The sequence below is a fragment of the Hyperolius riggenbachi genome, chromosome 1 (genome assembly GCF_040937935.1).
Source record: "Hyperolius riggenbachi isolate aHypRig1 chromosome 1, aHypRig1.pri, whole genome shotgun sequence".
In the NCBI taxonomy this organism is placed as follows: Eukaryota; Metazoa; Chordata; class Amphibia; order Anura; family Hyperoliidae; genus Hyperolius; species Hyperolius riggenbachi.
In genome coordinates, this window is record NC_090646.1 from 355189695 (window position 1) to 355333873 (window position 144179).

Sequence of the window (144179 nt, forward strand, 5' to 3'; positions counted from 1 at the left end):
GCGGCTGAGAGGCCAGGGGCGGCTCTGCCATGACGCATTGTCATGGCTGGGGGTGTGGCGCTGGAAGCAAAACTTCCTCCTGAGCGCACGCAGACCACCAGAGCCTCCCTCAGCCGCCGAAATGGCTTATCTTTCCTGCAGGCAGCTGCGGCTGAGGGGGTGAAGACCAGGAGGCCACCCCTGGAGCTGAAGGGAGGTAAGTTGCGTGCGGGCTCCTATACCCAGCTATGCTATACTAAGGGCACATATACCTGGCTAACCTATACAAAGGGCACATATACCTGGCTAACCTATTCCAAGGGCACATATACCTGGCTAACCTATTCCAAGGGCACATATACCTGGCTAACCTATTCCAAGGGCACATATACCTGGCTAACCTATTCTAAGGGCACATATACCTGGCTAACCTATTCTAAGGGCACATATACCTGGCTAATCTATTCTAAGGGCACATATACCTGGCTAACCTATTCTAAGGGCACATACACCTGGCTAACCTATTCTAAGGGCACATATACCTAGCTAGCTAACCTATACTGAAGGGACCTATACCTAACTACTTTTCCAGGGGGGGGGGGGGGGGGTTTGCGGATGCATTTAAAACGTCAGTAGATTTCCTGGCCTCGGCGAACTTTAAAGTAGCCGAAAAAGTGTGGGCACCCCTTCCTCAAAACTATCTCAAAATAGGTTGCTGTCATATCTCTGCCATATACTGTAAACCAGCAAAAGACTGTTTTGCTATTTGTTTACAGTACCATAGTCACAAATCTACTTGAGTCATCCTTGTAAAAAGGCTGCAGACAGGACTGTCACAGCCAGCTAAAAACATTTGCCGTTGTTAGCGCCAATGAAACCTGGATTATTTGCTTTGCTGTCTACCTGACTTTAATCTACCTTCTCTCCAATGTTGTCAGTAACTACACTAAAAATGCATCTCAGACTTGCAAATGATCTGGACAGAAATATACACAGATTAAAGGCTATATGCAATTTTTACATTGCACTACAGGGATATCTATGTGAGTGTTGAGACTTGCCATAAAATGATCATAAATTCATATATATATGTATTGCCATGCAGCACTATGTATATGTAGTAGCTAGAGGATGTAAAATATGTTAACGTCATTCATCAGCGTCTAGGGTATGTCCTCTAGTGTTACATAATGTATTGCGGTCATTTGACTCAAGCTCTAAGAACAACACAACTTCCACATCTGTAATAAGGATTGTAGAAAGTCTTAGCACACTCAGCTTTGATGCCAAGACATAGTAGCAATCTGGAATGTCTGCTTGGCTCATGTACTCCAGTGGGAGAATAGCCTTTCACAGCCCAGCCTTTAAATACATCCAAGCTGATTTCCTGATGTCTACTGGAGACAAGTGGAAGGTTGTTGTCATTTATCTGAGAGGAAGTGAGCAGCTAGTGGATATTAAACCAAGAAAATAATGTCTCACCAGAATGAAAAATAAACCATTTTGTCAGTTCATGGTCAGACCACTTACCGTACTTTAGAAATAAAAGTTAACATGGAAGCAGTAATGGTCATCATTGCGTGGACTTTCATTGTGCATTTCAAAAGTTAAGTGGATATATAAAATAACATTAGTTCAGGTGAATTAAAGGAGAGTTAATTTCAGGTTAAATTCAATTGAAATAAAGCAAACCTGAAGTGGAAAAAAACTTGTGATATAATGAATTGTATGTGTAATGAATAAAACATTAGTAGCAAAGACAAGTCTCATATTTTTATTTTCAGTTATATATCTTTTTTTTTTAGAGCATTGCATCATACTTTTAAGCTGTAAAATGAAGCAGAAATAATGACCCTTTAAACTTTCCTGCAGTAAAACCTTATCTTAAGCTGTCTCTCACTGTTTCCCATCTGTTTAAGGCCTCTTTCACACCAAGACGTTGCGTTTTAGGGGACGTTAAGGTTGCATAACGTGCCCCTAATGCAACGCATGGTGGTGTTGAAGTTGGACATCAGATTGAGCCGCGTTATGAGGCACTTGGTGCTATCCTGGGAAGTCCGGATCTTTTAAATGATTCGTATGATTCGAATCGGATCATTGAAAAGATCTGGATCTTTGAACCAAATCTTTGAATCATTTTACTAGGGAAGCAGGAAGCAGGGGTGCAGCAGAGTGAGAGGTGCAGGAGAATGAAGGCACATTGAGGGTGCTGATGGGGAAGGGAGAGATGCAGCAGGAAGATTGTGCACAGAAGCTGCAGTTCCTGTTTCTTCCAGACTGTATGCTTAAATTCTAAATTCTGCATCAATCTGCTCTTATGGTATGCAACTGATTAATTTTCCTGGCTGTATGCTTAAATTCTAAATTCTGCATCAATCTGCTATTATGGTATGCAACTGATTAATTTTCCTGGCTGTATGCTAAATTCTAAATTCTGCATCAATTTGCTCTTATGGTATGCAACTGATTAATTTTCCTGGCTGTATGCTTACATTCTAAATTCTGCATCAATCTGCTTAATAAGTGTTAATAATTGGGGCTTCTTCCTGTGTGACCATTTGCCTATTTCAATTCATTAGTCACAATTTGCATATCTTTAGACTGGCCCTGCCCCTGTGTGGCTAGAGTCTAGTGTCTAGTATATTCACAGCTGCAATCAGTCTGCTTGTTAGCATCTATCTAGTCAGGGATATATTAGCAGATCATATAGTCAGCATGACCTTGGTCAGCAGTGTATACATTTAAGGGTATTAATTTTAAGGGTACTTTTAGACAAACCGAATTATACCAGAATTGAGCCAGAAGGGAACAGAAGTGTACTAGCACAAAACTCTGGGCTGTTGTTCATCTACTGATTTTCTACACCCTGCATAGAAGTACCTTCAATACCATATTGAACATACACCAGCTAAATTTAAGCACTGCCCACCCGCTTACCCAACTACTGATGGTTTCACCATGCCTCACCAACCACACCACTGCTGATCTTCGCTGGCTGCTCCACTGCTGAACTCCCCACCAACTGATCCATCACTTACCTCCAGACAAGTTACGTCATTACCAACCAGACACCTCATCTATTAATCACACACGGCTGTTTTTTGTTTTTTTTTGCCATCATTGATGATCTGCCAACTTCACTGCTGATCTCCTGTGGACTGCTCCTTACCAGATTGATTATTGATGCAACTTTGCTGAACCCCTTCAGCCACATCATTGGTGACATTTATCTCATCTTAGTCTAACTGCTGTCCCCCTGTCTATGCTTCCACTCTCCACACCCCATCCTACCTTATCCCTTCAGTGCAAAATGTACCCCTTCCCTCCTATTAACTCCCTGACCCCTCCACCATTTCCCAGCTATCTCCCTCCCCATCTTGCTATCCCCCATTACCACATGCTCTACCTCCACCTCCTTCTACACCTTGTCCCCCTTCTGTTTCCCGGCACCCTCTCCCCTTCTGTCTTTTGACTCCCTTTTGGCCCTCAACCCCCATGCCTATACTGGGGGGCACCTACCTATCTAACCTATACTGGGGGGCAGCTACCTATCTAACCTATACCGGAGGCAACTATACTGGCTCACCTATGCCTGGCTACCTATACTGGGGGGACCTATAGCTGGCTACCTATACTGGGGTACCTATTCTGGGGGAATCTATACTGAGTGCAACTAGACCTGGCTAACCTATACTGCGAGCACCCATACCTTGCTTTTTGGGAGAGCTGCCCTCCCCGCGGCTGCGGCTCCCCCCTCCATCATGGGGGGCACCTACCTAACCTATACTGGGGCAGCTACCTATCTAACCTATCCTGGGGGGCACCTACCTATCTAACCTATCCTGGGGGGCAGCTACCTATCTAACCTATCCTGGGGGGCACCTACCTATCTAACCTATACTGGGGGGCACCTACCTATCTAACCTATCCTGGGGGGCACCTACCTATCTAACCTATCCTGGGGGGCACCTACCTATCTAACCTATACTGGGGGGCAGCTACCTATCTAACCTATACTGAGGGGCAGCTACCTATCTAACCTATCCTGGGGGGCACCTACCCAATCTAACCTATCCTGGGGGGCACCTACCTAATCTAACCTATACTGGGGGCAGCTACCTAATCTAACCTATACTGAGGGGGCAGCTACCTAATCTAACCTATACTGGGGGGCTCCTACCTATCTAACCTATACTGGGGGGTAGCAACCTATCTAACCTGGGGGGCAGCTATCTAACCTATACTGAGGGGGCAGCTACCTAATCTAACCTATACTGGGGGGCACCTACCTATCTAACCTATACTGGGGGGCACCTACCTATCTAACCTATACTGGGGGGCACCTACCTATCTAACCTATACTGGGGGGCACCTATCTATCTAACCTATACTGGGGGGCAGCTACCTATCTAACCTATACCGGAGGCAACTATACTGGCTCACCTATGCCTGGCTACCTATACTGGGGGGACCTATAGCTGGCTACCTATACTGGGGTACCTATTCTGGGGGAATCTATACTGAGTGCAACTAGACCTGGCTAACCTATACTGCGGGCACCCATACCTTGCTTCGGGGGGGGGGCGCAATTTTTACACCCTCGCCCTGGGTGCATTTTATCCTAGAAACTGCACTGGCTACCAACAGCCAGATTTGGCACTCGTGGGATGAAGGGGCAGCGCACGGGAACTTACAGTGATCTCTGAGCTTCCTGTCACTCACTGAATGTGCCGCTCCCCAAGGAGCTAGCAATCTAATCACTGCCATCATGTCCAGGGCCTGCCTTAGGTTTCACAGCGCCCTGAGTGAAACCTGATTTTTGTGCCCCCCTTCATCCTCTTCCCGCTTGCGTGCACACATGCGCTCGCCCGCACACACACGCGCCCATATGCAATTCACCTTTTCTCCTAAGATATCTCCTAGGACAGTGGTTCCCAACCTTGTTGGTGTTGTGACACATCACACCAAATGCTCAGCTCTCCATGACACGTCACATATGTATAATAGAAAAAAAAAACCACGAATGGATGAAAGAGTGCATTATTCTGAATACACTTAAAAATGAAGGCTAGTACCTTTCAGGAATATTAATAAAAACAATCAGTGGGACAGTTAGCTGCCCCCCCACCATTTAGAATAATTGCAAAGCACCGACAATTTGCACCACGCATTATAGCCGCAGTGCACCCCCCCCCCCCCCAAAAAAAAAACGCCCTCAGACTCAGTATAGGTAGGTAGCCAGGTATAGGTGCCCCAGTATAAGATCTCATGTGTAGATGCCCTCAATATAGGTTGCCAAACATAGGTGCCCCCAGTATAGGAAGTCCGTTGAAGGTCTCCATCCCCCCATAGGTAGCCAGGCGTAGATGCCTCCAGTATAGGTAGCCAGGTGTTGGTGCCCTCAGTAAAGGAAGCCAGCTATAGGTTCCCCAAGTAAAGAAAATCAGGTGTAGGTTCCCCTTAGTATAGGCAACCAGCTATAGGCACCCCCTTGGAAGCCGGTGCCCTGAGCGACCGCTCAGGTCAAAGGCCGGCTATGATCATGTCGCTAACAGTCCACAGCGGAGCCTACAATCTAATCCCTGCCATGTTGGCGGGGAAAGTTTAGGATGCTCTCGGTCAGGGGCAGCTGTTGATGGTGGGCCTTGGGTGATAAAAAGTACAAATCTTGCCCTGGACCTGATGATTGCAGACGCACCGCCGAAACATGTTGTGATGCTTGCTGGCATTTCAAAGTGAGTAGCGTCCTCTGTTGTACAGCTGCCAGCCTCGTTTTTACAACAATGTGCTGTGGCCAAGTGCAAGCTAAGTGTGCCGTTCTGCTAAGGATGCAGTATTGCTCCACCACACTGATTATGAGTTATCTGTGAATCTATGTGAATCTTGTAAGTGCAATTTTATCTTTTTGTATTAAATTATTATTATTATTAGTTATTGAATTGGTTTTACACTATTGGAGCACTCCACCTCCTTTTTCCTTTGCCTACCCATCTGCACCATAAGATCTGGACCAGCACTGTAGTGGATTAACTATTTGAGTCCCAAGCCAGGATAATGTCCCGTCAGTGTGACCTTTCTATGAATGTTTGGAGTACATAGTTCATTTTTGCATTTATATCATTGTCCAGATCTTAAGGAGATATTGGCGGGCTCCTGTACACACGAGATTCTTGGCCAAGATGGCCCTCAATGACAAGTGTATCATGTAGCATGTGTACCTAGCTTTAGTTTATTTAATAATCTGCATCATGGTTTATGCATCAAGTATGTAGTTCATATTTTAATGCTATACATGCTTGCACCCTCACAACCACACTGTAAAAAATATTAATGCAATCCAATTCTTGTTATCATCCAATGTGATCCCCGTGTAGGATGCAAACTCTCACTGCTTAAAGAGACTCTGAAGCGGAGAAAAACTGTTATTTTTACCAGGTAGTTATCTTCAGGAGTATGAGGAGAGTTAAACCGCCGCATTCCCGTGGCAAAACGAGGGCTTTATACCCCCAAATCCCGGGCAAACATCCACAACTTTCAAAGTCGTGGATATTGCTGCCCGGGGAGGCAGAGCTTAGCGCTGTAGCTCTGCCTCTAGTGAAGTAAATCTCTGTGCGGATCACTGCCTCTCCCCGTCCCTCTATGTGAAGGAAGACTGAGAGGGGCGGGGAAAGGCAGCGATCATCGGCAATTGACTTCAGTAGAGGCAGAGCTACAGCAGAAAGCCCTGCCTCTTTCAGGAAGCACTCCCCGGATTTCCCCCGGGGATTTGGGGGCTCTAAAGCCCTCGTTTTGCTGCTGGGATGCGGCGGTCTATCTCTCCTCATACTAATGAAGCTAACTACCAGGTAAAAATAACAATTTTTATTCACTTCAGCCTCTCTTTAATAGACAGTGATAAGCCAAACTTTCAATAGGAATCACAATTTGCATTGGCAGAACTGAACATTTACAAAGAGCTCAGCAGATTCAAGGGCTGCTGATCAGCCGATTAATGAACCTAACCCCCACTTAACCTCCTTAGCGGTATGCTAGACACTGTCGGGCATTCCGCTCAATGTCGTCAGGAGTCCCCCATAATTAAATAATTTGCTTACATGGCTGTAAAGCCTTTAGCTAGCTCTAGGCTAGCTAGTAAAGGTGTCCGGCACCCCCCGATCGACTGGGATCCCCCCGATCCCCCCGTCTATACATTACCCAGCCTGGATCCAGCGATCGTGCAGCCTCCTCGTACAGCTCTCTATGGGGAGGATCGGGTTTGCGCATGACGTCATGACGTCGGCGATCCTGTCCATAGTGAAGACCGGAGCTGTGCGGGGAGGCTGCTCTGATTGCTGGATCCAGGCTGGGTAATGTATAAACTTGCTGGATCGGGGGATCGGGGTGCCGGACACCTTTACTAGCTAGCCTATCGCTAGCTAAACGTTTTACAGCCATGTGAGCAAATTATTTAATGTTGGGGGCAAAAACTAACAAAACCTCCTGAGCGGCGTAGGGGTTAAGGACCCTCTGCATGGCCCTGTTCTGCAGCACTTTACAGAGTACATAGTCATGTCATTGACTGTCCTCAGATGAGTGCACAATCTAACCCTACCACAGTCATAGTCTAATGTCCTACCATAGTATTATTATGTATTTACGGTATATAGAACTGAATATTCTGCAGCAATTCACAGAGTACATAGTCATTTCACTGGCTGTCCTCAGTGGAGCTCACAATCTAATTATGTCATATGTCCATGGCAGTCTAGGGCCAATTTAGGGAAAGCCAATAAAGTTATCTGTATATTTTTGGCATGTGGGAGGAACCTGGAGTGCCTGGAGGAAACTCATGCAGACATGGGGATAACATACAAACTCCATGCAGATAGTGCCCTGGCTGGGATTTGAACCGAAGACCCAGCGCTGTAATACAAGAGTGCTATCCAGTATGGCACTGTGCTGCCCACACGTTCTAGACACATGGGGCTTGATTCACAAAGCGGTGCAAACTTTTTAGCACGGGCATGCTAAACAGTTAGCACGTGAAGTGCTTTTCGCGGACTTTTGCGCGCGCAAAGTGCCGCGATTCGTGCGATTGCGGACTTTTGCGCGCGCAATTTGGCAATTGCGCACACAAAAGTCCGCGACCGCGCGAATCGCGGCACTTTGCGCGCGCAAAAGTCCGCGAAAAGCACTTCACGTGCTAACTGTTTAGCACGCCCGTGCTAAACAGTTTGCACCGCTTTGTGAATCAAGCTCATTATGCTAGAAAAAGACTAACACATTATAGATATTATTAGTAAAAGGCTGTTAGCACCACCAAACTGGGACCAGTAGGCTGCCAGTAGCTGGGCAGGGCCAGAGAGAACACTACAGAGGCAACGGGAGACCACTGGCAAGGAGGGATTAGTTTGGCCTAAAAAAAACCTCATTGATTAATATTGCTTTTAAATTCTAATGTGTTTTGCATTGCATTATAACTGACAACAAGACCATACTGTATATAGTGTATGACTTCTGATGTCTTTTTGCATGTGCACAAATGCAAAAACAAAACACATATAGTGGAAATGAGACTGTAATTCAGGCTTCCATCGTTTGGTCACTCACTATGGAAAATAAGTGAATCGCATACAGGCTCCCTGCACACTGCAAATCCGTTTTCCGATTCCGATTCCGATTCCGTTTCCGATTCCGATTCCGATTCCGTTTCCGATTTTCCTTGAATACATTCAACAGAAAAACGGATCAAAAAACGCAGCATGCAGTTAAGATTAAAAATCTGAATCGGAATCGGATGTAAAAACAGATTAAAAATCTGAATCTGAATCTGATTTGCTTGCAGTGTGCAAGAGGCCACAGTCACAGCATGATCACTGCTTAACAAGAAGTGGGCGTCATATGATATTGTCCAAAATGTGGGAATGTAATCATTTTATATTGGTAACAGGCAAGAGGCAATGTTCTTTTCTTGAAGCAAACTGGCATATAAGTGGAAAAACAATAGTGGCTATTTATGGGGGTTTTGTTCTGTGAGAAAGAAGCAAGGACATGAAGAGTTTTTAAAGTGTAACTTTATATATTTAGGGAAAGATGCTTTAGCTTTTCCTGTATAAAACTGTAAATCATAAGTATACAGTACAACACATTAATGATGCAAGCTTTCATAGTATGACAGAGCAGAATAATAATCCCATCTGATGTTTTATATCACTTTTAAATCGTTTTTTTGGATGCCCCCAATGGTCTATTTACTTCCATTTCATAAAAATAATGTACAAGGTTTTCTTTGTATAAAAACAGTGATTTTTGCACTCAAGTTATGGCAACCATCAAATCACTCCTGTTTTGTCTATGTTATTTGGAAAAGAAAAAGTACCTGGTACATTTATAATTTAAAAATAAAGAATATAGTAACCACAAAGATTATGTTGATATGTGTAAACTGGCCAGACAGTGAAGGTAACAATGCACTGTAAAAGCATGGCATTATGGGCATTGCTGCGGCACTGACCCCCATTGGGAATTGCTGTGCCCCCTGAGTGCCACCCTGTTCAGTAACATACATTTAACTGTTTCCAGGCTCCAGCAGCATACAGTGAGCAGGAGGATATGGTCTGTTAAAAAAAACTCTCCATGTCATCCTGAGTCTATGTAGGCGTTAAATAGAACCAGAGATGAAGCACCCTCTTGTATTTTACCTTATAAATCAGTGGGAACATGACAGTAAACACCTAATCTGCTCTTTGTTTCATTGTTCTCTGTTTAATCTGACTGTTATCACCTCTGATAAGAATCCCCGACTGAACACTCAGTCTAGCTTTGCTACGGAAAGATTATAGCTGAGTCTGTCTTCTCTGGTGTCTTTTCAAGCCCAAGCCTGCCCCCTTGTGGCTCTGCTATAATTACTCAGCTATAATTATTCCCTGCAAAGCCAGACTGAATGCTCAGTCCGGGATTCTTATCACAGCTGATAACAGACACTTTTAGCAGTAAGGATGAAACAGAGAGCATGGTAAGTGTTTTCTCTGATGTTCTTACTGATATATATGGTAAAATACATAAGGGTGCTTCGTCTCTGGTTCCCTTTAAGTAAACCAAGGGTCTTATCTATTTGCCATAAATACCTTACACTAAACACTATCCTTGCAAGATCCCTTGTAATTAATGTACCTGGATGACACTTATATTTGCAAAAAAATCTCTCTACCTCCCTTCGGATTGTATGTTCTTACTGTTTTTCCTTTTAGATTAGCCAATGAACTGGGGCTTGTATTTTAGAGTCAGGAGGTTTTGAATCAGAATAATAATCCTGTTTCAAAGCTTCCTTTCTATAAAATACAAATTCTAGTCTCTGGCAATGCTTAGCTACTAAGATAAGGAGTTACACACACACACAGTGTTTCTCTCCCTCCTGCCTCTTCACCCTTCATTTACTTGTAGAGTTGTGAGACACAGGCTGGGGCCTGGAATGATTTGTCTATGATGTATCCACACAGGAGCAGCTTGCTAGCAAGTAAGGATTAAAGCATGCCAGCAAACTAGCCAAGTACATCTGTAGGTAACTTTTCTTAAATAATAGCACCATCTGGACAATCTGCTCTGCTCAAAAGCCTCTGAGTTCTGTTTGTGATGTTTACATTTGGATCCTAAAAATATCTAAAGCTCACCATACAAACATTGATTATGATCACGCAAGTGGGCCCCACCAGCCAACCTTCGTGCCCCCCACCACAAAAAAAAAAAGATTTAAACTGGAGCCACCCACTGACTATTGGCCACATTTACTAAGGCTTGAGAACAGCAAAAAGCCTTTTCCATAAAACAGGTTAGTGAAAAGAGTTCATGAGAGAGCAGTCAAATACACATACCTGTGGGGAGAATCTTTTGTATTAAAGTGGACCCAAATTAAAAATACAAGATTTCAGAAATAAAATCTAATATGTTGGCGCTTTATAAATACAATAAATAATAATAAAATAATAATAATAATAATAATAATAAATAGCAGCCTTTTTTCAGCTGCATGATGACAAATATAAAATATTTTACATTTATTGGAGAAGCCCCGCCCTTCCTTTCAAATTGCCGGGATTTTTCCGGCAAACTGGTGGAGTAGATGGTGTCCGGCAATGGAGGAATTGCTAATGGCTGCCCCCAGTATAACCCTAGTTATGAAAAGAGAAGGGTGAAAAGCATGCACTGAAATGATCATAGGTTTGAAGGAGTGTTTATTTATCTTTGTATGTGTCAGAGTGGTGCAACTAAATATTTTGAATTAAAAAAATGTTTGGTTTGGGTCCGCTTTAAATCCAGCATAACCTAAATGTAGGCTGGGAACAGACTTGTTTAGCAGCACTGCTGGGTGAGTAGCTTTGCTTCGGGGGTGCCTGGATGAGCTTCAGGGGTTTGGCCCTGCATGGATGGACTGACAGGATGCTCTGCGAGTCTCCTTATTAAAGGAGTGTTTAGACCTGCTTTTGCAGGTCTAAGCTAACACTCATGTCTGAGGTAAAGCATCGATTCCCTTCAGCAGGAAAAGTGTAATAGGATAGGGTGTAAAGCGAGTTTTTTAATACCCTGCCTAGGATTAAATGCAATTGGATCAGGCAGCGATTATTGGACTCAATAGCGTTTAATGACAATTGCATCAGGCCCATAGTGTGAATGAGCTCTTATTGCCTTGCACTACTGATGAATCATTCTGATCAGTATAAATGCTGTACCAAATTAGCTAGCCCTGACCTTCTCACCTGAAAGGCTAGCAAGACATGGTTGCATATGTTTGTACATGCAAATAAGAAAAGAGCTAAAAAATCTGAAATAATACTTGGAAAAATTCCTGAAATATATTTGCAAAATTTCCCAAACAACTTGGAAGAATTGCAATGTAAATTTAATCAAGAATGTGCAAATGTCCTTTAAATACGTAAAATCAATTCAAATGGTTAAATGGTTAGAAGAATTAATTTCATTTTCAACAGAAATTGAGCTTCATTACCACCCGGCCACTCTCTCCATTGACGTAAGTCTCTGTATGATTTTGGTGGAAAGTCTCCAGGGCTCCACAAGAGGGAATCCATCGCCTGGGGCTCTGCACTGAGAAGAGGCTGCCAAAGAACAATAGTGCAGAGACCACACACAGCTATTGCCTGATCTCGGTGTAGATGTTCCAGTACTGATAGATCTCAGCGCTGCTCTCTGTAAAGACTGCTAGCTGGAACTTCTTTGGAATTCATCTACTTAATGGTGTGTGTGGGGGGGGGGGGGGAGATGGGGGGTGTCAGTGTAAGAATTGGGTTATATGCGTAATATGCTGGCGCTATATAAATCTAATAAATAATAATAATAATAATATTTTAAGGAAATGAGGCTTGTAAATGCAACTCTTTGATTTTGGCTCGTGGGTAGTGATTAGTACCAGTGCCTGGGCTGTAATGAGAGGAGAAGACAGCGCAATTGGTGACGCTCTGCTGTGCGCTGCTCTACATGAATGAAAATGGAAGAGTGAGCCCAGGTCCAGAGCAGAGCAGTAACAGAAATAGAATGATGTATAAATCCTGCTACAGTATTCATCTCAGATACACTTTAGGTGATCCCAATTTGAACCCTGGAGATAAAATAAAATGGTTCACTATATGTTGTAACATTGACACAAGGATAAAACAGGGCTGTTTTTAGACATAGGCATGCCAGGCATGCCATTGGTCCTGGGGAGTGTGATGCTCCTGGATTAAGCCCGCCCCCAAGCTAAGCCCGTACCTCCCTCTGTCCTTCTGTGCCCCTTTGTGCCTCCTTTGATCCCCCTATGCCTCTTTTTGTTCCCTTGTTCTACCTTTCCCCCCATTCCTCCTTCAGTCCCCCTCTGTCTCCTTCTGTTCCCCTGTGCTTTCTCCTTCTGTCCCCCTTTGTGCCTCCTTCAGTCCCCCTGTGCCAACTCTGTGCCCCTTTGTGCCTCCTTCTGACTCCCTCTGCCTTTTTCTGCCTTCTTTAGTCTCCCTCCACCTCCTTCTGTCCCCCTTTGTGCCTCCTTTTGTCTCTCTGTGTGCTTCTTCAGTCCCCCGTGCCTCCTTCTGGCCCTTTGCACCTCCCTTTGTCCCCCATGCCTCCTTCTGTCCCTTTGTGCCTCCTTCTGTTTCCTTGTGCTACTCTTGCTACCCTGTGCATCTCTCTGTCCCACTGTGCTTAGGCTCCTTCTGTCCACTTTTATGTCTTGCTCTGTCCCCTTGTGCCACAATCTGTCTCCATCCTCCTCCTGCACTCCCCCAGTCTAGTGTGTAAATGCGGAGTATAGTGCAGCAGAAGCTGTGCTCTCACCTCCCTGCTGGAGTCAAGTGCTGTGCCTGTGTGAACATCCTGTCTGTTTTCTGCTCCCTCTAGGGCTGGCACTCTTGTCATGTCACGTGTAATCATGCTACATGCAGTAGGAGATGCTGGGCACTAAACCGAGCAGATAGGTGGAAGCATAGCACTGAACTCCAGCGCAGAGGTGAAAGCACAGCTTCTGCTGTGATGTACTCTGCATTTACAAACTAAGCTGGGGAGGGCAGAAAGGGGGTGTGCAATAAAATGTGACGGGATCCTTTTTGTTTGTATCTAGGGGACTCCCTATATTAAGCATCCACCTTATACGCCACATAGTTAATATTCTTTAGTGTGTGCATGTTTTTTGGGGGGCGGGGACCTCCTGCCTGGAGGCTAGAAATGAACATGTGCTAATTCAAGGCTTAAAGGCAACACAGAGGAGAAGGACACTTTGCTCAAACCTCCTTTGGTGAAGCCCAAATATAGAGCAATATCAGGAGAACTACTACAATCAATTGTCCATGCAGGTTCTTACCAAATCAAAAATATATGACCAAATTATTCAATAGATTCGGAGACAGATTTAAAAAACCCTATACCTAAATTTTTTAAACATGTATGGTTCATTCGTAACTACAACAGTTGCAACTAAAGGTGACTAATAAATGGTATATCACAATACAAAATAAACAGCCGCTCACTCCCGCTGAACACTCACAAAACACTCACCAAACTCGCATAAAAGGGTGCATGCGGGTAAGTGGAGTATTTGGGCGCCATATGTGCCATGTAACATATCTGTATTTGGAAACCGGTAAAAAGAATCACTCTCTATATATACTGATATTTTTAGGCGCCTATAGCGGTGTCCGACAATTTGCTTTTTTCTTTTCTTCAGAACTGAGTGTGGAGGGGATGGGGGGTGTTAGGTTGAAGGCCCATTTCCACTAGCCATGGATGCAATGAGATGATTGCATTGCACCAGACCGCTGCTAGTAAAAACTGACCCTTAGGTTGCTAGTATGCAGGGAGTTTAGACAGGTAGTGTGTGGGGGAAAGTTAAGGGTTGGTCGTCAGGTAGGTCGTTTGTGCGGGGGAGTTTAAGGGTTAGGCGTTAGGTATGTAGATTGTGCAAGGGGGGGGGGATTTAAGGTATAGGCTTTAAAGGTAGGTAGTTTGTGGGTGGGGGGTTAAGGGTGAGGTGTTGGGTAGCTAGTTTTTGGCGGGTGGGGGGGGGGGTAGGGTTAGGCGTTAGGTAGCTAGTTTGTGTGGGGGGGTTAAGAGTTAGGTGTTAGGTAGCTAGTTTGTGTGGTGGGGGGGGTTTAAGGGTTAGGCGTCAGAGGGGGAGGGTTCTGTGTGAGAGTAGGGTTAGGTTTGGCCATAGTAAAATATCGGTATTAAATACCGTTATTTGACACTTTTATAGTAAAATATCGGTACTTAATACCAATATTTTACTATCGGCATTACAGGGCACCCAAATTTCCAGGCACCTTTATTGGACGGACGCCTCACACTGGGCCCCCTTTATGATCAATAAAACATGACTCCAATTTACAGCCCCAAAATTTGAAGAATGGCTCTCCATTATGGAATATACAGTTGTAGCTGTAACAGAATACCATGTAACCTACATTATTCCTCAGGGCCATATGGTGGTTGGCTCTGAGAATAAGGGGGCCTAGTTCTCAGAAGGTAGAACAACCTCCTAAAAGTAAAAAATAGAGGTTGTTATATCAATTAATACCTTGTCCGACCGGTTGACCAGGTGACCAACCCTCTTGTTACTCACCCCTCTACCCCTAGGACAACTTCAAATGTGTCATGTAAAGAAAATGTTTGCGAATATAAGTCCCCCCAATTAAAGATTAGGCCCTCCTTTCGGCTACTAGTATTATTTATAAACATTTTGGTATGGGTGCTTCAGTCTATGAATTTGAGGCAAAGCTTATCTTATAACTTTTCTCTGTCTTCTTATCTTCTGACCTTCCAGTTATGTACATAATAATGACAATTTGGAGAGTAAATTTGAAGCACCAAATCAAAGATTCTGTTGCTGATCAGGAGAAAACTATCATGCAATCTCTGCTTGACACTGGGAACGAGTTGATGGGAGCCTACTCTTTTAGTTGGGCCTTTGGCACTGTGTGGCTGATGTTCGCAAAGAAAGAAAAACAAAACAGCAGGAGACAGAAAAAATGCTGTTTACTTCCCATGTCCAGTGAATCATACATAACTCAGGTGTACTTTTGAAGTCTGATTGAGCATCATCTGGTTTTCAGTTGAGAGCTGAGAGAAAAACATTATTTGTCGGCTACTGTCAGCAGTTTTCTAATGTTAAACGTCTTAGTGAGTCTTTGAAGCTGTAAGTATTCCTCAAAATGTAAAAAGGTTTAAGCTATACCATGGTATGCCCCATATATAGCATATGGGCTAGTTCACACTGGCAATCGCTAAACACAAACGCAATTGCCTATTGATTTTGTTAATTTTTTATAGTACTTTTGCAGTGATTTCTCAGTGATTTTGCAGTGATTCTGTGTTCAGTGAAAAGCGTTTTTTTTTAGTATTTTGAATCAATTGATTGAGCCAGTGATTGGTGGACAGCAATTTTTATTTGAAAATGTTGCAAGACTGTCTTTTTCTTGGTGTTTATTGGTTGTTGAAAGTAGTGAAAGCTGTGATTGGTTCTTCAGACATACAGACCAGATTTTGTTTGTAATAAAGGGACAGAGCACACTAACAGTGCTTGAGGGTTGCAGAGGAGATAGAAGCAGAAAAAAGAGAAGAAGGTGCCAGATTTGGTAGTGCTATTAATCATAGCAGTTTTGGGTCCATTTTCCTGTCCATTCTAACTATTCTTAAAATACCTTTTAGAAAGGCAGTGTGGACCTGCAAATCCAACACCTTACACACAGGATTTTGTGGCAATGGTTAAATTTCCAAGGGTAATACTAGCATGGTTGTACAGTGGACAAACACATGATAAATTTCCATGCTAGTGTCCAGTTATATCCTACAATCCATGCCTGCAATGGCTCTGCAAAACACTGTGACATGTGCAGTGAAAAGGGGAAATTTGTTATGCCAACCCTTCCAACAACAATTGTATACAGCTGTAAGGCTTGGTGGTGTATTCTCCACAGTCAGCATGCAACGCATGAGCTGACGTGAAGGAGGTACGCACACCAGCACAAGGAAACAGGCTATCCCTAGTATAGTGGAGGGGAGGACTGACTCCAATAGGAGATTGTGGCGCACAGAGCCGGTGCAGATCTGACAGCCACAAACAATACTTTCGCTATAACGTCTCAGCGCAAAGTAGCGCTGAGCGCATAAACCAGAACTGAGGAGATCAGGACAGGTAGACAGAATGAACGCTTGCTAGCCGCTACTTAGTGACAGCAAGCGTCCACAACAAGACAGACTGGAATGAGGCAGCAATGCGTAGCAGCGATGGCGTGCCTCACAAAGACAGGATAGTCAGGAAATAGCAGGATCAAGATAGATGAACGTAACACAGACAAATATACAATACGTATGTTTTCCTAGCGTATTACAATTACAGCTATCAATGAAACTATTTGTAACGTCTGACTAACATATGTATATATCGGCAATGAACCGATATATGACATAAGCAGGAACACTGACTAGGACTGGAGTAATACAGGGAACAGGACTCTATCTCTTCGCAGAGATGAACGCAATCCACAAACGGTAACAGAACAGGATTCAGAAGGATTCGTTATCTCTTTGCAGAGATGAACGCAATCCACAAACAGAACCAGGAGCGGAATAACTAACTCAGCACGGGTGATCACGATACGCGCAAACTACCAAAACGTGCTGGAAAGCTGACTAACTGAACACAGGATATAAACAGTTCGTGTACGTATACATCAGCGACACTGATGTATCAACGTAACACGAATACAAGGAAAATAATAAACGTGCTGGTATGCATATATATTGGCAATGAACCACTATATGATGCAAGACCAGCAAAGTATCTTTAGAACAAGAAACACGATCAGGGGCTGAAGCGACAGCAAGACAGGCTTAAACTGAAGCTATGAAAACCCGAGGAGTCCTGCAGGAAGCAGATCTTTATACTGAGGTCATCCAATGGGAGCAGACATGCAGATTCCCACACAGGTGAATGATAATCAGTCACAAGCTGACAGCAGGGAAAGGCAGACAAAGCTATGCAGCTTGCATGGAAAGAGATCAGAACTGCCTGAGCTGCAGCACTACTACTTCCAGCAATACCTGCTGCAGCAGCGATCATGACAGTACCCCCGCCCTTAAAGGCGGATACCAAGACAAGACAAGACAAGACAAATAACATTTATATTGCGCTTTTCTCCTTGCGGACTCAAAGCGCCAGAGCAGAGCAGCAGCCACTAGGGCGCGCTCTATTGGCAGTAGCAGTGTAAGGGAGACTTGCCAAAGGTCTCCTACTGAATTAGTGCTGGCTTACTGAACAGGCAGAGCCGAGATTCGAACCCTGGTCTCCTGTGTCAGAGGCAGAGCCCTTAACCATTACACCATCAGCCAACTGCACCAGACGCCTCTCAAAACTGACATTCCCAAGGAGACAACCTAACTGATAATTCATGATGACCGGGACAGCCCGGCAAGACCAAATTCCAGAATCAGTCATCACAAGACTGGACCCATCAGAACCAGAACCTACAGAACCATGCCCATCAGTACTACAAGACTCAGTGTGACACCCATCAGAACTATGATTTCCAGAAGAAAGCCCCCCGAAGCTCTCTGAGCGATACCCACTGCCTTCCAGGGACCGTCCAAAAATGCCAAAGCCTTTGCAATGCCCACCAGAACTGTCTTTACCAACACAAAACCCACTGTTGAACCAGTCCAAGGTACCAGGACAAGCTTCCTCAGAGATCTCCCAGAACACTTTAAAGCTCCAAAGAGATCCCAAAAGGTCAGAACGCCCTTTAGGCTCACATGGAGAACTATCAAGAACCCCCATGGCACCTATGGCAATTCCCGAGTCAGGGTTACAAGGACCAACATCAAGATCAGGGCTTTCAGGGACCAGAACCATCTCTGGGCATGCAGGCAGACCGGCAACATCAGAACATGTCTCCCCTAAGGAAGCATCCGAGTACGCTAACACCTTAGACACACCTGGGCATTCTGGCACACAAAGCACATCTGGGCACACTGGAACAAGAGAAACCTCTGGGCATGTCAAGGAACTGTGAGCCTCAGCGTCAGCCAAGATAGGACCAAAACCAGGACTGGCCAAAAAAAATCCATCATGACTAGACTTCGCAACTACTGGACTCTCACAAAAGAATGCAGCATCAGACTTAGATGTCGCTGATTCCAGCAAGGTTATTAACAATTCAGGTTCAGGGGCACTAATAAGACAGGACAACTCTTCTGATGTACGCACTGAACTAGATAGGTACTCCACAACTTCCTCTGGACTAGACAGAGACTCATCTAATACACTGGATTGGAGCTCATGAGGGGCTGCAGAACAAGTCAATATTACAGCATCCCCCACTGAACTGGGCAAATCTGAGGAATTCCCTGGACAGGAAGGGAACTGCGGAATCTCTGCCACACCGGCCAGAGAATCAGAATTTTCCAAGATACCAGGCAGGTTTTCAGGAACACTTACTAAATCAGACTGAAATTCTGAGACTTCTGTTATTTTGACCAGAGAATCAGAATTATCCATGTTACAGGGCAAGACCTCTGAAACATTCAGAGGACAGGGCTGGAGTTCCTCGGCTGTTACAACACTGGAGAGGGACTCAACAACATTGGTTAAATCAGACTGTGTACAGGGCAAGGTATCTAAGACACTTACTGACGAGGACAATATTTCAATGACTTCTGCTTCATCAGACAAAGATTCATCAAGTTTATTTAGAGTGGACTTTAATTCTAAGACAGCTGCTAAACAAGTGAATATTGCTGCAACACCCACTGAGGTAAGCAGTGCCTCAGAGTCTTCTGCTAGAGGGTTTGAAGTATCCAAAGTACTGGGTGAAGCATAGGACTCTACGACTCCAGCTTCACTGGACAGGATCACTGAACAGTCCATATTGCAGGGCAAAACCATGGAAGCACCTGCTGGACAGCATAAGGATTCTGTGACCTGAGCTTCATAGGAGAGATCTACTGCACAATTCATGGTACAGGGCAAATTTACTGGAACATTTTCTGAACAAGGTAATACTTCTGCGATTTCAGATTCACATAGCAGATGCTCTGAGCTATTCACGATACAGGGCAAATTTACTGGAACATTTTCTGAACAAGGTAATAATTCTGCGATTTCAGGTTCACATAGCAGATGCTCTGAGCTTTTCACGATACAGGGCAAATTTACTGGAACATTTTCTGAACAAGGTAATAATTCTGCGATTTCAGGTTCACATAGCAGATGCTCTGAGCTATTCACAAAACTAGAGCGAGGTGTAGAAACAGGAAGATCAAGACACAATGTTTGCGCATCTGAATCACCATTCATTTGTAAAATTGGAAAATTCAGATGCTGGGGTTCTGAGGTTTCTAGACAGGATTGCTGGGACTCGGAAACTGATGTAGTGCATCTATTGGCATCTGCTGGATCAGACAGGAGTTGAACTTTATTAACACAGGTAATTTCTGCAGAAGTGTTTGCAGAGGCAGGCAAGATTTTTCTGGTGTCTGTTTCACTGAACAAAGACTCATGAGTACTGGCTAGACTGGACTCGGAAGTCAGCAGGACCTCTGGATTCTCTGCTAAAAAATTTGTGCAGGGCAAGGTTAAGAAAGTATCAGTGGCTTCTGTTTTACTGGGAAGTAACACTGAGTTATCCACGGTACAGGGTGGAATTGCAGGAACTTCAATTTCACACAAAAAGAGCTCCGAATCACCTGCTGAATCAGCCAAAGGTGCTGAAGCAGGCGGGTCAGAACGCCAAATTTGCGAATTCGGAGTCACATAAAAATCATCCAAAATCAGTTCCCACACATCAATCAAAGGAGCCACACAGTCATACCTACACACACCAGTCTCTATTAGGTTATAGGCTGACTTAATGCATGCATTCAATACCATTTCACTTTTTGCACTGTAAAATTGACAAAATGAACTTGAATCATTCTTCCATTCACAGACCAGGGCTTCCATCTCTCCCCTCTCGAATGGAGGATCCCATGCATACTCAACAGCGAAACATTCAGGCTGATCACAGTTTGCAGATATGATTGTGGCAGAGACATGTATTGGGTTAATTAGCAGGTGATTGGCAGATTCCTTATTCTTAAGAATCTCCAATACCTGTAGCAAGTGTTGAACTGTAGTGTATGCAAACTTCCCTTGGTTCACAAATAAGTTGATTTGTTCAATACTCTGTAATATCTCCTCATAATCATACTCAGATAATTCTTTTAAACAAAAATCTTTATTTTCCCTAGCCAGGGAGGAAAGTTCATTAGTAGTTTCATAAGTCCATTTAACTCCCCTGAAAGACAATTGCATTTCATTATCTGTTAATGGCAGAATCTCATTATAGGTCTCAGTTGCTAAGGATAACGACTCTGCAGGTCGGACACGTTTCTTAGAACGTTTGCGTTTGGCCTTAGACCCTGCTGCCTTTGATGATTTATTCAAAGCTGCAGGAAAATTATCAGGAACACTCTCTGCTTGCTGATCATTTTTGCAAAAAATTGAAGGAGCAGCTGATTGGCCTGCTGCCAGGAGTTCATTTTAGAAAAGGCAATGGATCTATGCGCAACCAGTTATGGATCACAAACGCTAGAAATTCCAGCGGTCTCTCTTTCAAATCGGAATGATTGAGAACATCGTAAGCCCACTGGAACAATTCCCCTTTAAACAAAATATAAACCAGCTGGAGTGCCCAGGTTGAAACAGGAGTCGCTTGGAGATCGGGATTGGCCAGGAACCTGGCACATTCAGAGAAAAACTCATTTTCTGTTTCAGAGCTAAGTTCTTCAAATTTCTTAAAGGAACAGGAACCATAATTAACAGTGTCATACTTTCTGGGAATCCCCCCCCCCCACAATGGGGATTGGTAATGGGGTTTTCATAATGTAAGGCTTGGTGGTGTATTCTCCACAGTCAGCATGCAACGCATGAGCTGACGTGAAGGAGGTACACACACCAGCACAAGGAAACAGGCTATCCCTAGTATAGTGGAGGGGAGGACTGACTCCAATAGGAGATTGTGGCGCACAGAGCCGGTGCAGATCCGACAGCCACAAACAATACTTTCGCTATAATGTCTCAGCGCAAAGTAGCGCTGAGCGCATAAACCAGAACTGAGGAGATCAGGACAGGTAGACAGAATGAACGCTTGCTAGCCGCTACTTAGTGACAGCAAGCGTCCACAACAAGACAGACTGGAATGAGGCAGCAATGCGTAGCAGCGATGGCGTGCCTCACAAAGACAGGATAGTCAGGAAATAGCAGGATCAAGATAGATGAATGTAACACAGACAAATATACAATAAGTATGTTTTCCTAGCGTATTACAATTACAGCTATCAATGAAACTATTTGTAACGTCACAATTACAGCTATCAATGAAACTATTTGTAACGTCTGACTAACATATGTATATATCGGCAATGAACCGATATATGACATAAGCAGGAACACTGACTAGGACTGGAGTAATACAGGGAACCGGACTCAGAAGGATTCGCTATCTCTTCGCAGAGATGAACGCAATCCACAAACGGTAACAGAACAGGATTCAGAAGGATTCGTTATCTCTTCGCAGAGATGAACGCAATCCACAAACAGAACCAGGAGCGGAATAACTAACTCAGCACGGGTGATCACGATACGCGCAAACTACCAAAACGTGCTGGAAAGCTGACTAACTGAACACAGGATATAAACAGTTCGTGTACGTATACATCAGCGACACTGATGTATCAACGTAACACGAATACAAGGAAAATAATAAACGTGCTGGTATACATATATATTGGCAATGAACCACTATATGATGCAAGACCAGCAAAGTATCTTTAGAACAAGAAACACGATCAGGGGCTGAAGCGACAGCAAGACAGGCTTAAACTGAAGCTATGAAAACCCGAGGAGTCCTGCAGGAAGCAGATCTTTATACTGAGGTCATCCAATGGGAGCAGACATGCAGATTCCCACACAGGTGAATGATAATCAGTCACAAGCTGACAGCAGGGAAAGGCAGACAAAGCTATGCAGCTTGCATGGAAAGAGATCAGAACTGCCTGAGCTGCAGCACTACTACTTCCAGCAATACCTGCTGCAGCAGCGATCATGACAACAGCAAACAAAGGCGCCAAAAGAATAAAATAGGCTAAAATTGTTAAAATTGCTAAGGAGAACAGAGGCACTTGGTGCTATCTTGACATATTGCTGTTATATACTCCTCGTTTACTGCCTGATGAAGCAGGTTCATACCTGTGAAACGTGTTGCAATACTGTTTTGGAGTATGTCAATAAATGTATGTGTTTTTGAAATTGACAGTTTTGTGTCTGCTTCATGGAGGTAAGTCCACCACAGCCTCCTTAGCAATTTTAACAATTTTATCCTATTTTATTCTTTTGGCGCCTGTGTTTTATGTATTCAATACTTGTGTCCACCCCTGGTGGAGGACTGCTGTACCCCTTTCTTCTGATCTACAGAGAGCGACTTCTTAATCCTGAGTGTGAACAGGCCTAATCTCCCCACCTGCATGTAGAGTGGTTGCCTAGGAGGTAACCCTGGTTTTTGAGTATTATTCTACTTACTTTCAATCATCCATCCTACACCAGTACTTACTACAGTATATTGGGCTCTCGGTGTCCCCATTTATGTGTTTGTCCTTACAACAACAAGTGTGGCCACTAGTGTTGGGAATAAACTCGTAATTTACAACAAATTGTAATTACGAGCCGTAATTACACACCCTGACATAGTAGTCACAGTTCATAATCCCTCGTAATTACAGGAGCGAGTCGTGATTACAATTATGAGTACATTACGGAAGTGCATTTTTAAAGATGTTTTCGGACCAATCAGAATGTCCCTAGCAACCAAAAGAAATGAACTGAGCTCCGGGCCCACCTCTCTCTATATAAGGCGGACGACTTTTTGGATTAACTCCTTGCTGTTACCCATTACTATGTGGAGAGGTTGTGTTGGAGACAACAGTGCTGTGTACAGTTTGGGACTGATTTGTGCTAATTTGAAGCTAATTGTACCTGTTATTGTTAGCTTTGTGATTCAGATAGAGAGTTAGCTTACTACACTGGTGAAAAACTTGAGCACATTATTTGGGAGCCATGTAGTTCGGTGCAGGGCGAGCCAAATGACAGCTCTCCTTGCTGCCACTAAATCAGTGGTAGTTTAGAGACAGGGAAGTAGTAGTAGTAGTAGTAGCAGTAGCAGTAGTAGCGATTAAAATCCATGGACAGGAAAGGAACTTAGTTTGTGACTGAGTTAGCTTAGTTAATAGTCTATAAAGTGTGCTATTGTTTTAGACAGTTAGAACTAGCAGTAACGTAGTAGCAGTCACTACTAGTCAGTATGCGTCACTCAGTATAGTTATTTCTGAGATACTTGTTTGATTATCTAGATATATTCATTGTTTTTCTGAGTCAGAGAGTTAGCTTAGTGTACTAGCGACTAGCATAGCACTTTGTGATTGTTAGTTTACTTTACAGAGAGTTTTCCTAGGTTTAGCTGCAGTTAGGGGTCAGGACATACTCTGTTTTTGAGCTACCAGCATCAAGTTAGTTAGTACTAATGTACCTAGTGTAGTTAATATTAGTTTAGTCTAGCTAGTATAGTCAGTGTTAACTTGGTAGGCAGATTCTGTGTGCTATTTCTTGTTTGTGCTTTTTTAAAGCACTTGTCTCATCTCTCTTGGATTTTTAATTTTTATTTTTTAGCTTTCGCTAGTGTTCTTTGCAATTGTTTGGGCGCTACATCTTTTTTTTTTTAATCAATTTTGTGCTTTCCTGTGCTATGTGTGTTGGTTTAGGTAATTTAATTTTTTCTTTAAAGGGACTCCGAGCAGTGCAAAAACTATGGAAAGATGCATATCATTTTAAAGCTCTCTTTCTCCTCTTTCCAATGATATATAAACCGCCACCCTACGCCTTTGAGTTTTCGCTATTTTCGCGATTGAAATTGCCACAGCCGGGATTTCGATCGCGAAAATAGAGAAAACTAAAAGGCGTAGGGTGACAATTTAGGGGTCGTCAGAAAGAGGAGAAAGAGAACTCTAAAATGATATCCATCTTTCCATAGATACATTGTATTACACAGGGCGACTTTTTCTCAAAGTCAGCAGCTGCATTCGGCCGCGGCAATTTCAATCGCAAAAATAGCGAAAACTAAAAGGCGTAGGGCAGCGATTTATATATCATTGGAAAGAGGAGAAAGAGAGCTTTAAAATGATGTGCATCTTTCCATAGTTTCTGCACTGCTCGGAGTCCCTTTAAAGTGAATGTGAACCGCATTTTAAAAAAATGAAGTAAATACTTACCTAAGGAGAGAGAAGGCTCTGGGTTGTATAGAGCCCTCCTTCTACTCTCTCGGTGCTCTCTATCCTGTGCTGGCTGCCCCCCCCCCCCGTTTCAATCCCCCGCCGAAAGGGTATTTGGAAGTCTTCGGGAGCTGTGTCCTCCCAAAGACGTGCGGCTCCATACTGCACAGGTGTGAGCGTGCAAGCGAGCGTGCTTGCACAGGCGAAGTACAGGGCCGCCCTTCTTCAAGAGCACTCGGGCTCCATGAAGACTTCTGAAGCCCCCTTCAGCCGGGTAAAGCAGTATTTGACTAATTTAGTCAAATACTACTACCGGGCGAGCCAGCACCGGAACGACGGGACCAGGAGAGGAGCAGGAAGGCTCTATAGGACCCAGAGCATTCCCTCTCCTTGGGTAAGTATCTATTATTTTTTTCAATGTGGTTCCCATTCACTTTAAGTATTTAGACCTATTTATTTCAATCTGCACTTCCATCTCACTGCTTCTATCTGGCATCAACTCAGTTTCAACCGTTTAAATCACTTCACATTTAATTTACACACATTTACTGATGATTAAAAGTTTTTGTATAATTTACGTCTGGCAGAGGCAAAGGCAGGAGGAGTGGCCACTCAGCTACTGTGGAGGCAGCTGAGAGGAGAGGCATAAGGCATTTCGGCCTTTTTCGCTCCCAGAAAATTAGGTGTTCCTGGGTCCTGATGGGCAGGATCTTCCGGGTGTAGGTCTGCAAGAGGATGAGGTGCTCGCTGCACATTCTCCTCTGTCTAGCCTGTCACCTGTAGGAGGAGGTAGTAGTGGTGATGATGACAGCTGCAGCAGCATCCCACCTATAGCAGGTTGGTCACAAGGCCCTTGTGAGGAAGGGGAGGGGAAGGTGGCAGGGAGTTTGTCACAATCTGCAGTGGTTTGTGATGTTACAGCAGAGGTCCTGGGGTTAGAGGAGGAAGTGAGGGATGAGGGTGCTGACCCTGTTTTTGTTCAAAATGTCTCTGATGTCAGCTCAGATGAGGCAGAGCAACAAAGAAGGCAGAGGGTGGGGCAATGCATCATGGAGTTCAGGGGCAGGGCCTCCAGTGGATGTGGACATGGAAGCCAGCAGCCACAGCCTGCTGCTGAAACCACCTATTCCCAAACTACAGTGACTGCAGCACTCCCTTTAAGCCGTAAGATTTTTTTACTGCACCTATGTGGCAGTATTTTGCCCAGTCTTCCCTGTATGTTTGCATTTCCATATGCAAGCTATTAAAGTGTGGAGAGGGAAAGTGCCCTCAAAGCGAGGAATTGAAGGCCTCCATTCCCAATTGAAGAACCACCACTGGAGGGAGTTTGAGGGCTGTAAGCAGCAGCAGACCAGTCAGAGCAGCAGCACCACTGTGCTGTCTTCTGCTGAACAATCCAATCCTCATGCATATCCAGCAACAGCAGCCAGTAGCATACGCACCCGACCTTCCACAGTTCCCGCCAAAATTGAGACTTCACCACAACACAATTTGCAGCACGTGAGTAGGGATGGTAAATAAAATGAAAATTATTCTGGGTTGATGCAAATTTATGCAGCTTGTATTGGAACCTTGGTGAGATATGACTAGCCCATTTTCAAGTTACGTAAATTTGCATACAAAATGTGTATAATCCAGCATCAACTTAGAAATATTTGCATTTCCCTGACCATCCCTTTAGCAGTGAAACGCAACAGAGCAGTGTAACCTGCTTCCAGCATTGAGTAGTACTCTTTCCTCTGAAGTCCCACGGTGTGGAGCAGCCTGCCTCTGCTTCATCCAGCTACTGGTGCAAGTCATGTGACATGCCTCAGGAACTGCAGGAGAAGTTGTAGTTGTATGCTTCCACATATCTCATGACTTCCAACAGAAGAAAAGACTGCCTAGCCCTGGAAGCAAGGTAAAGCTCCGCTGTGCTACTCTCCAAAGTTGATAAATGGAAAGGAGCAATCTGATCTGTATATTCATTCTGTGTAAGTGATTCATAAAGTCCTGATTTGTAGGTGTGGTATATAGAACACTACTGTTGTCTCATATTCTTATTTCTACTTTCAGGGGTTAAAATGTACATTTGAAGTGTGCACAACACAGCAGCCATGTTAGTGTGATGTCAGATCTGGTTCAGTAAGCTCACAACAAAAAAAAGTAATTAGCCTTGACCCTTTTAAACAGTCAAGTGTTATAAGGATTGTTTGCTCATTCAGAGTGCTTTGGCTTCTGGTTGCTTTTCAGGAAAGCTATGGCTGCATTTCACTGCAGTTTGACAGTCTTGTTTGCATATATAAAACACTTGTATATTAACCTATGCAATGCAAATAAAAGTGAACCCAGGTAAGTTCTAAGTAAGCTTAGTAGCATATATAACCATGTTTATCTTATCATGGCACATATCAGTTCAGGAACGCTTTAAGACACAACAGCTAAACTGGTAGCATATTTGACACCAAATCCCTGATAAAGATATTTCCTAAAAACATAATTTATTAAAGTTATGTATTAAATAATGATTAATTGCACTTAAAGGCACCCAGTATAAATACATAATTGTGTCTCTATATCACCCTAATGTAATGCTCTTCACACTCTGTACTTAGATTAGAAAGGGAAGGGCTACATGGAGAGCCAGTCAGATTTTACTTTGTTGCAAAATGTTGCCAGTCTAAAGAAGGCCATACACCATACAGTATTGATTGTACAACCTAATATATTTAGTAAAAAGACCTACAGATTGTGAGTACTTTAAACAGATTGTTTAGGTAAACGCTTTCATATTAATTGAAAATGACACAATTGTAGAATCAAGAATGGATGGTGTATCACCAGCTAAACAGTTTAAATGGGAATACAAGTAAGAAGAGCCGAGCAATGACTCATGTTTGTGTTACTCATTTACACTATTCGGTTTGCAGACTGGGCTGGGAACTCGTCTTATATCAGAGAACACTGGGGGCTAGGAGCTAGATACTGTATGACTAGACTGTGTATATCAAACCACTGGATGGGAGAAATGTGAAATTCTTTCAGCTGAGAAGATATTCACATATACTGTGTTCCAGCTGTGTATTCTATCTGTGTGGAAATTGGGTTGATTGAAATGTAGCTACCACACAGACAAAGTGACTGCCAGTAGTTTTGGTGTTTCACACTGCAAAAAATGTTCCTATTAGTTTCCAGATTGTGGGAAGCAGTAAGACGGAGAAGTCAAATTCTATGTTCATTAGGTTCTCAACCAGGGAACTACAAATTCCTCCCCCCACCCGTATGCAGTTTAGGTCAATGCTAACTGGCAGTAACTGCATGTGATTGCCTCAATTTAAACAACGCTTGCATCAACTTAGAAAATTAGCATCTCGTTGCTCATGTTTGGTGATCCCCTCCTGCTGTAGTATATGATTTTGATCAGCAGATCAACACCTTGCGAATTTATATCCAGATCAAACTAATCACATGCTTATTCACTAGCTTTCAAACACACAAGCATCACTAGTGGTGAGCAGACAATTCTCCTAACATGCACATTTTCACTGACCTGGGAAGGCCTATCAAAACTCTACCTGCAACAAGCTGCCAGGTAACTCAATGGTAGCTGTTGTTCTTTCTCTTGTTGGGTCTGGTCAGTGGAAATTTGCATGCCAGGAGACTTTTTTGCTCATCACTGCAAATATTGACTAATATTCCATAATTTACATATGCATTGTATAAATCTTCCATTTAATTCAGATGACAGAGAAACTTGAATTCAAAGCTGCATGGACGTTTCTAGCACCTTGTAAAAAATATTTTTAGTTTGCAGCTCTTAGAATCTAGTACAGTATCAACTTTACATTTGTAAACATAAAGTACTATAATTATTATTTTTTTTATTACAGATCCCTTTCGCTGTATCTGCTAAGATAATTTAAGGTTGGAGGTAACAGCTGTCCTTAGGTCCTCCATATGTGCTTCCAAATCTAGGTCTCTTAAAATGTTCATCTTGACCGAGGTATTTGAGGTCTTCTCTGTTTGACAGTTAGTTTCTTAGTTTGTTCAGAAGACAGAGCTTGAAGAGCAGGGTAAGGTACTCTACGAGCAGGTGTACCTCTTTGTTCATTTTCTTGCATGCCCCGGCGAATCTCACGCAGAGTTTCACCAGGATTGTTTAGCAGACGCTGAAAGAAGCTTTCGTGTGTAACAGGTTTCTCCTTGCAATGAAATGTAACAGCAATACCCACTTGGGTTTTCATTTCCCTTGAGAAGCCATCAGAGGTTCCATCAAAACATCTCCCAATAGCAATTTCTTTTGCCAGCCGTGGATTTTGGTCAGTAACTGTGTAAATTCCATAGTTGTGTCCTAGAGGGTCAGCTGGAGCTAACATATTAAATGTCTCAGTATTGTTTCCTAATGCATGTGGTGGATGACGGTTGAGATATTCTTCTAGAAGTTGGTTGACTTTTGTAACATGGCAACTTCCTTGAGGAGTGACAATAACCAAGGTTCTGTCGACTAAACTTTGGTCAAACAGCATTCCACTGCACTTAAATTCTAGACAAGCCGCTGAACTGCCTTCTATTTTTACATCTGTAACACTGCGAGCATCTCTTAGTCCATATAGCTGGCCTGCTGTGTTTGGGTGAGATCCACCAATGTTTCGTGACCTAATCATATACTGCTGTGGTCCTTGTATACCAATTTTCATATAACAAGCTCGGAACTCTTGTGGATTTGGCCACCAAGAAAGGTAGCTACTAATCCATGAAGTCATGTCCGTCTCATCAAAGCGTACAACATTGTACTCATATTTATCTTCCTCTACTCTATAGAAGCGAAAGTGGTTGTCCTTGCTAGAAGCCTCCTCACAACCTCGCAAATTTCTGTAGGCATACACCGGGCCACTTGTTTCTGCAAAATTGTTTGGATTTGGCTTGGCCAAGTTAATCTTAAAAGCTGATTTCTTTCCAGTAGAATCTTCATGATCAGTTCTTTGGTAGTTTAATTTAGATAAGTAGGGCTGACTAACTCCAATGACATTGGGATTCAGTTTGGGAGAAGATGGAGCAGCTTCAAGCTCCTCGCCACTCATTGTAGCAGTGACATATGCAGAGTAAGCATCTGGCTGGTCAGCATCACAGAATGCAGGGAGGCAGGCCCCATTTTTCCCTGTTATTACACTGTCAAATCTACCCCATGCTCTAGGGTTTGTTGGGAATCCTGGCATAGGCTCTAAATTTATAAGTGTCACAACTACTCCTTCTATTTGTTCATTAGGAATAAATTTTTCATTCATGTAGGTGCGTACTTTCACAAAACATCTCCTAAACTCTGGAACATCCAAATTGAAAAGTCTTCTTTCCCGAATCTCCAATTGCCCAATTAAAAATGACCTCTCTTCCCTTCTTTTCCTCTTGTTCCCACTTGCCATTTGAAAATCACTTTCCTCTTCCCACAGACCTGTCTGTGGGTTTAATGACCACAATTTAATTTCTTTAATGTGCTGGGGCATCTTAATGTGCTCTACATCCAGTTTCACTTCCACTTTACCAGTTTGGAGCATGGCATTATTAGCTTCCTCCCTAAAGTCCAAATTAAACATTCCATAAGTTCTAAGGGGAGAGATGTTGCCATCCCTGTTAATGAAGTTGAGGTCACTTGAAGCAGCAGCAGCAGTGCTGATGTTTCTGGTGTCCAAGAAACTTAAACTGGCTTTCACGGTACCACTGTAGGTTTCTCCAGAAGTTCTTCTAAAAGAACTTGGTGGTATTACTATCTCCCCAATAGCATCCTGTCCAATTATTTCTCCAAGAGAAATGATATTTGTCACTGAAGGATTCAGAACAATCGGATCTTTCCTTCTCATTACTTTCACATCCTGGTAGACAGTATTTCCTTTAGAATCAAATGGAAAAACTTTTATGGTCTCAACAAATTTTTCCTCAGGATCCAAAAATGTAACGACTAGCCTTTTAGTTCCTTCTGGAACTTGCAAGGTGAAATCCCCCTTGTAGCCTGTAAAACCCACATTTTCACCACTCAAAAATATCTGTCCAAATCGAAGTGGCTCTCCAGTGTCGTATGCCGAGACCCTTCCACGAACTAAAACCTTATGTTGGGTGCACTCAGCACAACCACACTCTACAACAACCATAACAGGCAGAATGTATCCTGGACACTTCACCTCTTGAAGTTTCATTTGTTTCACTCCACAGCAGTAGTGTACTTTATCTCTACACTGCAGTGCTGAGCTTAGCCTGCCCACACATTGTGAGTTTGAACACTTGCCAACGTTGTAGTAAAAAGAGCCAGTTTTAGCTTGAAAACAGTCATTTGGTAGCTTGATCAGATGCTTATCTGGGAGCCTGTTACATTGCAATTCACCTTTGCCTAGAACAAAAAGAAAAGTAGTAATTCATGATATAGGAAAGGATTACAGAAATAACAACATCACCAATGTTTTCATGGTTTTCTTACTTACGTATGACCATCATGTGGGCTTCTGAAGATCTAATAACTCCAACTCCATTACTGGCTTTGCACTGATATGTTCCAGAATGTTCTGTTTGTACGTTTCGTAGCAGTAAACTTTTATCATACTTGAATGTGTGTTTGTCAAGTAATGTGCCATTGTGATACCTGTGATAAATAAGCAAAAGAAAATTTGCAATTTCCAATTATTCCACATGTATAGAAAACTTTCTTAGAAATTCTGTGGCCAATAACGTGTTACATTAATGACATCATTCAGAAACTACATACAGTTCTCTATTATAATAAACGATGAGCAGAATTGCCAGTTTCCAGCGGCGTAGCAATAGGGGGTGCAGAGGTTGCGACCGCATCGGGGCCCTTGGGCCCCGAGAGGTCCTCCCTCAACTTCAGGATTAGCTCTCTATTGGTCCTGTGCTCATAATAATCACTTCTTTTTATTTAAAGTTTTTATTAACGATTAAGAGTACATTACATAAAAAACTGGAGGAAATTGAACAACCGTACAATTCAAGTAACAGATAAAAGAAAAAAGTACAGTGCAAAATTACAGTAGCTGGTATAAAATTCTTGTGTAAATGAGCATCATACCAAACAGTAAAAAAATATATAACAGTCTGTGTTGGATGTGAGCCAGACTCACACATCTACATAACACAGTCAACTTAATTATGACGTATATAACTTATGTACGACCTCAGAATAATTTCCCACCAAAATGCTAAAACTTATTTAGAAAGAGATAGAGAGAGTGAAGAGAAAGAAAGAGACTACGAGAACTACAAAGAAAAAAGAGAAGGAAAAGAGAGAGAGAAAGAAAGAAGGAGAGAAAGAGAGAGAGAGAGAGAGTCGGGGACCTATGAGGTTAAAATATACTACTTCTGAAATTATATCCAAGATGCTTGCTGAAAAATACCTCCCAATTGTCAGATTGAAGAGTGAAAAAGTAATGGCTTCCCAAACCCTATCGAACTGGAAATATTTATCTGAAACCTTAGCTGTAAGCAGTTCCATTCTATAAATATGAGATAACTTAGTCAAAAACTCCTGTGTCGTTGGGATATTTTGATCTCTCCAGTGTTTAGAAATTAGGCATCTGGCTGCTGACAGATAATGATTTAACAGCCTCTGAGTGTGAGCTTTAATTTTGGGCATTTTGCTAATATAAATATACATGGATACTTAGGGACCGACATCCCCGTATGCTGTGAGATAAGGTGGGGGATTTCGTCCCAAAAAGTATTAATATGAGGACAGGTCCGGAAAATATGATATAAAGATCCAATCTGTCCACATGATCTCCAACATAATGGGGAAACCTCAGGAAACCTCAGGGGTCCTATACCATAACATCATAATCTTATAAATATTTTCCTTTGTTATTACGCAAATGGAAGTTTTGGCTGTGTTAACCCATATTCTAGACCATGAATCATTATGAGTCTCAGTACCACATACCTCGTCCCATAAAGCCATAAATGTGTGCCTATAACTAGAATTATAGCGAATAGGATAATTTACCCATGAATATAGTAATGAAATGAAACCCTTTTGCTGAGGGCCCAACTCCCAGATAGACTCAAATTCAGACTTCTTAGGAAAAATCAATGAAGGTGATAAAGAACACAGAAAGTTGCGGATTTGCAGGAACTGAAGAAAATGAGTATTATCAAGATTAAGTTTTTCTTTTAACCACTTGAGGACCACAGTCTTTTCACCCCTTAAGGACTTTTTCTCCATTCAGACCACTGCAGCTTTTATGGTTTATTGCTCGTCATACAACCTACTATCTAAATAAATTTTACCTCCTTTTTTGTCACTAATACAGCTTTCTTTTGGTGCTATTTGATTGCTGCTGCGAGTTTTAGTTTTTATTATATTCATCAAAAAATACATGAATTTTGACAGAAAAAAGATTTTTTTTACTTTCTGTGCAGACATTTTTCAAATAAAGTAAAATTTCTGTATACATTTTTGTCCAAATTTATTGTGCTACATGTCTTTGATAAAAAAAAAATCATTCAGTGTATATTTATTGGTTTGGGTAAAAGTTATAGCGTTTACAAACTATGGTGCCAAAAGTGAATTGTCCCATTTTGAAGCATCTCTGACTTTTCTTAGCACCTGTCATGTTTCATGAGGTGCTAAAATTCTGTTAGGAGTATGGTGAGTTCATAGAAGATTTTATTTTTTGTCACAAGTTAGCGGAAATTGATTTTTTTTTTCACAAAGTGTCATTTTCCGCTAACTTGTGACAAAAAATAAAATCTTCTACGAACTCACTATACTTCTAACGGAATACCTTTGAGTGTCTTCTTTCTAAAATGGGGTCATTTGTGGGACTCCTATACTGCTCTGGCATTTTAGGGGCCCTAAACCGTGAGGAGTAGTCTTGAAACCAAATGTCGCAAAATGACCTGTGAAATCCTAAAGGTACTCATTGGACTTTGGGCCCCTTAGCGCACTTAGGGTGCAAAAAAGTGCCACACATGTGTTACCGCTGTACTCAGGAGAAGTAGTATAATGTGTTTTGGGGTATATTTTTACATATACCCATGCTGGGTGGGAGAAATATCTCTGTAAATGACAATTTTTTTATTTTTTTTACACACAATTGTCCATTTACAGAGAGATTTCTCCCACCCAGCATGGGTATGTGTAGTAAAAATACACCCCAAAACACATTATACTACTTCTCCTGAGTACGGCGATACCACATATGACACTTTTTTTGCAGCCTAGGTGCGCTAAGGGGCCTAACGTCCTATTCACAGGTCATTTTGAGGCATTTGGTTTCTAGACTACTCTTCACGGTTTAGGGCCCCTAAAATGCCAGGGCAGTATAGGAACCCCACAAGTGACCCAATTTTAGAAAGAAGACACCCCAAGGTATTCTGTTAGGAGTATGGTGAGTTCATAGAAGATTTTTTTTGGTCACAAGTTAGTTGAAATTGACACTTTGTGAAAAAAAAACAATAAAAATCAATTTCCGCTAACTTTTGACAAAAAATAAAATCTTCTATGAACTAGTCATACACCTAACGGAATACCTTGGGGTGTCTTCTTTCTAAAATGGGGTCACTTGTGGGGTTCTTATACTGCCCTGGTATTTTAGGGGCCCTAAACCGTGAGGAGTAGTCTTGAACCCAAATGTCTCAAAATGACCTGTGAAATCCTAAAGGTACTCATTGGACTTTGGGCCCCTTAGCGCAGTTAGGCTGCAAAACAGTGCCACACATGGGGTACTGCCGTACTCAGAAGAAGTAGTATAATGTGTTTTGCGGTGTATTTTTACATATACCCATGCTGGGTGGGAGAAATATCTCTGTAAATGACAACTTTTGATTTCTTTTTTACACACAATTGTCCATTTACAGAGCAATTTCTCCCTCCCTGCATTGGTATGTGTAAAAATACACCCCAAAACACATTATACTACTTCTCCTGAGTACAGCGATACCACATGTGTGACACTTTTTTGCAGCCTAGGTGCGCTAAGGGGCCCAACGTCCTATTCACAGGTAATTTTGAGGCATTTGTTTTCTAGACTACTCCTCACAGTTTAGGGCCCCTAAAATGCCAGGGCAGTATGGGAACCCCACAAGTGACCCCATTTTAGAAAGAAGAAACCCCAAGGTATTCTGTTCGGTGTATGGTGAGTTCATAGAAGATTTTATTTTTTGTCACAAGATAGTGGAAAATGACACTTTGTGAAAAAAACAATAAAAATCAATTTCCGCTAACTTTTGACAAAAAATAAAATCTTCTATGAACTCGTCATACACCTAACAGAATACCTTGGGGTGTCTTTTTTCTAAAATGGGGTCACTTGTGGGGTTCCTATACTGCCCTGGCATTTTAGGGGCCCAAAACTGTGAGTAGTCTGGAAACCAAATGTCTCAAAATGACTGTTCAGGGGTATAAGTATCTGCAAATTTTGATGACAGGTGGTCTATGAGGGGGCGAATTATGTGGAACCGGTCATAAGCAGGGTGGCCTCTTAGATGACAGGTTGTATTGGGCCTGATCTGATGGATAGGAGTGCTAGGGGGGGTGACAGGAGGTGATTGATGGGTGTCTCAGGAGGTGGTTAGAGGGGAAAATAGATGCAATCAATGCACTGGGGAGGTGATCGGAAGGGGGTCTGAGGGAGATCTGAGGGTTTGGCCGAGTGATCAGGAGCCCACACAGGGCAAACTAGGGCCTGATCTGATGGGTAGGTGTGCTAGGGGGTGACAGGTGGTGACAGGAGGTGATTGATGGGTGTCTCAAGGTGTGATTAGAGGGGGGAATAGATGCAAGCAATGCACTGGCGAGGTAATCTGGGCTGGGGTCTGAGGGCGTTCTGAGAGTGTGAGCGGGTGATTGGGTGCCCTAGGGGCAGATAGGGGTCTAATCTGATGGGTAGCAGTGACAGGTGGTGACAGGAGGTGATTGATGGGTGATCAGTGGGTGATTAGATGGCAGAACAGATGTAAACAATGCACTTTGGAGGTGATCTAAGGGTAGGTCTGCAGGCAATCTGATGGTGTGGGAGGGTGATCAGATGCCCGTAAAAGGCAGGTTACGGTCTGATCTGTTGGGAGGCAGTGACAAGTGGTGACGGGGGATTGACTGGTGATTGACGGGTGATTGACAGGTGATTACAGGGGAGGATAGATGTATACAGTACACAGGGGGGAGGCTGGGGGGGTCTGGGGAGGATCTGAGGGTGTGGGGAGTGATCAGGAGCCCCTAGGGGGCAGTTTAGGGCCTAACTAAAAAAACAGCGCTGACAGATAGTGACAGGGAGTGATTGATGGGTGATTAGGGGGGTGATTGGGTGCAAACAGGGGTCTGTGGGGTAGGCAGGGGGGAGGTCTGGGGGGGGTCTGAGGTCATTCTGAGGGTGTGGGCAGGTAATTGGGTGCCCTAGGGGCAGATAAGGGTCTGATCTGATTGGTAGCAGTGACAGGTGGTGACAGGGGGTGATTGATGGGTGATTGATGGGTGATCGATGGGTGATTAGATGGCAGAACAGATGTAAACAATGCACTTTGGAGGTGATCTGAGGGTAGGTCTGCGGGCGATCTGATGGTGTGGGAGGGTGATCAGATGCCCGTAAGAGGCAGGTTAGCGTCTGATCTGATAGGTGGCAGTGACAGGTGGTGATTGACGGGTGATTGACGGGTGAATGACAGGTGATTGACAGGTGATTGACAGGGGAGGATAGATGTATACAGTACACAGGGGGGAGGCTGGGGGGGTGTCTGGGGAGGATCTGAGAGTGTGGGCGGTGATCAGGAGCCCCCAGGGGGCAGTTTAGGGACTAACTAAAAAAACAGCGTTGACAGATAGTGACAGGGAGTGATTGATGGGTGATTAGGGGGGTGATTGGGTGCAAACAGGGGTCTGGGGGGTGGGCAGGGGGGGGGAGTCTGAGGGGTGCTGTGGGTGATCAGAGGGAAGGGGGGGGATATCAGTGCTTGAGTGCAGACAAGGGTGACTGCAGCCTGCCCTGGTGGTTCCTCAGACACTGGGACCACCAGGGCAGGAGGCAGCCTGTATAATTCACTTTGTATACATTACAAAGCGTATTATACACTTTGTATGCGGCGATCCTATAGCTAGTAACCTGCTTCTGAACGGCCAGCGAGTTACAGCGCGAGGGGGGCGGAGCCGGTCGCCGGCACCTGATCGTCACGTGTGACGCGATCGGCGCATAACCACGCCCGCCGCCACCGATGGGCGTATTGCGGTCGTTTGGGCCCAGCCCTTGCCGCCGTCCATCGGCTGTGGGTGGTCGGCAAGTGGTTAATGAATCAAATGATAACATTCTGTTGTCAGAGGGGTCTAAAAGGTCCTCAATAAATCAGATTTGATGAAGGTGCCATCCAGAAGAATTGGAGTAACTAAGACCAGGAGTGAAATGAAGAGATCCTAGGACAGGATGGAGAACAGAGTTCTGTGGGAATAATTGCATTTTTCTTTTAAGTGAGTTCTATAAGTGTAAATTATTGACAATAGACGAAAATATTTTTGCCGATTGTGATATAATTTTGGAGCTTGTCCGAAGAGCAGAACTAGGGTGCCATGGAATGAAGTGGTGGAATTCCATCTGTGACCAGGAAGCATGTGGGAATTTGGAAGCCAAGCAAGCATTTGACGTAATTGACAAGCTATATAATAATTAAACAGATTTGGTATGGAGAGCCCCCCATGCTGATGTTGAAGCATTAAAACTGATTTTGCTATTCTGGTAGGTCTGTGGTGCCAAATAAATTGAAAAAGCTTAAGCTGTAAAGGGAGAAATGTATGTTTAGGTACGTTCAATGGCATAACAGACATCACATACAGTAATTTGGGAATGGAGTTCATTTTAAATGAAACCATACGACCAAACCATGAGATTGGAAATTTTTCCCATTTAGCCATATCGGCCATCAACTTGGAAATCATAGGAGTAATGATGTGTTGAACCACTTGGGGATTACATTTAGGGATAAATATACCTAAATATTTCAGAGTTGTATGTTGTAATCTATAGGGATAACCCGTCATAATGGAAGAAAGCTGGTGATCAGGAATATTTAGAGGAAGGACCTCCGTTTTAGAATCGTTGACTTTATAATTAGAAACAGAACCAAACAATTCTAATTCCAATTTTAGAGACGCCAAAGAGATTAACGGATTTGATATTGTCAATAATATGTCGTCGGCAAACAACAAAATTTTACATTCCTGATCATAGTAGCAAAAAAGTTTCTGTACCGTGTTAGCCAAATTATATAGGTAGAAAAAAACAACGTTTTGTAAAAAATAATTCCTTTTAATGGCTAACTAATAGAGTTAAATGATGCAAGCTTTCTGGGATCTAGTCCCCTTCGTCAGGCATATTTCCAGATGTTAGGTGAAGTAAAACACTGATGCAGATAAATGGTAAACACGAAGATGACAGTTGTGCTGGTTACTGTTTATCCGTTAGGTGTCAGGTGATCAGCAGGCTGGAGCCAGTGAGTTAGTGCAACCATGCATGAAATCCAGCAGGTTTCTGAAGATCATGAAGCCAAATCAATCATGTTACATAAGGTGTCATGAATCCTGTTCCACAATTTAAACCTTCTGTTAATGTCTTGAACATTTTCATAAATTTGTACTCAGAAACTTTTCTTGATTGATCATTTTTGAAGTTACCCTTAAGAACAAGTACTTTTAGATCTTGCATGCTTTGTCCTGGTTCACAGAAGTGTTGGCCCACTGGTGTGTCCATTTTACCTTCATTGATTTTAAAGCGGTGATGGTTCATTCTTGTGCGCAGTTTTTGTCCTGTTTCTCCTATATAGATTCCTCTTGAGGGGCATTTCATGCAGCGTATCATGTATACAACATTGGATGACTCACAGGAAAATTGATCTTGTATTTGATGATATTTCTGTGAGTTTGGTATTTGTATTTGGCTTGTGCTCAAGATATAATTTTCCTGTGAGTCATCCAGGCGCCTTAGGTGGTTTTAAAGGTTTCAGGGTATCCCGAACTTCATCCTGTGTAATCTGAGCATTTAAAGAGACTCTGTAACAAAATTTTGAGCCTTATTTCTTCTATCCTATAAGTTTCTATGCCTGTTCTAATGTGGCCTGTCTTACTGCAACCTTTTCTAGTTGCACTGTCTCTGTAATAAATCTTCTTTCCTCTGTCAACTCTGTCGGCTGAGGCTGGAATGTGTGGAATGTGCAGCACTGCTTGTCATTGGCAGAAGCTTTACACACCCTCTCCAAGCTCTGCATGAGTGTTTAGAAGCCATGTTTTTTGTTTGTAAACACTGCCTAAAATGGTTAATTACAAGCCAGGATTGCAGCAGGGAGTGGCAGAAACAGAACAGAGGGGCCCAGGAGAATATAATGAAGAGAATGGTATGCGTTTTACTGCAAGAATTTTAGAGTACAGATTCTCTTTAACCACCCTGGCGTTCTATTAAGATCGCCAGGGCGGCTGCGGGAGTTTTTTTTTTAAATAATCAGATTGAAGTCCCTGCCAATTATAGTATTAGCACAACCCAAATTTGAAATTTTAGAGAGCACTTTATCAAGAAATTGTATTTGATTTTTGTTTGGGGCATAAATTGTAGCAATAATCAATTCAACTCCATGTAGTGAACCACGTACAATCAGGTATGGACCCTGGAGATCTTTCCACACATCAGTGACTATGAAGGGGCATGAATGACGGATTAAAATGGCAACTCCCGCCTTTTTGAAATGTGAACTAGCAAGATATGTCACGGGATACGTTTTGCTCTTCAGAAAACACGGCTTTAAACTGGAAAACCGTGTCTCTTGCAAGAAAATAAAGTCTGCTTTTGACCTTTCCAGAGCTTGCAGAGCCAAATAACGTTTTCTGATCGAGTTAAGTTCCTTGACATTCAATGTTAGTAATTTAATCATGATTATCCCAAAATAAAATGCTTATCACCTTGGGTACAAAATCCCAAGGGCTACCCACCCTATTGACAGATTGAAAAATTAAAGTCCCTTACTCTAAGGAAAAGAGAATAGCAAAAAGGTATGAAAAGAAAGAGAAAGTAGAACAGAAATTAAGATGCATTCTGTTAGCTAAGAAAGTAGCTCTGCAAGTAAGCCCCACAGTATACATATTAAGCAAGCAGAGCATGACATACTGAAAGTTTTCTTCTCCTGAGTTTAACATAAACTCAGATTGGGTGCGACCCTATTCAGACCACAAAAGGGGTAACAAACACAACTCGACCAGGCACAGCCGGTCAACAAGCAAATCTCCCCCGACCCTGCATACCACAAATCATGTAAGAGTCACGGATAAGGCACCCTAGATCAAACCTTCTGCTCTTTGGTAGGTGATTGAGATTGGTGGTCCGGGGAGTGTGAGGACTCCAAATCTTTAGTAAGAGAGGTCGCAGGAGTTGTAAGGCGGAGGCCCAGACCTTTTAGTAGATCGCCGGGATCTTCTGGGTCTGAAATTGCGTGAACTACTCCCTCCTTGACAGCGATCAGTTTAAAGGGGTATGCCCACCTATAAGGGATTCCCTTTTCACGTAAAAGCAAAGTAACAGATGTGAGTTTCTTCCGTTTTGCTAAAGTGATGGGAGAGATATCATTCAGAATTTGAATATCAGTGCCTTGAAAGTTATAGGTGGTCATATTCCTAGTCGCCATTACAATAGTCTCCTTAGCCTCATAGAAGTGAAAGCAGGCAATTATAATCCGAACATTTGTACAGCGTTTTTCTCCTGTCTGACTCAAAGCACTCAAGAGCTGCAGCCACTGGGACGCGCTCAAGAGGCCACCCTGCAGTGTTAGGGAGGCTTGCCTTGAACTCCTTACTGAATAGGTACTTGACCTAGCCAGGATTTGAATCCTGGTTTCCCATGTCAAAGGCAGAGCCCTTAACCAGTACACTATCCAGCCACTCTTATCACGAAGAAGTGGAGCTCCTGTGGTTCTGGGGCCGATAGCACGATGTGCCCTGTCAAAATGCCACATTTCTTTTGGTGTTTCTGGAGAAATAGTCTCACATAGATTAGTTAAGTATTGCTTATTGTCTGCCGGGTGAACAGAATCAGGGACTCCTCTGAAGCGTAAATTCTGTCTGCGGTCCCTATTCTCACTATCTTCTTGAGATCTATGCAGACTTGCAGAGCCTTCACCGAGTCTGTTAGTTTAGCGTTTTCCTCCTCTAAATATGTACATCTGCTTTTCAGGGTATCGACCTCCTGCTCAAGAGTGGAAGTACGAGATAGCGCTATAGAAATGTCAGATCTAATGTGCAATAGTGCAGATGTAATTGTGTCCTTTATAGATTGTGACACCCGCTTGTGAAGGTCTGCCAAACACCCCTCTAGTACCTCTTTTGTGATGTATTCGGCCGCGGGGTCCGACTTGGATGTCTTAGACGCCATCTTAGAATGTCCGACTTGAGAGGGAGGATTAGGCCTCAGGAAGTAGTGATCCAGCGAACGGCTCTGATTTCGCCCGGAACGGCACTTACCACCCATAGGTCTATTCAGCACACACTCTGGAGTCTCACCGCACCGTTGCCTACAGTATAGAACTCCGCTGCTGTTTGCAATCCGTAGCAGCGCAGGGACGGGATCGGGAGCTCGGAGATCAAGCGGCGATCTTAAGTCGCGCCGCGCATGCGCCTCCCCCTAGTAATCACTTCTACAGATGCTTTGAATAGTGGTAATCATTAACAAACTGTTCCCCATCCCCTTCTTCCACCTCTGACACTGTAGTTGCCATTGGCAGGTTTTGGTGCGCTGTATCAATTGTTATGTATAGAGTGCTTGGGGGGGGGGCCCCAATGTAAAACTTGCATTGGGGCACACATCTCCTTAGTTACGCCACTGCCAGTTTCCACTTATCTTGAAACAGAAAGTGGAAAATATTGAGGTCAATCAGAAAGGTAAAATTAATGTGGTTTTAGGTATTTTTTGCATGGATGTATTGTGTGCTTGACATTGCATCAAACTGCTAGAAACTCTCTCTGCAACAATACTGGACCTATTGTGACAGAAGGAGACACCAGCGCAAAGCGAGGGTGCTATGGAGAAGTCAACATTAGGGTAGCTTGAAATGTTTTTTAAGTATCCATTTGTCTGAAAATCACTTCTTACAATTAAGGAAACTCCCAGCAACTATACTGCACTCCTTCTTTTGCCACAAGGAGCACCAATGCAAAGCAAGGATGCAATGCGGAATGGCAAAATAAAGATTATATGAAATGATTTGTAGGGATGCGGTTGGATTGAAATGACTCCTGACATGTAGGGAAGCTCCTTTCCACTATGTTGGACATACAGTGGCTTGCAAAAGTATTCGGCCCCCTTGAAGTTTTCCCCATTTTGTCACATTACTGCCACAAACATGCATCAATTTTATTGGAATTCCACGTGAAAGACCAATACAAAGTGGTGTACATGTGAGAAGTGGATCGAAAATCATACATGATTCCAAACACTTTTTACAAATAAATAACTGCAAAGTGGGGGGTGCGTAATTATTCAGCCCCCTGAGTCAATACTTTGTAGAACCACCTTTTGCTGCAATTACAGCTGCCAGTCTTTTAGGGTATGTCTCTACCAGCTTTGCACATCTAGAGACTGAAATCCTTGCCCATTCTTCTTTGCAAAACCGCTCCAGCTCAGTCAGATTAGATGGACAGCGTTTTCAGATCTTGCCACAGATTCTCGATTGGATTTAGATCTGGATGTTGACTGGGCCATTCTAACACATAGATATGTTTTGTTTTAAACGATTCCATTGTTGCCCTGGCTTTATGTTTAGGGTCATTGTCCTGCTGGAAGGTAAACCTCCGCCCCAGTCTCAAGTCTTTTGCAGTCTCCAAGAGGTTTTCTTCCAAGTTTGCCCTGTATTTGGCTCCATCCATCTTCCAATCAACTCTGACCAGCTTCCCTGTCTCTGCTGATGATGCTGCCACCACCATATTTGACAGTGGGGATGGTGTGTTCATAATGATGTGCAGTGTTAGTTTTCCGCCACACATAGCGTTTTGCATTTTGGCCAAAAAGTTCAATTTTGGTCTCATCTGACCAGAGCACCTTCTTCCACATGGTTGCTGTGTCCCCCACATGGCTTGTGGCAAACTGCAAACGGGACTTCTTATGCTTTCTGGTAACAATGCCTTTCTTCTTGCCACTCTTCCATAAAGGCCAACTTTGTACAGTGCATGACTAATAGTTGTCCTATGGACAGAGTCTCCCTCCTGAGCTGTAGATCTCTGCAGCTCGTCAAGAGTCACCATGGGCCTCTTGACTGCATTTCTGATCAGCGCTCTCCTTGTTCGGCCTGTGAGTTTAGGTGGATGGCCTTGTCTTGGTAGGTTTACAGTTGTGCCATACTCCTTCCATTTCTGAATGATCGCTTGAACAGTGCTCCGTGGGATGTTCAAGGCTTTGGAAATCTTTTTGTAGCCTAAGCCTGCTTTAAATTTTTCAATAACTTTATCCCTGACCTGTCTGGTGTGTTCTTTGGACTTCATGGTGTTGTTGCTCCCAAAATTTTCTTAGACAACCTCTGAGGCCCTCACAGAGCAGCTGTATTTGTACTGACATTAGATTTCACACAGGTGCACTCTATTTAGTCAGCACTCATCAGGCAATGTCTATGGGCATCTGAATGCACTCAGATGAAAGGGGGCCGAATAATTATGCACACACTACTTTGCAGTTATTTATTTGTAAAACATGTTTGGAATCATGTATGATTTTCGTTCCACTTCTCATGTGTACACCACTTTGTGTTGGTCTTTTTTTATGTGGAATTCCAATAAAATTGATTCATGTTTGTGGCAGTAATATGACAAAATGTGGAAAACTTTAAGGGGGCCGAATACTTTTGCAACCCACTGTATTTTTGTGCAAATAAGGGCATCAGTATGCTGCAAGAGAATGGTGGTGATAAAGAGACTGTTATAATAATTCCAGCTAATTCCACAAGCTGTGACTTCAGTGTCTAGTGTAAACTTCATTTATAAAACATATGTACTCTAAATCTACTGCTGGTCTACTGCTAAGGTTAATAAAGACTGGGAAGTGGGCTGAGTTACTAAGTCCATTACTGTCTATGTCTGCTGTTTCTGTATGGGCCTGGAAATGTGTTTCTCTGCCTGCTCCTGTGGCAACACTTTCTGCCATGATTTTAATAGGTTGTTGGCAGTGTGCAGAATGATACCCTCTTCCTGTACCAGTATTTCTTGATGGATATCTGCCTATTATGTTTTCTTAAAATTACGAAATATTATTGGAGGCAAACAGGAAAACTAAATTTAGAAACTAAGGGTAGAATGACTGGAGCAACCCATAGCTAAAAATTGTTTCAAAGTGAAGGTATGGATTTGCCTGCCTTAAAGGGCAACTGAAGAGAAAGGAATATGGAGGCTGCCATATTTATTTCCTTTTAAGCAATGCTAGTTGCCTGGCTGCCCTGCAGATCCTATTCCTCTAATACCTTTAGTAATAGACCATAAACAAGCATGTAGCAGATCAGGTGTTTCTGACATTATTGTCAGATCTGACAAGATGAGCTGCATGCTTGTTTCAGGTGTTATTCAGTCACTGCTGCAGCCAAAAAGATCAGTAGGGCTTCCAGGCAACTGGTATGGTTTAAAAGGAAATAAATATGGCAGCCTCCATATCACTCTCACTTCAGTTGCCCTTTAAGAAGTAGACCCATGTGGTCACATTTCATTTAAACAGTAGTGTTCGGCCTAGGCAGCACTTTCATAAACATACAGTACAATATATTCTGCAGAAGAGAGAGTAGAAAATATAAAATTCTTACCAGAAGTATTTTGTGGGAAGTGGATTCCCAGTTGCTTCACAACACAATGTCACCTTTTGTCCTACTCTTCTGATCTTTGAGTAGGGATGTTGAACCATGTATGGCATTTCTGGAAATAAAATAAAAGAGCACTTTCAAACATAGTTAAAAGTGTACAGTTTAAATAAAAAATATGTAAAGGTACCCATACATTACATCGATGTCCTGCCAATATACAGCAGATTGTGATCACCATGATCGAATCTGCTGTGAATTCGTTAACGCAAATGTTGACTGATCGATCAATTTCCATCCAAAATCGATCGATTCAGTCGATTTGACCAGGTGGAAAATGTTCTCGATTGCCGACGGGTCGGAAGTGTGTTGTTAACAGCGTTTGATTCGGCGACGACCGATTCAGCAATACATCACCTGTCTGCCAGCGCAAGTCCCTGGGTCCATGCTGTCCCTTGCTCCGGCTGGCCTTCTTCTCCAACTTCTTTTCACTTCCTGTCCCGTCCTGCGAGAAGGGGACGTTCAAACAGTAGAGCGCCCTCTACTGTTTGAACTTCTGCTCGGGACAGGAAGTGAAGAGAAGATAAAGAAGAAGGCCAGCACGGACCCAGGAACTCGTGCCGGCGGACAAGTAATATCATTGCTGCTGGCTGGGGGAGGCGAGGCAAGCAGAGGCAGCGGCAGCTAGTGTTGGGCGAACACCTAGATGTTCGGGTTCGGGCCGAACAGGCCGAACATGGTCGCGATGTTCGGGTGTTCGACCCGAACTCCGAACATAATGGAAGTCAATGGGGACCCGAACTTTTGTGCTTTGTAAAGCCTCCTTACATGCTACATACCCCAAATTTACAGGGTATGTGCACCTTGGGAGTGGGTACAAGAGGAAAAAAAATATTTGAAAAAGAGCTTATAGTTTTTGAGAAAATTGATTGTAAAGTTAGTTTTGGAACATTGTGTTTGTACCGTGGATCCAGAAGGGTATAAACCCAGTAATTGGTGTTGTCCAGAATGCGCACAATGCGTGGGTTGCGTTCAATGCAGTCCTAGGCCGAAGAGGTCATGGCCTAGGGTCACAAAACCTGTTTATTTGGGCAATTTCAATGGTGGCGAGTCTGACATACATAAATCGCAGCAATGGCCGTTAGCAACGTCTGAATCTCACGAAATGTCTCATGCAGGTAGAAGACATATTGTTAGACTTGGATTCCAAAGATGGGGTCCCTACATCTCTGCAAACCAGAGTTACAGGGGTCCAAAATTGGTAAAATCCCCCATAGGATTTCATTGCCTCCCTATTTCACTTTCCAAAATCTCACATCTTTTCAAAGGGCAATGGCTCAGCAGTACCACATTTTCTAGCATTGTAGGGACCCTTAGGGGGAACATGACTGGTGAGTTTAGGGCCCCTAGGCCGAAGAGGTCATAGCCTAGGGTCACAAAAACCTGTTTATTTTGGCTATTTCAATGGTAGTGATGGTGACGTACATAAATCTCAGCCATGGCCGTTAGCAACGTCTGAATTTCACGAAATGTCTCATGCAGGTAGAAGACATATTGTTAGACTTGGATTCCAAAGATGGGGTCCCTACATCTCTGCAAACCAGAGTTACAGGGCTCCAAAATTGGTAAAAATCCTTCATAGGCTTTCATTGGGCCTCCTATTTACAGTTCCAAAATCTCACATCTTTTCAAAGGGCAATTGCTCAGCAGTGGCAAATTTTCTAGCATTGTAGGGACCCTTAGGGGGAACATGACTGGTGAGTTTTGCCACTGCTGAGCCATTGCCCTTTGAAATGGTGTGAGATTTTGGAACGGTAAATAGGAGGCCCAATGAAAGCCTATGGGGGATTTTACCAATTTTGGAGCCCTGTAACTCTGGTTTGCAGAGATGTAGGGACCCCATCTTTGGAATCCAAGTCTAACAATATGTCTTCTACCTGCATGAGACATTTCGTGAAATTCAGACGTTGCTAACGGCCATGGCTGAAATTTATGTACGTCACCATCACTACCATTGAAATAGCCCAAATAAACAGGTTTTTGTGACCCTAGGCTATGACCTCTTCGGCCTAGGGGCCCGAAACTCACCAGTCATGTTCCCCCTAAGGGTCCCTACAATGCTAGAAAATTTGGTACTGCTGAGCCATTGCCCTTTGAAAAGATGTGAGATTTTGGATAGTGAAATATGGAGGCAATGAAATCCTATGGGGGATTTTACCAATTTTGGACCCCTGTAACTCTGGTTTGCAGAGATGTAGGGACCCCATCTTTGGAATCCAAGTCTAACAATATGTCTTCTACCTGCATGAGACATTTTGTGAAATTCAGACGTTGCTAACGGCCATGGCTGAGATTTATGTACGTCACCATCACTACCATTGAAATAGCCCAAATAAACAGGTTTTTGTGACCCTAGGCTATGACCTCTTCGGCCTAGGGGCCCGAAACTCACCAGTCATGTTCCCCCTAAGGGTCCCTACAATGCTAAAAAATTTGCCACTGCTGAGCAATTGCCCTTTGAAAAGATGTGAGATTTTGGAACTGTAAATAGGAGGCCCAATTAAAGCCTATGGGGGATTTTACCAAATTTGGAGCCCTGTAACTCTGGTTTGCAGAGATGTAGGGAACCCATCTTTGGAGCCCAAGTCTAACAATATTTCTTCTACCTGCATGAGACATTTCGTGAGATTCAGACGTTGCTAACGGCCATTGCTGCGATTTATGTACGTCAGACTCGCCACCATTGAAATTGCCCAAATAAACAGGTTTTTGTGACCCTAGGCTATGACCTCTTCGGCCTAGGACTGCATTGAACGCGACCCACGCATTGTGCGCATTCTGGACAACACCAATTACTGTTTATTGTTTATTGAACCTCTCATCTGTATTACATTTATGACTGCATGGCGACAAAATGCAAATTGCTATCCGCACGCTTCTTGTCCTCATGCAAGTCCTGGGTTGTTGTGTCTCAAAGCGTGGCCTTCTCCTCCTGCGCCGCCCTCCTCCTGTTCCATCACGTGTGCTGCTGCTGGGTTAGCGTTACCGGTCCCTTTTCCTGGAACCTCTTCTCTGTATTACATTTATGACTGCATGCCGACAAAAAGCATGTTACCTGTGCAAAGAAAACAGACATTTCCCGCATTTAAAAGACAGTTTTCCCTTTGAAACTTTAAAATCGATTTTCTCAAAAACTATAAGCTCTTTTTGCTACATTTTTTTTTCCTCTTGTACCCAATCCCAAGGTGCACATACCCTGTAAATTTGGGGTATGTAGCATGTAAGGAGGCTTTACAAAGCACGAAAGTTCGGGTCCCCATTGACTTCCATTATGTTCGGAGTTCGGCTCGAACACCCGAACATTGCGACCATGTTCGGCCAGAACCCGAACATCTAGATGTTCGCCCAACACTACACGTGACCCGTTCGGCCAATCAGAGCGCTAGCCGAACGTTCGGGGAACGTTCGGCCATGCTCTCTTAGTTCGGCCATATGGCCGAACAGTTTGGCCGAACACCATCAGATGTTCGGCCGAACTCGAACATCACCCGAACAGGGTGATGTTCTGCAGAACCCGAACAGTGGCTAACACTGTTCGCCCAACACTAGCGGCAGCTCCACAGGTTGTGATTCAATTTCATGCTGAAATCGATTCAAAATCTGTGTGCAGTGTATGGGCAGCCATTAGATCCCTCTCTGATGAGATTCGATCAGAGAGGGATCTATCTGTTGGTCGATCTGGTGGCAATCGACAAGTGTGCCCTAACAGTAGTTCTGTAAATGCAGCTCTCTGATTGACTGGCAAAACTGTGACGAGATGCATATAAGAAGTCTGTGTGACAGCCAATAGCACAATACATCTATTCATTCCTGCTTCATTTGTAAAGTGGTAATATTAAAATGACATTTTAATGGATTTTGACATGTGATGTGAACTGACATGTGATGTGATGAGTTTAACATATGCACTGTACATACGGTATTTCCCAAAAGTGCATACACTTCTCACATTTATGTAAGCATTTTATTATATCTTTTCTTGGGACAACACTTTGATACAATGGGCCTGATTCACAAAGCGGTGCTAACAGTTAGCACGCTGGTGAAAAGCCCTTTATCATGCCTAAACTCAGTTTAGGCATGATAAGTTTAGGTGTGATAAGTTTAGGTGTGATAAGTTTAGGCATGATAAGTTTAGGTGTCATAAGTTTAGGCATGCTAAGTTTAAGCGCCAACTGCGTTAGCACCGCAGTGCACAGCTGATCAAAAGTTTTACGCTAGCAAAGACTGGTGCACTTTGTATAAAGTTTAATGGCGCTGCTTTGCGTGCGGGACTTTGCAAGCGATCTAAACTTATCTAAACTTAGCATGCCTAAACTTATCACACCTAAACTTATCACACCTAAACTTATCACGCCTAAACTGCCTTTTCACCAGCATGGTGCAATGGTTATCATGCCTAAAGTCTTTTAGGCATGCTAACTGGGTTAGCACCGCTTTGTGAATCGAGCCCCATGTGAGGTAGTCGGTGTATAGCCTGTATAACAGTGTACATTTTCTGTCCTATCAAAATAACTCAACGCATAGTCATTAATGTCTAAACTACTGGCAAAAAAGTGAATTCATATGGTGCCATTGGAATCCTCTTCCACTCCTCCATGATGAAGCTGGTAGATGTTAGAGACCTTGTGCTCCTCCACCTTCTGTTTGAAGGAAGTAGCCCCACAGATACTGTACTCAATAGGGTTTAGGTCTTGACCAACCCTTTTACCATCAGTTACTTTAGCAAGGCAATGGTCATCTTGGAGATGTGCCTGAGGTTGTGATCATGTGAGAATCCTGTTCTGCGGCCCAGTTTCTGAAGGGGGGTTGGGGATCATGCTCAGCATCAGTATGTTACAGTACATGTTGGCATTCAAGGTTATCTCAGTGAACTGTAACTGTCCAGCGCTGACAGCGCCCATGCAGCCCCAAGCTACGACACTCTCACCACCATGCTTTACTGTAGGCAAGACACACTTGTCTTTGTACTCCTTACCTGGTTGCTGCCACACATGTTTAACAACATCTAAACCTTATAAGTTTATCTTGGGCTCAGCAGACCACAGGACACGGTTCCAGTAATTCATGTCCTTCGTCTGCTTGTCTTCAGCAAACTGTTTGCAGGATTTCTTGTGCATCATCCTTTAGAAGAGGCTCCCTTCTGGGATGACAACCATGCAGACCAATTTTATACAGTGAAGGGCATATCGTCTGAGTGCTGACAGACTGACCCCTCCCCCACACTTCTTCAACCTTTGCAGCCATACTACCAGCACTCATATATCTATGTGCTGTTCTGCAATAAATTATTGCAGAGCAATGTATCTCCTTTTTAATGTCCAGTGTATATAAGTTGTATTCTAAAGGTGGCCACTAACGATCCAATTTCTAGCGAAAAATCGTTTGAGCGATCAGAAATTCTGATTGGATTGGTTGTAAATAATCTCTGTTGGTGGACACAATCGATTATGAATGAGTGAAAAAAATTTTGTCTGAATGAGTTTTCGTTGAACCAAAATTTGGATTTTCCGAAGCAACGATTGGTTCATTGATGGTGTGGTGAACGATGTATTACAATATTTCACTTCCAAACAGAATTTCTGATCGCTCGAATGATTTTTCGCTAGAAATTAGATCATTAGTGGCCACCTTAAGTTTTGTCAGTATACAGGAATCACTCTGATGAAGGCTTCATACCTGAAAGATTACTGCTTTTCTTCTAAGTTATCCAGTAAATGGTATCATCTTGGTTCAAAACTTCTTGCTTTTACTGATGGCTAACACGGTACAAGACTCTACTGCTTTTTTTATCTAGAAATTGATTGCATAGTAAAAAGCTGGTCTGCAATTGTAGGAAGAGTTTCATTGTTGTAATAGGCTTTTCTATTGGTTAATGAGAAGGGTATGAATAATTTTAGACCAGACACTTTTTGCTCAAATGCAAATAAAAGATGAGAATAATTGTTTTCCATAATAATGCCTCTTGTACATCGTCTTATTATCTTTTGGGAGACACCTTTGTCATTTCCCGTCAAAAAATAACTTGCTGGTTGAATAAAAGTAACTAAGTCAAAATTTGGCAGGGGTATGAATAATTATAGGCAGCACTGTATCATCCATACTTGAATACAGACAAGCTAACTTGGCTGGAGTCCTATACCATCTAGATAATAATTTAAAATGTACCTCTTTTATTTTGGAACTTATAGATGATGCATGCACGAATAAACACATTTTTCTATTGCTAAATGCAAAGGGAAACCCCCAGAATTATTTCTCAACAAAATTCTGTACAGCAATTAAATCATATCTGTTGGGGGAAATTCTAAGGTAAAACGTTTTTAACACCAAATGTAACACCTGGCACTAATGAGTAACATGACAGCGTGGAGGGAAAATGTCTAATTGGGAATTTTGGCATTCTTCACTTAGGGGTGTACACATTTTTATTGTCAGTGGTTTAGACAGTAATGTGTGTTTGATAGAACAAAACATTTACACTGTTATACAAGATGTACACTGCCTACTTTACATTGTATCAAAGTGTCATATCTTAACCACTTAACCTCTTGAGGACCATGGGCTTAAACCCCCTTAGTGACCAAGCCATTTTGTTCAAAATTGATCACTGCAGCTTTAAGGCCAAGCTGCAGGACCGCACAACACAGCACACAAGTGATTTCCCCCCCCCCCCCCCCCTTTTGTCCCCACCAACAGAGCTCTCTATTGGTGGGGTCTGATCGACCCTGCAGTGTTTGTTTGTTTTTATAAAAATATTTATGTTATTTTTTTATTACATTTGTGCATTTTTTAATATATTTTTTTCCCTCCGTCCCTCCCACCCCACAGGCAGCCAATAACAGCGATCTGCTGTCATAGGCTTCAGCCTATGAGAGCCGATCACTCTCTTGTCCCCCAGGGGGACAGCCGTGTCACCGTGTCACACGGCTGTCCCCAGTACAGCGCTGCTGCAGATCGCAGCGCTGTACAATACAATTAAGCGGCGCTCGGAGACTGAAGGCGGAGCTCTGCTCCGCCCACCTGCGCGTGATCTCCTGCAAATGCAAGCCCCAGGACTTTACGCCAATCAGTGATCGGGCACCATGGCCCGATTCATTGATTCCTGGGCTATCGATCCGCGTACCGGGAGCGCACATGTCCTCCTTGACGTAGTTTTACGTCAAGGAGGATACGTCAAGGAGGACAAAGTGGTTAAAGAGTACCCAAGGTGGGGTTCTGACAATGCTATCCGCATACAGAGGCTGGGTCTGCCTATACTGCCCAGCCTCTGTTGCTATCCAGATCCCCCCTAAGTTCCCCCTGCGCTCTGCTATCCCTCATAAATCACAGCCGCGCTGTCGACACGCAGCTGTGTTTACCTTGTACTGTCAGTCTCATCGTTCCCCCCGCCTCCTGCATAGCTTCAGTCCCCACCTGCGTCCCTTCCCTCCTCGCTGAATGGAGGGAAGGGACGCGGGCGGGGACCGGAGCTATGGAGGAGGCGGGGAGCAGCCGAGACTGACAGTACAGAGGTAAACACAGCCCGCGGCTGTGATTTAGGGGGGATAGCAGAGTGCAGGGGGAACTTAGGGGGAATCTAGATAGCAACAGAAGCAGGGCTGTATAGGCAGACCCAGCTTCTGTATGCGGATAGTATTGTCAGAACCCCACCTCGGGTTCTCTTTAAGTGATGTCTCATGAAAAGATAAAACAACATTTGTGAGCTACTGTGTACTTAGAGTCCCTTTTTGTTTTGCTGTACATGAAATTTAAAAAAAAAAACGGTTTTGTTATCTATGTAAATGAGGCAGTCAAACACAAAGTATAATTTAGCCAGATGCCCTGGAAATTAAATTTAAAGCAAAACACTTTTATATGGCCGAAGGAAAGAATGCTGATAAGGTTTTAATGCTGAAAATTTCAAAGGGTCATTACTTCTGTTTGTTTTTCAACTGTATGAAGCAGATTCTACATCGGACTGGCGTGTCTGATGTTTACATTTGTTTAAAATTCACATCTTAAACTTAAAATAAAAATATGAGGCACCATTCTATGTTACTAATGTTCTAGTTACCATTAGTAATACAATTAATAATCTCACATATAATTATTTATCCTATAAGTTTATTTTCAGTTCAGGTATGCTTTGAACACCCCGTAAAAACACCCCGTAAAAATGTTATGTAAATATGAATGAAAAAAAATAAGAGATGAAAAAGCTGAAAAAAAAGCAAATAAATTCAAACAGTTTATAGCTAAATTTATTTTGGCATCTGGAAGGGAAATTAACCAATATTATGCAAAAACATTTACATTTTTGACATCCCTGAAATTGGAAGAAACATTAGAACATGTTTGAACTTGTATCCAGGAATGATGTAAAACCACTGACAAAACTTTGTAGGAGATTTCAAAGAAAATGACTTAACCATAGTGCAAAATAAGAAAATCTATTTTTGCCATCAAGGTATGACATTCCCTTAGTCCTGAAGAGGTTAAAGTGATAATTTTCTTTATTGAATATTTAAAAATAAGTGATAAGAGATAAACTGTCACATTGTTATAATGATCTTCACCTGGGAAAAGGATGGTCAAACCGTCTAATCAATTAAAAGTTAACAAAGTGCCTTGTAATAAATATTTGTTGGTTGCTATAGGCAACAACACTACACCTTTGTTCGGCACCATATCACAGAAATTGTGATAACTTGACACTCATCGCAGCAACAGCACAGGAGATAAAACTGCTTAGACGTCGTCAAAGTTTCAGGAGTTTATTCGGAAAACAAATATACAGATGTGTTCAGCAATCTTATCCCTTCGTTTACCTCAGGAAAGCAATCGGTCTGTAGAATCATATACATTCCATGTGAATAGGCCATGCTTTCTCTTATGTTACATCTATGCTAGATGCATATACTGTATACAACATACAGGTAATGGATATTACTAGAAGAAATGTAGGAAGTGGAAGTCCGAAGTGACTCTCTGGAGCCCGTTGGCTGTTTTATACTAGCCTCTAAAGAGTTAAATGTGACATCATCCAGCAGTGATGGATCAATAACCCATCGCCTGCTATTGGCTGATAAGAACATGTGATATCATGACAAGCACAGTCTTTACTGCGCATGCACTGGAAAATTCCATTTTCCAATGACCTGTCACTTGTTCTGAGGAGAATATTGTTTAATGTACTTGTGAGAATATTTTCATAACAATGGCTCATGTTTATGTTATTTGTCACCAAGCTGGTCTGGCCTCTGCACTGGATATCTCTGCTACAGCCTTGGGGAGTTCCAGTATAATGTTCTACTGAAAATCAGAACTGTCCTTATTTTTCTCTAAGAGAAATTCTCCTTAAAGAGATCCTTTGCAAAGAAAGTCCTTTTACACAACCAGTTATGTAAAGTGACCGAGGCCTCCGATTTCAAGCATATAATACTTTAATTCTAACATGCCTGATTAAGTATACAGTGGGATTCCAAAGTTTGGGCAACCTTGTTAATCGTCATAATTTTCCTGTATAAATCATTGGTTATTACAATAAAAAATGTCAGTTAAATATATCATATAGGTCAGGAGACACACACAGTGATATTTGAGAAGTGAAATTAAGTTTATTGGAGTTACAGAAAGTGTGCGATAATTTTTTAAACAAAAAAGAAATGAAATCAATATTTAGGAGATCCTCCTTTTGCAGAAATTACAGCCTCTAAACACTTCCTGTAGGTTCCAATGAGAGTCTGGATTCTGGTTGAAGATATTTTGGGCAATTCCTCTTTTACAAAACATCTCTAGTTCATTCAGGTTTGGTGGCTTCCAAGCATGGACAGCTCTATTTAACTCACACCACAGATTTTCAATTATATTCCGTTCGGGGGACTGAGATGGCCATTCCAGAATGTTGTACTTGTTCCTCTGCATGAATGCCTTAGTGGATTTTAAGCAGTGTTTAGGGACGTTGTCTTGTTGAAAGTTCCAGCTCCGGCGCAGATTCAGCTTTGTCACTAATTCCTGGACATTGGTCTCCAGAATCTGCTGATAATGAGTGGAATCCATGCATCCCTCAATTGTAACAATATTCCCAGTCCCTGCACTGGCCACACAGCCCCACAGCATGATGCAATGCAACCACTGCCATATTTTATTGTAGGTAGCAGGTGTTTTTCTTGGAACACGGTGTCCTTTTTCCTCCATACATAACACCCCTTGTTATGCCCAAATAACTCATTTTTAGTTTTATTAGTCCACAGCAAAATTAAACTGGCTTTCCAAATGTGCTTTAGCTCTGTTTGTGCTGTGGGCAGAGAAAAGGCTTCCTCTGCATCACTCTCGCATACACACTCCTTGTGTAAAGTGCGCCAAAAGGTTGAACGATGCACAGTGACTCCATCTGCAGCAAGATGATGTTGTAGGTCTTTGGTGCTGGTCTGTGGGTTGACGCTGACTGTTATCTCCAATTGTCCCTTCTGTCTGTCCAAGATTTTTTGTGGTCTGCCACTTCGAGCCTTAACTTGAACTGAGCCTGTGGTCTTCCATCTCCTCAATATGTTCCTAACTGTGGAAACAGCTGAAATCTCTGAGACAGCTTTCTGTATCCTTCTCCTAAATCATAATGGTGATTAATCTTTTCTTCAAGTCATTTGAGAGTGGTTTTGAGCCCCCATGTTGCTACTCTTCAGAGAAAATTAAAAGAGGAGGGAAACTTACAATTGACCCCCATAAATACTCTTTCTCATAATTGGATTCACCTGTGACCTTACCAAGCCAATTTGAGTTCCAATAATTAGTTTTAAAGGTTTTGGAATCAATAAAATTACACATTTATGCACCTGCTTACATTTATTTAAACAATTACTGCGCACTTTCTGTAAATCCAATAAACTTCATTTCACTTCTCAAATATCCCTAGTGTCTCCTATATGATATATTTAACTGACATTTTTTATTGTAACAACCAACAATTTATACAGGAATATCATGACGATTAACAAGGTTGCCCAAACTTTTGCATCCCACTGTATCAGCTTCAAGAAACTGCAATTTGCTAATCCTAACTTCAGCCTCCTGGGTGGAACTAATTAGCATACTGTAAGAATTTTTTGCTCTTCAGCGTGTTACATCATTTAGTAAGGAGGCAATACCCATATCTGATATATGTTAATAGTGGATAAAGATAGATTGAATTCCAAGATGAATCTCTACATACATTAAGTAAGAATTACTGCATAACCTTAGCACTATGAGACTTATGTAGTTACTGTACATATAAACTGCCTCTTGGGGTTTAATGTACAGTTAAGTATACTGAACCAAACAATATAGTACCTTTTGATCCTCAGTAGTGTATTTCTTCCTACTAAGTGGCAAGCACCTTAGACTCCTTTAAAAAAAAATATAAGGTACTAGTTTACTATTTTAATTGGGCTATTTTCCCAAAACCTCTTCAAGGAAACCATGTCCCATTTATCCTCGCACATTTTATGGTAGGAGAGGATCAAATCCAGACAAGGACCACCAACTGACTAAGAGGGGATGTTCCTAATCTCCCATCAGGGTGGTAGCCTTATCCTTCCCACAAGACTAAATCTTTGAGTACAACCTCACATTTAAAATTCCTATCCTCATGTGACTTGCAACACTTTATTAGGCTCTCAGTTTCTCAGTGTATTTCCAGCCTAATGCTGGGAAAATACACCATGAGATTTTTTTGGGCAGATAGATGGTTCGATAGATAATTTCCAACATGTCCGATCTGATTTTCTATCATTTTTCTGATCGATTTCTCATAGAAGTGAATGGAAATCGGTCTGAAAAACGATCGGAAAATCGCTCGGACAGTAAATCTGATGAAAAATCTCATTGTGTATTCCCAGCATAAAGACTTCACACCACAACTGTATGAATTGTCTCACTGTGCTAGGTTTATGCAAATATTCTTATTGTGTGTGAAAATAATCTCCACTTACAGTATATACAGCTTTACCTCATCTGACTTAATAGGTAAGAATATGTACACCTATACATTTCTGAGTATTTTTTCTCATTCAAATTGTTGAGGTTACATGGCCGCTGCTGGACAGTTTTTAATTATTATTTTAGCCTTGGAAAATGGTGACACTCATGACACCCTATGGAGTAAGGAGATAAATTATTCCCAATAAGCATACAGGCAGCCAATAAGAGCAACAAATCGCTTGTACTTTTTGAAAACTGAAAAAAAAAATTGGTCAGGGTTTTGTTTTAAGAAATCTTGTGATCAGGGACCTAGCAATAGGGGGTGCAGAGGTTGCGACCGCACCGGGGCCCTAGTGTTGGGCGAACATCTAGATGTTCGGGTTCGGGCCGAACAGGCCGAACATGGCCGCGATGTTCGGGTGTTCGACCCGAACTCCGAACATAATGGAAGTCAATGGGGACCCGAACTTTTGTGGTTTGTAAAGCCTCCTTACATGCTACATACCCCAAATTTACAGGGTATGTGCACATTGGGAGTGGGTACAAGAGGAAAAAAAAATTTAGCAAAAAGAGCTTATAGTTTTTGAGAAAATCGATTTTAAAGTTTCAAAGGGAAAACTGTCTTTTAAATGCGGGAAATGTCTGTTTTCTTTGCACAGGTAACATGCTTTTTGTCGGCATGCAGTCATAAATGTAATACATATAAGAGGTTCCAGGAAAAGGGACCGGTAACGCTAACCCAGCAGCAGCACATGTGATGGAACAGGAGGAGGGTGGCGCAGGAGGAGAAGGCCACGCTTTGAGACACAACAACCCAGGCCTTGCATGAGGACAAGAAGCGTGCGGATAGCATGCTTTGTACCACCATGCAGTCATAAATGTAATAAAGATAAGTGGTTCAATAAACAGGGACCACGCGGCAACGCTAACCCAGCAGCAGCACACGTGATGGAACAGGAGGAGGCGCAGGAGGAGAAGGCCACGCTTTGTGAGACACAACAACCCAGGCCTTGCATGAGGACAAAAAAGCGTGCGGATAGCATGCTTTGTACCGCCATGTAGTCATAAATGTAATAAAGATAAGAGGTTCAATAAACAGGGACCACGCGGCAACGCTAACCCAGCAGCAGCAGCAGCAGCAGCAGCACACGTGATGGAACAGGAGGAGGCGCAGGAGGAGAAGGCCACGCTTTGTGAGACACAACAACCCAGGCCTTGCATGAGGACAAAAAGCGTGCGGATAGCATGCTTTGTACCGCCATGTAGTCATAAATGTAATAAAGATAAGAGGTTCCATAAACAGGGACCGGCAACGGTAACCCAGCAGCAGCAGCAGCAGCAGCAGCACACGTGATGGAACAGGAGGAGGCGCAGGAGGAGAAGGCCACGCTTTGTGAGACACAACAACCCAGGCCTTGCATGAGGACAAAAAGCGTGCGGATATAGCAGCAATGCTTTTTGCCGCCATGCAGTCATAAATGTAATACAGATGAGAGGTTCAATAAACAGGGACCGGAAACGCTAAACCATCCCAGATGTTCATCGGTCATGTTACTTGGTTGGGGTCCAGGAGTGTTGCGTAGTCGTTTCCAATCCAGGATTGATTCATTTTAATTTGAGTCAGACGGTCTGCATTTTCTGTGGAGAGGCGGATACGCCGATCTGTGATGATGCCTCCGGCAGCACTGAAACAGCGTTCCGACATAACGCTGGCTGCCGGGCAAGCCAGCACCTCTATTGCGTACATTGCCAGTTCGTGCCAGGTGTCTAGCTTCATGCCCGGTTTCAGGTCCAGCGGTGCCAGCCACAAATCCGTCTGTTCCTTTATTCCCCTCCAAATTTCCTCCCCTGTGTGCTGCTTATCCCCAAGGCAGATCAGCTTCAGCAACGCTTGCTGACGCATGCCAACAGCTGTGCTGCACTGCTTCCACGATCCTACTGCTGCTGGTGCTGGGTTAGCATTTCCGGATGAGGTACAGCTTTGAGATGCGTTGGAGGAGAAGGAGTCAGAGAGGTAGGTGCTGCTGTTGTTATCCAGCTGTTTGCGGCGTGGGCAACACCCGCGCCGTAGCAGGTGAGGAATCGCTGCCAGGCTCCACAAGGTTCACCCAGTGCGCGGTAAGGGAGATGTATCGACCCTGGCCGAACGCACTCGTCCAGGTGTCAGTGGTGAGGTGAACCTTGCAGGCAACGGCATTCTTCAAGCTTCGGGTTATTTAGCTGACCACGTGCTCATGCAACTCAGGCACTGCAGAGCGCGCAAAGTGGTAGCGGCTGGGAACCACGTAACGTGGGATGGCCACTGACATCATGCCCTTGAAGCTGTTTGTCTCCACCACTCGATATGGCAGCATTTCGCAGGCCAGAAGCTTGGCTATGCTGGCTGGCTGTTACTGCCACGGCCCGGGGGTCATTTGCTGGCAATTTCCTCTTGTGCTCAAACATCTCAGAGACAGACAACTCAACCGTAGCGCTGCACACCGAAGGGCTGTTGGTTGTTGTGTTTGATGAACACTGGGAGACCTCAAGAGCACTAGTCCGGAAAGTGACAGTGTCAGCATCGTCTGATGTTTGTGAATGTTGTGAACCACGCAATGGCTGGGCTACTGCTGCTGCTGAGGCGGGTCTGGTGGTGAGTCTGGTGAACCCAAGGGAGGCAGTGTTGCTGGTGGTACCCTGTCCTGCCGCGTTTGCCCACAGAGTGGGATGTTTGGATAGAATGTGGCGGCTCATGCTGGTGGTGGAGAGGTTGTTAATACTTTTCCCCCTGCTCAGGCGGGTCTTGCACACCTTGCAAATCGCCATGGTAACATCCTCAGTGCAGTCTTCAAAGAAAGCCCAGACTTTAACTGGCTGAGGACTCGGACCTCGTGCGTGATGTGCTGGTGCTGCTTAACCCACTGCTGGACGCTTGAGAGGTCATCCAAGTAATTATCTGGTCCTGTTCTTTTGGATCTGTGAGGGTTGTTGTCCTGGACAACATGGGCAGTATTGAGTGGGTTTTCTTGGGTGCTCCCCTGTGGCCTGTACGTGAACCGTCAGGGGAAACACCTCTTCCCTTGCCCCTCCCTCTTTCACCGGATTTCTTCCTCATTTCACTTATCCTTAAAGTACACGCTGACTGGCAGCAGTACAGTGGCAGTACAGAAATGCTATACAGTGGTGGGTGAGCGGTGTACCACTATTGTCAGCAGTGACACAGAGCACAATGCTATACAGTGGCGGGTGAGCGGTGTACTACTGTTCCCAGCAGACACAGAGTGGAAGTAAACACAATGCTATATAGTGTGGCTGAGCCGTGTACACAGAGTGGCATTAAACACAATGCTATATAGTCTGCTATATAGTCACCCCGAACAGGGTGATGTTCTGCAGAACCCGAACAGTGGCAAACACTGTTCGCCCAACACTACTGGGAGGGAACGCAGATTTTAGTACCTAAACACACGATACAACATGTTTTCCGGGGTCGGACTCTGAGGCACATACAGATGGTCCCGATCATCATCCTCATCATACAACTCTTCTCCTGAGTCTGACCCACCCACCACCTCTGCCACCCCAACATCCCCAGACACAGACCCCTCATCGTCCTCAACATTAACTTGGGATGCTGGCCTGAGCCAGACCTCCTCCTCCACATCAGGCCCCATCATCTCCTCAATGGCAGCCCTCATTAATCGCTCTGGCGATGGACTGATGGACACAACGTTCTCCTCCGGGGAGGGCTGCTGCTGACCACTGGCTGCTGGGGTGGATGTTATAGCTTGCGTGGGGCGTTGGCTGTTGCTGTTGTTGGGAGTGCTGCTCACAGCGGAGGTCTCTGGGGAACTCATGTTGAGCTCATATAGTGGTTGACGGTGAGTGGAGTATTACTGATCCCAGCAATATACACACTGACTGGCAGAGTACGCAATGCTATATAGTGTGGCTGAGCGGTGTACACAGAGTGGCAGTAAACACAATGCTATATAGTCTGGCTGAGCGAGCGGTGTACTACTGTTCCCAGCAGAATCAGAGTGGCAGTAAACAATGGTATATAGTCTGGCTGAGCGGTGTACACAGAGTGTCAGTAAACAATGGTATGTAGTCTGGCTGAGCGAGCGGTGTACTACTGTTCCCAGCAGAATCAGAGTGGCAGTAAACAATGGTATATAGTCTGGCTGAGCGGTGTACACAGAGTGTCAGTAAACAATGGTATATAGTCTGGCTGAGCGGTGTACACACAATGCTATATAGTCTGCTATATAGTGTCAGTAAACAATGGTATATAGTCTTGCTGAGCGAGCGGTGTACTACTGTTCCCAGCAGAATCAGAGTGGCAGTAAACAATGGTATATAGTCTGGCTGAGCGGTGTACACAGAGTTTCAGTAAACAATGGTATATAGTCTGGCTGAGCGGTGTACACAGAGTGTCAGTAAACAATGGTATATAGTCTGGCTGAGCGGTGTACACAGAGTGGCAGTAAACACAATGCTATATAGTCCGGCTGAGCGAGCGGTGTACTACTGTTCCCAGCAGAATCAGAGTGGCAGTAAACAATGGTATATAGTCTGGCTGAGCGGTGTACACAGAGTGTCAGTAAACAATGGTATATAGTCTGGCTGAGCGGTGTACACAGAGTGTCAGTAAACAATGGTATATAGTCTGGCTGAGCGGTGTACACAGAGTGGCAGTAAACACAATGCTATATACTCTGGCTGAGCGAGCGGTGTACTACTGTTCCCAGCAGACACAGAACAGTAAACAGAATGCTATATAGTGTGGCTGAGCGAGCGGTGTACCACTATTCCCAGCAGACACAGAACAGTAAACAGAATGCTATATAGTGTGGCTGAGCGAGCGGTGTACCACTATTCCCAGCAGACACAGAACAGTAAACAGAATGCTATATAGTGTGGCTGAGCGAGCGGTGTACCACTATTCCCAGCAGACACAGAACAGTGAACAGAATGCTATATAGTGTGGCTGAGCGAGCGGTGTACCACTATTCCCAGCAGACACAGAACAGTGAACAGAATGCTATATAGTGTGGCTGAGCGAGCGGTGTACCACTATTCCCAGCAGACACAGAACAGTGAACAGAATGCTATATAGTGTGGATGAGCGAGCGGTGTACCACTATTCCCAGCAGACACAGAACAGTAAACAGAATGCTATATAGTGTGGCTGAGCGAGCGGTGTACCACTATTCCCAGCAGACACAGAACAGTGAACAGAATGCTATATAGTGTGGCTGAGCGAGCGGTGTACCACTATTCCCAGCAGACACAGAACAGTGAACAGAATGCTATATAGTGTGGCTGAGCGAGCGGTGTACCACTATTCCCAGCAGACACAGAACAGTAAACAGAATGCTATATAGTGTGGCTGAGCGAGCGGTGTACCACTATTCCCAGCAGACACAGAACAGTAAACAGAATGCTATATAGTGTGGCTGAGCGAGCGGTGTACCACTATTCCAAGCAGACACAGAACAGTGAACAGAATGCTATATAGTGTGGCTGAGCGAGCGGTGTACCACTATTCCCAGCAGACACAGAGTGGCAGTAAACAGAATGCTATATAGTGTGGCTGAGCGAGGTACACAGAGTGGCAGTAAACAGAATGCTATATAGTGTGGCTGAGCAAGCGGTGTACTACTATTCCCAGCAGACACAGAGTGGCAGTAAACAGAATGCTATATAGTGTGGCTGAGCGAGGTACACAGAGTGGCAGTAAACAGAATGCTATATAGTGTGGCTGAGCAAGCGGTGTACTACTGTTCCCAGCAGTGACACAATGACAGGGGGGACCCTGGCTAGCGTGGCTGGAGCGCGAACTACCCTGCCTGCCTACCCAAAGCTAAACCCACAGACAAATGGCGGAGATATGACGTGGTTCGGGTATTTATTTACCCGAACCACGTGACCGTTCGGCCAATCAGAGCGCGTTCGGGTCCGAACCACGTGACCCGTTCGGCCAATCACAGCGCTAGCCGAACGTTCGGGGAACGTTCGGCCATGCGCTCTTAGTTCGGCCATATGGCCGAACGGTTTGGCCGAGCACCGTCAGGTGTTCGGCCGAACTCGAACATCACCCGAACAGGGTGATGTTCTGCAGAACCCGAACAGTGGCGAACACTGTTCGCCCAACACTACGGGGCCCTGAAGGGCCCTCCCTCAACTGCAATATTAGCCCTATCTTGGTCCTGTGCTCATAATAATCACTTCTATAGATACTTTGAATAGTGGTAATCATTAGCAAACTACTCCCCATTCCCTTCTTGAACCTCTGACACTGCAGGTGCCATTGGCAGGTTTTGATGCGCTATATCAATTGCTATGTATAGATTGCTTGGGTGCCCCCAATGTCAAATTTGCATCAGGGCCCACAGCTCCTTAGCTACGCCACTGCTTGTTGCCCTTTAACCTGAGAACAATTTGTAGTAGGATTCTATAATTTCACATAAAGCACCCCTCTGTTTTAGACCTTGTATTCTGTTTTGTTTTCTTGCTCAGTTGACATTTGTATGGCCTACACTTTCTCCTGCTACTTGGTGGGGCTGTATAGGAGGTTCTGATGTAAGATCTGGTGATTAGAGAACTGGACAGCCCTCTCCATTTCTTATAGTTAGCACAATTTAGGATTAGAGATGGCCCAAACGGTTCGCTGGCGAACGGTTCCCGGCGAACTGCCGTGGTTCGCGATCGCGGAGAACCGCAAACTTTTCTGGAAGTTCGGTTCGCCCCCATAGTGCATCATGAGGGTCACCTTTGACCCTCTATATCACAGTCAGTAGGCACATTGTAGCCAATTAGGCTACACTCCTTCCTGGAGCCCCTCCCCCCACCCCATAGTGCACCATGAGGGTCAACTTTGACCCTCTACATCACAGTCAGTAGGCACATTGTTGCCAATTAGGCTACACTCCCTCCTGGAGCCCCCCCCTTATAAAAGGTAGGCAGCATCAGGCATTGGACTCACTCGTGTGCCTGCATTAATTAGAGAAGGGAAAGCTGCTGCTGCTGCAGACTCTCATAGGTAAAGCTTAGTTATGCTCTTGTAGGCTTCTTAGCTTGCTCCTTGCTGATTCTAATTGCTAAAAAAAGCACCCCTCAACAGCTCTTTTGAAAGCTAATCTTGTTCTTGTGATTTTTTGTGTGTGTGTGTGTGTCCCACTGACACTTGTTTTGCATAGACAGCCTTGGTAATTCCTACTGTGTGTGCCACTGCCAGGTCCAGCACATTCAGTGACTACCTGTGTGTGTGACAGGTGCACATTGTAATACCCATCACTGCATATACCTACTACCTGTTGTTCACTTCAGTGCACCCACCTACCTACGTGAGCGCACGCAGTGTCACTGTGCCTGTCCGTTACCTGTCTGTGTGTGACAGGTGCACATTGTAATACCCATCACTGCATATACCTACTACCTGTTGTTCACTTCAGTGCATCCACATACCTACGTGAGCGCACGCAGTGTCACAGTACCTGTCTGGTACCTGTCTGTGTGTGACAGGTGCATATTGTAATACCCATCACTGCATATACCTACTACCTGTTGTTCACTTCAGTGGACCCACCTACCTACGTGAGCGCACGCAGTGTCACTGTGCCTGTCTGGTACCTGTCTGTGTGTGACAGGTGCACATTGTAATACTCATCACTACATATTCCTTCTACCTGTTGTTCTCTTCAGTGCACCCACCTACCTATGTGAGCGCATGCAGTGTCACTGTGCCTGTCTTGTACCTGTCTGTGTGTGACAGGTGCACCTTGTAATACCCATCACTGCATATACCTACTACCTTTTGTTCACTTCAGTGCACCCACCTACCTACGTGAGCGCACGCAGTGTCACTGTGCCTTCCGGTACCTGTGTGTGTGTGACAGGTGCACATTGTAATACCCATCAATGCATATACCTACTACCTGTTGTTCACTTCAGTGCACCCACCTACCTATGTGAGCGCACGCAGTGTCACTGTGCCTGCTCAGTACCTGTGTGTGTGTGACAGGTGCACATGTGTAATACCCATCACTGCATCTACCTACCTGTTGTGTTCAGTGCACCCATCTACCTACGTGAGTGCACACAGTGTGATATACGACTCCATGCATACCTGTTAACTGCACCTGTGTGACTGCACATTGTATTACTCAAGTCAGTGCATACCTTTCACTTCATCCCCCCCGATATGGACAAAATGGACAAAATAGGTAGAGGCAGAGGTAGAGGCAGACCCAGAGGAAGGCCACCCGGCAGGTTTGTGCAAGGTCGTGATGATGTGATTTAGTGCGGCCCTGGACCAAAGTACAGTGCTCAGAAGCTCAGTGCTCCAGCCTTGGAGAACTCATGGAGAAGCACATGGTCAGTTTGATCAGCTGATAGGTTTGTAAGCCTCTGATTTGCTGTGATGACTTCCTGGTTTAACACATGATCATGACCAGCAAGTCAGGGCCTTACAAATCTATCAGCTGACAAGCTGATCATGTGCTACTCCATTAGTTCTCCAAAGCTGGGCCATCCCTACTCAGAAGAAGGCACGTCCCATCAACTCCCAAGATTGTCAGGATGTGGTTGACGTGGTTGACTATTGACTAACACAGAACACCTCATCTTCCGCAAGCCACCATCGCTATTCCAAGTACCACATCCACTACATTTGACAGTTCGCAGGAGTTATTTGGTGGGGAAATCACTGATGCACAGCCATTATTGTTACAACCAGATGAAGGCGCTAAGCAAGTTACACCACCTCATATGCAGTGGCGGCGCTACACTGGGGCTTACCCAGGCTTAAGCCCCAGCTGACAAGCTGTCAGCCCCTGCAAAAGCCCCCCCTCCGCAGGGTTGCCAAGCAGCAGGAGGGGTGGAAGCGGAGAGAAGAGGAAGCCGTGTGGACAGCGGTGGAGAAGGGGGCCGTCTCCCCCCTTCCCTCACCTTGGGACTCCCACTCTCTGCCTCGCTCCCCCCTCAGATATCAGCGGCTGGCGTCAGAAGACTCACTCTCTTCCTAGCGTGGCTGATCTGTGCGCCGCTCTGGTCTAGTCTAGACCAGAGTAGCGGCGCACAGATCTATCTCTCCCGCGCTGGGAAGAGAGGAAGTCTTCTGACGCCAGCCGCTGATATCTGAGGGGGAGCGAGTCAGAGAGTGGGAGCCCCAAGGTGAGGGAAGGGGGGAGACGGCCCCCTTCTCCACCGCTGTCCACACGGCTTCCTCTTCTCTCCGCTTCCACCCCTCCTGGGGACACCTATACACCTGGTTATTGGTAAGTCCTACCTACCTATACTGGGGACAACTATACACCTGGCTACATATACTGGGCACATATACCCCTGGCTACATATACTGGGCACATATACCCCTGGCTACATATACTGGGCACATATACCCCTGGCTACATATACTGGGCACATATACCTCTGGCTACATATACTGGGCACATATACCACTGGCTACATATACTGGGCACCTATACCCCTGGCTACATATACTGGGCACATATACCCCTGGCTACATATACTGGGCACATATACCCCTGGCTACATATACTGGTCACATATACCCCTGGCTACATATACTGGGCACATATACCCCTGGCTACATATACTGGGCACATATACCCCTGGCTACATATACTGGGCGCATATACCCCTGGCTACATATACCCCTGGCTACATATACTGGGCACATATACCCCTGGCTACATATACTGGGCACATATACCCCTGGCTACATATACTGGGCACATATACCCCTGGTTATATATACTGGGCACATATACCCCTGGCTGCATATACTGGGCACATATACCCCTGGCTACATATACTGGGCACATATACCCCTGGCTACATATACTGGGCACATATACCCCTGGCTACATACACTGGAGACATATACCTCTGACTACATACACTGGGCACATATACCCCTGGCTACATATACTGGGCACATATACCCCTGGCTACATATACTGGGCACATATACCCCTGGCTACATATACTGGGCACATATACCCCTGGCTACATATAATGGGCGCATATACCCCTGGCTACATATACCCCTGGCTACATATACTGGGCACATATACCCCTGGCTACATATACTGGGCACATATACCCCTGGCTACATATACTGGGCACATATACCCCTGGTTACATATACTGGGCACATATACCCCTGGCTGCATATACTGGGCACATATACCCCTGGCTACATATACTGGGCACATATACCCCTGGCTACATATACAGGGCACATATACCCCTGGCTACATATACAGGGCACATATACCCCTGGCTACATACACTGGAGACATATACCTCTGACTACATACACTGGGCACATATACCCCTGGCTACATATACTGGGTACATACACCCCTGGCTACATATACTGGGCACATATACCCCTGGCTACATATACTGGGACATATACCCCTGGCTACATACACTGGGACATATACCCCTGGCTATATATACTGGGCACATATACCCCTGCCTACATATACTGGGCACATATACCCCTGGGGACAACTATACCCCTGGCTACATATACTGGGCACATATACCCCTGGCTACATATACTGGGCACATATACCCCTGGCTACATATACTGGGCACACATACCCCTGGCTACATATACTACATATATACATCTATATCATTACATGCATTTACTGGTGAAAGGCTGTCTGTCATTATGTCATTATGTGCATTAACTGGTAAAACACTGTCTCTCATTACATGCATTTTGTGGTGAAACGCTGTCTTTCATTATGTGCATTTACTGGTGAAAGGTTGTCTCTTATGTGCATTTACTGGTGAAAGGCTGTCTGTCATTATGTGCATTAACTAGTAAAACACTGTCTCTCATTACATGCATTTACTGGTGAAAGGCTGTCTCTCATTACATGCATTTACTGGTGTAAGGCTGTCTCTCATTACATGCTTTTACTGGGGAAACGCTGTCTGTCATTATGTGCATTAACTGGTGAAACACTGTCTCATTACGTGCATTTACTGGTGAAAGGCTGTCTCTTATGTGTATTTAGTGGTGAATTGGTGTCTCTCATTACATGCATTTACTGGTGAAAAGCTGTCTCTTATGTGCATTTACTGGTGAAAGGCTGTCTCTCATTACATGCATTTACTAGGGAAAGGCTGTCTCGTATGTGCATTTAGTGGGGAAACGCGGTCTCTCATTACGTGCATTTACTGGTGAAAGGCTGTCTCTCATTACATGCATTTACTGGTGAAAGGCTGTCTCTCATTACATGCATTTACTGGTGAAAGGCTGTCTCTTATGTGCATTTAGTGGGGAAACGCTGTCTCTCATTATGTGCATTTACTGGTGAAAGGCTGTCTCTCATTACATGCATTTACTATTGAAAGGCTGTCTCTCATTACATGCATTTACTGGTGAAAGGCTGTCTGTCATTATGTGCATATATTATTGAAAGGCTGTCTGTGATTACATGCGTTTACTTCATTTTTTTTTATGTAACTACATTAGCTGGTACAACTACATTACAGTTAGCCCCGCCCACATCATGTCATGACCATGCCCACTCCTGTCGCGCCCCGCAAGTTCCCCCACTTGAGCCCCGCCAGCCAGCCATTGTGCCCCTTTTAAGCCCCCCAAAATTCTGAAGCTGGAGCCGCCGCTGCTCATATGTCTGAGTTAGGCGACACTTTGGACGTAACATGTGCGGAGGAGGAGGATGAAGTACCTGCAGTTGGTGCAGTTTTAGAGGTGTCTAAAGCAAACGAAGCTGGGCAGGATGATGATGATGATGATGATGATACGGATCCCACGTATGTTCCCAATACAGGAGATGAACAGGGGGACAGTTCAGAGGGGGAGTCCAAGAGGAGTAGGAGGAGACGAGTTCTTGAAAGAAGCAGGGGGAGCTCGTCGTCAGAAACAGCTGGTGGCAGTGTCCGGCGCCATGTACAGCACAACGCAATAAAGGTACCACTGCCAGTAATCCTTCTCCCATGTCCACGCAGGAAAGGACAGGACGGTCCAGCGATGTCATGGTGATGTCGGACATGCGGACATTCTTTAGTCCAATGCCTCGCCTTAGCGCTTCCGGATCCACCCCCCACCAACACCTGAACCGGCAGGTAGCCGACTACCTGGCCTTAAGTGTGGATGTAGACAATGTGAGCAGCGATAAACCCTTGGACTACTGGGTGCACAGGCTTGACCTGTGGCCAGAGCTGTCCCAATTTGCCATGCAACTTCTGTCTTGGCCTGCCTCAAGCTTTCTATCAAAAAGGACCTTCAGCGCAGCTGGAGGAATTGTCACTGAGAAGAGAAGTCGCCTAAGTCACAAAAGTGTTCAGCACCTCACCTTTATCAAAATGAATGAGGCATGGATCCCGGAGGGCTACTGCCCGCCCGAAGACTAAGTCAGTCCCCACACACAGCATCTCTGCCTGCATGCCGTGTGACTGCCTGCCCCAAGACTAAGTCGCTCCCCACACAGCACCTCTGCCTACAGGCCGCTTGACTGCCTTCTCCGCCACCACCAACAGGGTCCAGGACTCCAGGTGGATTCCTGAATGTTTAAGGCCGCTAGCAGCGGCAGCTATAATAATTTTTCTGGTGCGTGTACATGCCTGCCTAATTTTTCTGGCTGCACTGCAGCTGCAACAACAAAACAAAAGGCATGTACATCTGTCAATTCCCCTTTGTGATCATTACCTTGCCGCTGTGAAGGGGCTTGCGTATCACAATGAAGCAATGACCGACGGCTATATGAGTGTCTCGGGGGGGGGGGGGGGGGGGCAAACCCAAGATAATAAGGTTGTTGCTTCATTGTGGACAGACCAAATTTGATCAACTGGACAGTCACTGTTGTTCTATCATTGAGCTACCACAGCCTGGCGACCATATGGGCTTGAAAACCGCCACGGCCTGCACTCTCACCAAGGTGCGCACCAGTCCAGCATGGCCATCACTACACAAACAGCTGTTTGCGGTGCGTTACACAGTGAGTTTGGTGTGTCAGTGTAAAGCAGTACTCTAATTACACTCCCTGATTGATGTATACACATGAAAGATGTTTTAAAGCACGGGGCTTGAAAACCGCCATCGCCTGCACTCTCGCCATGGTGCGCACCAGTCCAGCACGGCCGTCACTACACAAACAGCTGTTTGCGGCGTGTTACACAGTGAGTTTGGTGTGTCAGTGTGAAGCGGTACTCTAATTACACTCCCTGATTTATGTATACATATGCAAGATGTTTTAAAGCACTTTAGGCATGCAATTTAGCATTCAATGTGATTTCTGCCCTTAAAACGCTGCTTTGCGTCAAATCCAGATTTTTCCCCGGGACTTTTGGCGTGTATCTCACTCCGCCATGCCCCCCTCCAGGTGTTAGACCCCTTGAAACATCTTTTCCATTACTTTTCTGGCCAGCATAAGTGTTTCTAGTTTTCAAAGTTCGCCTCCCCATTGAAGTCTATTGCGGTTCGTGAAAGTTCGCACGAAAAAAAATCGGAGGTTTGGGCCATCTCTATTTAGGATCAAGATGGATTTTTGTCTGCATAATTTCCCACTGATAGAAACAGAGAACATGGCCTTGTGACACATGAGCTAATACAGGGCATGACATCCACAGAACAGATACTGGAATGAATCTTTCATTACAGGACAACTATTGTAAAATGTAAAATACATACATAAAAATGTACATTTCTCTCAGAGTAAAATGCAAAATAAATTACGTTTTCCTAGGTCACTTACGGTAGGCAATGAAAATCTGTCAGGTTTTGGACTAGTTCATCTCCTCATTAGGTATTCTCAATTATTTCTTTATTTTAAGGGCATTAAGGGCCCTTTTCCACTAGCTGCTATCCGCTTGAGCAAGCGGATCACCAGCGTTTTGCTGATCACTAGTGCACTGTGATTTACATGTAAATCACAGTGCACTTTTTTCCATTAGGGCATTTAGATTTTCCCTCAAGTGCAATCGTAGTGCTGCGCGATTATTGCCCCGATTGCATTTCCCTCCCGATGGCTCACATCGCAATCACGCCGAGTGGAAAAAGAAGCTTTTGCAAGCGCAAAGGCATTTGCGATGTCGCTTGCAAGTGAAAAAGAGGCCTTACTGAACACCATTTGCTCAGCCTAAGTGACTGACATCTTTGTATAGATCCTTTCCAGGTAGTGCTTTTGTAAAGACCAAAGGTAATACTGAGAATCCCCTATAAGTAGATGGACTAGTCCAAAATCTGTCAGATCTGTCCGCTATTTACTACCTACTTTAAGGTACTACAACATACAAAAAAGTAATTTATAGTGCATTTTACTCTGGGAGAAATGCACTTTTATATGTATGTGTTTTACATTTTATGCAATAGTGGTCCAGCAATCTAAGTGGCCATTACAGACTTCTGAATTCTGAAGTTTACTGACTTACCTAGCTTTTTCAAAACAGCCTCAAAATAGGAGATGTTTGGCTCTTTCTTGATGCTTTGTAAGGTTAGAGAAGAAAATCCATCCATCTTTACAGTGATGTTTGGGTGAATCTCATTGCAGACTCTATTGTAGGTAAACAGGCCATGCTGATCGGTTGTGCCCAGGACCTTTTTATTCATAATCACCTTGGCATTGTGTAGAACAAATCCATATGTGTTCTGGACTTTACCCATCAAAGTGTGATTGCTGCACAATACTTCTATGTTTTCTATTGTTCCAAAAAAACAAAACAAAACAAAAAAAAAAGAAAATATTTTAAAAGAATATGTGGTTCCATTATCACAATATACCAGGATCATACTTGAACATACAAAGCTTGCTGGTCAAACCAAATTAATACTAAATTTTCACTCATCATGTGACTGAAAATACAAAAACTATTTTAATTTTTATTTTTAGTACTAACCATAATAATCACTATACAACTCATTTAAATATAGGCAGCTGTATTTAAGAAAGGAATCCACATTCTCAACCCACACTAAATGGAAGCCTTGAATTTATTGACCTTAGACATCATCTCAAAAGAAATCTCCACACAGTAAAGGTGGCCATACATCTAGCGATAGTTTATTTCGATGGTTCCTGTGATTATAACAACCTCAGGTTCATCTAAAAGACAAAAGGAGACCAGGAGCCCAATGGTGCAGAATCATGTTAGATTCAGGAAAGCAAATTGCTAAGGATGTATATACTCACAAAGGCGGGTTGCAAATCCTTGCAACCACCGTTAGAGCAGGCGGGAAATGAACCGTCCCTGCTCGGTTTCCCAGGTCTGTTGACAGGAACTGGGTGGTCGCACTCCGGAAGTTCTTAAGGACAACTAAAAAACTATCACCTCTAAAAGAGGTATGACAAGGCACTTAAAACAGGGGTGGAGGCGCCCAATGCATAAAATATAGGCTTTCTGGCCTATAAATATAGGCAGAGAGGGAATCTTACCTCTCTTGAATAATTTTGACCAGTTTATTGAAAAAAGGTATTTTATTCAAGCACATAAAATTGACAACGAGTTTCGTGGGTACTTGGCCGCTTCCTCAGGTCAGTGAAAAAACCAGGTGTCTTAACTGCTATGGCTATGTAGCAAGCATGAGCACCTCTCTGTACATCTAGCGATTTTGGCGGCCAATCGATCAAAAGACAAACCTCTCTCTAATCGGAGAGCGATTTGTTGGCCACCATAAACCACAGGCTGATTCCTGACCGATTTCAACATGAAATCTTTTGGCAACTGGCCTCATGATGCCGCCTCGCCACCCCTAGCCGCCACCCCCTCTAGTGTAAATGTACCCTCCATGCCCCTGCATTAATACATTACCCCTCCACCTCCCGACAGAATCCTCCTGCGGGTTCGCGCCCCATGTGGTTGTGCCGGCAGCCAAATGGGACAAGAACCCGGAAGAGCAGTCTGGCGGGCAGTGGAGAGGTAAAGTACTAATGCAGGTGAGGGGGTATATTTATACTAGTGGTGAGAGCGGGCCCGGGGATCTCCATGGTGTTCGTCGCTCCCGATTATCGCACCCATTTCCATCGCACACTTGATTGAGCATGTCGGCCCGACATCTTGCAGCATGTCTGATCAATACATTTGATCAATTTCTGCCTGAAATTGGTTGAATCATCAATTGAGCATGCTTTGGCGGCACTGATTTTCATCCAATTCGATAATAATTATAGAATCGGATGGTGGATTAGCTGCCAAATCGGTAGATGTATGAGTACTTTTATGAGGACTTCTATTACATTTTACATATTACATATTACATCTGTTACTTACATTTCCATTGCTCTCGCCAATTTCTGGATGAAGTGCAATTAACTTTTTCTCCTGAGTTAGGAGATCATTTTTCATCTTTTTAATTTAGAATAACTTTTCAGCACTTTTCAATTGAAAAAAAACCTAAAAATAGTTGGAAACGACTATCAAAACTATTTTAAGTATTTGCTTGCTTTCTGGTGATTTAAAAGGCCTTTTTATTGATACATTTGAAAATATCACTTAGGAGAAAACCCAGGAGAAAAAGTAAATTGTATTGGGCCATTGCCTTTTAAACAAAAGACTAAAAGATATACCAGACTTTTAATCAAATCACATAAAATACCAAAAGACTCAAAACAGAATTTACCAAACTTTGAGCAAGTATTGGAGACTGATTTTCAGTAATGGTGTGGCGGAAACACAAAAAAAAGTTACTGCAAAACTTTAAAATTTCTCAATGGTTCCTGCCAAAGTGCTACACTTATTAGTGTTACCATGTTTATTTGAATAAATATTAAACGGCCTATAGTTTGCTTTGGCCCCGGGAGGAATTTTGGTAATGCCCAGTATCAAAGCATAGCCATAGGCCCTGCACAAGCATGCAGATCAGATGTTTATGACTGAAGTCTGACTGGATTGGACTGCATGCTTGTTTCAAGTGTGTGAGCCAGACATTGCTGCACCCAAAGAGACCAGCAGGATGCCAGGTAACTGGTATTGGTTAAAAGGAAACAAATATGGCAGCCCCCATAGCCCTCTCAGTTCAGGTGCCCTTAGTTAGGAACTACGTTTTTTTCTTCCTGCTGGTGGCAGCAAATGCGTGACTTTTTCAGTTATTTCACCTGTCACCAGCAGGTGGCTCTGATGTCTTTTATTCCTGACCTCACCTGCAGATGGCGCAAGAAACCATGTGTATGGACTCTCTTCCACCAGCAGGGGTCACCACCCTTCTGTTACCTCTGCGATTTGTTTCAGCAGGCAATAGGACAGTGATGGCTAACCTTGGCACTCCAGCTGTGCCACTACAAATCCCATCATGCCTCTTCCTCCCTGAGTTATGCTTAGAGCTGACAGAGAATTGCAATGCCTCATCGGATTTGTAGTTTCACCACAGCTGGAGTGCCAAGGTTAGCCATCACCGCAATAGGACATATAAGGACTGCTCTGGCTTGCAGCAGGTGCCAGAACGTCTGTTCCTTTGCCCTGAGGAGCTGCCTGGCCTCTCTTGTCTCCTGTCTCTTGTGATCTGATCCTTGATCTCATGACATCCTGTCTGTACCTACTGTATCTGTTATACCTGAACTTGGATTGTTTGACTACGATTATTGTTTGCTGATTTGGTCCTGTGTACCCTGTATATTATTGTATATATTTTGCATTAGTTAGATAGATAGATAGGCTGGGGGGGTTTGGGTTTGTGAATGTGGTGGCTTGGCATTTTTCTATCTGTCTGCATTGCTGTGCTTTCTTCACTGGTACACTCTATAATAAAAGTGTGTTTAACCACTTGAGGAACGCAGTGTTAAACCCCCCTAATGACCAGGCCAATTTTAACTAGATGGGCCACTGCAGCTTTAAGGCCAAGCTGCAGGGCTACACGACTCAGCACACAAGTGATTCCCCCCTTTACTCCCCACCAACAGAGCTCTCTGTTGGTGGGGTCTCATGGCTTCAGCCTATGACAGCCGATCACTCCCCAGTCTATGGAGGGGACAGCTGCGTCACACGGCTGTCCCCAGTACAGCGCTGCTGCCGATCGCAGCGCTGTACATGTTAATTAGATGGTATTTTCGCCATCTAACAGTCTCCCGAGCAGCGATCGCAGCTTGGAGACTGAAGGCAGGGCAGAGCTCCGCCCCCCAAGCAAGAGATGCGTGCGCAGCCTGCGCGCGATCTCCTGCAAACTGCAGCCCCAGGACTTGACGCCAATTGTCATTAGGTGGTCCTGGGGCTGCCGCTGTGGTCACGCCCATGGGCGTTACCCGGTCTTCAGATAGTTAAACTTATTTAAATCCTGTCTTGTGTTTCTCTGCCATTGTGGTGTTCCCTAAGCAAACCTGGTTATAACACCCTTTAAGTGTGAACATTGAGATCCCAGTGCTGGGATTTGTGTTGGAAGAGAATATGAAGAGGATTTAAATATCAGTTAGGGTTAGGTGTTGTTTAGTGGGCTTGCTGTTGTAGGATATGATGGGGTAGGTTAGAAGGTGGTTTGTTTTATCAATTCAGGATAAAATGTAAAGTTCAAGTTACATAAAGACGGTAATATTTGGGAAAGTAACATACCACAATGATTTTTTTTTATCAGTGAACAAGTATACAAATTAAATATTCTAATTTTACTTGGATTCCATTGACCACCATTGACCGCATTCTTATATGTGTGACTCAGGAACTGCTGAAGGCAAATTAAATCTCCTATCAGCAGGAAATTGTAATTTTTTGAAATATGATACCTATGGCAGTTCCTATACTTCTCTCTCTTCCTTAATCCTCTACTCTTTAACATGAAGATTATTCTATATAACATCTTTCTCACCTCTGCAAGGAGCGATTCCACACTTGTGCATTTGGAATGAGCGTCCTGGGCAAGGAGTTCCGTTACTGGAACATGTCCGCTGCCGCATACTTTCCCCTGTACAATTCTTTGAACAAGAAGTCCAAGCACTCCAAGAAGACCATTTTCCTGTATAAACAGTGAAACATGATATTACTATTAGCACTTTGTTACAATACTTTTCCAGATTCTTTTCTCAGTACAATGTACAAATTCATTTGCAGCAAAATTACTTCTAAAGAGATCATACAGTGTGCTAATGCCCACATGGGCCCCGATGCTAGTGGGTTTTCTCCCAAGTTAGTTCACATAAGATTAGATTCAGTAAAGTTCTTGGCACCATTAATACCTGTACCTTGTGAGAGAGGAGCAAGGCACTGCAAGATTGCTATTTACCTTTAATCCCAGCTTACACAGACATCGTGGTATGCAGTGGGGGTAAAAAAAAGCCTAACAGCTTTTTTCGCGTTAAAGAAACACTTCCTCAGAGTAGCGCTGTTCATTTCCTTGCCATGTACTAATTTAATTCATTTTTGATCAGCTGCTCACACTTAACAGCTTTGCTTTTGGTGTATATGCAGAGCTTCTGTTTGGGTTCAAGGTGCGTTTTCAGTTTCTGGGGGGAGGGGGGGCTCAGCGCACCTCTGATTGGAGGCCATTCGGAGGTGGCCTGGTGATGCGCTGATCCACCTTTTGCGCAATTTTCAATTTTATTTGATTAGCCGCACCCAGGCTATGCATATACATAGGTTAGGATTTAGTTAGTGTTAGGTCCCCTCCCATCAAGGATGACTTCTCCGCAGTGGGAGGGACGAGTACTTAACAAGTTGTATGCAAGTAGAGATGTTGCGAACTGTTCGCTCGGCGAACATCTCTGGGGCTTTTACTACTTCCGGGTTGCTCTGACCCGGAGTAGTACGCCTGCGCTGCCCGGCGAAGCGCGTCCTAGATCGCGCTCCTGTTGCCGGGCACTCTCTGCGCATGTGCGTGACGTCGTTCATGACGTCACGCACATGCGCAGAGAGTGCCCGGCAACAGGAGCGCGATCTAGGATGCGCTTCGCCGGGCAGCGCAGGCGTACTACTCCGGGTCAGAGCGACCCGGAAGTAGTAAATGCCCCATGTATTCAGAGATGTTCGCCAGCGAACGGTTCGGGAACCGTTCGCTACATCTCTATATGCAAGCTGTTGCAGGAAACCAACATCCTCCAGTGGTAGACAGGTTATGTGTATGCTAGGTGTGTATTTTATCCCACAAGTGAGGCTTGCACTCTCTTGCAGGTAGGCACTTATCTGTTTTTAAGTAGCGCTGTTCATTTCCTTGCCATGTACTATACATGCATTGTCAGCAATGCATTGGCAAGTTTGCTTTAAAGTGGAATTGTAGTTAAATGATAAGTAATGTGGCCTAGCCAGCCAATGTAGTGCTAACACTGGTAATATATTTATTTGCTATTAAAAAGCTCTTTGTCTGTCTTAATTAGTAAATTCTTGTAGTTTTATTTTGACAGTTACCTTGTGTTTATTTTGACAGGTATTTGTAACGATTGGTGTCAGCACGCAGAGAGAATCTGATTATTGGTGATCTGCAGTATCACCAAGAATACAGATATATACCTGATTATTGATGATCTGCAGAATCACCGATAATACAGATATATTTCTAACCTCTGGACACCTGGATAATGTGAGTGTTTGGTGTAACGGTAGTACTTTGAGTATAGCACAGGAAATTAGAGACAGTATGGACAATACTGCTCTAAAGATAAGGAAACCTTTCAGTAGCCTGAGACTCCCCAAGGGGCGGAGTCAGGCTGGAAGAAGGAAGGTCCAGAGAGTGAGTGACAATAAAGACAAATGTCACTGAGTGATCTGGAAACTATCTCTTAATAGTAGAGATAGCTCTCGAGGTCGGGCAAGCCAGGTCGGCAACACACGGTCAGATAAGGTACATAGACAGAAGGCTGATTCGGTATCCAAGGCAAGCAGGGTTTGGCAACAGAGTATCAGATGTGCGAGGTACCGAATCAGAGATCAGAGGAGTAGTCAGGAAAGCAATAAGTCATAACAGATATCAAACAATGCCTAGTCTGGGTGTGAGGTCCTTGGTCTCTACACCCTGGAACTAGTCTGATGTATAACAAAATGGTAGCACACGTTCCCTAGTCTGGGTGTGAGGTCCGTGGTCTCCACACCCTGTAACTAGTCTGATGTATAACAGAATGGTAACACAAGTTCCCTAGTCTGGGTGCGAGGTCCGTGGTCTCTACACCCTGGAACTAGTCTGATGTATAACAGATTGGTAACACAAGTTCCCTAGTCTGGGTGTGAGGTCCATGGTCTCTACACCCTGGAACTAGTCTGATGTATAACAGATTGATAACACAGGTTCCCTAGTCTGTCTGTGAGGTCCGTGGTCTCTACACCCTGGAACTGGTCTAAGCATAAACAGATTGATAACACAGGTTCCCTAGTCTGGGTGTGAGGTCCGTGGTCTCTATACCCTGGAGCTGGTCTAAGCATAAACAGAATATAATACAAGTAATCTGGCTCAGTGTGAATTCCCAGGTCCACCTGGTTCAAACACACTGCAGGATCTGACTAAGGTCTGAGCGCTTCCACGTAGTGTTCGCAACGGCAGACAACTTGTGACTGGCCAGCAGCAACTATATATAGTGTAGCGCTCTCTGGCGTCACCTCTAAGTGATGGAGCAATAGAAACTTGCTCTGGCGTCAGCTGACCAGCCTGGTCAGCTGGTCCCCTCTTGGCCGTCATAAAAGTTCTGCCTCTCAACGTGCGCGCGCGTATTCCTAAACCTGTGTGAACTAACAGACTCAGCCACACCAGACGCACACTGCTGCGTGCAAACCGCCGCGCTGGACGCGGAACCAGCCGCCTCGCTGTCAGTACATGCGGCGGCTTTTCCGTGTTCTTCCAGGTTACCAGACGCACGCCTCCGCGTGCAAACCGCCGCGCTGGACGCGGAATCAGCCGCCTTGCTGTCAGTACACGTGGCGGCTTTTCCGCGTGTCCTTACAGTACACCCCCCCCCGAGGAGTGGACTCCGGACACTTCCCACCCGAGTTCCCAGAATGTGGGTCTAGAATCTTTTCGGTCTCACATTCCAATTGGTCTTTTACCATCACAGGGAGGGAGGGAGGGGAATCCACGTGCACTGCTGGCTTCAACAGAGCCACATGGACTGATCTTACACCTCTAATACTGGCTGGGAGATCGACAGCATAGGTGACAAAATTAACTTTCCTGGTCACTGGGAATGGTCCTATGAATGTAGGACCCAGTTTGGGTGATGCTCGCTTCAGGGCCCCATGCCGAGAGGATACGTACACCATGTCCCCAGGGGAAAACTCCCACTCTACAGACTTTCTCTTATTAGTCTGATTTTTCTGAGTCTGGGGTTTCCTTGACACTGGTAAATGTTGTAAAGTACCCGGTGAGGTCTGACTAGATGTTTTACCCTCTAGAATGTCTCGCTGGCAAGGGCCCAGATTAGGCATCCAGTCCTCCACCGTCTCCGCAGGTGCCCTGACCACCTTCCGAGGTAGGCCGGTCTCAGGCTCGGAACATTTGGAGCAGCACGGTGGCGTAGTGGTTAGCTCTCTCGCCTTGCAGCGCTGGGTCCCTGGTTCGAATCCCAGCCAGGGCACTATCTGCAAAGAGTTTGTATGTTCTCTCCGTGTCTGCGTGGGTTTCCTCCGGGCACTCCGGTTTCCTCCCACATTCCAAAAACATACAGATAAGTTGATTGGCTCCCCCCTAAAAATTGGCCATAGACTACAGTACTTACACTACATAATATAGACATATGGCAATGGTAGGGATTAGATTGTGAGCTCCTTTGAGGGACAGTTAGTGACAAGACAATATATATATATATATATATATATATATATATATATATATATATATATACTGTACAGCGCTGCGTAATATGTCGGCGCTATATAAATACTAAATAATAATAATAATAATTTAATTAAAGCTTCGGCTTTGACCTGCACTGCCACTTCTCCGACCTGTATCTTGGTAGCACCAACCCCAACTCTCCCCAAACAATGCCGATGACAATGGGCTGACCATTTCAGTAACTGTCCTGAAGCCCAGTCAATCTGTGGGGAATGGATTTGCAACCAGGGCATACCAAGAACAATGGTGGAGGTTTCCATGGGCATCACCAGGAACTGAAATCTCTCTTCATGTAACGCCCCTAAACAACATGACAACCAGGGGGTTTGGAAGAGAGTCTGAGCACTCTGCAACGGAGAGTCATCCACTGCAGTGACCAGAATCTGCCGGTCTAATGGGACCAGTGGCGGACACAGCCAGCAGTGGGCCCCTGTGCAAAATTGTAATTGTGGGCCCCCTACGACCTGCGGCGCGAGTGTAGCACGCCGCGGCAAAATATGGGCGTGGCTACAACGTGTGGCACGCGAAGCGCGCCGCGGCAAAAAACTGGTGTGGATAGAACCTGCGCGCCGCGGCAAAACAATGGGCGTGGCAATGACTGGATGAGGGCGGAGCTAACTAACTTAAAGCGAACCCGGGGTGAGGGTTTATTTCCTTTTAAACAATACTAGTTGCCTGGCGGCCCTGCTGATCTATTTGGCTGCAGTAATAAACTGAATTACACCAGCAACAAGCATGCAGCTAATCTTCTCAGCTCTGACAATATTGTCAGAAACCCCTGACCTGCTGCATGCTTGTTCAGGGTCTATGGTTGAAAGAATAAGAGGCAGAGGACCAGCACGGCAGCCAGGCAACTGGTATTGCTTAAAAGGAGAGAAATATGGCAGCCTCAAGATTATTCTCACCTCAGGTTCCCTTGAAAAGTGCAACGCAAAGACAGTGGGCCCAAGTTTTGGTGACCCTTTTCCCAGAAAATTCACATAATTGTGCAGGTTTTCTCAAGAAAATACACATCATGTCGGCAGACATGCCCAGAAAATACGTGCAATCATGTCGGCAGATATGCCCAGAAAATACGTGCAATCATTTCGGCAAATATGCCCAGAAAATACGTGCAATCAAGTCGGCAGATATGCCCAGAAAATACGTGCAATCATGTCGGCAGATATGCCCAGAAAATACGTGCAATCATGTCGGCAGATATGCCCAGAAAATACGTGCAATCATGTCGGCAGATATGCCCAGAAAATACGTGCAATCATGTCGGCAGATATGCCCAGAAAATACGTGCAATCAAGTCGGCAGATATGCCCAGAAAATACGTGCAATCATGTCGGCAGATATGCCCAGAAAATACGTGCAATCATGTCGGCAGATATGCCCAGAAAATACGTGCAATCATGTCAGCAGATATGCCCAGAAAATACGTGCAATCATGTCGGCAGATATGCCCAGAAAATACGTGCAATCAAGTCGGCAGATATGCCCAGAAAATACGTGCAATCAAGTCTGCAGATATGCCCAGAAAATACGTGCAATCATGTCAGCAGATATGCCCAGAAAATACGTGCAATCATTTCGGCAGATATGCCCAGAAAATACGTGCAATCAAGTCGGCAGATATGCCCAGAAAATACGTGCAATCATGTCGGCAGATATGCCCAGAAAATACGTGCAATCATGTCGGCAGATATGCCCAGAAAATACGTGCAATCATGTCAGCAGATATGCCCAGAAAATACGTGCAATCATGACGGCAGATATGCCCAGAAAATACGTGCAATCATGTGGCAGACCTGCCCAGAACATACACCTGCTAATATAAATAAAAAAACAAAAACATTTACTCACCTGCAGCAGCAGACCTCCTGTCCCAGCCTCCATCCGGCGCGCAGCTCCCATGGGTGGTTGGGTGGATAGGTAGCCTGGTGGGTGGGTGGGTGAGTGGGTGGGTGGGTAGGTAGCTTGGTGGGTGAGTTGGTAACTAGCCCGGTAGGTAGGTGGCCTGGTGGGTGGGTAGGTAGGTAGCCTGGTGGGTGGGTGGGTAGGTAGGTAGCCTGGTGGGTGGGTAGGTAGCCTGGTGGGTTGGTAACTAGCCCGGTAGGTAGCCGGGTGGGTGGTTAGGTAGATAGCTGGGTGGGTAGGTAGGTAGCTGGGCGGGTGGTTAAGTAGGTAGCCGGGTGGGTAGGTAGGAAGCCTGGTGGGTGGTTAGGTAGCTGGGTGGGTAGGTAGGTAGCCGGGTGGGTAGGTAGCCGGGTGGGTGGTTAGGTAGGTAGCCAGGTGGGTAGGTAGGTAGCCAGGTGGGTGGTTAGGTAGGTAGCCGGGTGGGTAGGTAGGTAGGAAGCCTGGTGGGTGGTTAGGTAGCCGGGTGGGTGGGTGGTAGGTAGGTAGGAAGCCTGGTGGGTGGGTAGGTAGCCAGGTGGGTAGGTAGGAAGCCTGGTGGGTGGGTGGGTAGGTAGCCGGGTGGGTAGGTGGTTAGGTAGCCGAGTGGGTAGGTAGGTAGGTAGCCGGGTGGGTAGGTAGCCGGGTGGGTGGGTAGGTAGGTAGCCGGGTGGGTAGGTAGGTAGCCAGGTGGGTGGTTAGGTAGGTAGCCGGGTGGGTAGGTAGGAAGGAAGCCTGGTGGGTGGTTAGGTAGCCGGGTGGGTGGGTAGGTAGGTAGGAAGCCTGGTGGGTGGGTAGGTAGCCGGGTGGGTGGGTAGGTAGCCGGGTGGGTAGGTGGTTAGGTAGCCGGGTGGGTAGGTAGCCGGGTGGGTAGGTAGGTAGGAAGCCAGGTGGGTGGTTAGGTAGCCGGGTGGGTAGGTAGGTAGGAAGCCTGGTGGGTGGTTAGGTAGCCGGGTGGGTAGGTAGGAAGGAAGCCGGGTGGGTAGGCAGGTAGCCCTTTGAGTATCCGGGTGGGGGGCCCGACTCCCATCCTCCCTTCCACCCTCCCTTCCTCACCTTGGAGGGCCCCCCTCCCGATATACGCGGCGAGAGAGCGAGCGAGCGGCAAATGCAGGAAGTCTTCAGGGCTCCAGGCAGACGCTAGAGGCCCAGCCGCTTGGTCTCCAATATGTCGCCAACTCTGTCGACATATTGGAGACCAAGCGGCTGCCGGCTGAGCCCTCTAGCGTCTGCCTGGTGGAGACCCGGATTTGCCGCTCGCCGCGCATACCGGGAGGGGGGCCCCCCGAGGTGAGGGAGGGAGGATAGGAGTCGGGGGCCCCCAGGGGAAAAAATAATAAAAAAAAATAATATATATATAAAAAAAAAAACTTAATGGGCCCCTGAAGAAAACGGAACTTCAGGGGCCCTCGTGCGGCGGCATGGCCTGCACGGCCGTATGTCCGCCACTGAATGGGACCTTATGTATCCCCAATTTTGTTTACAAAATCGTAATCTATGAGGTTTGCTGCAGAACCGGAGTCCACAACGGCTTCTGCGGAACTAGTCTGACCCTCCCATGTAATAGAGCAGGGAAGGAGCAGACGGACATTGTTTAGAGGTAACGACTGCTCGCCTCTGGTGTTGACCAACCCCAGACGGCAGCATTCTCCTGGCCCCTTAGCACCATATAGATCGCGTTTTCTTGGCCTTTTGTGACCCTTCTTTACCTGACTCAGCCCTGTATATCCGATTTGCATCGGCTCGTCAGAGGGTGACGAAGATCGAGAAGGGTTGTCTGAGATAGACCTTACAGTATTCCTACCATGAATCTGTTTCTGGTAGCGCAAACGGCGATCTATCTGCACGGCCAAATAAATTGCCTCATCTACAGATTTGGGCTCAGGATGTCCTATCATTACGTCATGGATTGTATCTGACAATCCTGCCAAAAAACAGTCCAATAGTGCAAATGACCCCCATCTCGCAGATATTGCCCATTTCCTGAACTCAGCAGCGTAATTTTCAACCAGACCCTTGCCCTGCCGCAATGTCTTGAGCTTCCACTCAGCGGTAGAAGCAATGTCCGGATCATCATAAATTATAGCCATTGCTTTAAAACATTCCTCAACCGAGACTAGGGCCTCATTCCCTGGCTGAAGATTATATGCCCAGGTCTGGGAATCCCCTGACAACAGAGTCTTAATGAACGTAATCCTCTGTGCCCCAGTTCCCGATGAATTAGGCCTTAACTCAAAGTATGATAACACTCTATTTCTAAAATTCTGAAAGTCAGATCTATGGCCAGAAAACCTTTCAGGTACAGGCATACGTATGTCTGTGCTAGGAGATCGCACTGAGTTTATAGCTGATTGAAGTTCCTGAATAGCCCCAAATAGCTGGCTAATCTGGGTCTGTTGGTTCAAAACTGCCCCAGAAAGATTGTTTACCACGGCGGTCAGGACTTCAACATGACTATACAGTGCGTCCATTTGGTTTTGGTCTGCCATTCTGTAACGATCGGTGTCAGCACGCAGAGAGAATCTGATTATTGGTGATCTGCAGTATCACCAAGAATACAGATATATACCTGATTATTGATGATCTGCAGAATCACCGATAATACAGATATACAGGATCTTCTCAAAAAATTAGCATATTGTGATAAAGTTCCTTATTTTCTGCAATGTACTGATAAACATTAGACTTTCATATATTTTAGATTCAAATACACACAACTGAAGTAGTTCAAGCCTTTTATTGTTTTAATATTGATGAGTTTTGCATACCGCTCATGAAAACCCAAAATTCCTATCTCAAAAAATTAGCATATTTCATCCGACCAATAAGAGAAAAGTGTTTTTAAAACAAAAAAGTCAACCTTATGTTTAGTTATGCACTCAATACTTGGTTGGGAATTCTTTTGCAGAAATGACTGGTTCAATGCGGCGTAGCATGGAGGCAATCAGCCTGTGGCACTGCTCAGGTGTTATGGAGGCCCAGGATGCTTCGATAGCGGCCTTAAGCTCATCCAGAGTGTTGGGTCTTGCGTCTCTCAACTTTCTCTTCACAATATACCACAGATTCTCTATGGGGTTCAGGTCAGGAGAGTTGGCAGGCCAATTGAGCACAGTAATACCATGGTCAGTAAACCATTTACTAGTGGTTTTGGCACTGTGAGCAGGTGCCATCTTCATCTCTCACCAATGTGACAATCCAGCCCCGCGATCCCGTCGAGATCTGCTCCCGTTAGCGTACACAGGAAGTACGGGCGCAGACGGACAACGAGACCGGTTGCTGGATCGTCAGAGGTAAGAAGAAAGGGCGACAGAGCGTGCCAATCCCGTCTAATCTGCTCCCGTTAGCATACGCAGGAAGTACGGTGAACAGACTGACAATAAAGATTGGTCGCGCAGCTGCCGACAATATGTAATGGGACAAACATCCACCAATCCCGTATTACTAGGCCACTGTTGCCATGCAGGTCTCATGCACTAGAGACTGCTGGAGGCAAATTCACTGTGTGCGTAGTAAACGGTTAAGATTGGTTGGAGGTGCCCATACATGTACAATTTTGATTGTATATACAATCTGTAAACTAAAAATATCGATTTCGCGCTGGAAATCGGGTAAATACACTGCCACCACTCTCTCAAGTTCAGGGAGGAAAGAGACTCCCGCTATCATAATACGGTAGCCAGCCCAATCACGTTCAACACGCTCAAGTCACCGTTCGGGGAAGACTGTGAGCAATGTGACGTTAAAGAAAGGTTGCTGGGTCCCTATATGATGCAATCTCGAATTGTATTTACAATCGAGGAACGAAAGTTATCGATTTCGCACAGGAAATCTGGTACTAGCTAATCCTAGAAGGAAGAAACGGTTATTTACAACCTAGCTAGCAAATCAACAATCATAAGCAAATCATAAAACAATGCGGTAGTATGACTGACTCTTCAGAGGGCAGATTTGTTATAGCAGCAATCAGATGACCAGAAAAGGCGCACAACTGAACGATAAAATCAGTAGAGGGCAGCACGGTGGCGTAGTGGTTAGCGCTCTCGCCTTGCAGCGCTGGGACTCCGGTTCGAATCCCAGCCAGGGCACTATCTGCAAAGAGTTTGTATGTTCTCTCCGTGTCTGCGTGGGTTTCCTCCGGGCACTCCGGTTTCCTCCCACATTCCAAAAACATACAGATAAGTTAATTAGCTCCATCTAAAAAAAATTGGCCCTAGACTACAGTACTTACACTACATAATATAGACATATGGCAAAGGTAGGGATTAGATTGTGAGCTCCTTTGAGGGACAGTTAGTGACAACAAGATATATATATATATATATATATATATATATATATATATATATATATATATATATATATACTGTACAGTGCTGCGTAATATGTCGGCGCTATATAAATACTAAATAATAATAATAAAAAAAAAATCTCCATAAAGCTTTTCAGCAGATGGAAGCATGAAGTGCTCCAAAATCTCCTGATAGCTAGCTGCATTGACCCTGCCATTGATAAAACACAGTGGACCAACACCAGCAGCTGACATGGCACCCCAGACCATCACTGACTGTGGGTACTTGACACTGGACTTCAGGCATTTTGGCATTTCCCTCTCCCCAGTCTTCCTCCAGACTCTGGCACCTTGATTTCCGAATGAAAAGTGAATGTAAAAGTTGCTTTCATCCGAAAAAAGTACTTTGGACCACTGAGCAACAGTCCAGTGCTGCTTCTCTGTAGCCCAGGTCAGGCGCTTCTGCCGCTGTTTCTGGTTCAAAAGTGGGTTCATGCTTCCATCTGCTGAAAAGCTTTATGGAGATGAAGATTTCATGTTTCAGCACGACCTGGCACATGCTCACAGTGCCAAAACCACTGGTAAATGGGTTACTGATCATGGTATTACTGTGCTCAATTGGCCTGCCAAATCTCCTGACCTGAACCCCATAGAGAATCTGTGGGATATTGTGAAGAGAAAGTTGAGAGACACAAGACTCAACACTCTGGATATGCTTAAGGCCGCTATCGAAGCATCCTGGGCCTCCATAACACCTGAGCAATGCCACAGGCTGATTGCCTCCATGCCACACTGCATTGAAGCAGTCATTTCTGCAAAAGGATTCCCGACCAAGTATTGAGTGCATAACTGAACATAATTATTTGAAGGTTGACTTTTTTTGTTTTAAAAACACTTTTCTTTTATTGGTCGGATGAAATATGCTAATTTTTTTTTAACTGAACATAATTATTTGAAGGTTGACTTTTTTTGTTTTAAAAACACTTTTCTTTTATTAGTCGGATGAAATATGCAAATTTTTTGAGATAGGAATTTTGGGTTTTCATGAGCTATATGCCAAAATCATCAATATTAAAACAATAAAAGGCTTGAACTACTTCAGTTGTGTGTATTTGAATCTAAAATATATGAAAGTCTAATGTTTATCAGTACATTACAGAAAATAATGAACTTTATCACAATATGCTAATTTTTTGTTTTGCTTACCTCTGGACACCTGGATAATGTAAGTGTTTGGTGTAACGGTAGTACTTTGAGTATAGCACAGGAAATTAGAGACAGTATGGGCAATACTGCTCTAAAGATAAGGAAACCTTCCAGTAGCCTGAGACTCCCCAAGGGGCGGAGTCAGGCTGGAAGAAGGAAGGTCCAGAGAGTGAGTGACAATAAAGACAAATGTCACTGAGTGATCTGAAAACTATCTCTTAATAGTAGAGATAGCTCTCAAGGTCGGGCAAGCCAGGTCGGCAACACACGGTCAGATAAGGTACATAGACAGAAGGCTGATTTGGTATCCAAGGCAAGCAGGGTTTGGCAACAGAGTATCGATGTGCGAGGTACCAAATCAGAGATCAGAGGAGTAGTCAGGAAAGCAATAAGTCATAACAGATATCAAACAATGCCTAGTCTGGGTGTGAGGTCCTTGGTCTCTTCACCCTGGAACTAGTCTGATGTATAACAAAATGGTAGCACAAGTTCCCTAGTGTGGGTGTGAGGTCCGTGGTCTCCACACCCTGGAACTAGTCTGATGTATAACAGAATGGTAATACAAGTTCCCTAGTCTGGGTGCGAGGTCCATGGTCTCTACACCCTGGAACTAGTCTGATGTATAACAGATTGGTAACACAAGTTCCCTAGTCTGGGTGTGAGGTCCATGGTCTCTACACCCTGGAACTAGTCTGATGTATAACAGATTGATAACACAGGTTCCCTAGTCTGGGTGTGAGGTCCGTGGTCTCTACACCCTGGAACTAGTCTAAGCATAAACAGATTGATAACACAGGTTCCCTAGTCTGGGTGTGAGGTCCGTGGTCTCTACACCCTGGAACTGGTCTAAGCATAAACAGAATACAATACAAGTAATCTGGCTCAGTGTGAATTCCCAGGTCCACCTGGTTCAAACACACTGCAGGATCTGACTAAGGTCTGAGTGCTCTACATAGTGTTCGCAGCGGTAGACAACTTGTGACTGGCCAGCAGCAACTATATATAGTGTAGCGCTCTCTGGCGCCACCTCTAAGTGATGGACCAATAGAAACTTGCTCTGGCGTCAGCTGACCAGCCTGGTCCCCTCTTGGCCGTCATAAAAGTTCTGCCTCTCAACGCGCGCGTATTCCTAAACCTGTGTGAACTAACAGACTCAGCCACACCAGACACATGCTGCTGCGTGCAAACCGCCGCGCTGGACACGGAACCAGCCGCCTCGCTGTCAGTACATACGGCGGCTTTTCTGCATTCTGCCAGGTTACCAGACGCACGCCTCTGCGTGCAAACCGCCGCGCTGGATGCGGCATCAGCCGCCTTGCTGTCAGTACACGCGGCGGCTTTTCCGCGTTTCCTTACAGTATTCTTGGCATCTACAAAACCACAGTGATTTTTCTGTGTTCATGCCAAAAATGGAGCTGGAGAATAATTTGTGGTATCATTCTGTCAGATTGTCTCTGAACACTAAGAAAATGCGCACAACAGCAGTGATTGGTTGGAGTTGATGTGGTGGCCAGGTGGCAGCGCAGAAAGCAGCTGTGGGATCTAATGGTCAAAAACCAAAATGGTGCCTGTGTCAGTGAAAGAAAGAATGTCGGAAGCACTGTCATTGATTATCTCAGTATAAATCCTATAGTATAGAAATGCAGCAAACTCAGGACTAGGTTAACCACTTCCGGATTCTCGGTGCGTATATATACGCCCCTGAATCCTGAAGTTTACTCCATGGGAGCGGCCGTTCCATGTCAGTTCACGGAGGGTGTCTCCGTGAACACCCTGCGAGCCGATCGGCGGCTCGCAGGGTAAATGTAAACACACGGGGAAGACCTTCCCCGGTGTTTACATGTATACGGCGCTGCTGCGCAGCAGCGCCGTAGAGGAGATTGGTGATCCCCGGCCTCTGATTGGCCGGGGATCACCGGCATCTGATAGGCTAAAGCCTATCCCATCAGGCGCAGGACGTAAATCCGTCCTGCGCCGCTCACAGGGGGAGGGAGAGGGAGGGATAGGGGAAGGAGGCCAGGAAGCGCTGCGGAGGGGGGCTTTGAAGAGCCCCCGCAAGCGCAAGCAGCCGGCGGCGATCAGACCCCGCCCCAGCCGGAAATCCCGCCAGTGGGAAAAAAAGGGGGGAAGTCTGATCGGCCTGGCTGCTATCTGATCTGTGCTGTGGGCTGGAGAGCACACGCAGCACAGATCAGCACAAAATGTCATGGTATAGAAGTGGTTAAAGCAGACCTGAACGCAGAACTTCATCTCTGCTCTAAAAGATATGCAACATTTACATAGCTCCCAACTGTTCCTTTTTTCAGAGGGACAGTCCCTCTTTGGGAGCCATGTCCATCTGTCCCTCTTTCTTTCTCATTTGTCCCTCTTTCAGGACTGATGTACAGTTATATGTAAATATATCTTTTTTATACTGAAAATGTGTTTAATTGACTCTAAACTTTATTCCCATCCTTTGAATTGATATATTTTTTTATTTTCTAATGTTAATATGAAGGAAAATGAACCAGGATAGAAAGGACCAGAGTTGCTTAAATTATGAAACAACATAAGTGTCTTATGAAAACATTATATTATGCATGACTAGGGGTGTGCTGGGGGCGTGATTAGTGTAGCAGGGGCATGGCTTAAGTGTCCCTTTTTCTTATCTCTAAAAGATGGGAGGTTTGCGCAACAACATACTAACCTTTACAAACAAACACAATACAAATCCTGCAATAAATCTGTGAACTCTCTAAATACATACAGAGTGCTTTTCTCTATGCTTTCCTTCTGTCCTGTGAAAGAGTTCAGGTTCACTTTAATCATTTGGGATAGATTTTCTAAAAATATTAGTTGTTGCAGTTCTGCTTTATAGGTACTGTAATGCTGGGGTGCCATACTTTGACCACCCAGCACAACAAGGCTAAGTAGCTGGATAATGGAAGAGGCTCCATAGATGGACACAGGCGTAATAAACAAGGGAGCAAGATTGCCTAGAGCAACTGCAGCTCTGGGCCGCCTATCAGGCTAGAGGCTATGTGATACAATACACAACAGACGTAGTCGGTAACAGGCTTGGGTCATACACGTAATTTCAGATGTCAGTCGTATTGGAAGGATTAGGCAGATTCATAGTCGAGAGGCAGGCAAAGGTCGGTGCACAATACAATATTACAATAATACAATACTGACTGACTTGAGTACATATATATATTGTGCTGATGCGCAATATATGAAATGTAACTCTCAAATAACTCACTAGCTAAAGCACAAGTAATGACAATTAACAAGACAGACAACAGACAGACGGAATGCTCAGCCAATCTAGTCGCTGTTTCAGCGACAGCAACATTCACACTGAGATAGACAAGACTAACAGGTAGGAGCGAACTAATGGCAACCGCTGCTTTAGCTCGTCCTCAAGAACAAGGCTAGAAGGAATACTACAAGTCACCAACGTGGTGCTGGCAGAATCTATCAGGATCAGAAGGACGTCACTGATTCCTGCAGGTCAGCAAACGTCCATCAGACATGACAATACAGAGCAAGGCATTATACATTTACAATAACAACTTTCACAGCATAGACCCAACGACAACTCAGAGAGCTGAACGCTTGTCGGGCCGGGTCTGAAATGGGAGGCAGACTTTTATGCTGGCATCAGCCAATGGATGCAGGTATGCAAATTCCCACACAGCTGAATGGTAATCATTCAATCCTGAGCTGATTTGATTACCATTTGCTAGCTGAAAGACTAATATAACAAATGCATGCAGTACTAGGCAACAACATTCATGCAGGAAATCCAGGGCTATCTGGCTGCAGCACAACTGCAGCAAGCAATAGGAGGAATCCTGACAGCATCCTGAACTGCTCTGAACTGCAGAGTGATTGCAAATGACAATAAAACTCACTGCAAATGCGCAACCAAATGCAAGCAGACAAGTCAGAACTGCCCAGTTGCAGCTCCACTGCAAGCGACAGAACATGCTACAGGAGAGATCCTGACAGATACACAGTACTGTTGCTGTACAATAATTTTCACATTTATAATCAAGGGGGTATTTTTGTCTGCTTTACCACATAGCATCTTACAAAATAAAACAATTGAAAGGCTTAGGTATGGTGGATTTATTTATTATTTTAATTATCTTAGTTGCCTAGCTGCACAGTTATTTCAGGTATATAAGTTAAAAGCTGCTGAAGCAAAAAGACACTCCAGTTACTGGTCAGTGATGAAGATGGCAAACTCTGTATTCCTCTCACTTAAAACCTCTTTCAGGCACCTTTCACAGATTACAGAATTTTTGTGCAAATTTGCATTCGTCACACATGCTATGCAAGTTAATGGCATTGCATTTGGGATGTGATGTTGTAAGAATATTCACATACAAATTTTCTGCCAATGTGAAAATTTGCATGCGCATGAGCAGTTAATTTCATACAATGTCTTGTAAATTAACCTTAAAGGCACGTAAACACGCCTGATTAATTTAAACGATTGGTCGTCAGACCCACCTGCGGGGCGGCCATTCTGCCAACAGTTTCCCTATGTGTACAGTCTGTCGGCAGGCTGATAAGGCTGGTTTTGACCGATCCGAAACTGTCGGCAGAACAGCCGCCCCGCGGGCGAGTTTGATGACCCGTCGTTTGAATGAATCAGGCGTGTGTACGTGCCCTTAGTGGTGTGCATAGAAAAATCATAATGTGAAAATTCACACTAAAATGCAAAAAAAAGAAAGAAAAAGAATCGGATATGAAAAATTGTAAGAACGCAGAATTGCGGCCAGAAATTTCAGGGATAAGTGTGAAGGCACCCTTAAAGAGAGCCTGTCAGAATGGCTGGAATCTGAAATCTTTCTGGTCTGTAGCAAAGGTTGCTGTTGCTAGTAATCTGAAATCCATGTTTAGGGGCAGGGTAGGGCAGAGAGATACTGTTACTGTTGTCCTGACAGGTTCCTATAAATACTCTCTAGACACTAACACCAACCATTTAATTTTATGGATAAAAGATTTAAGATAATTTCTAGCACGCAATATATGAAAATAAATGTTTTTTTGTCTTCCCAATGCTCACCAATGCAGAGGGAGGAAACACAGACCCTTCTCTCCATGGCTGGTCCCAAACATCTCTCCAGGCTCAGTGGAGCTGCTGGCTGCAAGCTGAGGCATGAACGCTTTCTGACCTGGATTCCTCTTACTCCACAGCTGGTTTGAGAGCAGGTACTCCATGGTGTCCAGTGTGACCAGTACACACCATCTGTCAGGGCACAAAGGAACATACGTGCAGAAGATTAATTTGCAATGAAAGTTGTTGTACAATGCATGTGCATAATATAGAGTTCCCAATGTACACCACAGATGTTTTTTTTCCATCAAATTGCTATTGGTGTAAGTCATAAGCATATATGGAGTTTAAGTTTAAATTTCTATAAGAGTGAATAAAAGAGGGAACCTTTCTGCACAGTTCTCAGTACAGGACGTTTTTAGTAGTAGTAGTTTTAGGTGTACCTGAGGTGACATCTGGCATAATGAGATAGACATGTGTATGTACAGTGCAAAGCACACTAATTACTAGGCAGTGTTCATGTTCTTCTTTTTGTACCTGATAGAGTTAAATATTCAATTTTGCAAATGACAGTTTCTCTACAGTCAGGACCTAGCCGTACTATTGCTTGCCCCTCACCAATAAGAAATTACACCCATAAAACTCTTTCCTGGCAGAGAGCAGCTTCTGAGTGCAGGGTATACACAAAAAGGGTCAATAGTTCATATATGTTAGCACTGGGACACAGAAAGACTGTGTCATTGATCAAAGACAATTAAACTTTAAATCTGCTTTTGAAGTTTTTAAACATGAAATAAAAAAGGTAATTTTTAGTAGTAGAATGATGGGTAAAGTTGTTTATATCAACAGATTATTTTCACCTGGGTCAAGACTGTGTTTTAGAATTCAGATTTGATGAAAGCTAAGCAATTGATTTGCATCAGGGGCGTTACTATGGGAAAGCAAGGGGCCCCAGAGCTGTAAGGGGGCCCAAACTACTTCTTCACTCGCTCCAATAAAGGGGGTCCATCCTTCAGTTCAGGTGTTTTTGTGGCTACACTTGTTATGGGTTTAAAGATTACGATGACCACACTTGTTTTATGTCCCTTGCAAGGTGGGTCCCCAGGCTGTGAACAATGGGGGCGAGAGGGGGCCATCAAAGTTTTGCTGGGGGCCCCATGATTTTTAGGTACATCACTGATTTGCATTGGAGTAAATGGCTATAACTGTTTTCCATATGCTGGTGAATTATGAGACTTCCTTACACTAATTCACCTATTTTCAGTTGGTACTGTCCTGTAATCTGGAACCAGCACAAGGGCAAACCACGTGGTCCCCATCACAGCTGTTATGGTTATAGTGATTTCACCTTATCTTGGTCGCCTGGCCAGTTTGCATTTTCCTGCTTAATGAGGAAGCTCCACTCTCCAGTTGCAATCCAGTGAAGAAACTACTGAGAATTGTCTATTTCAGCAATCAAAGCGAAGAGGATTATGGGGTGGGATCCCTGCATCACCCAATTCCCCTGATAATATAGTATACTATATCCTTATTAACCTATTAGTATATTTAAAGTCAACAACACAACAGTCATAGCATAATTGTTGACTAAGGCTACGTTCAGTGGGGCATTACGGTGCAACGTAACAGCCGCATTGTATGTAACACAGAACATCGCACTGCAATGCAGCATCTATGTGACGTTCAAAGTACGGCTGTTACGTTGTGTTATTTAATGGCGTGCAGCATCCCCGTGCACTGCATGCAGTGCGTTACCGCAAAATGTTCATGTTAATAGTGACAGTATAACATGCTTTTCATAGCGTCTATGCGACACAACTCACAGATAACGCAAAGTGCCACTTATATATTTCGTTGCATTCTTGCCTTTACAGGGAATGCAACGTAGCCTTATTGTACATCCTAGATAACAAGCTCCTTGAGGAGGGAGAGAAGACAGAGACATGAGTATGTTTGGCCAATAGTTTGTTGATCTGCTGAGAAAATCTTTAGGCAATGAATCTGCCTTGTGTGCAATAGCTGTCAGGTGACCCAACATAAGTAAAAATCATTATTCATGGTTGTATTATCAACGTACCTAGTGGACACTGAAACCTAACATGGTAGTTGGAGCAGTTACCACCTGTCTGCTGTTCTTTGTTGATGCACCAAAATCCTTTCTCTGGATTGGAGTGTACAACTTCATTCATGTCCTTTGGAGTAGCCCATTCTGTTGTTCTGGCCTCAAGGGCAACTGGTCTGAGACACAAACGATGTGGATAGTAGAAGCGGATCGCCTCGACTGTTTCATAATCTCCATCACCTCCTGGGTGGTCTACATTAAACCAGGATGTCCATTCTGTTGCCCCTGAGAATGTGAGAAAATAGATTTGAACAAATCAAGAGAAATGTACTGATATGTAAATAAATGGCTCTAATAATTGCACAAAATAAGTTTAATAGTTGGTTTGGCTTAATGAATAAATCAGAAAAGCTGGAGAGGCTGGGTTGCAGATTGTAAAATAATATAAAAGGACAAAATGCCGTGACTGATATGTTTGAAATAATGAAATTCAGTTCATTAAGTTTAGTCATAAATTATTTCTAGTAAACAAGCTATAGTTCATGCATTATTAATAAATATATGAAAATTCATAATGTACTAGCTGGCATACCTCATACTGCTTGTTTACTTAACACTGAGATGGCAAACACATAAAGATCTGGCTATATGATTCTCATAACCACTAACACCAATCATACCCATGCCTATAGCAAGAAATTATGATTTCCAATCCTCCCTCAAATCTCATTTTAGAACAAGTATAAGGCTGAGTATATGGTGCTCCTGACTGGTAACAGATTGATCTCCACATAGGTTTGGGGACAAAGCAATTACTTTGTTCTGCATAAGACAATACAAAACTACAGTTGTCAATGTGATAGCACTGCGCTCAATATTGCTACGATACTTGTTTATAATCCAAGCTGCAGGCAGTGTCCTCTGTATAGGTGATGCCAACTTTATATGTCCAATACTGCTGCGTTTATAATTCTCATGCGTATCCAGTGGTATCACATGTGGGAAAAGAGGCAGAAAAAGGCAAACATAGAGCATAACATTAAAACTTAATACACCCTTAATCAGTAGAAAAAGAGGAACAGTCGGAGCACCAGCTCATGCACATAGGGATTTATTGCAGTCGTATAGGCGTACAGGCATTCCAGCAAGGTTACATGAGAGATAGATACACAGGCCTTACAGCCATTTCACGGCACCTGTGGTCTCTGAGGAAGCGGCAGTTGCCATGAAACGGCTGTAAGGCCTGTGTATCTATCTCTCATGTAACCTTGCTGGAATGCCTGTACGCCTATACGACTGCAATAAATCCCTATGTGCATGAGCTGGTGCTCCGACTGTTCCTCTTTTTCTACTGATTGATTGCTGGTTTACGTGAGCACATCCATCATAGGAGCAGCCTTATAGTGACCGTCCTCAGCAAGCGTTTGGTGCCCACCTACACTTCTCTGATCCATATTAATACACCCTTAGTGCCACTTCACACACTTCCAATAATAGTCAGTATACCCATCCAGATAGGGATAGCACCGTTCCCTATGAAGTGGCCGCTTACCCGCAATATTCTTGCTATCAAACACAGTCACTGACAGCCATTGCCTTCAAAGTAAACATCCTAGGGCCGGTATAAAAGTAAACATAGCGTAATCCTGTTTATTACAACATTAAAAACCCTGCTACAAAAAGCTGCGTACAATGTATAAACTTGTGCATGAGCGTATCATAAATACTATACTCCACCGCAACTCTAGCACGTCGGCCGGCTAGGTGTAGGAGACAGTCCTTGCTCCTCAACGTGTGTGCGTGCACACGTCCAAGCTCCGCTCTACGCATTTCGTCACGGGGCGTGACTCATCAGGGGCTGGACGCACGCTCATTCTATCCGCACATTTATCCACACTATTCCTCGCGTACTGCCTCTGATAGGCCAAGTGTTACATACGTTACAGCGACCATTCATATTCACATGAATAAGTGTCAGTTATTGCACATCCTTAGATTAAAATATCACAAACACATAGCAACATAAAAATGAAGCATAGAGCATATGCCCATATACATATTAAAATCACTCAAAGTAAAAACCGCTCATGTACTCATAAGAACAGGTTGTTGACTCATGTACCCTTATACTGGGCTCATATATCAGTCCCCGTGGTTACAACGATGGTGTAGCAACACCCAAAATTGCATTCCACGTACTAGTCAGGGGTATAGCTATCCCCAGTATATGTAATCAAAGGTATATGTGCCCAGTATATGTAGCCAGAGGTATATGTCCCCAGTATATGTAGTCAGGGGTATATGTGCCCAGTATATGTAGCCAGGGGTATATGTCCCCAGTATATGTAGGCAGGGGTATATGTCCCCAGTATATGTAGGCAGGGGTATATGTCCCCAGTATATGTAGGCAGGGGTATATGTCCCCAGTGTATATATAGTCAGGGGTATATGTCCCCAGTATATGTGGGCAGGGGTATATGTCCCCAGTGTATATATAGTCAGGGGTATATGTCCCCAGTGTAAGTAGGCAGGGGTATATGTCCCCAGCATATGTAGGCAGGGGTATATGTCCCCAGTGTATATATAGTCAGGGGTATATGTCCCCAGTATATTTAGGCAAGGTTATACAGTGGGTTGTAAAAGTATTCGGCCCCCTTTAAGTTTTCGACATTTTGTCATATAACTGCCACAAACATGAATCAATTTTATTGAAATTCCACAAGAAAGACCAACACAAAGTGGTGTAAACATGAGAGGTGGAACGAAAGTCATACATGATTCCAAACATTTTTTACAAATAAATAACTGCAAAGTGGTGTGTGCATAATTATTCGGCCCCCTTTGATCTGAGTGCAGTCAGTAGCCTATAGACATTGCCTGATGAGTGATAATGACTAAATAGAGTGCACCTGTGTGTAATCTAATGTCAGTACAAATACAGCTGCTCTGTGAGGGCCTCAAAGGGTGTCTAAGAGAATATTGGGAGCAACAACACCATAAAGTCTAAAGAACACACAAGACAGGTCCAAGACAGGTCAGGGATCAAGTTATTGAGAAATTTAAAGCAGGCTTAGGCTACAAAAAGATGTCCAAAGCCTCGAACATCCCAAGGAGCACTGTTCAAGCGATCATTCAGAAATGGAAGGAGTATGGCACAACTGTAAACCTACCAAAACAAGGCCATCCACCTAAACTCACAGGCCGAACAAGGAGAGCGCTGATCAGAAATGCAGTCAAGAGGCCCATGGTGACTCTGGACGAGCTGCAGAGATCTACAGCTCAGGTGGGAGACTCTGTCCATAGGACAACTATTAGTCATGCACTGTACAAAGTTGGCCTTTATGGAAGAGTGGCAAGAAGAAAGGCATTGATAACAGAAAGCATAAGAAGTCCCGTTTGCAGTTTGCCACAAGCCTTGTGGGGGACACAGCAAACATGTGGAAGAAGGTGTTCTGGTCAGATGAGACCAAAATGGAACTTTTTGGCCAAAATGCAAAACGATATGTGTGGCAGAAAACTAACACTGCACGTCACTCTGAACACACCATCCCCACTGTCAAATATGGTGGTAGCAGCATCATGCTCCCCCCGAGCATCTCTTCAGCAGGGACAGGGAAGCTGGTCAGAGTTGATGGGAAGATGGATGGAGCCAAATACAGGGCAAACTTGGAAGAAAACCTCTTCGAGACTACAAAAGACTTGAGACTGGGGCGGAGGTTCATCTTCCAGCAGGACAATGACCCTAAACATAAAGCCAGGGCAACAATGGAATGGTTTAAAACAAAACATATCTATGTGTTAGAATGGCCCAGTCAAAGTTCAGATCTAAATCCAATCGAGAATCTGTGGCAAGATCTGAAAACTGCTGTTCACAAACACTGTCCATCTAATCTGACTGAGCTGGAGCTGTTTTGCAAAGAAGAATGGGCAATGATTTCAGTCTCTAGATGTGCAAAGCTGGTAAAGACATACCCTAAAAGACTGGCAGCTGTAATTGCAGCAAAAGGTGGTTCTACAAAGTATTGACTCAGGGGGCCGAATAATTACGCACACCCCACTTTGCAGTTATTTATTTGTAAAAAATGTTTGGAATGATGTATGATTTTCGATCCACTTCTCACATGTACACCACTTTGTATTGGTCTTTCACGTGGAATTCCAATAAAATTGATGCATGTTTGTGGCAGTAATGTGACAAAATTTGGAAAACTTCAAGGGGGCCGAATACTTTTGCAACCCACTGTATGTCCCCAGTATATGTAGGCAGGGGTATATGTCCCCAGTATATGTAGGCAGGGGCATATGTCCCCAGTATATGTAGGCAGGGGTATATGTCCCCAGCATATGTAGGCAGGGGTATATGTCCCCAGTGTATATATAGTTAGGGGTATATGTCCCCAGTATATATAGTCAGGGGTATATGTCCTCAGTATATGTAGGCAGGGGTAAATATCCCCAGTGTATATATAGTCAGGGTTATATGTTCCCAGTATATGTCGACAGGGGTATATGTCCCCAGTATATGTAGGCAGGGGTATATGTCCCCAGTATATATATAGTCAGGGGTATATGTCCCCAGTATATGTAGTCAGTGATATATGTCCCCAGTGTATATATAGCCAGGGGTATATGTCCCCAGTATATGTAGGCAGGGGTATATGTCCCCAGTGTATATATAGTCAGGGGTATATGTCCCCAGTATATGTAGGCAGGGGTATATGTCCCCAGTGTATATATAGTCAGGGGTATACGTCCCCAGTATATGTAGGCAGGGGTATATGTCCCCAGTGTATATATAGTCAGGGGTATATGTCCCCAGTATATGTAGGCAGGGGTATATGTCCCCAGTGTATATATAGTCAGGGGTATATGTTCCCAGTATATGTCGACAGGGGTATATGTCCCCAGTATATGTAGGCAGGGGTATATGTCCCCAGTGTATATATAGTCAGGGGTATATGTCCCCAGTATATGTAGGCAGGGGTATATGTCCCCAGTGTATATATAGTCAGGGGTATATGTCCCCAGTATATGTAGGCAGGGGTATATGTCCCCAGTGTATATATAGTCAGGGGTATATGTCCCCAGTATATGTAGGCAGGGGTATATGTCCCCAGTGTATATATAGTCAGGGGTATATGTTCCCAGTATATGTCGACAGGGGTATATGTTCCCAGTATATGTAGGCAGGGGTATATGTCCCCAGCATATGTAGGCAGGGGTATATGTCCCCAGTGTATATATAGTTAGGGTTATATGTCCCCAGTATATATAGTCAGGGGTATATGTCCTCAGTATATGTAGGCAGGGGTAAATATCCCCAGTGTATATATAGTCAGGGTTATATGTTCCCAGTATATGTCGACAGGGGTATATGTCCCTAGTATATGTAGGCAGGGGTAAATGTCCCCAGTATATATATAGTCAGGGGTATATGTCCCCAGTATATGTAGTCAGTGATATATGTCCCCAGTGTATATATAGTCAGGGGTATATGTCCCCAGTATATGTAGGCAGGGGTATATGTCCCCAGTGTATATATAGTCAGGGGTATATGTCCCCAGTATATGTAGGCAGGGGTATATGTCCCCAGTGTATATATAGTCAGGGGTATATGTCCCCAGTATATGTAGGCAGGGGTATATGTCCCCAGTGTATATATAGTCAGGGGTATATGTCCCCAGTATATGTAGGCAGGGGTATATGTCCCCAGTGTATATATAGTCAGGGGTATATGTTCCCAGTATATGTCGACAGGGGTATATGTCCCCAGTATATGTAGGCAGGGGTATATGTCCCCAGTGTATATATAGTCAGGGGTATATGTCCCCAGTATATGTAGGCAGGGGTATATGTCCCCAGTGTATATATAGTCAGGGGTATATGTCCCCAGTATATGTAGGCAGGGGTATATGTCCCCAGTGTATATATAGTCAGGGGTATATGTCCCCAGTATATGTAGGCAGGGGTATATGTCCCCAGTGTATATATAGTCAGGGGTATATGTTCCCAGTATATGTCGACAGGAGTATATGTTCCCAGTATATGTCGACAGGGGTATATGTCCCCAGTATATGTAGGCAGGGGTATATATCCCCAGTATATGTAGTCAGTGATATATGTCCCTAGTGTATATATAGTCAGGGGTATATGTCCCCAGTATATGTAGTCAGTGATATATGTCCCCAGTGTATATATAGTCAGGGGTATATGTCCCCAGTATACGTAGGCAGGGGTATATGTCCCCAGTGTATATATAGTCAGGGGTATACGTCCCAAGTATATGTAGGCAGGGGTATATGTCCCCAGTGTATATATAGTCAGGGGTATATGTCCCCAGTATATGTAGGCAGGGGTATATGTCCCCAGTGTATATATAGTCAGGGGTATATGTTCCCAGTATATGTCGACAGGGGTATATGTCCCCAGTATATGTAGGCAGGGGTATATGTCCCCAGTGTATATATAGTCAGGGGTATATGTCCTCAGTATATGTAGGCAGGGGTATATGTCCCCAGTGTATATATAGTCAGGGGTATATGTCCCCAGTATATGTAGGCAGGGGTATATGTCCCCAGTGTATATATAGTCAGGGGTATATGTCCCCAGTATATGTAGGCAGGGGTATATGTCCCCAGTGTATATATAGTCAGGGGTATATGTCCCCAGTATATGTAGGCAGGGGTATATGTCCCCAGTATATGTAGGCAGGGGTATATGTCCCCAGTGTATATATAGTCAGGGGTATATGTCCCCAGTATATGTAGGCAGGGGTATATGTCCCCAGTGTATATATAGTCAGGGGTATATGTTCCCAGTATATGTCGACAGGGGTGTATGTCCCCAGTATATGTAGGCAGGGGTATATGTCCCCAGAATAGGTAGCCAAGTGTCCCCCCAGCAGGAGGGGAGCAGCGCAGAGAAGGAGAGCTGTGGGGATCAGCGGTGGGGAAGGGTGGACGCTTGGAGCGAGATAGAGGTAAGTTCCGCCCGCTGCCAAACGCTGCACAAGACTTAGTTCTGGATTGGAGAGCGAGGGAGGGGGAGCCCCAAGGTGAGAGAAGGAGGCAGGAGACCTCCCCCCTTCCCCGCTGTCCCCACAGCTCTCTTTCTCTGCACTGTTCCCCTCCACTATACATGCTAGGGTGGACGACATCCACCCTTTGAAAAAAGCAGGTGGACGTCGTCCACCCGCGTCCACGCCCCACATGACCCCGGAATGTACTGGATTTTGTAAACTAATTGTATTTTGTAAACTTAATAAATGCTACAGAATGTGCTTTCTCCCAGGAACACAGGTGAAAAGATCTTCCTCTGAATTTCAGCTGCAGATATAAATGTTTCCCTGATCCTTAGTAGCAATACTTATATTTAACTGCGTACAAATCCCCTTTACCTTCATCTGCAATATTCTGGAAGAAAGATTTACAGAGCTTCAGGTCACAACCTCCTCACACAGCTATGTGTGCCCTGCACCATTGCGGTCTGATGTGCATAATAATGCCAAATAAACAGCAACAAACGTCCTCATCCACAGAGCCTGATGTTTCTTCATTTAGCCCAGTTGTTATATCAGGATTTGTTAGCTGCAGAAGCTTCATTGGACACACAGAATTAACTCTTGTACACTGTGCTTACTAAACTATTAGATTATATGTTTATAATGTTGCCTAAAGATTAAAAAAAAAAGAAAAAGAAAAAGAAAAGGGCAGATGTGATGTTACTTTTGGCACCACAGAGAAAACGTAAAGATTGAAACCAGCAGAAATATTAATTTCTCCTGAATCTGACAATGAACACTAAGAACAAGAGGATAGGTAAGATAAGTAAGTCATTTCTCGCAGGATGAAGTTTATTTTATTTTTTCAGTTACTATGGAGTTTCATCCCACTTTAAGGAATCTTTAGGGCATTTTACTCCCACACGTACAAAAAAATGAATTATTAGCTTTAGCTTAAAGAGAACCCGAGGTGGGTTTGAAGAATATTATCTGCATACAGAGGCTGGATCTGCCTATACAGCCCAGCCTCTGTTGCTATCCCAAACCCCCCTAAGGTCCCCCTGCACTCTGCAATCCCTCATAAATCACAGCCACGCTGCTGACAAACAGCTTGTCAGAGCTGGCTGTGTTTATCTCTATAGTGTCAGTCTGCTGCTCTCCCCGCCTCCTGCAGAACTCCGGTCCCCGCCTGCATCCCTTCCCTCCCTGCTGATTGGACGGAAGGGACGGGGGCAGGGACCGGAGCTATGCAGGAGGCGGGGAGCATCTGAGACTGACACTACAGATGTGTAAACAGCCTCACAGCACGGCTGTGATTTATGAGGGATTGCAGAGTGCAGGGGGACCTTAATGGGGTTTGGGATAGCAACAGAGGCTGGGCTGTATAGGCAGATCCAGCCTCTGTATGCAGATAACAATCTTTAAACACACCTCGGGTTCTCTTTAAAGCCAATGGGTACCGTTTTAAAAAAGAAAGAGTCAGATACTCACCTAAGGAGAGGGAAGGCTCGGTCCTAGCGGCCGCGTCATCGGGAGCCCGAGTGCTCCCGAAGGCTTCCGAAAGCTCCCTTCGGCATGCGGAATTGGCAGTATTTGACCGAACTGGTCGAATACTGCCACGGGGGATCCTGCGCGGGACCGGGCACCGGGAGAGGAGAGGGATGGCTCATTAGGACCGAGCCTTCCCTCTCCTTAGGTGAGTATCTGACTTTTTCTTTTTTTTACCGGTAAACATTCACTTTAAAAAGGTGCTTTCGTTAAAAGAATTTGGGTTGTTGCCATGCCATGTTTGATTATAGAGATTCAGAAATCTGTAGCATGCCATCCAGAGTCACACTTCAGTGCAATCTGGACGCCAGTGACTAGTGAGATAGGCAGCATTTCCCCACTCCTCTTGTCTGCGGGGAAACACTTCGGGTTCGCCCTGGATTTGGGCATAGTGGAAATAGGCCCTTATAGGCTGTGCTAATAGCTGATAGCTAACAGGCTCAGCAGCAAGTACTGTTATGTGCTATGCAAGTTCCTAAGTAAATAAACAGACAGCGCCCTATTTATCCACCTAATGCTGGGTACACACGATACATTTTTCCACTCGATTTTCCACCCGATCGTTTTTTCTGCTCGATTCTGCACTCAATTCTCTTATCTTCCACTCGTTTTTGTTATCTTTTTCCATTCTCTCCTATGAGAAATTGAGCCAAAAAACGATCGGAAGGAATATCAGACATGTCGGAAATGATCTATCGAGCCCATCTATCGGGAGTAACAACGTATGGTATATTCCCAGCATAAGACCTTACACAGCACATAACAGTACTTGCTGCTGATCCTGCAACGGGCTTTGATCTCACAGCATGGAGAAGAGAGATATCAACTGGCACAGCCTAACTGAACAGAAAGCACATCGCTTGGCTGTTTTAGTGATAGAAAGGTTCTGTACATATGCTATAAAATATCCTATCAGGTTGACCTTTGCAAACAAAACACTCCCTAAATATGTGTTGTTCACCTTATTAGCAATATGCTACTTAGTAACCTAAATTTTGTTATGGTGCCTCTTCAAGTATTCATTAAATTTAAAGGGTTTGTTCTTGTTTAGTCAACATGTATGTAATTATGTAGTCGACATGAAAAGCAGTTACAGCACTTCAAGCAGGGTGAACTAAACTACTCTTAGGTACATAAGAGAACATTTGAAAGCTTTCCCCGGGCCTTTTTAAATTCGTTTTCTCTTGATGATATTTTCACACCTTAGCAATAAATTGCCTTTTAAAGCGGTCTAACACCCAGCGTTACAACTTTGCTTTAAAAGATTGCCTACAGCTTAGAAACTATTATGCCAGATTTTTTTTTTAAGCACAAATTCACTGAATGGGTTAAACATGACATTTTAGTTTTGCATTTAGCTAGAAATCTGCATCCGTGCTTAGGTTTAGTTACAAATGTATCTTTGTTTGTAATGCAAATAGACCTCTGAAAAGTCTGTCTGGGAAGCCCTCTGTGCTCTCTCAGAGAGGTGTTTGTTTATTTACATTGTAAATAGATACATTTGTATCTAAACCTCAGCACCGAGGAGGATTTCTAGCTAAATGCAACACTAAAATGTCATGTTTAATCCATTCAGTGAATTTCTGCAAAAAAAAATAAAAATCTGACATAATAGTTTCTAAGCTGTAAGCAATCTTTTAAAGCAAAGTTGAAATGTTGGATGTTAGACCACTTTAAGACAACAGTGAAATAATTTTTTTATACGTAGTATGCAGGAAAACTCTGTTATCTGTTTTCATAAATGTGATTTATGAAGCAAGCAAGAAAATATTTGGAGTAATTTTTACAGTTCTTTCTCAAATATTTTTCAGTACTTTTTCAATTGCAGAATGCTGCAAAGTTATTTTAAACAGAAGATGAAAAATTATCTCCTATGAGAAAACTTAATAGAAAAAGTGAATCGAATAAGGGCAATATGGGCATATAAGAGCAATAAGGGCATATGCAATAGCATATGGGCCCAAGTGTCTAAAAACGTTTACTTTAATTTTAGAGAACAGTACAAGTTTCTACTGCTCTGCTAAGCACCAAATGTATACATTGACAGGTAGACGCTCTCTGCCTGGTCTCTTCACTTTGCTCCTCTTCCGTCCTCTGCTGAAGTGACTCAGCCGTTGCCATGGCAATGGCCTCAATTCACTAAGCAGTTTAGACTAGTCTGCTGATGGTTTTTAGTCTACTGATGGTTTGGTGTAAATCAGTTGCATCACAAGGGAATTCACTAATAATTACTAAATGTTTTAGACCTGTTTTTAGACCTGGTCTAAAACATTAGGTCGGTAAAGCAGGGGAAATAATCAAAATATGCAATTCACAAAGAGTAGCTATAACTGACATCCTTCTCCTCTGATGAGTTCTCCTCTGCATACAATTAAACTCCTGCATAATTAATTCAAAAGATTCCATCCTCACATCTAAAATACGTCACAGAATTACTTTACCGACAGAAATCAGCTGGTCTAATCTCTGTCAGAAAAAGTGGGCGTGGTTACTCCTTGTTTGCCTTTGTGAATCGCATGTTTTGATCATTTTCCCTTTTTTACCAACTTAATTACCGAATGTTTTAGACCAGGTCAAAAAACAGGTCCAAAACATTACACCGAACCATCAGTAGACTAAAAATCACCAGAGTAGTCTAAACTTCTTAGGGAATTGAGGCCAATGTGTCTATATAGCAGAAGAGTAGGTACTTACATTTGGTCTTTATACCATTCTCAGGCATGTCTAATAAACAGATTTCACTTCCAGTTTCAGGACCAGGTTAATATTCTTGCCATTACTGGACATGGGCAGTGAAACCACTCCGAAAGCAATTCATCCATGTAGCCCTGGCATGCTTTAGATCAGCTTTTGTACCAAACAATTTGGATAACAGAGGCGCCAAACAGGGTAAAATACTTTAAAACTTCTAAAATGGGAGGCAATGGATGACTTACCTCCCCAATAAGGACACAATGGTACCGTCAAAAACAAAAACAAGTTTATTCTTACTCCAACAATTTTTGCAACGCGTTTCACGGGGCCAAGCCCGCTTTCTCAGGCAATATAAAACAAGGAGCACTGTAAGAAACAACAACACCACATGTAGCATGCATATGAACTATGCATCAATTTACCACAATGAAAGTCATGAAATGAATATATAAAAACATGATGCGATATGGAATAATGTTTACAACAATATATAGACAACATAGAGCCGCATGAGATATACATACATTTATATACAGTTTTGCTAAACCACTCTTCAGCTGCAAGTGGATGGTGGATAAAACAACAGATGAGGTTTCCGATATGTTTACTGATGCTTAGAATACTGTATATACACAACACCTTTCAGTTGTTATATCTGGTGGCTATAACAAGTTTATGCACACCCGTCTATATTCACTATCATTATTAATTCCACCGGATCGGTCACCCTAGATCTGGAGTTCAAAATGGGACCATGCGTCTACAGTTTAAACAAGTGTATAAAATTGTGTATAAAAAAGTTGATTATCTTATCTAAATGTGTCAGCAAACGTATTTAACGCCACTGTTTCGTCCTGCGCTCCATATCCTGGAACGCAATGCGTCCATTGTGACGCTTAATGATACGCATGACGTATGATGCGTCTCTGCTTGGAGCGCAAGCGGCCGTCAGTACGCCCTGCGCTGCTCCTTTGGAACGCAACGCGACCATTGGAACGCATGGACGTACGCATGACGCCAGGCGTGCGCATCACTTCCGCCAGAAGCTATCATCTGGTACTCGCCCGCAGTTAGTCTTCATAAGAAAGGTTACGAGCGCCCACGAACTACAGTGGCGTTAAATACGTTTGCTGACACATTTAGATAAGATAATCAACTTTTTTATACACAATTTTATACACTTGTTTAAACTGTAGACGCATGGTCCCTTTTTGAACTCCAGATCTAGGGTGAACGATCCGGTGGAATTAATAATGATAGTGAATATAGACGGGTGTGCATAAACTTGTTATAGCCACCAGATATAACAACTGAAAGGTGTTGTGTATATACAGTATTCTAAGCATCAGTAAACATATCGGAAACCTCATCTGTTGTTTTATCCACCATCCACTTGCAGCTGAAGAGTGGTTTAGCAAAACTGTATATAAATGTATGTATATCTCATGCGGCTCTATGTTGTCTATATATTGTTGTAAACATTATTCCATATCACATCATGTTTTTATATATTCATTTTATGACTTTCATTGTGGTAAATTGTTGCATAGTTCATATGCATGCTACATATGGTGTTGTTGTTTTTTACAGTGCTCCTTGTTTTATATTGCCTGAGGAAGCGGGCTTGGACCCGTGAAACGCGTTGCAAAAATTGTTGGAGTAAGAATAAACTTGTTTTTGTTTTTGACGGTACCATTGTGTCCTTATTGGGGAGGTAAGTCATCCATTGCCCCCCATTTTAGAAGTTTTAAAGTATTTTATCCTGTTTGGCGCCTCTGTTATCCAAATTGAATCTATGTCCACTAGTTGGATGGGTGTGACCACCTTTTTTCTGTCTACGGAGAGCGACATCTTAGCCTGAGTGGGGACAGGCCTAACATCCCCTCAAGCGTGATCAGTGGTTGCCTGCATCTGGCAACCTATGTTTGTGAGTATATTCTTATACAATTTAAATACGCAATTACCAATCAACAATAATACACTATTGGGGCTCTCGATTTTTTTCTTCTTTTCTTCTATTTGTACCAAACACTTCAACCTGCAAGCAAGCAAGGAGTGTGACATTTCTATTGGAACATTAGGTGCCAAGTACAGCACGACTAATTGGGTTCCATTACAGGCTAAGCTGAAAAGAAGACTAGCATGAAAGAAACATCTGGTACCCCTTTTGATTGTATATACAATTTTATCCATCTCTGACATCCAGAATGTCTCTTTTTTTTTTATTAATTTTTGTTGGAGGAATTAACTTCCTGTCTACAAACAGCTTTATGGATCATTGCTTATGTACCAGCAAGTTGCTAAGAAATGTTGGATTGTAAATTCCTTTCCATCTAAAAGGGAAAACAGATGTCAGTGTCACTGTTGTCTCTTATTTATACTAATTTTTAGCATTAATCTAGCACCGACATCTTCTGCAGCGCTGTACAAAGTATATTGGCTTGTCATTTAACTGTCCCTCAGAGGGGCTCACAGTCTAATCCCTACCATAGTCACTTGTCTATATATGTATCGTGTAATGTATGTTTCGTAGGCTAGGGCCAATTTAGGGAAAAGCCAATGAACTTATCTGCATGTTTTTGGGATGTGGGAGGAAACCGGAGAGTTCAGTGGAAACCCATGCAGACACAGGGGAAACATGCAAACTCTGTGCAGATAGTGTCCTGTCTGGGATTTAAACCGAGGACCTAGCACTGTAAGGCCAGCACTGCAAGGAGAAAGTGGCCCTTATTCAATCCATGTTTTCTCCTAGGTGATATTTTTACACCATATCAATAAAATGCCTTTTACCCACCAGTAGGAAAAAAAATATCAGAATCATCTTGATTCTACATTTTCACCTACTTTTTGGTACTTTTTAAATTACAGAGTGCTGAAAAGTATTTTTATATAGGATATGAAAACTTATCTCCTAGGAGAAAACTAAAGAGAAAGTGAATTCAATGATGTCCAGTCACTTTCATTGGGTGCATGCATAACCAGATGACAGTGAATGGGAACTCCAACTAGAAATGTCTCTCTCTCCAACACAGTCCAGAGCCATGGATCACATGCTGCTTTAACTTTCCGGGGAGCATTTGCAACTTAAAGGAATACTATCGATTCACATATTTTTTTCAATAGACACAGGAATTGTTTGGGAAGTGCTGCTAAGTACTGGTGTATACATTTTAGTAGCAACTTCTTTGTTTACTGTTAGCAAAATACTTTCAAAGTTTACTGACGCCAAAACTGACGGCTGACTGAGCCATGAGGAGAGGGGAAATTCCCCTCACACTTGATCAGTTAACTCTATGTGTAGCTCTGTGTGTGACAGAGAGAGACAGGACACAGGAGCTGCAGCTGTTGGTAGCTCTGTTTCTGACTGAAGTGTCTGAAGAGAGCAAAGGAAATGTAACGAATTGTCACAGCTTTTTCATATTGTTTTTGCTTTCAGAGTTTGATATGTTTGATATTTGCTTTCTGTAGTCTGATATGCAACTCTGGCTGTGCATTGAAGCAGACACCCCTTCTGCAATTGATTTGTCCCAATATAGCTAAATCCTACCCTCAATAAATTACAGCTTTTGCCTCTGATATTTAACATGAAAAGTAGGAAGATGTTTACACAGCTACTTAGACATTATTTGCACACTGTCATTTTAGAACACTTGGGTATCGATAGTATTCCTTTAATTATTTTCAAAGTTGGGTGTCATCTAGTTGGAAAGACACTTTTATTCTTCTGTAGGAAAATGTTTAATCCCTGGCAGCATGGGTTTAAATACCAATCACATGACCAATTTAATACATTTTACAGCAAACCTGAACTGACATGTGACAAGGAGGTTGATGCACTAACCACTGGTAATATTGCTGTGCACGGGGAGCGTACAGCAATTTTACCATTCTTATCGCCAGCAGTGTACCGAGCGTTATGCTATCACAGAATCTGCAGTACATGATTAACACAAGCATTACTACGGTAACACGTGCTGCACTGCTGATGGTAGTAACGCTAATAGGACCCCGGATGTAAGTTGTATTTATGCTTTTATGGTTTTTATATTCTGAACTTTAAGATTCATGGGCTAAAATATATGAACTATTGAACCTTTTTATCTCTTTTCTGCTCTTAGAAGCCATTTACTGCCACAAAAGTGTTTTATGGCTGCAATTCCTCATCAGTGAGGGTTACGCTAGTGTCCGACCCGGTCCCGACCCGGACAGGAACTTCCATTTACATACCTGATTTTTAACTTTTTCAGGCAAAGAAAGAAAAAAAGGAACACAGCATAGTTATTTGTGTACTAGGCACTGTACATACGCATGTCATCTCATCATGTCACATGTCACCTCGTGAGTCCTTTAAAAATTGTAGGCCTACAATTCTTGAAAAACAATGTACCGCTTTTGACTCATAATTCCAGACAGAAATGCACCGCCAGGGAGGTTAACTTTATCTCCTGAGCTTTTTCCTAGGTGATATTTTCAAAATTGTCAATGAAATGCATTTTAAACCACCAGCAAGCAAGAAAATACTCAAAATCATTTTGATTGTTCTTATTCTCTTACTTTTTGGTACTTTTTCTATTGCAAAGAGCTAGAAAGTTATTATAAATTGAAGATGAAAAATTAACCCCTAGGAGAAAACTCAGGAGAAAAAGTGAATTGCATACGGTCCAGGTGCAATAACCATTTAAGAATTTGAACTGTTAAAGCTCTGACTGTTGAATGGTTTACTAAGTGGACTCTGGACCAGTCTGTACTCTGCTGCTTTTTAGGAGTGTACTGTTGGCACTGATTTGCATTGTATATTATAAGGACTTGTCCGCCGTCTGTTTTCTTATTTTTGGTCTGTAGATTTTCAGTCTCTTATGGGGACTTGACTCCAAGAAATTGCACCCTGCATTTGCCATTTTTATAGTATGTGGGAATGATTGTTGTTTTTAATGAAATGTTCATCCTGCTTCCAGCTGTCATTTTATAGTGCTAATGTACACATTTACAACTGAAACAAGAAATCATTTTGGTTGCTAATGGCCAAGAACACATGCTTCTAAAACCTCTCTCTCTCCGGAAGAGTTTTGCTAGGCTATTTAAGGTCAAGTGTCCACCATTTCTGTTACCAATATCACATGACTAGAGGTGGTGATGGCTGGCCAATAGGAACAGCTTAGTGAAGGAGGAAACGGAGCACAATTTCTTACTGAGGTCTGAGTCTCATGCCACAACACATAAGAAAAGGGCAGTTTTAGAACAAAATTACATTAAAGAGAATCTGTATTGTTAAAATCGCACAAAAGTAAACATACCAGTGCGTTAGGGGACATCTCCTATTACCCTCTGTCACAATTTTGCCGCTCCTCGCCGCATTAAAAGTGGTTAAAAACAGTTTTTAAAAGTTTGTTTATAAACAAACAAAATGGCCACCAAAACAGGAAGTAGGTTGATGTACAGTATGTCCACACATAGAAAATACATCCATACACAAGCAGGCTGTATACAGCCATCCATTTGAATCTCAAGAGATCATTTGTGTGTTTCTTTCCCCCTGCAGCTATCTTCCACTGAAGTGTCAGGCTATTTCTTCCTGCAGAGTGCAGACAGCTGTGCCTGTATGTAATTCCTCAGTATGTGAAAGCCCAGCCAGCTCAGAGGAGGATTTATCCAGTTTGTAAAAGATAATAGAATAGAGAGAAGCTGCACTAATCTAAATATCACACAGGCAGTGTGCAGAGAGGGGCCTGGATGGGGGAGTTCATAGCAGAACCACAACACTGAAGAACTTGGCAGCCTTCCAGACACAGGCCTGACAAGTCTGACAAGAGAGAGATAAGTTGATTTATTACAGAGATGGTGATAGTAGAACGTGCTGCAGTAAGCCAGGACACATTAGAATAGCTTTTGGAACTTGTAGGATGATAAAAAACAGGATGCAATTTTTGTTACGGAGTCTCTTTAAATCTTCGTATTAGGAAGTCATAAGATGACAAGGCTCTTTCACAAAAAAATCGCAAATCACAAATGCATTGTGTGACTTGCAAGTTTCACTGTATTGGTCTCAATTGAAACATAGAAAAAATGCAGCAGAACTACAATTGCCTTTTTTTTTTTTTTTTTTTTAAATTGCAAATGCATTCAGTATGAATGCATGCCCACAATTCCCATTGTAACTTTACTGTATTTGTGTTTGGAAAATGCAAGCCTTTTGAAAAATGAAAGTGAACACAGCTAATGTGAAAGGGCCCCATATAGTTTTCTCCTAGGAGATCATTTTTTGTCTCTGTTTAAAATAACTTTTCAACACTCTGCAATTTAAAAAGTACCAAAAAGTCAATAAAAAAGTCCTGTGCAAATAATTATTTTTTCTTGTTTGCTGCTTGCTGGTGACATTTTTGATAAGTGAAAATATTACCAAGGAGAAAACTTGAGAAAAAGTGAATTGGATTGGGCCCGTATAATTTCTTAACAAGTTTGCATCTCTTTACAGGATTTATGAACAGGTTCACTTTAATGAAAAATTAAACTTCTCTTGCCATTGTAGACACACATTGTTCTTGAGCTGGATTTCATAAGAATGTTCCAAACCAAGGGCTATTGTGAACAGTGTGAGGTTACAAATATAAGCTAATAAACCATAAAAAGGAACATAGTTTAGTTTTCTGCTGTGCTTTGCTTGTTTTTGGATTATCCCAATTCTAATTAATCCACCCTATTACACAGGGTTCCAATCTAAGTATAAGATAGGCATTGTAGTCACAGTAACCGTAATGCCATAATTAAAAATAAAACAAACAATCTCCTTTAAACAATATGAGAGTGAAAAAGAAAATCAACAAGCCTCAAGTTATCCTGGTTTAGCCCAGTTTTGGTTTTCTAGAATAATTATTGTTATAACTGATCTCTCATCTCAACAGGATTGTTATGGATTCTGCTTATTTTGCTTCTAAGTCTTCATAGAAGTGGAATTATTGGAATGTTAGCCTTGGAAAATATATTTTTTTTCCTGGTCCTCAAGCTATTTTTATGCTGACTATATCTGTCTTTTATACATGATCAAATATACATCTTTCCATTGTTAGTCAAAGTAAACTTTTCCCATTTCTCTTTCCCATATGAGAGAAAATTTGTTTTCTCAAAATTTCAATATTGAGTGTTTAAATTATAAAATATTAGTATCCCAATTGGACAAGTATCTAGGGTATTAATATAATTTAAATTTGTATTATCAGTTCTCAAGCTCTCATAAAATTTAGGGTAACTGTAGACAACTAATTTTCATCTCTAGACAGTTGCTTAAATTCATATGGTCTCCCTTTGCCATATATTCTATCCAGAAATAAAATTACAGCTCATTTCCATCTGGAGAGGTTTGATTCTGGTATCAAAATATTTAATAATTCATTGGGGGAACCAAAGAGATATAGGAGTATTTTCACTAGCAAAGCAGAATGCAATACATTAAATGCAATGCATTCTGCTCTACTCATCATACGGTAACAATAAGTATAAAACACTGCGCTTAATACAATAAATTTAGAGTGTTCATGCGGTGGTGTGCTTATCTTCAAGATTACAACCAATTCATTAACTCAAAGTGCACAGGTAAAAATGGATGACACTACTAATATCAGTTCTCATTAAATTAGAGCCAATGTATCTCTTAAATAGGTTTCTGTAGGTCCATCTGACAGGGATGTCTTGCTTAAATGAGTCACCTCCACCACACCCAGAAGATGGAGTACTCACCGTTATGATGTGACCCTCTATGAGATTGGGTCTTCAGCGCTTGCGAGGCAATCAAGCCCCCCCGCCTTTAATGGACTCTCCAGCCACCTTATCTTCCAAAATATAGTGTTATCTTGATTCACCTTTCACCTCAAATTACCAGCCAAAAAGTTAGTGTAAAACAGTCTTACAAATGTATTTAAAATTCCAATAGAACACTCACATGTCAATGACTTGACTGGCAGCACAAAGTTTTAGCGGTTCTACCCCGATCGTTGGTCATCTGGCTGGCCCCTGATGCGCTGTGTCCCGCCGTTCTACCAGAGACGCAGCTCCACGTTTTCTCCCTTGCGTTCCACGTCTGCGCTTCTGGCCGGTTCCACATCTGCGATTCAGGGCCGGAAGCGCAGACATGGAACGCAACGGAGAAAGCTCTCCTTTAAACCATGGTAATGATGTCAAGAAAAGTAACTGCATGATTCATGTGTTTGATTTCTAATGCAAATCATTGGTAGCTATTTGGCTATAAATTTTGGTTGTATTTTGGATTTGTTCACAGCGTGTGTCTGTCGAATTGTTTTTGGTTAAAAGATTGAGGACAGTGAGATGTAATTGAGTTGCATGTTTGTTATGTTTACAGAGAAGATGTGCTTAATATTAGGCTAACTGTACTTAGAGGAATATACTATTTCTGGTGCTTTAGGAAGGAGTTTTAGTATTTTACTGCAACCTCCAGTGTTGTATTGTTTGAATGTACTATAGACTTTGCGACTAATAGACTTTGCATCTATGTCTACTAATGCAGAGAGAGAGCCAAGGGAGTTAGCTGAAAGATAGTACCTGGCTATGAATAAGTGTAACACTAAGAAAGTTGCCATAATGTATACAAATAGAAGCAAACTCCTTTGAAAAATATGTTCAAAAATGCAAATTTTATTGAATATTTTATGCTGACAAAAATCTAAATACACATAAAACTAGGATAAAAAATGAATAAGTGTCTGTGGTGTCAGGCACTCCACTTCTTTTTCAAAAAGATGTATAGCCTTGATGTAGCTGTAGGAAATATGCTATAAGTAAATGAGTGGGGACAATGTTGAGGTGCTAGTTCCGTAGGAAAGAACATGTGGTACAAGTTTCGTTGCCATGGTGACCACTTGTTGCCATGCAACCATTTTGTTACCATGGCGACCATTCTGTTGCTGCGATGACCACTAGGTTGCCATGGCGACCATTCAGTTACCATTTCGACCATTTGGTTGCCATGGTGACCATTCCATTGCCATGATGCATATTTGGTTGCCATGGTGACAATTCCATTGCCATGAGGACCATTTGATTGTGATATCTAAACTTCGGCTGCGGGCAGCATGTGTCTCCACAGAACTTTAAAGCTCTGTGTGTAACCCTTCCAATGCTGGTCTAGTAAAAAAAATGCTGGTTGCATATAATATGCTGTAAATAATGTTTTAGAGCAAAGTTGAAATGGAAGGTTATATTCCGCTTTAATAACCATAGTGTCCATTCATTGCCTTGGTGACCACTAGGTTGCCACGGCTACCATTCCATTGCCACGACAACCACTTGGTTGCTATAGCGACCGTTCCATTGCCATGGCGACCAATAGGTTGCCATGGCATGGTGACCACTAGGTTGCCATGGCAACAGTTCCGACGACCACTTGGTTGCCATGGTAACCATTCCATTGCCATGACTACCACTAGGTTGCCATGACGATGGCTCCTGTTGCCATGGTGACTACTTGGTTGTCATAGGAACCATTTCTTTACCATGCCAACCATTCCCTTGCCATGACCACCACTAGGCTGCTATGGTGACCATTCGTTGCCATGGGGACCACTAGATTGCTATGGGAGGCACAATATATAGCTATAGAAAGTGTGTCTGATGCTGAAACCAAGAAAATTACCATAAAGTGGGTATCCTGAATAATTTGCTGTATTATACTTGTCACTACAGTGCCTTTTTAACATATTTCAATAGTTGTATTCAGTAATTATTCTGTAATTATGTATAGACACTATTAATTGAAAGAAAGCACTCATTAGGGTTTAATTTAATTTTCATTACTGATGTCGCAATAACAACTGCTTCATCTGGCAGAGTACTCCACAGTCAAGAGTTTATTTGTTTTAGCAGCTGTCGTTTAGCATGGGGAGTGCTGCGTCTTGGCTTACTGCAGATAAGCAATTCTTCAGCTCTTTCAGCTCTGTTTTTTTTCAAACTATATTCTATTTAATACTTGTTTCCATCTGTGCACTTCTATCCGCTTCTGTCCGCTTTTTATCAGCACATCAAAGTATCAGATTGATACATGTTGCTGAAAAGCGGACAGAAGCGCATAGATGGAAACAAGGCCTAGAAAACATTCCTTTACTTTGTGTGTATAATTTCATGTATGGTAATTAGGGATGGTCAATGAAATGCAAACAATTCTGAGCTGATGCAAGTTTTCTGTGCAAATTTATGCAGCTGGAAAATGGACCGATTGAACTCCACCTTAGCTTCATTGGATTGGTCCATTTTCAAGCATTAACTCTGAATTATTTGCATAATATTGACCATCCCTAATATTAAAGGAGTCTATCAAAAACTGAAACTGCATGTTAGAGCTACAGAGTAACAGTTTGGTTGAAAAAAAGACACCCATCAATTAAGTAAAAAGCAAAACAAAACAAAAAACCACTGTACTGCCCCCAAACCATTCCCAGTTGATCCAGACGAAGGTGAAAAACCTTACGAGCCCACATAGCTGTAAAGGTTACCCAAGGTGGTTTTTTTATACAAATAGGACACAGAGACATGTTCTTTGCTTAATGGCATGCCTCTGTGTCCTTCTGCTGCTACTATCTGTCCCTCTTTTGCTCCACTGACCCCCCCCCCCCCCTATTGCCAACAACAGCTTGTCGGCAGACTATTAAAGGGACTCCAAGCACCTCTCATGGGCATGCCTTTAAGACGGACGACTTCCAACAAAGTCGTGCTATGACCCCTCTGGAGGAGCCACTTGCAATGGCCATGTGTGTCACTTCCTCTTCCTGCTTCATTCAGTGATGCACTTCTCTAACAGAGAATACAGGGGTGACGGGAAGTTATAACATAGCCATGATGGCAGCCGCGATTTTTAAATTGAAATCAAACGAAAACTATTTGGTGTAGAACAGCGATTCAGGCATCAAATGAAAGAGGAGAGTACAGGCTACTGAAAGGTATGCATCTTTAAGTACAGTACTTTGCAGTACTGGTCGGAGTCTCTAGGCATACGCATGAAAGGTGCTCAGAGTCCTTTTAAGGAAAGGGACATCCCTTGCAGGAGAGGCCCTCCTGCAAAACGCCCCTTTGCCACCTCCATGCTTCTCCCCGACCTTAACAATCCTCTTCCTCGCCTCTATCCTGCCCCTTCCCCGCCTCTGTGTGCCTCTCCCCCACCTCTGTGATGAGAAGCAGAGAGGCAAGTTGCAGCATCGTGCCCCTGGAGGTCACTGCCATTTTTAAAAAAAAATGTTTTTTCCCAAAACTTAATGAAAACTGGAGATAGGAGCGATGGGGAGCAGCGATAATAGATGCTACCTGATTTGGCTAGCCCCTCGGATACAGTAGTATTTTTTTTTCTAAGTTTCTTACCTGGCTTGGGTTCTCTGTAAATGGGGAAAGAATCCTTCCCCCAGATGGCAATCAGATAAAATCCATGGATTAACACTGCTGGGAATTAACTAATAATAATAGCTGTATTCATTCAGATTTTCTGGTATCTGGCCTTCTGAGGTCCACCAACACCTTCAAACAACAAACATCAAAGGAAGAGATGGCATTCCACTGGCTGCAAAACATATAGCTCATAGAGTAGAACAGATGGCACACTGCATATTGAAGACTCACTTGCCCTCTGTCAATTGTTTTTTTAAAATCAAAAACAGTGATTATTCTTAAATACAACCGCTGCGCTGCCTCCGGCTCACTCATTTCCGCCACTTCCCGCCGCCAATTGTTAGATTAATGAATGGGAACAAAGTTCCCTTTTAATCATCACTCCTCCAGGCCAACGTGATCGCAGACATTGGAGGAAGTCCTGTGTGAGGACATCTTGTGGCCAAATAGTAAAATTACTACAGGCATTAGGGACTGAATTTTTTTTTAATATGTATGACAAGAGATTATATCATTTTTTAATGATGAGCTTGTAAATAGGGATGGATGTAAAACTTAAAAAATGCACCTTCATTTGGTAGGGAATGGCACGTGTTTCAGGGGTTGTCAAACAACAGGGGACCTTTTACATACCTTCTGGTCGTGTTCTATGTTATCTCGTTTCTGGTCCAAGGTCTGCAGGTTACTTCAGGCTGTTTTTCATACCCAGTTGCATAGAGACCCATGGTCTGCTCTGCTTCATTTCACCATCGTTCCTCTCACAAAATCTCAGGAGACTCTTGCTCATTTCATTTTTGTTGCAGCTAAGCAAACTATTGCTAAGACATGGAGAAACCAATTTGTCCCCTTCAATGAAGTGTAAAATAGAGTCTCGAATTTTATGATTCAGGAACAGCTAGCGGGTATCCTTCTGGACAAACAAGAGAAGGTGGACAAAATTTGGAAGCCCTGGAAAACTTACCTAACCACCACAGGTAGTTGATAGTCCGTCTTGCTAAACATTTTACTTAATTCCAGTAGTATTTGATTCCATGGTATGGTCCTCTAAGCCCCCCCCCCCTCCCACCCCCTTCCCTTTCCCCATCTTCATCGTTTTTGTTTTTGTTTTCTCCTTTCTCTTCCTCTTCCTTCCTACTTTTCTCATCTGTCCTTTTTGTTTTAAGGTCCTCTTATGAGGCGTTTGAGGTTGGGCCTATGGGAATGTGGAACTAATGTCCCGTTCTGGGCTCTTCAGCCATTCTGGGCTGTTGAGCCCAGCTAGTTTCACTAGGAGGGTTGAACCTCCCCAGCTGAACCTATCCAGTAGTCCATCATGACTTCAGTACTTGCACTGTGTCGTGGTTTCCACATAAAGCTATTGTTATCCTACAGTTGTGATGTATTGCTACATGGGAAATGTTATTCCCTACATTCTGTACTGTTATTTGCTTTTACTGCAAACCTCAATAAAATTGTTTGAAATAGAAAATAATTCTTAGCATAATGTACCACCCAAAAAAGCCTAATTGGTTATGGAAAAAATAAGGTATACTGTAGATCATTTAGTTGCGATAAGTAGTGATAACGTAATTGGGAAATGAATGGGAGGAGTGCTGAAAGGTGAAAATTCCTCTCGTCCATAAGGTGAAAACAACCTGCGGACTGAAATGGCTAATTGCTAGCTGCAACCATAACTTCTTATGGTTCTTGTGTTTTTTTTCTTAGAAAAAAAAATATAAGGCTCAAAGACTTTCATTGTAGCTGCATTTATTTCAAAGTGACGATCTCCGTTGAAGCCTATAGCTCGTGCAACCATGAAAGTGGGCAACGCTATCTGGTGATCTGTAGGGTAACATTCAGTGCCATCATCACTTTATAGATCTGGTGAACAACATTAAAGTACCATTAAATAGTGGAATCCTAGCAATCCTATAAAAGTCTGCAAAAAGTGACAATCCTTTACAGCTTTACTTATCTACAGTAATTCTCCAATCCTCTGAAATCCATCAACATTCTAGCCATTCTTTCTTTTACACAGCTTTACCCTCTGCATTATGATACATTTAATTCCTGTCATAAAGCCTGTAGCTGCCTGAAATACAACCACAGTTCTTTACAAACCCAGTCTCTTCCTTCTTGAATCCGTTTCACTTAATTTTTACTTGTCTTCCAGCATAGATGAAAGGCATTAATGTTTTACTAAATGACTTCCGCATTAAAGTGGAACTAATCTCAGAATTTCCTCTCTGCTCTAAAAGATTAGCCATTAGCCTATGAGAAAAAGATATTCATTACAATCGATGAAAAAATGCTAAAAAACCCTTTGAAGTTTTACATGGTTTCAAATTTGCAGAAGGCACTGAATGGGTTAAGCCTTAGTGTTTACTGTATGACAGTGCTGCCTCAGCAGAGCTCTCCTGCTGTCTATTCTCAGCTGCTGATAAGAACTAATTAGACATGTTCATTTGCCCAAACAAACACAGAACACAGAATTTCTTCATCAGCTAATATACTCAACTCAAACTCAATAAACTAATTTTCAACTGGAATAAAGACTTTTCATTGTGTGGCGTGTAAGATTTCGGGACCGCTTTAAGCTAATATTTAATCAGTATACTTGTCTAATAATGAACATTATCTGCAGTAACAGTAGTAACAGCAGCAGATGTGGTGCTTACAATAACATTAGCATTATCCTTGCTGGTTCAGGTGCTGTGGTTACCTTTTTATGACTATTACTTGGTAAATGCTCACTTGTAAAATATTTCTCTTGTATAAGATTTCTGTAAATTCAGTACTGACTTTAGATGCTGTGGCAATTTAAGATAAATGTAAATATACAAATAGCAGAATTGTTACTGTTATATTGACTAAAAAATAAGAAAACATTAAGCAATGTTAAAGAAAAAGTCTGTATGCTTTTCAGACTACAGCAAATAAAAGAGGACAGTCACAAAGTACATTTTTGCAGCATCTTTTGAACATCTTTTACATGTGCAATATGCTATAATGTAAAATAAGACACTTCTGTTCTGAAATGATATTACAGTGTAGTCTAATAACTACAATAATTCTTAAATTTCTTTTGAACAGTTATCAGAAAGTTTTAACACCTGCAACTAATTTACGTACTATTTTTTATGCATGCCATTATTAAAGTGTAGTCTCAAAATATGACTTTTACAGTCACCTTACATGAGAAGTATATAGATTGTGTGTGTTCAAGTGAATACAAAATAAATCACTTACCCAGTACAGAGGAGATGTTCAGAAGGACAGAGAGCAGCAGTGCAGGATAGTGAGCTGGCATGTCTTCCCACTATGCGATAGGTGGGTTTAGCTCTCCCTGTGCCTGCTGATGAACAGGTAGTGATCTGCACAGGAAGGATGCTGAATATAAAGCTCATCTGATCCCGAACTGAGGAGGACTTAGAGCAGCAGGAGAAATAGGAGACCAGTATAGGTGTGAGTGAAACTGGAGGAGACTCAAATTGTAAAACAACACTGTTGTGGATGTCTGAACCTCTCTTCCCTCTATTGTACATTCATATTCCTTCATTCATGTGTTTTCTCTTTCACTGTTCAACTTTTTTTTGTGTGTCAGCTCTTTTCCTCTCCCATTGTCGTTGATTGATGAGTCTATAGAAGACAGGCACTTTGCCTACTAGTGTGAAAAGAATGAAGGACTGTCTCCTCTGTCATACTTTCAATAACTCTAACAGACACTTTACACACAGAATATGACTTACTTAGGATTATTCTCATAATCACTTACACAGCCACTACTGACTAAAACTACAAACTTTACAAAGTTCTGTCAGACTCTATTTCAAGATATTATTAAACAACATTAACTATATAATCTCTCTATTGTAAATACAGCATGGTTTTTAGTTTTACTTTGGAATATCATATTTTCTTGTTAATAAAGTATTTTTCTGCAATTACTACAGTGGGATGTGAAAGTTTGGGCAACGTTGTTAATGGCCATGATTTTCCTGTATAAATCATTGGTTGTTACTAGAGATGGCCTGAACCTCCGATTTTCGGTTCGCGAACCTCCGCAAACGTTCGTGAACATGCGAACTTCCGCGAACCGCAATAGACTTCAATGGGGAGGTGAACTTTGAAAACTAGAAACATTTATGCTGGCCACAAAAGTGATGGAAAAGATGTTTCAAAGGATCTAATATCTGAGTTTTTACATGGATGAGTGGGACACACAGCAAAAGTCCCGGGGAAAAATCTGGATTTGACGCAAAGCAGCGTTTTAAGGGCAGAAATCACATTGCATGCTAAATTGGAGACCTGAAGTGCTTTAAAACATCTTGCATGTGTATACATCAATCAGGGAGTGTAATTAGTGTACTGCTTCACACTGACACACCAAACGCACTGTGTAACGCACCGCAAACAGCTGTTTGTGTTGTGACGGCCATGCTGGACTGGTGCGCACCATGGCCAGAGTGCAGGCGATGGCGGTTTTCAAGCCCATATGGTTGGGCTGAGGTAGCTGACTGACAGAACAGTGACAGAGTGTCCAGCTGATCGAATTTGGTCTGTCCACAATGAAGCAACGACCTTATTATCTATCTTCTTGAGTCACACACTCATATAGCCGGCGATCGTTGCTTCATTGTGATACACAAGCCCCTTCACCGCGGCAAGGTAACGATCACGAAGGGGAATTGACACATGTTCATGCCTTTTGTTTTGTTGTAGCAGCTGCAGTGCAGCCCAAAAAATTAGGCAAGCATGTACACGCACTAGAAAATTTTTTATAGCGACCTTAAAAATTAAGGAATCCGCCTGGAGTCCTGGACCCTGTTGGTGGTGGCGAGAGAAGGCAGTCAAGCGGCCTGCAGGCAGAGATGTTGTGTGTGGACCGACTTTGTCTTGGGGCAGGCAGTGAATTTCATAAAGGAAAAGCAGAAAATCCTATTCTAGGCAGTGGCCATCTTGCCAAGCTAATGCTGACATCATATCCTCCCTGACTCTCGTTTTCCCCCCTCCCTTCTTTTGCTCATTGTGTATTAATTAGCTGCCCTCCTCCCAGAGTTTTCAGACACTCCCACTGAGGTGTATACTAACAACTGCACTGTTTTTTTTTATTTACACATCCAATCACTGAGTCACCTCAGCCTTGCTTGTAAACACAAGTAATCAGTGCAGCAGCTAGGCAGGGAAAATAATGGAAGAGGACCAATATATTATAGATAAAAAGAACTCCCAGCATTCAACTCTTTGGCACTGTTTGGCACTAGGGCCAGTGCTCCTAAAGTATATGATAACTACAAACCATAACAGCAGAAAAAGTTTTGCAAGTTTTGAATGCAGGATTAGCATCTTTATCACTTAATACACTCAGACCAGTTGCTGTTGAAATTTGATTTTTATGGTGACAATACCGCTTTAAACAAAATTAGGTAGGTGCATCCATTTAGGCACCACAAAAAAAAAGAAACAAATCAATATTTAGTAGATCCTCCTTTTGCAGAAATTACAGCCTCTAAACGCTTCCTGTAGGTTCAAATGAGAGTCTGGATTCTGGTTGAAGGTATTTTGGACCATTCCTCTTTACAAAACATTTCTAGTTCATTCAGGTTTGATGGCTTCCAAACACGGACAGCTCTCCTTAACTCACATCACAGATTTTCAATTATATTCAGGTCTGGGGACTGAGATGGTCATTAGTGGATTTTGAGCAGTGTTTAGGGTTGATGTCTTGTTAAAAGATCCAGCCCTGGCGCAGCCTCAGATTTGTCACTGATTTCTGGACATTGGTCTCCAGAATCTGCTGATACTGAGTGGAATCCATGCGTCCTTCAAGTTTGACAAGATTCACAGTCCCTGCACTGGCCACACAGCCCCACAGCATGATGGAACCACCACCATATTCTACTGTAGGTAGCAGGGCTGTAGAGTTGGTACAAAAATCTTCCGACTCCAACTCCGACTTCGACTCCTCAGTTTCTGAAACCACGACTCCGACTCCAACTCCGACTCCGGGTACCCAAAATTGCTTAGACTCCGACTCCTCGACTCCGACTCCTTAGTATAATATTTAACAGGGCTGTGTGTTTTGTACAAAAATCATGCGACTCCGACTCCCGACTCCAACTCCTCAGTTTCTGAAACCCCGACTCCGACTCCAACTCCGACTCCGGGTGCCCAAAATTGCCCCGACTCCGACTCCTCGACTCCGATTCCAACTCTGACTCCACAGCCCTGGTAGGTAGCAGGTGTTTTTCTTGAAATACTGTTGTTTTTCCTCCATTTATAACGCCCCTTGTTATGCCCAAATAATTCAATTTTACTTTCATCAGTCCACAGCACCTTACTCCAAAATGAAGCTGGCTTGTCCAAATGTGCTTTAGCATACCTCAAGCGGCTCTGTTTGTGCCTTGGGCAGAGAAAAGGCTTCCTCTGCATACAGCATCTCCTTGTGCAAAGTGCGCCGAATAGTTGAATGATGCACAGTGACTCCATCTGCAGCAAGATGATGTTGTAGGTCTTTGGTGCTGGTCTGTGGGTTGACTCTGACTGTTCTCACCATTTGTCGCTTATGTTTATCCAATATTTTTCTTGGTCTGCCACTTGAACCTTAACTTGAACTGAGCCTGTGGTCTTCCATTTCCTCAATATGTTCCTAACTGTGGAAACTGACAGCTGAAATCTCAGAGACAGCTTCCTCTATCCTTCCCCTAAACCATGATGGTGAACAATCTTCGTCTTCAGGTCATTTGAGAGTTGTTTTGAGACCCCCATGTTACTACTCTTCAGAGAAATTTAACAAAGGAGGGAAACTTGCAATTTACCCCCTTAAATACTCTTTCTCATAATTGGATTCACCTGTGTATGTAGGTCAGGGGTCACTGAGCTTACCAAGCCAATTTGAGTTCCAATAATTAGTTCTAAAGGTTTTGGAATCAATAAAATGACAACAGTGCCCAAAGTTATGAACCTGCCTAATTTTTTTTAAACAATTATTGCACACTTTCTGTAAATCCAATAAACTTAATTTCACTTCTCTAATATCACTGTGTGTCTCCTATATGATATATTTAAAGGGACTCCGAGCAGTGCAGAAACTATGGAAAGATGCATATCATTTTAAAGCGCTCTTTCTCCTCTTTCCAATGATATATAAACCACCACCCTACGTCTTTTAGTTTTCGCTATTTTCGCGATTGAAATTGCCGCGGCCGCGATTTCGATCGCGAAAATAGAGAAAACTAAAAGGCGTAGGGCAACGATTTAGGTGTCGTCAGAAAGAGGAGAAAGAGAGCTTTAAAATGATATCCATCTTGCCATAGTTATATTGTATTACACAGGACGACACTTTCCCCAGTGTCAGCAGCTCCATTCTGCTGAATGCAGCTGCTGACTTTGACAAAAAGTCGTCCTGTGTAATACAATATAACTATGGAAAGATGGATATCATTTTAAAGCTCTCTTTCTCCTCTTTCTGACGACACCTAAATCGTTGCCCTACGCCTTTTTAGTTTTCTCTATTTTCGTGATCGAAATCGCAGCCGCGGCAATTTCAATCGCGAAAATAGCGAAAACTAAAAGGCGTAGGGTGGCGGTTTATATATCATTGGAAAGAGGAGAAAAAGAGCTTTAAAATGATGTGCATCTTTCCATAGTTTTTGCACTGCTCGGAGTCCCTTTAACTGAAATTTTTTATTGTAACAACCAACGATTTATACAGGAAAATTATGATGATAAACAACGTTGCTCAAACTTTCGCATCCCACTGTATATAGACCAGGGGTCCCCAAACCTTTTCGGTCATTGGCCGGGTCAACATCCTTCAGACTGCTGGGGGGCTGGAGTATACATAAAATGATGTAGAAAAGCATAACATTGAGCCAAGGTATTGTAGACAGCACCTATTAACCTGTTCATCCCTCATGTCTCCCATTTAAACTGAGCAGATGTTATGCCCTCCAATACAGCATGTGCAGATAGTATGCCCTCCAGCACAGCAAGTGCAAATATTATGCCCTCCAGCACAGCAAGTGCAAATAGTATGCCCTCCAACACAGCAAGTGCAGATAGTATGCCCTCCAACACAGTATGTGCAGGTAGTATGCCCTCCAACACTGCATGTGCAGATAGTATGCCCTCCAACACAGCAAGTGCAGATAGTATGCCTCCAACACAGCAAGTGCAGATAGTATGCCCTCCAACACAGTAAGTGCAGATAGTATGCCCTCCAACACAGCAAGTGCAGATAGTATGCCCTCCAACACAGCAAGTGCAGATAGTATGCCCTCCAACACAGTATGTGCAGGTAGTATGCCCTCCAACACTGCATGTGCAGATAGTATGCCCTCCACCACAGCATGTGCAGATAGTATACCCTCCAACACTGCATGTGCAGATAGTATGCCCTCCAACACTGCATGTGCAGATAGTATGCCCTCCAACACAACAAGTGAAGTTAGTATGCCCTCCAACACTGCATGTGCAGAAAGTATGCCCTCCAACACTGCATGTGCAGATAGTAAGCCCCCAACACAGCAAGTGCAGATAGTATCCCCCCAACACAGTGCAAATATTGTGACCCTAACATACTGTAGCAAGTCATATGTGAGCCATGATGTCACTCAATGGCCTGCAAAAGCCTGCAGCACAATCTCAGCCATTCAAACATGATTTCTGTAGAAACATAAGCAGTGCAACCCTCCATTTCCCCTTCGCAAAGGAACCATAACAGTCCTGCACAGCACTTACCAAAATATATGTGATTGTGCTTGTTACAAGTTATCCCCTCCACCCAGTAACCCAGAAGCCAGTGAATGACAGCTTTCTGGCTTCACCTAGGCAGCATAGGCTCACCATGATGTATTTACGTTGCCCCCCACCTCCTCCTGGGCACTGGATGTTGGGAAGAGACCCTTGTCCATGATATGGACAAGGGCTGTGTAGAAAAAGGGGGAGGCTTTGTTGCCCCTATCTCACAGAGCCCCCCATAACATGGACCATGTGGGCTAGTGTGGCTGCTATGCCGGAGCCTGACGCAGGTTGACTCAGCCACCCTGGCTATACCAGCCTGCATGGGTGACAAGGGGTTAAAGAAAGTTTACAGGAGGGATATGGGATATGCTAACGTACCCCCCCACCCCCAAAGACCCCTTGTCCCCCGTGTGGGCAGGTATAACCAAGTCATCATTGGCCCTGCCTTCCCCAAGTCCTGGGAGAGAAAGTGCAGCAGCTGCCAGGAACAACTAATCTGAATACTTCTTTAATTTTACAGTTGTAATCACTACACTCCTGCTTTCTCAGTACTTGTTTCAGATAAACCAGGGTGTTCTGAGAGTTAAAGTGGATTTAGGTACCTCTACATCACTTTACATGACCAGAAATGATTGCATTTGTTTCTGTGCTAGAGTTCCCCTAAATGTAACACAAGGCAGGCCATGTCCTCCCAGGTAAATGAAAACACAGAACCCTGCAGAATACAGAAAATGTATACATTTATTGACAGATTTTAGTTTTGAAATTGAAAACAGATATTTCATTCTAAATCTCCACTATACAATCTGTACCAGAGTACTTTGGTAGATTCAACTCAAACTTCTTCTGTATATCATAAGGGAGGAACCTCCCTGCAACAAAGTGATGCTTCCCAGAAAACCGCACTGCACATCTTTTGGGTGCAGACAGGGAAATGAGCACGTCAGGGTTAATGCCTTCAGCGTTTCCATCCTCCACGTCCCAGCCTGGCAAAGAGAAATATTTGCCAATTAACAATTACATGCAACCAAGATAAGCTTGAATATGTATTTATGTATTAAGTGTACATGCAGAATCCAGCTAAACTTAAACTTAAAGTGAACCCGAGATCAACATAAACAAATGAGATAAACAATTGGATCTGTCCTCCTACTACTAAAAATAACTTTTTTATATATATCTCAAGGTTTTGTTTTATGTATAAATATTTACAAAGCAGATTTAATGTTTTATAGTCTCTAAACTATGGCAGTGTTTCAGGAGTCCCAGAGTCAAAATACTGTACATGAACTATTGACCTTTTTATCTTTTAACTTGCAGTCAGAATCCCAGTTAACTGCTTAGGAAAGTGTTTTATAGCTGTAATTTGTCATCAGTGAGCCAACTGGGTCCCTACTGAAAAAAAACCCTGTAAGTTCCATAGCTGAATATTATAATAATTATATAATAATAATAATAATAATAATAATAATAATAATAATAATAATAATAATAATAATAATAATAATAAACATGTGTACCAATTTTCCATAGCTGCATATTATAATAATTATATCATAATAATAATAAATAATAATATGTGTTTCCATAGCTGAATATTATAATAATTATATAATAATAAATAATAATATGTGTACCAATGTATGTACACATATCTATCTCATATCACATGTCATCTCAGGTACACTTTATAGGCTTGTGACATCCATATATGGTTCTCATTATTATTATTATTGATTTATAAAGCAGCAAAAAATTCAGTGGTGCTTTACAAAGTAAGAAACAAGCATGGGGTATGAAATAATACAGACAATGGTGTACACCAATATACAAAATACAGAATTAGTGCAAAATACAAAATTGGTACAAAATACAGAATTGATAATTACAGTGCCAAAAATAACATGTGTAACAAAAGCCAAGACACAGAAAGGTGATAGAGCCCTTGCCTTGCAAGCTTACAATCATTTAAACGTATGTTGAAAACTAGCAAAGTTTTTTGTAGTGGGACAAAATGAGCCTAAATCCCACTAACCATCTGTGGGAAGTATTGCTTTCTGTAAAAGGAGAGTAATGGCAGGTTTTCCTTTCTAGTCATTTCACCAAACGTATTAGCATTCATAAAACATCACTGAGGGATAGTGGGCAGTGCCATGGAAATCTCTCCTTTTACCTTCGGATGCATAGTTTTATAGAACATCTATAGACTTAAAGAGCCTATGAAACCTACGATACATATTTCTGATTTTCGACTAATTATGTTCACTTTGGGGTTTTTTAAGTAAAACTTGCTGGTACCTCAAAATAATTTTTTGAGGTATCAGGTATCAGCAAGTTTTACTTGTGAACATATTTAATGAAGAATCAGAAATATGTATGGTAGGTTTTCTGGACTTTTAAAGGCTATAGATGTGTAATGAAATTATTGCATTCTCCCAGCAGTAGTTCTATTGGGACAGGTAGTGTTTTTTTTTCTTGTTGTTGGACAAAAGATGAGCAATGGTGCTGGCAGATAAGGTGGATGGGGCATTAGTATAACCGTGCTTCTCAATGGCTGATATATGTTTGTATTTTGTAATTTCATGGCAACAGAGGGAGCAGGATTACTGTAATTAACTAATTCCCGGCCGCTGTCATCCCAAACGAGGGCATATGACCACATTGATTTTGCTTTCAGCTTTTTCTGTGGGAAAATACAAGATATTAACCAAACAGAAGACCAGGCCCGGATTTACCTCACAGGAGCCTATAGGCACAAATGTTTTGCCACCTTAGACTTTGCCTTCCATGAACCTACAAACCCCCACCAGACTGCACAGCAAGTGTGCTGGCTGTCCCAGCTGTCACTTCTCTCTTACTTCCCTTGCCTGTCATAGATAGATACAGGTGTCTCTTAGCCAAAGGTACCCTCAGTTTTATGTAGCTAGAGGTGCCCCCAAGTATTAGGTAGCTAGAGCTAACTCAGTATTAAGTAGCTAGAGGTGCCCCTGACTGAAGGGAGATTTCATAATTGGAATGTCGAGAGCAGGGTGAGTAACCTCTCTTTTACACTCTCATTAGGACTCTGCATGGGGGGGGGGGGGGGGGGGGGTCACTCAGGGAGAGGAGAGAGCTACCTTTTCATCACCAGGTGCCTGTAGGCCTGTGTCTCCAGTGTCTAGGTAAATCCATCCCTGCAGAAGACACCTCTATAACTTCATGTAACTTGTACTTGGTCTTTATAAGTGTAAGATATGATTTTGCATGAATCTGTGTTAAGGTGGCCATACATCAGGTGACTTGTCAGCCGATTGATCATCCAACTTAATTATTAAAATCGAATTGTATAAAAATCGGTGCCACCAAGTGCATGCCCAACCGACAAAGCAACCAATTTCAGGACAGAAATTGGTTGCATTGTCGATCGCGTATGCTGCAAAATGTAGGGACAAAGTTGGTTGGTCGGGTGTGCGGTGGTACGGCGGCCGATTTCGGAACGAACGATGAAACAACAAAACCTCTGCCGCTGCAATGTATAAATGTGCTCCCCGTGCATGCATTTACACATTACCTGTCCTGTAGCAGCCTCCACGTGGTGTCCGTTCATCTCTACAGGTTCCGCATACACGCTAGCAGTGCATAGCATCTGACGTCAGACTAGCGTGTGCGTGAATGCGGCTGTTAGAACCCGGCGAGATGGATGGACACTGCGCGGAGGCTGCTACAGGACAGGTAATGTATAAATGCATACACTGGGGGAGCACATTTCTACATTGGGGGGCAGCGTCGGTGCGGACGCAGTGAGCTCGGCCGATTCCCTGAAGATTTCATGCTGAAATCGGACGGGAATCAGCCTGTAGTATATGTGCAGTTTCGACAAAAGACAAATTTATCTCTAATCAGATTCGATTAGAGATTAATTTGTCACTTTGTCGAATCTGCCCATAATCGTCAGGTCTATGGCTACCTTTAGGGTTTTTCTCAGTACTGATGCAGGGTACTCGGTTAAATTATAGGTAAGCACATCAATTTTGTGTACTGTGCAAAAGCACCTAAAAATTATGACACTGTCCTAAAGTAATGCATTATGCTATGCACACATAGAAATATTAGTATATATTTTATTAAATTTTATGGGCATTTTATTGAGGCTAGATTTCAACATATCTGACGTGACTCATGCTGTTTTCAAATAGGTCCAAATTATTTTTCAAATTATGATTAAAATAATAGTTCATGAAAAGTCATCATTCGGTTTATTGTGCTAAGCATTTAATGGTAATCCATTAAAATTAAATAAAAATATTTTCAATTCATTCAAGTATTTATTTTCAGTTCCCCCCTTAAAGTAATGATTGAATGCAGTCTGAGCCATTCACAAATGGTGCAATTACTTTCACAGAACAGAACATCAAAATGAACAATTAATAATCAGGAGGTTTAGGCGCCTTCAAGTTATTTATAAGAAATGCAGTTTACCTTCTCAAGACATTTCATTTATTTTATCCATGCCAATTGGATGTACCAAAAGTAGTAGAAAGGTACTATCAAAAAATGTTTTGTATTTACTTGCTTGCTGGGAATTTAAATATGACCTACATGGAAACCTAGGAGAAAAAGTAAATTGAATTAAGCCCATTTTCTCTTAAGTTTTCTCATAGGTGATATTTTCACCTTGGCCCATATGCAATTAACTTTTTCTCCTGAGTTTTCTTCTAGAAGATAATTTTTCATCTTTTTTTTTTTAAATAACTTTTCAGGACTCTGCATTTGAAAAAGTACCAACAAGTAGATGAAAAGGTACTATCAAAATTATCTTCAGTATTTTCTTGTTTGTCAGTGGCATTTTATTGACAAGGCGTGACAATATCAACCAGGAGAAAACTTAGGAGAAAAAGTTAATTGCATATGGGCCCTTATCAATTTAGAATAATTTTGATAGTCCTTTTTAACCTACATTTTGGTACTTTTTCAATTACAGAATGCTGAAAAGTTATTTTAAACAGAAGATGAAAAAATATCTCCTAGGAGAAAACTTTGGAGTAAAAGTGAGTTGAATAAGGGCCCATATGCAATTAACTTTCTCTCCATTTTGATATTTTCGCAACTTGCCAATAAAATGCTTTTTAACCACTTCACCTCCAAGGAGTTTTCCCCTTAAAAACCAGAGCAATAACTTTATCAGTACTTATCACACTGAAATGATATACATTATTGTTGTTTTTGTCACCAATTAGGCTTTATTTGGGTGGTACTTTTTGCTAAGAATTATTTTATTCTAAATGCATTTTAATGGGAAAAATAAAAAAAATCATTATTTCTCAGGTTTCCGCCATTATAGTTTTAAAATAATAAATGCTAACATAATTAAAACCCACACATTTTATTTGCCCATTTGTCCCGGTTATTGCAATGTTTAAAATATTTTCCTAGTACAATGTATGGCACCAATATTTTATTTGGAAATAAATGTCCATTTTTTAATGTGTTGTTGTTTCATGTGTGGATGTTTTGCGTCCATCACTAATTACAAGTCCATCACTTAAAAAGTAACAGTAATACCCTCTTAACGTACATTTTAAAAAAAAAATTCAGTCCCTAAGTTATCTATTAATTTTTTTATTTTTTTTCAATTACATTTTTTTTTTACACAAGTTTTATTTGTTTACCTTTTGGGGAGTGTGGGAGGTAAGGGGTTAATTTTAAATGTAAATATAGGTCTTTTATTTAAAAATTTGTGTAGGTGCAATTTTACTATTTGGCCACAAGATGTCCTCACGCATAACTTTCCCTGTGAGTACTATTAACAAGCAAACAGGAAGTAATGCATGGATGTGTAAGTATCGTTTTTTTGTGAATGATGGCGGCATCTCATTGATGTCGGCGATCATTCACCCCGGGACCTAGATCAATGAATGGGAACTACGTTCCTATTCATTGATCTCCCCTCTAATGATCGGTGGTGAGAACAAGTGTGGGAGCGAGTGCAGGAGCAAGCGGGAATGAGTGGTGGCAAGGGACGAGTATCTACGTCCCTATGAGGCGTAGAGGGCTTTTGCAGGGATGTAGATACTCATCCCTTGGAGTTAAAGCGGTTAACCACTTCACCACTGAGGGGTTTTACCCCCTGAGCACCAGAGCAATTTTCACCTTTCAGCGCTCCTTCCATTCATTCGTCTATAACTTTATCATTACTTATCGCAATGAAATGAACTATATCTTGTTTTTTCCGCCACCAATTAGGCTTTCTTTAGGTGGGTCATTATGCCAAGAATTATTTTATTATAAATGTGTTTTAATGGGAAAATAGGAAAAATGTGGGAAAAAAATTAATTATTTTTCAGTTTTCAGCCATTATAGTTTTTAAATAATACATGCTACTGTAATTAAAACCCATGAAATGTATTTGCCCTTTTGTCCCGGTTATAAAACCGTTTAAATTATGTCCCTATCACAATGTTTGGCGCCAATAGTTTATTTGGAAATAAAGCTACATTTTTTTCAGTTTTGCATCCATCCCTAATTACAAGCCCATATTTTATAAAGTAACAGTGTTATACCCTCTTGACATAAATATTTAAAAAGTTCAGTCCCTAAGGTAACTATTTATGTATTTTTTTAATTGTAAATTTTTTAATTTTTTTTTTAATTACAAAAAAAAAATGGGGAGTGTGGGAGGTAATGAATTAATTTTTTGTGTAACACTAATTTATTTCTATGTAAAAAATGCTTAGGGTGTAGTTTTACTATTTGGCCACAAGATGGCAACAGTAACTTTTTGTTTATTGCGACCTGCGAGCGTCCTTCCGGACGCTCGCAGGAAGTACTAGGAGGCTGTGTGTGTTTGTTTTTTTTCACATTGATTGCGCTGCCCATCGGAGAGCAGCGGATCATTGCGGGGCTTAGATCAACGAACGGGAATGGAATTTCCCGTTCATTGATCTCCGGGCGAGCGGGCGGCGGCGTGTTTACTAGCGGCGGGCGGCGTGTTTACGAGCGGGAGCGCGGAAAGTACGGATTTCTCCGTCCCTGGGGGTTAAAGGATGGAAAAAGGGACGGAGAAATTCGTACGGGCGGGGGTAAAGTGGTTAACATCTTATCAATAAAGAACCTTTTAAGCCACCAGGAAGCAAAAAATAAAAATTAAAAAAAAATACTCAGAATAATTTGACAGTACCTTTTCAACTAATTTTTGGTACACAACTGCTGAAAGTTGATTTTAAATAGTCAATGAAAAATTATCTCCTGTACATTATCTCCTGGGAGAAAACTTAGGAAGAAAAGTGAATTGGATTGGGCACAAACTGAATTAAATAAGGGCCCTGATGCATTGACATTTGAACATAATATGATAACATGCCAAGACAAAAAATATACTATTTTCCTCCTTAGTTTTACAATGCTTTATCATTTGTATGAGAGATTTTAGCACAGATAATGCTTTGTCCTACTCTCATGCAACAATCTAATATAAATTAGGTACAGACCTACCAGCAAGCTCATGGTGAACCAGAACTCATTGGAGTGTGTGAGGGGCTACAATGCTCCTAAAAGACCCTTTACTAAAATACTAAGGAAAACAAAAGTTTGCTTTCTTAAAACAGAAAGAATTTGCAATGATTCAGGTTGGACTGAGCTTGAGATGTCTCCCAGTCCATCACTGCTGAATATGTGCAAATTAACCATTGTTGCCCTTAGAAGCTAAACACACCTCCAGAACAGCTGGAATGCAATGATGTGTCAGCTTGTTAATTTGTACAGAGCCATAATAATCCAACATGCATACAGACTGTTTGGATTGTTTGATCCTCATCAGTGCATGGCATGGATTAATTTGGCTCTATGGAGTAGGGCTTGTAACACCGAGAGGTACAGACTAACCAGCAAGCTCATGGTGAACCAGAACTCAACCTGAATTATTGCAAATTCTTTCTGTTTTAAGAAAGCAAACTTTTGTTTTCCTTAATATATATTAGTTTGAATCACATATGATATAGGTGCTGTCTATGGTGCTGAATTTGTGATTTGTACAAAGTTCTGACATGTAAAGCTTCCACTGTTAGTCTTGAGTTTGCCATGTTATTAGCTATAACATTCTTGCCTGTCTGTGAGTTATATAAGAAAAGTGGCATCCTAACATTTTGGGTCTTTCTTTTTAACAAAACATTGTGGCAGACACAGTGAGAGGGAGTCTCTGTGAAAATTATAAATAGGGTTTCAGTATGTTCCAGATTTCTCACCTCTGTCCTGCCATTTAAAATTAACTTGAGGATTTTGTGTTCTCCCTTAAGTATGTGCTCAGATTAAAAAAACTGATCCACTCCAAGATTTGCTATGCTTCCAAAGTGAGGTATTCGAGTGAGAATAAATAACGTAATTTGTCCTCTCAAGTCAGTCCCACTCTAGGAAGCACATAACTGTGCTTGACTGATAAACAAAGGTATTTCAATTCTATGGTGGAAAGAGAGTTGTTGGTATCTTTCTGTAATTTTATTTTGGGACACATGTTAGGTTTACTCCCAGTATAGTAGTCACATTTAATTTATAGTCAGCACCCCCATCTAGTGGCAGGTTTTTAATTATGTTTTATTTCCTGTAGATATTGAAAATAGTCAGTAAATAGCATGTATAGCACAATGAATCATTGGTTTGGTAAATGAGCAGGACTGTCTCCACTCCAGGCTTGCTTTGCATAATGCCTCTTCCAGAAGGCAGAAAAAACACCTGCTACCTATCCCCCATCTTACTACTGACCTACTGGCCTACTGACATTTAAATCACTAAATAATCTGGGCCCTGGATACATGAAAGAAATGTTGCAACTGCGTAGCAATCCCCGCAATCTCAGATCCACAGGTTCTAATAATCTAGTCATACCCAGAGTCCACCTGGAAACTTTTGGTCCCAGAGCCTTCTGTCATGCTGCTCCTATGTTTTGGAACGCCTTACCTCAACAGATCAGGACAGTTCCATCTCTGGACGTGTTTAAATCCAGACTGAAAACCCCCCTGTTCAGTTTGGCATTTGCAGAAATATAACTTTTATTGTGTGAATACTTCACCCTAATACCAACTAATGAATCTGAGAGAGCCTAAGCGCTTTGAGTCCTATGGGAGAAAAGCCCTATAGAAATGTTATTGTATTGTATTGTATTTATTCAACTTCAGTAGAACATACTTTAGTAAAGCTAAATGTTTTATTAGATGCCCATCTGCATCCTCACTGATGAAGTAGAGTGCATATATCCAGCACCGAAGTCAGCGGAGTGAGTGTCAAAGAGAACAGTTGACTAAGTAAGCTATGTTGCTCTTAAAAAGTACTATTCTTAAGAACTTAAGATAAGCTGAACACCCAAGGATAAAGGCAGTTCACAGATATATTACAGATAACCTCCTCACTGCTGGAAAGTAAGCCAATTGCAGAATGTGTTAAGTCAGAGTCTCTCTTATGCTTTCAAAACGAAGGAAGTAACTAGAGAATAATATGACACACCCTCTCAAGAGGCATTTGCCAACCTTTGTGTAACGCTGTCTGTGATGCAGGCTATGAAGTGTACGCTGAATATACGATAATCAAGGTCAGATCGTCAACGTCATACACGAAGTCAGAGATATGCGGTACACAGGGACTGAGGCAGAACAAGGTCAATAACAGACTAGGATCATACACTGGCTATCATACAGATGGCTAAAGTACAGTAGGCTTAAGACAGGTGCGAAAACATTATACAGGCCGAAGTCAAACACATAGGTCAGATGTCAGTCGTGTTGGAAGGATCAAAGAGGAGCGAAGTCAGGGACAGGCCGAGTCATACACAGATATCATATGGCAGTAATACAGATTGGCTAGGCAGATTCGAGGTCAAGAGGCAGGCAAAGGTTGATACACAAAACAATATACAATATTACAATAATACAATACTGACTGACTAGAGTACATATATATCACGCTGATGTGCAATATATGAAATGTAGCTCTCCGGAACTTTAACCAGATTAAGTAGTAAAGCAAGGTCCAGTGCTCAGAGAACTGAAAGCTATAACGGACAGCGAGTAACTGAATGCCCGGGGTTTATATAGCAGGAATAGAGCACAGACCAAGCCCCCAGGAAAATCAGACCAACATCCCTGCAGCAAGTGTCAGCTGAACGCAGGAATCAGCTGACACACTTCAGACACGCCTCCTTAACCTATGAAGGCAGTTCTGAGCTGTGCGCGTCCTCCTATAGAGACTGCGAGAAACAACACGTTGACCCACATCTACAGGGGAGCCGGGGATGCGAACATGCTGACTCACGTCTACAGGGGAGCCGGGGAAGCGACCGATCAAGAGGTAGAGGAAGCTTCCTCCAGCTGCTCAGAGCAGCCTCCAGAGACAACACCAGGTAAGTTTGTTACATTAAACTTGGCTTGTGACACACAATGTTTTAATGCAAATAAAGGCTGCTTTTAGTAGTGTTTCAAAGTGGATTTAACCACTTCAGTCGTTTTCACTTTATGCATCCGAGCAATGTTCACCTCCCATTCATTAGCCTATAACTTTATCATTACTTATCACAATGAACTGATCTATATCTTGTTTTTTCCACCACCAATTAGGCTTTCTTTGGGTGGTACATTTTGCTAAGAGCTACTTTACTGTAAATGCATTTTAACAGGAAGAATAAGAAAAAAACTGAAAAAATTCATTATTTCTCAGTTTTCGTCCATTATAGTTTTAAAATAATACATGCCACCATAATTAAAACCCACGTATTGTATTTGCCTAATAGCCTCGGGTATTACACCATTTAAATTATGTCCCTATCACAATGTATGGTGACAATATTTTATTTGGAAATAAAAGTGCATCACTATTTACAAGCTTATAATAAAAAAAAAAAATATTTCATCTTTACATGGATATTTAAACAGTTTAGACCCTTAGGTAAATATTTATTTATTTATTTATTGTAATATGTTTTTTTATTATTATTAAACATTTTATTTAGGTATTTTTGGGAGGGTAGGATGTAAATAGCAATTTTTTTTATGTAAATGTGTGTTTATTTTTTATTTTTTTTTACATGTAGATGTAGTTTTACTTTTTGGCTACAAGATGGCAACTTTGAGTTTGTTTACATGACGTCACTAAGTGTAAAATGTACGCTTAGAGGGACATAGGGGGACGTAGGAGGCAGAAAAAGCGAGGCTTCCGAGAGAAGCGGTTGCTTTTTCTGCCGGGGAAAGGAATCAGTGATCAGGCACCATGTCCCAATTAATTGATTCTTGGGCTATCGATCCGCAGCCAGGAGGGCGCGTGATCAGCCGCAGGAGCGCACATGGCCTTCTGGATGTAGCCTCTACATCCAGAAGGCTTAAATGGTTAAAAGTGAAAATATAGTGTTGACACATTTCTGACAGTGTTGTACAGACTGCTAAATCATTCATGTCAAAAGTAAAAGAAGGTGAAAAAAATGAATTGCAGTAGTAGACATAATTTGTGGGATCAATTTATGTAATGGACTGATGATGCTTATTACATCTGGGGCAGGATTGAAATATTGACACTCATGCTATGAATCCATTTGAGGTAACAATAAGCATTATATCTACTATTATCCATTTTTAAAAATGGTACAACCTGTTATTATAAGCTTCTGTTTGGGTTGCATTATACACTTTTGATCTAACTGGGGTTGGCACAAGGCAGACAGAACGGGGTAGAATAAATAGTCATCCCTTTTCCTGAGTGTTTATGTATGCCTCCACTTTAATACCTTCTTCCTTTCAACTGTTAACTGGATTTCCAGATGCAACTGGGCAGCGCTGTGTTTTCACATGACATCATGTCTGCTGCTTCTCATCTCATAGTTCTTTTCTCTGGAGAGTCACATCAATGCCATAAAAACCGAGCATCAGAAAAAAGAATCCCCCAACTGTGCCCTGTCCCTCTCACTGTGTAAGCTCTAGTGGAAATGTAGCATAAATCCATCATTCTTTTATTGTGTACACAAGTAAAAATGCAATGCTGTGACAGTCAGGTGTTCAGTAAGGCAGCCATTCATCTCTTTTCAGCTTATTGTTACTTACTATTATTATCTCTGTGTTTTGTAGGCATTAACACAACTGTTATATCTGTTCACACACAACTGACCTGTGCATTCATTTCTATTGATGACATTTAGTAAGAGCTGTTAAAGCAAACCTGAAGTTAAAATAAGCTTATGAGATAATGAAGTGTTATGTGTAGTACAGCTAAGAAATAGAACATTTGCAGCAAAGAAAAGAGACTTATATAGTTTCCAGTACAGGAGAAGTTAAGAAACTTCAGTTGTTATCTATGCAACAGAGCTTCTCTGAGCTCTCCGACCCAACTTGGGTCAAAGACAGTCCTGTTTTCTGAAGCACTTAAAAAAACAAGAAACAGTGAGAAACAAGTTGAGATAAGGTTTTACTGCAGGAAAGTTCAAAGGATCATTAGCTCTGTTCTGATTTTTATTTTAAAATACAGAATGTGGTTTGTAAACTGCAAGTATGACAGATTGATGCAATGTTATGAAAAAAAGCTGTATAACTGAAATAAAAAATAAAAGACTCTTTTCTTTGCTACTAATGTTCTATTCATTACATTTCTTGCTTTAGGTTTGCTTTAATGATTATATTTCATATTACAATTCCACCAGATTCTTTTACCTTTTGCTGAGTCTTGTGGCAAGGTCTCTGCTCAAGTCAGGTCATTTGCCACAGCCAAGGAGGGTCTGCTTCTCCATGTTACAGATTCCATGGCTTATGCTGGGGATACACCATAAGCTTTTTCAGCAGATAGATGGTTCAGTAGATCATTTTTGTCATGTCCGATCTTATTTTCGATCGTTTTTCTGATCGATTTCTCATAGAAGTGAATGGAAATTGATAAGAAAATCAATCGGAAATAAGATTGGAGAGTAAATCGACTGAAAAATCTCATTGTGTATTCCCAGCATTAGGCATCAGTAGTTTGAACACTGGATTTTGGTTATACAATCTGTTTTGAAAGAGGTGCAGTGGAATGGGTGGATGGGAGTTTATTGCTGAAGCCCACAACTGCTACCTCAGAGAGGACAGTGTCAGAGGGGTAGTGGAAAGGCGATGCCACTGAAGCCAAACTGGAGTTAATGGAGAGTGAGAAATGGCTGATGTTATACATTGAATAAGAGGATTGCCCAATAAGGTTAACATTCTAGGAAGCATTAACTAAAAGTATCATCTATATGTACTGTACTGTACTATCACCTGTACTGAAAGATCACTTCCATATCCATTCTCTGCCCCTAAAAGGAGAAAGAACCCGATCCAATTCACTTTTTCGCTTACATTTTCTCCTAGGAGATACTTTTTCATCTTCCGTTTAAAATAAATCTTGCATTCTGCAATTAAAAAGGTACTGTTTTGTTTCCTAGTGACTTAAAAGGAATTTTATATTTAATATGAATATAACACTTAGGTCCTAGAGGTTATATTCAAATTAAAAATAAAATCGTGCATAATTCATTTTTTCTCCTAAGACTTAGGAGAACACTTAGGGCAAAACATTGAATTAGATCAGGCTCAAAGTGTCCTAACTTGAGTTTAAAAGAGGAACTGCAGTGAAAATAACTAATAAAATTGCTTAATTTTTTACAATTTCTATTTCTAAATTATTTAGTCAATGTTTGCCTATTGTAAAATCACTCCTCCCCGATTAACATTCTAAAATTTATCACAGGTGGTGACATCTTTAGTTCTGCCAGGTGATCTCTGCAGAATGTTCGTTTACTGAGAATTCAATGCACAGAGGGAGATACTACTTGCTTGGCAGTTGGAAACCACTGTAATTTCCCACATTGCAACAAGGTCCGGACATCACACTGTAGTTCAGTTGCATAGTGAAGATTGCAGCCAGGCCTGAATCAGCAGCTCATACAAGTAGTAAATGCACAATCTAGCCATTCATAGGGGTATATTCACGAAACGCCATTACATTTTACAGGTTTATCAGAATTTATGCAAATTACGTGATGTGCGTATACCTTTATGCACATAGCCAAACTTGTGTTATAGAAATAATGTATGCGCTGCTTGAATATCGCACCTTACTGGCTACTAAACTAATCGCTACTTAGTAAATGGTGACACTTCAGAGCAGCATGTAGTGTGGATGTACAATAGTGTTGGGCGAACAGTGTTCGCCACTGTTCGGGTTCTGCAGAACATCACCCTGTTCGGGTGATGTTCGAGTTCGGCCGAACACCTGACGGTGCTCGGCCAAACCGTTCGGCCATATGGCCGAACTAAGAGCGCATGGCCGAACGTTCCCCGAACGTTCGGCTAGCGCTGTGATTGGCCGAACGGGTCACGTGGTTCGGACCCGAACGCGCTCTGATTGGCCGAACTGTCACGTGGTTCGGGTAAATAAATACCCGAACCACGTCATATCTCCGCCATTTGTCTGTGGGTTTAGCTTTGGGTAGGCAGGCAGGGTAGTTCGCGCTCCAGCCACGCTAGCCAGGGTCCCCCCCAGTCATTGTGTGTCGCTGCTGGGAATAGTAGTACACCGCTCGCTCAGCATTCTGTTTACTGCCACTCTGTGTACCTCGCTCAGCCACACTATATAGCATTCTGTTTACTGCCACTCTGTGTCTGCTGGGAATAGTAGTACACCGCTTGCACAGCCACACTATATAGCATTCTGTTTACTGCCACTCTGTGTACCTCGCTCAGCCACACTATATAGCATTCTGTTTACTGCCACTCTGTGTCTGCTGGGAATAGTGGTACACCGCTCGCTCAGCCACACTATATAGCATTCTGTTCACTGTTCTGTGTCTGCTTGGAATAGTGGTACACCGCTCGTTCAGCCACACTATATAGCATTCTGTGTACTGTTCTGTGTCTGCTGGGAACAGTAGTACACCGCTCGTTCAGCCACACTATATAGCATTCTGTGTACTGTTCTGTGTCTGCTGGGAACAGTAGTACACCGCTCGCTCAGCCACACTATATAGCATTCTGTTCACTGTTCTGTGTCTGCTGGGAATAGTGGTACACCGCTCGCTCAGCCACACTATATAGCATTCTGTTCACTGTTCTGTGTCTGCTGGGAATAGTGGTACACCGCTCGCTCAGCCACACTATATAGCATTCTGTTCACTGTTCTGTGTCTGCTGGGAATAGTGGTACACCGCTCGCTCAGCCACACTATATAGCATTCTGTTCACTGTTCTGTGTCTGCTGGGAATAGTGGTACACCGCTCGCTCAGCCACACTATATAGCATTCTGTTTACTGTTCTGTGTCTGCTGGGAATAGTGGTACACCGCTCGCTCAGCCACACTATATAGCATTCTGTTCACTGTTCTGTGTCTGCTGGGAATAGTGGTACACCGCTCGCTCAGCCACACTATATAGCATTCTGTTCACTGTTCTGTGTCTGCTGGGAACAGTAGTACACCGCTCGTTCAGCCACACTATATAGCATTCTGTGTACTGTTCTGTGTCTGCTGGGAACAGTAGTACACCGCTCGTTCAGCCACACTATATAGCATTCTGTGTACTGTTCTGTGTCTGCTGGGAACAGTAGTACACCGCTCGTTCAGCCACACTATATAGCATTCTGTTCACTGTTCTGTGTCTGCTGGGAATAGTGGTACACCGCTCGCTCAGCCACACTATATAGCATTCTGTTCACTGTTCTGTGTCTGCTGGGAATAGTGGTACACCGCTCACCCGTCACTGTATAGCATTGTGCTCTGTGTCGCTGCTGGGAATAGTGGTACTGTATAGCATTTCTGTACTGCCACTGTACTGCTGCCAGTCAGCGTGTACTGTAAGGATAAGTGAAATGAGGAAGAAATCCGGTGAAAGAGGGAGGGGCAAGGGAAGAGGTGTTTCCCCTGACGGTTCACGTACAGGCCACAGGGGAGCACCCAAGAAAACCCACTCAATACCACCCATGTTGTCCAGGACAACAACCCTCACAAATCCAAAAGAACAGGACCAGATAATTACTTGGATGACCTCTCAAGCGTCCAGCAGTGGGTTAAGCAGCACCAGCACATCACGCACGAGGTCCGAGTCCTCAGCCAGTTACAAGGAGCCAGTGGGCACAAAGCTGACACAACCGGCAGCGACACCACGCACACAACTGCCAGATAACCAGTCCGATGAATTACCTCAGGACACAATGGGGTATTCGCAGGAGCTATTCCCAGCCCAACAAACTTCCACCTTTCAAAGGTCAATGGAGGAACAGCCAGAAATGTTGTGCCTGGATTCACAACCGTTAACTGTGGGAAATGTACCGCGCACTGAAATACGAGGCGAGTCCGAAGAGGACTCGGAAACCCAAATCCCAGAGCAATTTGGGCAGGAGGGGTTGCAATTGCAGGAGGTCGGCCGACAAGATCTGGAAGACGACGTTGGAGTGTGCTGCGCAGAGGTTGTTGTGGGGAGCTCTACTCCACGGCGGTGGCCCACAATGACATATGACGAGTTTGAGGAGATGGAAGAGGAGGGTATGGACAATGTGGACAGAGACCCAGATTTTGTTTGTGAACGAGAACATCGCCGTCGTAGCAGCAGCACAGATGAGTCTGTTGAAGAACACACTGCTGCACGAGTTCGCCTTGTGCCACAAGGTAGGCGGCGCGCAATTTCAGGCACCACAAGCGTGGAAGTTCAAGTGAGAGGCAAAAGAGGAGCAAACAGAAATCGCCAGCAAGGAGGCAGGTGCTCCAAAGTCTGGGCTTTCTTTGAAGACTGCACTGAGGATGTTACCATGGCGATTTGCAAGGTGTGCAAGACCCGCCTGAGCAGGGGGAAAAATATTAACAACCTCTCCACCACCAGCATGAGCCGTCACATGCTATCCAAACATCCCACTCTTTGGGCAAACGCGTCAGGACAGGGTACCAGAAACAACACTGCCTCCCTTGGGTTCACCAGACCCGCCTCAGCAGCAGCAGTAGCCCAGCCATTGCGTGGTTCACAACATTCACAAACATCAGACGACGCTGACACTGTCACTTTCCGGAGTAGTGCTCTTGAGGTCTCCCAGTGTTCATCAAACACAACAACCAACAGCCCTTCCGTGTGCAGCGCTACGGTTCAGTTGTCTGTGTCGGAGATGTTTGAGCGCAAGAGGAAATTGCCAGCAAATGACCCCCGGGCCGTGGCAGTAACAGCCAGCATAGCCAAGCTTCTGGCCTGCGAAATGCTGCCATATCGATTGGTGGAGACAAACAGCTTCAAGGGCATGATGTCAGTGGCCATCCCACGTTACGTGGTTCCCAGCCGCTACCACTTTGCACGCTCTGCAGTGCCTGAGTTGCATGAGCACGTGGTCAGCAAAATAACCCGAAGCTTGAAGAATGCCGTTGCCTGCAAGGTTCACCTCACCACTGACACCTGGACGAGTGCGTTCGGCCAGGGTCGATACATCTCCCTTACCGCGCACTGGGTGAACCTTGTGGAGCCTGGCAGCGATTCCTCACCTGCTACGGCACGGGTGTTGCCCACGCCACAAACAGCTGCACCGCCGTCCCTCCCACTGGATAACAGCAGCACCTACCTCTCTGACTCCTTCTCCTCCAACGCATCTCAAAGCTGTACCTCATCCGGAAACGCTAACCCAGCAGCAGTAGGATCGTGGAAGCAGTGCAGCACAGCTGTTGGCATGCGTCAGCAAGCGTTGCTGAAGCTAATCTGCCTTGGGGATAAGCAGCACACAGGGGAGGAAATTTGGAGGGGAATAAAGGAACAGACGGATTTGTGGCTGGCACCGCTGGACCTGAAACCGGGCATGGTTGTGTGTGATAATGGGAGTAATCTCATTCGCGCTTTAAGGTTGGCTAAGCTGACACACATCCCTTGCCTGGCGCACGTGATGAACCTAGTAGTTCAGCGGTTCCTGAGGACATACCCAGGCGTGCCCGATCTGCTGTTGAAGGTGCGTCGAGTGTCCAAACATTGTAGAAATTCCAGTACTGCTTCGGGGGCACTCGCCAAGATGCAGGAGCGCTTCAATCTCCCCCACCATCGCTTGCTGTGTGATGTCCCTACGCGCTGGAATTCTACGCTGCACATGCTAGCCCGCTTTTGCGAGCAGAAGAGTGCAGTGGTCCAGTACATGACGGCGCAGTACCGAGGCGCATCCGGCCAGCTGCCAAGCTTCTGTGGATCCGATTGGGCCAACATGTTGGACCTCTGCCAAGTCCTCCAAAATTTTGAGCAATCCACGTTGCTTGTGAGCAGTGACAACTCTTCAGTCAGCATTACCATACCACTGCTGTGTTTACTGAAGAGGTCGATGTTAAAAATCAAGGAAACAGCTGTCATGATGCAACTGGGGGAATCTGAAGGAGAAAACGATCAGCGTGATGGTACCAACATCAGGCCATCCGCCTCAGGGAACGCTGGCCCCAGCAGCTATGACGAAGAAGAGGAGGAGGAACAGCTGGAGTTGGAGCAGGAATTTCATGCCACCACTGACGAGGGCCAGAGCGGTGCACGTTGGACTTCCACAATTCAACGCGAATGGTCAGCAGAAGCAGACCAGGAGGAAGGTGACGACTATGATGCATCACAACAACTATCACAACGCTCACAAGAGGATGATGAGGATTCTGGTAGGACTCTGGCACACATGGCTCAATTCATGCTAGACTGCATTGAACGTGACCCACGCATTGTGCGCATTCTGGACAACACCAATTACTGGGTTTATACCCTTCTGGATCCACGGTACAAACACAATGTTCCAAAACTGCTTGAAGAAAGAGTCAGACAGGTCAAAATGGAAGAATACCAGCAGGCCCTTGTGGAGACTTTAGAGAGGAGATTGACATCCTCCCCCTCCTCTAGCCAGTTGTACGCAGACAGACTGACTTCCGCAAACCCAGGACGACCAGGAGGGCAGCAAACAACGCAAGCCGCAGCTAGTACCCAAAAGGGAATGGTATCGGCAGTGTCCTTGGAGTGGGAAAATTTTCTGACACCCATGCAGCCGCAGCCCACTGAACAGCAAGCGTGCAGATCCACCTCCAACACCGATCGCCTGGAGAAGATGGTCAAGGACTACATGTCAGATG

General features: G+C 43.3%; 2 protein-coding genes across 4 annotated transcripts in view; both read right to left on the reverse strand.

Annotated features, from left to right (window-relative positions):
* Positions 1-28042: 28042 nt before the first annotated feature.
* On the reverse strand, positions 28043-119735 carry CILP2 (cartilage intermediate layer protein 2). 3 transcript variants are annotated; one of them, XM_068271269.1, is made up of 8 exons: positions 119619-119735; positions 93785-94054; positions 91717-91899; positions 75338-75484; positions 70981-71247; positions 44563-44671; positions 31239-31396; positions 28043-31147 (listed from the first exon to the last, which is right to left on the reverse strand). In XM_068271269.1, the coding sequence occupies exons 1-8, from the start codon at positions 119677-119679 to the stop codon at positions 28758-28760; spliced, it is 3585 nt and encodes a 1194-aa protein (XP_068127370.1). In that variant the 5' UTR covers positions 119680-119735; the 3' UTR covers positions 28043-28757. The 3 variants fall into 3 exon arrangements, with proteins under 3 accessions (XP_068127370.1, XP_068127372.1, XP_068127371.1); XM_068271271.1 differs by lacking the exon at positions 119619-119735 and adding an exon at positions 94950-94976; XM_068271270.1 differs by lacking the exon at positions 119619-119735 and adding an exon at positions 94362-94647.
* A 6102-nt stretch (positions 119736-125837) lies between these two features.
* YJEFN3 (YjeF N-terminal domain containing 3) overlaps positions 125838-144179 on the reverse strand; it is a 267519-nt gene continuing 249177 nt past the window's right edge. The window contains exon 7 of the mRNA XM_068271272.1: positions 125838-126100. Coding sequence (XP_068127373.1) covers positions 125901-126100 — 200 coding nt within the window. The 3' untranslated portion in view covers positions 125838-125900. The remainder of the gene's footprint in view (positions 126101-144179) is intronic.

What these genes read in the sequence shown, in the direction of transcription:
- CILP2 (XM_068271269.1), bottom strand. Translation starts at nt 119,679, where the DNA reads ATGCCAGCTCACTATCCTGCACTGCTGCTCTCTGTCCTTCTGAACATC. An exon ending in GAACATCTCCTCTGTACTGG is followed by an intron (nt 94,055 to 119,618) that starts GTAAGTGATTTA and finishes TCACATTCTCAG; the next exon opens with GGGCAACAGAATGGACATCC. An exon ending in TAGGTTTCAGTGTCCACTAG is followed by an intron (nt 91,900 to 93,784) that starts GTACGTTGATAA and finishes GTGCCCTGACAG; the next exon opens with ATGGTGTGTACTGGTCACAC.